The 144,179-nt window shown below is 38.3% G+C and overlaps 4 protein-coding genes and 1 non-coding gene across 6 annotated transcripts in view; all 5 read right to left on the bottom strand.

Annotated features, from left to right (window-relative positions):
* The window catches only part of rin2a (Ras and Rab interactor 2a), a 35,416-nt gene extending 23,450 nt beyond the window's left edge, over nucleotides 1–11,966 (bottom strand). Inside the window, exon 1 of the mRNA XM_017464438.3 lies at nucleotides 11,749–11,966. The gene's annotated coding sequence lies outside the window, so the exon portion shown is untranslated. The remainder of the gene's footprint in view (nucleotides 1–11,748) is intronic.
* A 3,480-nt stretch (nucleotides 11,967–15,446) lies between these two features.
* si:dkey-187a12.4 (uncharacterized) lies at nucleotides 15,447–20,754 on the bottom strand. The gene is made up of 4 exons (XM_017465009.3): nucleotides 20,284–20,754; nucleotides 18,140–18,357; nucleotides 17,786–17,945; nucleotides 15,447–16,592 (listed from the first exon to the last, which is right to left on the bottom strand). Exons 1-4 carry the CDS (start codon nucleotides 20,603–20,605, stop codon nucleotides 16,417–16,419), a joined length of 876 nt encoding a protein of 291 aa, XP_017320498.1. The 5' UTR covers nucleotides 20,606–20,754; the 3' UTR covers nucleotides 15,447–16,416.
* A 5,100-nt stretch (nucleotides 20,755–25,854) lies between these two features.
* On the bottom strand, nucleotides 25,855–117,159 carry slc24a3 (solute carrier family 24 member 3). Its single transcript, XM_017464802.3, has 17 exons — nucleotides 116,570–117,159; nucleotides 95,070–95,189; nucleotides 48,079–48,155; nucleotides 41,800–41,874; nucleotides 40,857–40,941; nucleotides 40,668–40,771; nucleotides 36,640–36,714; nucleotides 36,029–36,054; nucleotides 35,551–35,604; nucleotides 35,314–35,441; nucleotides 34,423–34,583; nucleotides 33,506–33,776; nucleotides 33,236–33,402; nucleotides 33,032–33,146; nucleotides 31,997–32,109; nucleotides 28,057–28,122; nucleotides 25,855–27,905 (listed from the first exon to the last, which is right to left on the bottom strand). Exons 1-17 carry the CDS (start codon nucleotides 116,736–116,738, stop codon nucleotides 27,762–27,764), a joined length of 1,950 nt encoding a protein of 649 aa, XP_017320291.1. The 5' UTR covers nucleotides 116,739–117,159; the 3' UTR covers nucleotides 25,855–27,761.
* A 5,679-nt stretch (nucleotides 117,160–122,838) lies between these two features.
* Nucleotides 122,839–122,993, bottom strand: LOC124627744 (U12 minor spliceosomal RNA). The gene has a single exon (XR_006982306.1). It is a non-coding gene; the product is annotated as a U12 minor spliceosomal RNA (small nuclear RNA).
* Nucleotides 122,994–124,281: 1,288 nt separating this feature from the next.
* LOC108262829 (polyadenylate-binding protein 1) lies at nucleotides 124,282–138,031 on the bottom strand. Of its 2 annotated transcripts, XM_053679747.1 has the most exons (12): nucleotides 137,879–138,031; nucleotides 137,379–137,465; nucleotides 135,736–136,171; nucleotides 135,537–135,660; nucleotides 127,632–127,807; nucleotides 126,883–127,076; nucleotides 126,659–126,774; nucleotides 126,122–126,209; nucleotides 125,926–126,021; nucleotides 125,555–125,808; nucleotides 125,281–125,371; nucleotides 124,282–124,769 (listed from the first exon to the last, which is right to left on the bottom strand). In XM_053679747.1, exons 3-12 carry the CDS (start codon nucleotides 136,169–136,171, stop codon nucleotides 124,731–124,733), a joined length of 1,614 nt encoding a protein of 537 aa, XP_053535722.1. In that variant the 5' UTR covers nucleotides 137,379–137,465; nucleotides 137,879–138,031; the 3' UTR covers nucleotides 124,282–124,730. The 2 variants fall into 2 exon arrangements, with proteins under 2 accessions (XP_053535722.1, XP_017318671.2); XM_017463182.3 differs by lacking the exon at nucleotides 137,879–138,031 and having other exon boundaries at nucleotides 137,379–137,675.
* Nucleotides 138,032–144,179: the final 6,148 nt, after the last annotated feature.

Genomic DNA, 144,179 nt, shown 5'->3' on the forward strand with positions numbered 1-144,179 from the left:
CACCCGAGCCTCCTTCCATTAACAATAAATAAATATCTTCATACAGAAAGCTTCACCATATCAATGATTATATGTCTTTGTTAAATAACGTTTTTATTCGGTTATTATTAGGCTTAGACTGTGTGAAGACTTTGTCCCTGTGAAATAGCTCTTACTATAAAAACATATTAGGTATTAGAATGAATGTATTAATATAAACCTGTCATTACACTACAGTTCATTCTGTGTCGTTATAGAAAATTAACCAACACCTTCTGACCAATCAGATTCAAGAATTCAACAGCACTCTTGTATAAGTAACTTTATTCTCAGCAAAGAAAACTGTCAGTCACCCCCTGTGCTGCCTTGGACCATGGTACACTATGCGAACAATAGAGATAAACACCGCATGCCATCCGTAAGTGTATGAGTGTCTGAGTTTGTGTGCATGCCAAAGGAAGGCTCTTTTCAGAAACACAAAGACACATCTGAGCTGCAAATCACAGAGTTGCTCTGTCTTCAGAAACACTCTTCCAACACACACACACACACACACACACACACACGGCAGGTGCAGAGGAATCACTGAGGGCCATGGCAGTTTCCTTGGCAGCACTAGTAAGGTTTTGAATGGAAATTGAAGAGCAGACAATTAAAGGATGTGTTTTAAAGCAACACATCAACTATATATAGAGATATGAGACGTTCTTACTCACCCTTATATAGGGATGCTCCGATTGATCAGCCACCAATCGGTAGATAATCACATTCTATGACTTGATCGGTAGTCTCTAAATTTGGCTGATCTCACAAACCGATCACAATTTGATGATGTAAAACACATGATGATGTTAAACTTTAGCGCTGCAATCATGTGAGGAATTATTACGAGGTCTCAAGAAACAATGAAAAATTCGCCATTTGCCTATTAAAATGTTCATTGCAAAACGAATATTTGTTGTGCTTATTTATTTAAATTGCAATTAAAACAACCTACAACATTACTGTAAATAATATAACCAAGGTTATTACTTCATCTGAAAAAAAAATATACTTACATATCACTTATATAAAGCTTGAACGATCGGTATCGGCCGATCATGATGACAAGAAATCGGTTATCAGTATGGGCTGCAAAAATCGGAGCATCCCTACTCTTATACATAATGAACACATTTTTGAGGGTGTGCCCTTGTGTGTATGTTTTTGCAGCTGTAGCTTTTCTGAAAAATGACACATCTGGGCCAAAAAAATGCTCCGTTTAGAAAAGATCCCGGTTTGTCATTATTGTTATAACTCGTGTAAAAGGGTAGCCGAGGGCTGGAAAGCAATTCAAAACTGATTGGAATGGTATGCAATAAGCCAGAGAAAATATTCCCCACTGCTGGCACGCATGTTTGTGAGAGCAACCAAAATAAATATGTGTGTTCTGCACGGCTCCCTAGGCTGACAGATGATTAGATACATTAAAGGCACATGCCAAGCAAAATAAAAAATGTCACCATCAGTACATTTCTTGTAAACTTGCCTATATCAGCAGTGACAAATCAGATTTGCTGGTTTGAAGAACACCCTCCTAATGACGCTCTTTAAAGGCGGAAATCAATTCTGAAGGACTACACCCTCCACCTCATTAGACACAGAAATAAACAGGAAAGTCCCCAATAATAAGCACCTTACTGCACTCACTGAAACCTCAGTGCATGTTGCTACCTAGTCTTGCTGCAGGTCTTGTGCTGTCACTCGAGGGTTTTTCATGACCTGCCTTCTCAGAAATCTGGTTGCAGCAGTTGATAGCTTCCTTTTTCTGCCCCGTCCAGGTATTTCATACATTTTCTACCCCTAGACAGTTCAGGTATTTCATGTGTTCCAGCTCAAGCACACCTGGTGAAACTAATGAAACCCTTGATTAGTTGTATCAGGTGTGCCTGAGACATCCGTTTTGCATATTTGTGCTGTTGTGATGGATTCTATTCAGAATCCGTTAAAGAACATTAAAGGGGGTTGAATAATTTTGAAACTGGAGAAATCATTATAAGTTGCATTTTCAGTTGAATTTGGGGGAAACCACTTGAAACATTCGTTGTGTTGAACTATTTCAATTGCTTTTGTTTGATTTGTTCATTGCAAACATCTGAAAGTCTGTACATTTTGACAATAAACCTGATTTGCAATGGGGGTTAAATAATTTTGATCGCAACTGTACCAAGGACACACACTTACAAGCAAACCCTGGGCAATTCAGGGAATTCAAGGTGGCGCCTTCCTTATATTTCATTTTCTCAGGGTCAAGGAAATGCTTCAGGGAAATATTTGCACGTCTGTTCGCTTGGGGAAACCCTGCATATCTGAGAATTCTGAAAATATAATGAACTGTAATAATGTATTAATATGTTTCACTTCTGCACATGTCTCAATCACAATAAAATGACAGCATTTTAAAATCTGGCTACCGTCAAAAGTGAAAAGGGATAAAATTGCATTTACACTGGCCATTCACAAACTCCACTGAAAGATTAAACTGCTCAACTAATCTCAGCCTATTTGATGAGGGAACTTACTGTTTGTGCTCCAACTAGTTAAGAGAAGAATAGAAATTAAACTCATCATCTATAGCTTTAGGAAGGAGTGCTGCGCAGACACAGACAGAAGCAGAACTAAATACCTGAAGTGATGTAAAGTGTTTAATAATGGGTATCCAAGTGGTGTGGCGTACTTCCATTACAATAATTATTAATGCATTTTCCAAGGATCACAAGTATTTCTGGTTGTGAAAAATGCATAAACCTACTAAAACTATTGACACACTAACCTGAAAATCATTCAGTTATGGAGTTCTTATATTTCACAATTCAACTAAATGATAACTACACAAGAGAACATTCACTCACACAGTGTTGGCCATGGTCAGTTCTTCAATACTCACTAAACAAAACCATCTGTATAGAAATCATCTGCTGATAGAAGGCATTAACCTAGTGTTAAATGCCCATTACTGCAAACAAAGTCAGTTTTCCTAAGCTTGGGTGTTCTTGCTCTTTTATCTTGGAGATTTAAGAAACATCCTCCCATCAAACATAATAACATCTGGGAGATAATACTCATAGGAACCCACCGCAGGCCTGGACAAGCACACACGTATAGTCAGAGATAGACACAAAGCAGTAGACACCAAAGAGAAACACCCACATACATTTACAAACAATGAGAAGAACAGAGTCCACAGTAAGGAAGTATATCCTTCTGTAAATACACTGCATTTTAACTGCGGTCATGGCTTCAGGCGAATAAACTAGGTGCGGCATAGTGGAAAGAGAAACTGGTTATAAGGCACAGATTTTGGCTAATGAAGTCAAAACTGTGTTCTCTCATTAGGATCCTGCTGCTATACAGCCTTCTGTTCAATAGCAACATCATAAAATGAACTTGAGATGTGGTCTGCAGAGACAGAAGAGGGTTCCTGGAGCAACTAAAATGGGGTTCCATGAGTATCCCATACAGGAAGTGGCAGACATTGCAAGAAATCTACATCTTGTACAAACATTCAGCTAGACCACAGAGAATAAATGTGAAACCTGGAAGTTCCTATATAATGTGAAACATTGTGACTTTCAATTGACTTCTGATCCCTGTGTAAAAAAGGAAAAAGGAGTAAGAGGACTGTGAATTACATTAAGACAAACAAAAATAATAAGAATCTTAAAATAGCCACAACCTCATTCCAAAGCATAAAACCTTCCAAGCTCTTACGGTTAGAGAGTCTTGCATAGGTTTGTATATCTGGAATATGTATGTAAGAATACTTTAAAAATTTCCACCTACACAAACACATCTCTCCCAAAACACATACCCTCATTCACCACATGAGCTGTCTATGGCTTATAATGGTAGCACCAAGTACTTGCACATGTACATGTACTGGCAGAATGAGAATGAAAGCAAGCAAGTGTGTGTATAGTTCAGGCCAATACTCCACAGGATGTAGGCAGCTACACCCTTCCACAATGTCCCAGGCACAGCTAAAACAGTTCACAACCAAGTCAGGAAATAATTCACATGTAGTAGCATAATCATACAGTAACCTATTACACATAAGTAGCAGTAAGGTACCGTGTTCAAATTCAATAATCCATCAAGGTTGGTTTACTCTCCATCTCTTTCTCTGAGCCTTCACATTTTCAGACACCTGTTAACTGGTCAGCGACAGTTTTTATGGTGATCCCTTTTCAGTGATATACAGATATGAAACAGAAAAGTGTTTGCCCTATTGTTCGGTGATCGCTAGTTCAAATTCCAATGAGACCACAGCCATCTTTGGCTGGGAAAGAACAAAAGTGGCCATGTCCTCTGTCAATCACAGCAACACTAGCCAATCATGGGTGTCTGCGAGCTCATGTATGTGGAAGAGGGCAGATCGCGCGTTCCTCCGAGTGTGTTCGAAAGCATATGGCTGGCCTGCTTCACATGTCTCAGAGGAAGCAAGTTTATTCCATTTATTCAACCGGGTTCCTAAATTTCTAAGTGTGCTTTTGAGTTCTTTCTTCATCTCCTAAGCTACTGATCTGCTATTTTTGAATACAAGTGGATTTCTCTTCCTACAGGAACTTTGAACAGATGACTTGACTGTTGTCTCAAACATCCCCTTTCTTTGGAATGTTGTGTACGACACTATAAATGTTTAATACCGCTTTGTTCACTAATGAAGTCCAATGCAGTTGCTCACTGGATTCTGTGTGGGCACATGGATCAAAACAGAATTGCTATTCTTGAACTATGTTCTTGGATCACAGAACTGGCATGAGAACTGATCCCACCTACACCAGGAAAGACCTTTGTCAAGTTAACAATGGACCATGGATTGAGAAACTTTCACTCCAATTTAAAGCTATAACACACATCCATTTTTCCAAGCCCTGGTATCATGCATGTACAACTGCAGGTGTTGGATTTTGAGAAAATGGATAGAGTTGTCTTTTAGACATTTGCTACACTGTATTTGCTGCATTCTGCTCCCAGAACCATTAAAATGTTCACAAGTTGAGAGCTACCAGAAGTAAAACAAAACTTTTTGCGGCAACAGGAAGTTGTCTTCCTGAACCGTTGAGAATGCTACCACAAATGCTGAACACATAAGTGGTAAAATCACTGTGCTGTTAAGCAGTCTAGGATATTCTAGATCCAATATGGTATGTTTTTTCCCCTCCATATTTTGAGATACATTTAAGATGACAGAGTACCTACATCCAACAAAAATAATTTGACATTTTTACACCCCAAAATAATCCAAATCTGTTACTCTCCTAGAAAGGTCGGTTTGAGGCTGTCTATCTATTTCAATGCCTGATTCCAAGTAGCCAATAACAAAATCATATTAAATCTAATTTCATTTACATGCCAATGACCTTGTACTTGCATAGGGCTGGTGTTTCTGTTTTGTTTGGTAAAAGACTTATGACAGTAAAACAAAGAAAAATAAAGAATTTTTATTTTTTGTGACTTGATAATTTCAGGTCATATGCAGTCTGGCTTAAAGGAAAAGATGTCAATTATACTGAATTTCACTGTCCCTCCCCTGCATCTAACCTAACTTACAGTGGTGCTTGAAAGTTTGTATATAATTTTCTGCATTTCTGTATAAATGTGACCTAAAACAACATCAGATTTTCACACAGATTTTCTAGAGAAAGAGAACCCAATTAAACAAATGTGACAAAAATATTATACTTTGTAATTTATTTATTGAGGAAAATGATTGAATATTACATATCTGTGAGCAGCAAAATTATGTGAACCTTTGATTTCAGTATCTGGTGTGACAATCGTGTGCAGCAATAACTGCAACTAAACATTTCCGATAAGTGTTGATCAGTCCTGCACATCAGCTTGGAGGAATTTTAGCCCGTTCCTCAGTACAGAACAGCTTCAACTCTGGGATGTTGGTGGGTTTCCTCACATGCACTGCTTGCTTCATGTCCTTCCACAACATTTCTATTGGATTAAGGTCAGGACATTGACTTGACCATTTCAAAACATTAACTTTTTTCTTCTTTAACCGTTGTTTGGAAGAATGACTTGTGTGCTATGGGTCATTGTCTTGCTGCTTGATGCACTTTCTTTTGAGATCCAGTTCATGTTCAGCAGAGGTCCAGAAATATGCCTTTAGAATTCACTGGTATAATTCAGAAATCATCATTCCATCAATGATGGCAAGTCGTCCTGGCTCAAATACAGCAAAACATGCCCAAACCATGATACTACCATCACCACATTTCACAGATGAGATGAAGTTCTTGTGCTGGAATGCAGTTTTCCTTTCCCCAAACATACCGCTTCTCATTTAATCCAAAAAGTTCTGTTTTGGTCTCATTGATACACAAAACATTTTTCCAATAGCCTTCTGGCTTGTCTATGTCATCTTTAGCAAATGCAGATGGGCAGTGGTTTTCTCCTTTCAACCCTGCCATGTGCACCACTGCTGTTCAGCGTTCTCCTGATAGTGGAGTCATGAACATTAACATTAGCCAATGTGAGAGAGGGATTTTTTTTTGTGACCGCATGGACTATTGCATGTCTTGCTCTTGGAGTGATCTTTGTTGGTCTCCAGTTTTGGGGAGGTTAATAATGGTCTTGAATTTTCTCCATTTCTACACAATGTGTCTGACTGTAGATTGGTGAAGTCCAAATTCTTTAGAAATAATTTTGTAACCTTTTCCAGCTAGATGAGCAACAACAACTCTTTTTCTGAGGAGCTAAAAAATCTCCTTTTTTCATGCCATGATGCACATCCACAAACAAGATCAGACTTTGACAGATCCCTGTTCTTTAAATAAAACAGGGTGCTCACCCACACCTGATCGTCATCCTATTAATTGAAAACACCTGAATCCAATTTTACCTTCAAATTAACTGCTAATCCTAGGGGGTCCTACTGTTTAATTGGGTTCTTGTTATCTATTTTTAGGACATCGGATGTTTTAGGTCATATTTATACAGATATATACAAAATTCTAAAGAGTTCACAAACTTTCAAGCACCACTGTAAGCCTACAATTTTATTAAGGGGTCACACTCTACTTCCTTACAAATATAAATACATATAAAATATAGTAAACAAACCTAAACTGAGGCAAAACATGTGGCTCAATAAAAATGGCTGAACGTGCCATCCTTGCTTCCACTATTAAGAAAAGATTACTCTTCACATATCTGTTGCAGTCACTCAAATAACCCTTCTTATTACATAGAAGGCACCTAATTTGGACCGTTTGCTTTGCATAGTGTCTTTCTGTAGACATCTGTGTCTCTTTCCCCAGTTTTGTACTATGAGACAGAAGCAGATGACTGGAGATCTTTGTACTATGAGAAATATGCATTCAAAGCATTCAAAGTTAAGAGAAGCAGGGCTCTACAGTGTGACCATTTCAAAAGTACTTTATGCGACTGTGAAACAGTTACTTTCACACTGCTTTTCATCACCTCAGTCAACTGAACAAGTGTGCAAATACTGCAAAAATGCCATTATGATGCCAAGAATAACATTGTACATTATCTGCTTCGGTCAACTTGCCAATCTCACAAACCGCAATGTTTTATTGATCACGCAGAATGACCTGAACCTGAGTACTTACCTCCCATATAATAGCCATAATATGTGTATTTCGCCTACTATACAGCAGGTAATATGCGGTTTTGGACGCAGCTATGCTGTCTTGTTTGACGTAAAACGGTTAAGCATTGCCGTGTGTGTATGTGTCCTGTTGTAAAATGCAACGAAAACTCCCACACGACGTTAATAATGTGATTAAGGTGTTTATATGTCTGTAACGCGCGTTACAGACATATAAACGATAATGGAACTAAAATAGGAATACTCCACATGTCTTAATTCGATTTGTGTTTACTCCGAGTATGACTTTAGTCAGATAAAGGTAATCAGAAATTGCTGTTTACATGCTAGTTTTTTAATCAGAGTATTGTCTTAATCGGGTTAATATCGGATTATTGTTCTCCAGGTGAATGTACGGACATTCAGGGCACTCACTTCATTTAAGCTCACGGTTGCCAGATAACACTAGAAAAGTAACCTCCAGTTTTCACGTTTTGATTTAAGACCCCCAAAAACGCAATATCAGCAGCAGACGTGGCAACTCTGTACCGGGGGAACCCATCTAAAAGGAACAACTGATAAACAAAAATAAACTAATAAAATGCAAATTCAGAAAATGTGCTTAGTTATAAATAAATCATTCAATAATTATATATAATAAATTCATAAAATGGAAATAAAATGACAAATGAAATAATGTTTAATTACCTATGGGTTGCATTTAATATCAATTTGAATAACTTAGTAGGCTATTTCCTTAGAAGGCTTTTAGCCTTCTTTTTCCGAATATGGATCATTTTTGTTAGTCTACTTTTAATTAGGACTCTATTGTTTAAGATATTTAAAAATAAATATTTTATGCTTGTTTATTTATCAATTCACCAACAGTATTTGTCATTGCTATTATTTTAATTCAATTAACAGTAACCATGAGCAGAGAGGTTACAATTAACTGTTTATGACAGGCCTCCTGATTAAAGTTTAAACAAAAAAAAAAGACTGGTATCTGTATCAGTTTCGGTCAATCAAGATGACAAGTAATCGGTATCGGCTGTAAAAATCCTGATCAGAGTGTCCCTAATGAACACCATTAAACTAAAGCACTTTGCCTCTGTCGGGTAAATGAACTCACCCAACCACATCCTATATAAGATTATTCAGATATGTACACAGCATACGCAGAGTAGTTTGAAAATCGGCTCCAGCCCAGAACCATGACAGTGGAAAATGTCTAATAGTGTAGCTTTAAATATATTTAAAAGGAGCAGACTTCAAAGACTGAACATTGAGGTTTATTGTATTTGTTTACAAGGTGGAACAGGTTAACGTTTTTTTTTTTTGCATACAGTCTGTAAAATTACCTGAAAATATTCAATTTAATTTATCAGAAGGTAAATAAATTTTCATGGCTCTCACTATGTTCCTAAAGTCTGTCATAATTGACAAGCTCAAGTTTTCTCATGCCTACTTGTGCATATTGTGGCACATTAATGTTACCATCTCTAAAATAATAATAATAATAATAATGATAATAATAATAATAATAATAATAATAATAACCTTCAACCGTGCTCCTAAATTTTTGACTGTGCTCCTAAATGTTTGTAATTAGAAGAACAAGTGCTCCTTAAAAAAATGTTATTGTAAAGCCCTGAGAAGAACAGTGCAGATTGTAAAAATAAATAATTAAATTATGACACAAATAATTAAATAAAAAAATTAAAGAGGTAGCAGCCTGACTTTAGATTGGTTTATTGATACCAGGTGCATTAATACCTAACATGACATGACATCAGCTTTGGTGTCTTTTATATTAACTAAACTGTATTACATTACTACACAACTACAGCAGAAAAGGAAATGCTTCTATGACTAGGCAAAGAATTTAAAGAGGAAGTGCTGTATAATACACAATGACAACTAAGCAAATAATTATTTGTGCATGGCTTATTACCAAAACACTGCAGTTCAGATTTTATCAGATACTACAATGAGAAACCCTGGATGGCAACTTGCCAGTTCTCTTACTAAGCCATTCTTGGAACTTGTTCTCAAGAAACCAGTGCTCTGGGTTTCCTTTATTACTAATAATTTCTCATTTGTAAGTCGCTTTGAATAAATGTAAATGTAATGTAATAAAACAACTAAGAAAATGAATGCAGGATAAACATTACACAACCAAGTCATTTCACATAGAATAGAACATAAACACTGGTATTTTTCAGTGCCCTATATTTTGTAATATAACCCTATACTAAGAACTTATGATAACATGGTTCTTCGAGACATGAACTAAACATTTCGGTTTCTGGGGAACAGACGTGACAAATGTGACGTGACAAAAGAAAGAAGGACTCGGATTGGGAGGTGAGGTGAACTTACAGACTGCATAGCCTGAAGATCAGCTAAACTATTCATTTGTTATTTCCGTTTCTCATAATTCGGCCTTGGCTGCAATAACCTATAGTTTATTTAATAGTTTATTAAGTACTAGAAGTGTTGTGGAATTTAACATGTAACATTTTAATTCTATTCTGCTGAAATGAACAAAATGACTCGTAAAAACATTTGTTCATTTTGCTGAACGAGATTCAAAGGTCCAAGTCAGTAAAATGATCGGATCCATTCACTACTACACATTAGGATTACAGCATTATGTTTTAATGTAGCCTAATACATAGTATTGTGCCATAAGTTATATGTGTGTCCATGTATAACCTAATCAGTGAAACTAAGGAAACAGGACTTTTTAACTACAGTGATCTCACTGGTCAGAATTCTTACAGTTTGATCCAAATGTGTTTCAGTTCTTCAAGGTATCATCCCTTAACAGGTTAAAGTGTACCCTATAAGGTTCTTTCTGGGACTAGAAAAGGTTCTCCTGGCATCACTCTTAAGAACCTTACTTTGATTCCTTAAAGCACTAACTAAGGTTTTTTTTTTTTTTAGAGAACGTATGATAACATGGTTCCTTGTGGCACTGCTGTGAAGAGTCATTACTGCGTCCTTTAAAGCAGTAGTAAATAAATGGTTAGCTAAAGAACTTGAGAGTAAAAGGTTCTTTCTGCAACTTAAAAGGGTTCTCCGATGGCATCAGGCTGAAAAACCCTTTTTGGTTCTAATTGGAACCTTTATTTTTAAGAATGAATAGTTAGGCTATGAAAACACCAATACAATAAAGGGTATTAACTGTATGTGTTGCTGGAAGGGTAACCTCAAGCATACATCTTACGTACCTATAGTACTGCATCTTTTGCCCAGAAAGGTGCATACTGTTAAACTTTAAAATGTTAAGGTTTACAAAGAAATTACAGTCCAGTGCAGCAACAAGAAATGGTACAGTTTAGTGCACTTTTTCAATAGAGTGTTGAATAGAGAATAATCTGAATACCAAACCCTGAACGTGATTCTTCATAACCTGTGTTGGTTTGAACTCCACCCAGTTACCCTGTTTTTCATCACATATATAAAACCAGGGGTTTCGAAGTGCTTAGACAATTGAAAAGGCCTACATTTTTAATATTTTAATCATGATACATGCGGGTTTTCCTTTCATTCATGATATATTTGCATCCAGATAAGACAACTAAGCAAACATTGATTAAACAAACAACAAACACGCGTGAAATGAGCTCAACTAGGCGATCAACCTGTTTACTAATAACGACATGGGTTTAGTATCTTAAGTGAAATAGGAAGGATTTAAATCACAGGAATGTGTCAAGTTTAGTTGCAGCTCATTTCACACTGCTTCTTTGTGTCACGGCACTTTACTAACTGGCCAAATTAGCAGGGACTGGGAGGGTTTTGGAAAGCTTAGTGCAACAACAGGTGCTGGTTCGGCATTTAAACAGCATAAATATACAAGAAACCAGTTGGTAAATGACTGCAATAAACAGGTGTAAACTAATATTATCAATTAAACGTGAGAGTACAGTGTTGTGCTAGTGAACGAGTGTTGGATTGTCGAACAACAACAACAACAACAACAACAACAACAGCCTTCTGTAGCTATCCTTAACACAGGTTTGTTTTACTCTACATGTGTGACAAACTACGAAGGAAACAAAAGTAGCATCAAACTATCCCCCCCAGCTTTCGAAAACACTGTAAAGAAACGCATTTTTCATTCCTACAACATGTGTTAAAGGCTGAATGCTCACCTCAGAGATGGTCCGACACAAAACACCAGAACACCGGATTCCTCCGAAACAACTACCCGCTGTTCACAGCACAGCTTTCCATCGCAAACACATCGTTTTCTGTCACATTCTGAGTTTGTTCCATAAATAAGCTAGGAGGAGTTCCTCTTCTGGTCTACAGGAAAGAGCTCTTCCATAATGAGTGTTTTCACTTGGACAGCGCATGCGACCCCTCCCGGCAAAAACAATCTCAGGAGAACAAAAGTAAATCCGCGTCGGGTTTCATGGTCACGTGGTTTCTACCGGAATGTCTTGGACTGGAATGTGGTCTTTGTTTGAGTAACAACCAAATTCACTTAAAAAGTTCACTGGTCCTGATCGACAGCCTGCTGACCCTCTGACTCAAAGCTCAAGTGAATGAGTTTACTATTAGAACTCTAGCTTTAATTGTTAAAATAAACAAACCTTCTACACATAGGCTAAGGGATTCAGACTTTTTGTCCCGAGGACCCCTTTAATGGACCCCCTCAGTAGCCCTACAGATTTATTTCATTCATGAATAGTAATGAAACCATTTAAATCAAATGACTATACATGAATGTAAAAGTTAACAAAGATGATAACTGTGATAATGGTAGGTTGTGATTGCTACCACTGTAACAATAAATATATAAATAAATATATATATATCACAGACCCCACTTTGAGAAGAAGTGTCTTATGTGACATAAGTAATATAATGGCTATTTGTTTGCCCCCCACACTGAGACATATGGCATGAAATAATAGTTTCTGTACCCATAGTCCACCATATGTCACATAGAAAGCCATTTGAGGTTCAGCCACCACTATTTTTGTGAGTATATCCCCTATAACTTAATCATAACAACCAAGGCAAATGGTTTCATAGGGGTGTTATTGTTGAAGTTTAAACCATTTCATAATCCTAAATAGGAAAATGAAATGTCTATTAATATCGTATTAAATGATTCATATAATTAATATGACATTTCAACACATTGTGAGTTTTGCATCTGTGGGTGAAAAGTTCAGGAATCAAACTTTCCAATGACTCCAAAAAAAACCAGTTAATAATTAAATACAATCATGCGGAAAAAATAAGGACACCCCATGGAAAATGTTGGCACACAATATTTCAACAGGATTAAAATCCAGGCTTTGACTAGACCATTCCATAACCCTCCATTTCTTCTTACTGAGCCATTCCTTGGCGGATTTGCTAGTGCACTTAGGATCATTATCCTGTTGAAAGGTTCACTTTCAGTTCAACTTTAACTTTCGAAAAGATGACCTGACCTTATCTTCAAGCAGTCTTTGATATGATTCAGAATTCATAGTTCAGTCAATGAATGCAAGTCCCTGAGGCAGCAAAGCAACCCCAAACATATCCACCACCGTGCTTCACAGTTGATGTGAGGTGCTTCTCCTGAAAAGCTGTTTTTGGTCTGTGCCAAACATGTCTGCTGTTACTGTGGCCAAACAACTCTATCCTTGATTCATCTGTCCAGAGCACATTATTCCAAAAGGCCTGGTCTTTGCCTATATGCTCATTGGTAAACTGTAGTCCTGTTCTAATATTCTTTTTAGAATTTACATTATTCTTTTCCCTGCCACACCTCTCATGCAGGTCAAATTTGTGCAATCTTTTTCTGAATGTAGAAGCATGAACTTTGACACCAACCATTGCAACACTTGCAAGCAGATCCTGTAATTAAATTTCGGAGTTCTTGGACACTTCTTTTTGCATCAGATGGCCTGATGTTGAACTGAATTTGCTGGAACAGCCAGTCCTGAACAAACTGGCAGTCATTTGAAAACTGCACCACTTATAAATGATTTTCCTTATAGTGGAATGATGTATTTCAAATCATTTGGAGATCTTTTTAAATCCCTTGCTAGACTTATAGGCAGCCACAACCTTTTTTTCTGAAGGCATTACAGAACTCTTTAGATCTTGGCATGATGACACCACACACCTCAATAACAAAAGGAACACCAGACACTAGATATGAGACTGGTATAGGTATAAATAAAAACCTGCACTCCCTAAGCAGGTTCTGATCACTGGCACACAATCTTGAACACCTGATTCTAATTTTACGGATTTGAAGGTTTGATAAATGTAAGGGTGCATTTACTTTTTCCACGTGACTGATGTTTTAGTAAAATTTAAATTGTGAAAATTACTTCAAAATGTCAATTTGATGTGTCTTTCATAGAATATATCATCTTTATTAATAAACACTGTTTCACAGAGGATCAAATGTTTGCTTGTCCAAATGTCAAAAAATCCTACAATTTCGATGGGGTGTACTTATTTTTTCACATTACTGTAACTGCTTAAACTCATACAAATATTTATTTAAAAAAAGTAAAAATCCCAGATACAAAGTAGCACATTATAGAAGTACTGCACTTTAAATAGTGTAAGGCCAGTAATTTAGTTACTTTTTTAAACATTAACAATATCTTACTTAATATTTTATTTAAATATTAATGTGGCTTGTTGATATTTTGCATTGCATTGCACTTCATTTTGTTTACGCCAGATTTAAATTGAATATTAATGTCCACCGTGTACACTTACATCCCCGTGTACTGCACAACACATGACTCAGGTTTGCGTGCCGTTGGTGTTGTGTTGTACATACGTTGCTAGGATACGAATTGATGGTATGTGCTATTTGACCACATAACATGTTTTACCGGTTGCATCCCAAATAATAGGCTATTAAATAATGACATCTACACTTTCATGTCCAATATGGAACCATCTGGGACTCAGCCATATAATGTATCTTGTAGTAGGCCTATAGGAAACACTTCTAAATCTTTAAAGTAGCCAACTTGGCACCTGTTGCAGGCTATGTAGGTTAAAGCTAGCCTTTACGGCCATGTAGATTATGTAAACATAGGCCTCGTTTACTTCTTCTACAGCAGGACACTTGTGGCTTTATTAAGTACCTTTTATTACTTCTGTCATGAGTACAGTAAATACAAACAGTAGTGGTTTTCCTTCAAATATAAAAAAAGGAAGCATTAAAAGTTAGTAATTGAGGATTGAAGACAGTAGCCCTGTCCTGGCTGAGACAGTCACCTGTGTTCACAGACATGGGAGCATGTGGTGAATTCGTTTCAGACACTATCCCTGGAACACTGGACACAAGAAAGGACTACATCCTGAAAGGGACGCCTGTCCACCACAGGACACCATGCACATGCGCGCACACACACACACGCATTCACTTCTAGTGGCAATTTAGAGTAGCCACTTCACCTACCCACATATTTTTGGTAGGTTGGAGGAAACTGGAAAACACAGAGGATACCCACACAAACACTGGAAGACCATGTGAAAATCCACACAGACATTAACTGAACTAAGGATCAAACTTGGGAACTACATGTTCTATTTTTAGGTGATGTTTGTGGGTTATGTGATTTACTTACCTTCATCTTAAATAGGTATAAGGCTTAATAGCCTACATTATGCCATCTACGGTAGGCTTATAGCTATTAGGTGTGCTTTAGTAAACAAATAAATGTATATGGCATAAATGCTTCAAAAGCTTGAAATATAAAGTACACCTGTATAAAACAAAACGAAGTATATTATTAACAGTGAAAAAAAACAACAAAAAAAAAACAACAGGTAATGTAACATGCAAGTCTACTTCAATACATATCACAGCCTTAAATTCATGGTTGATTTGTTTTTAATCAAGTAAAATGCATAACCACATGAGTAACCATCAAGTGCTTGCTTTAAAATAAAGTAGAAGAAAAGTATAAGTAACCATATAATACTCCTTTCCACACAGTGACGAAGTGCTCCGTAAGAATTTCTCAATCTAAGAGTGATCAGATTATCATTTATACTGAATAACTCCTCAGCACATTTTAGGCTTATAATTTCCATTCCAGATAGAACTAGAAACATTCATTCAAGAGATCAGCCACTGCCTCAAATCTTCCTGAATATGCATATGAAATTGAAAATTCCCCCATTTCTTAAAAAAACAAACACATTTTGTACACATTTTAAAAAGCCTGTTTCTAAAGTAGGGTATAGAGTCAGATGACCTCATGTATGGGTTTGCACAAGGATTAGAACAAGACAACAGAAAATCAAATGAAAGTCTGTGACTCGATCTCTCTTTGTTCTGATTTTGAATTAGATAAATAACAATGCTTTATGTTGTCTGGGACTATTTAACTCTTCTGCATTCACTTGAATATTATGTTGGATGATGCACTAGACAGACTCAGCTGTCAATTTTCAGAAAGGCACTTATAATCTGTAGACATCTGGACAAGCATGTCATGATTAGTCCCAACCTCATGAATGAAAAAACACTATTACATTGTGTTACCTACAGTAGCACAAGCAACTAAAACTAGTAAAGCCAGAATACTAGCCTTCAATCTAATATGTAAATAATGATACTTAACATTTTCAGTGAACAGATTAAAATACAATATTGAAAATAAAACTTCTATGCTTTGTGGCTCCAGCGGGAGGTCATTTTCCTGCTTTATTTTACTTTAGAAGTCTCATAAAAACAAACAAACAAACCCTAAAACACTGAGAAACATGAAAATGTGTTTTTTTAGTTGAAATTTTATATTGAACTGTGTTGAATAAGATAAGACAATAAGACACTGTTGTCACCCTTCAGTATCAGTATGATACTTGGGGCACAGGTATTTTACAGGAGGTTTGTAATGCTGTCTCCGACCAGTGCCTCCTTGTCTGAATGGAGCAAATCGCAGCCATTTCTTTACTACATCTGCAAACTGATGGTGTGTGGCCTCTTTTCCTACAGGGGTCTTCTTTAATGCACCTGTAAAACATCAAGCAGTAATTTTTCTACATAATATGAGGACCCTGATAACGCATGACGTATGACCAACTCCAATCCAACATCATCAACCTACACTCACAAGCCACTTTAATAGGAACACCTGTACACCTGCACATGTGGTAGCAGTGCAATGCATAAAATCATTCAGATACTGGCCAAGAACTTCAATTAATGTTCACATCAAACATCAGAATAGGGAAAAGGTGTGATCTCTGTGACTTTAACTGTGGCATGGTTGTTGGTGCCAGCGGGGCTGGTTTGAGTAATTCATAAACTGCTGATCTCCTGGGAATTTGGCACACAACGGTCTCTAAAATTTACACAAAATGGTGCAAAAAAACCCAAAACATTATGTGTGCAGATGATATGCAGGCTGAAACACCTTGTTAATAAAAAGAGATCAGAGGAAAATGACCAGACGGATCTGAGCTGAAAGGAAGTCTACAATAACTCAAATAAGCACTCTTTACAACAATGGTGAGCAAAAAAAAGCATCTCAGAACACACAACACATTAAAGTTTGAGGTGACTTGAGACTCACCCAAACTGGACAGTTAAAGATTAGAAGAAATAATAAAAAAAAAAATCATCTGGACCTTTTCCCCAGTCTTCAAAAGTTTGGGTGAGTCTGTGTCCATGATAGCCTCAGAGTCCTGTTCTTGGCTGAAAGGAGTGGAACCCAGTGTAGTCGTCTGCTGTTGTAGCTCATCCACCTCAAGGTTCAATTTTTTGTGCCTGCTGAGATGCTTTCCTGCTCACCATAGTTGTAGAGTGATTGAGTTACTATTTCTTTCCTGGCAGCTAGAACCAATCTTTCCATTTTTTAAGCCAGTGACATCCACAGAACTGTCACTCACTTGATGATTTTTTGTTGTTGTTGTTCAAACCAGCCCATCTGGTACCAACAACCATGCCACAGTTAAAGTCACAGAGATCACCAGTTTTTCTTCATTCTGGTATACAATGTGAACCTTGACCAGTATCTGCATGTTTTTGTGCATAGCACTGCTGCCACATGATTGGCTGATTAGATAACTGCATGAATGTGCAGGTGTACAGGTGTTACTAATAATGGACAGTGAGTGTACGTTTACATTTTGTACCTAGCTCTTGAACTTTTTGCAGTGATACCATCTTCACATGCATGAACAACATTTTCCAAGACCACTTACGGAACAAAACTCCTTGCAGTCTGGTATTTTTGAAGCTCCTTTTTTGTCCTCGACCAACCCAGTTCAGCTCAGAACCGACAGTGAAAGACAAGACTGCGTGCATCAGGCGTCTAACTGCATCATCCACGGTTGCACCACCCATCCGAGACAGGTGAGACACCTGTAGTTACAGACAATGCATGCAATGTGGTACATAAACTATGCACCAAAATTTTTAGTGACAGGAAGGATATGAGGGGTAAATATGTATGACATAACATAAAAACTCATGCCAAACATTTTTCAATTATACAACTACCATGGGTTTAAAATGCAATGCCACATAAATAACCAATATTTTTTATTAGGTTTTACCATTCTCTTCTGCGCTTCATCGTTCTCCAAATATCTCTCTGTTTCATCAAGCTGTTCCATTGTCTGTAGTGGTAGATCTATATCCAGAGTTTCAACATCCTCCTCACACATGTGTCCTTGAATCATTGCTTGCAGGTCTTTCAGCACAGTCCACTGCCTCTGTTGTTCTTCTTTTATTTCCAGCAGGAGTGATATGATTTTTTTTTGAGCTGCAGTTTCTGGTGTTTTTAAAATGTGAAAGGACATGATTAGTATCAGTGCTTCAGCAGTTGAATTTATGTAACACCAACGTGTTTTTTAGCCTCCTGTTGCCACTTGAATCTTTGTTATAGAAAACCTGTAACTGTATGCTCATGAGTGGGAGTTTGTCACTCTAAGAGCGAGATGTTCTGACCCATTACATGCCAACTTGGGTAACATGCCAAGCTTTCTTTAAACTTAATTTTCGACATTGTTCTTCACTAACTGTGCAGAAATAAGCAATCTGATGCAAATACCGACCTTAACATGCAAAAATAAAGTCGTGAGCACAAATAAATTTTAAATCACCCACTTAGATCTATATTTTACTGCCCTCATTTCATTAGGGAAATTAATTAGTAAATCATTGCATTCTGTTTTTAGTTACATTTTACACAGTGTCCCAACTTTTTTGGAATTGGGGTTATAGTATTATTATTAATGAGTTGGTATAGATGAGTTGTTATAGAAAAACTCATCTATAATAAGTCATTATTATTATTATTATTATTATTATTATTATTATTATTATTATTATTATTATCATCATCATCATCAATACCTTAGATTTATATAGTGCTTTTCTAGAAACCCAAAAGGACTTGTATGGCAGATACCCCACATAATCCAAGATTAATAATGAATAAAATAAATCTAATGTTATTTAACAAAGGAAAAGATAATTATTGAGATGGTGAAGTGTTCTGTAAGAAGATGTGCATTTAACATTTATCAAAGGAGTCCTGAATGTCAGTGCTTTGTAACGGTTAGTTTTCACTCACGTGTAAATCTTCAGGACAGAGGACTTTGCACTTTCCAGTTTCTCAGTAACATGACAAGCTCAGTTTTTAGCTTCAAGTGTGAGAAAATAGTGATTCTGGTGAGAGAGTGAATGTTTCTAGTTGATAACAGGAACTAATTTTCTTTGCAGATGTTCCGTAACATTAAATGTAACTATAAACAGTTAAAAATATTGTGTTTTTCATTACAAAATTAAGAAGTTTCCATGCATTTTCCATACTGCTAATCCCATGGGGAGCCTTGAGCCTATCCCAGGAAACTCGGGGCATAGGGCGGGGGACACGCGGGATGGGGTTTTATCCCATCGCAGAGCTCAATTGCACACCCATTCACACACTACGGACAATTTATGGCTTTTTGCAGGCTTCTGAATTAAAACAAAGACAGAATATCCAGAGATAGCTGCGAAGGCTCTTAAATATGTACTTCCCTTTCCAACTTCATACCTTTGCGAAGTGGGTTTTTCTGCACTGACAGCCGTTAAAACAGAGTTAGGAGCAGACTGGACATTTGCAACACGCTTCGAGTCTCACTGTCATCCATCCCTCCTCGCTGGGACCATTTTATTGCAGGGAAACAAGCCCAGTGTCTGTTATGGTGAGTTGTGATATTTTGTTTCAGTTTGTTGCTGCATGCATTTGATATGGAGACGTAATTGGACGATTTTATGTCAATAATGAGAATATTTTCAAAACGAAACCAGTCCGTACTATAAAAAAAGATTGGAGACCCCTGGTATAAGAGGACTAAAATACTTTGAGACATGCTGGTATTGGAAAATAATCACTCCACCCTGTCATTTACTTTAACAGCACACTCAGTTGTGTTTTTATTTCTGGTAAAATTGGTATCTTGATCCCTCTGCTGATGAAACTACAGCCCAATCCATTCACAGCTTATTGTTTTAATGATGTGATTTTAAAAGGTGTGACTATTTAAGTCCATTTAAATGATGTTTAACTAGGCTAAGTAGACTAGTGCTAGTAGTAAAAGCAGGGGCCTGTTATTTTCTAGAAACAGTTCAAGTCTGTCATGTTTAAAGGTGTCAGACATCCTCGGTAGCAGTTGAGCCGCAGAATGAAGCTCAGAGCAGAACCGCCTACCTGCTGAGGAGGACGAGGAGGATGTGGATGTGTTGGTCATCAACTTTTTTTCCTCCACTAGCTCTTCGTTATAAGACTCCGGCAGGGAACCTGCGATGAAGTGTGGTTCAGTCCGCCGCGCTAAATCCTCCAAACGTTTCGAGTCTTCTCGTCTGGATATTTCAGCAGACAGATGGTTCATTTCCTGGGACACAGCGGAGAGTCTCTGCTGAAGTGTATCCAGTGCCATGTCTGCCATGTGTTTGTTCACCAGCCCCTCCACCAGCCCCTCCACCCGCCGCTCCACCGCCCAGTTCGAGCTGTTACCATTACTGCCTTCCATTGCTGTATTTAAGCGAGCTAACTAGCGAACAAAACGCGACTTTATAACACCAAAACTCTTCGTTTTGGTAAACACATAAGACAAAGACTCGCGAAGAAAACAAGCGGAAGTGGTTGTCATATTGGCCCAAGCTCGCTAACGTTATGTCACGTTACCGCAACGTCACTGCAACGTTCCCAGAACATTGACGAACTACATGTCCCATAAAGCACTGGGCGAACACAGGACACATATAAACAGACTAGAGACCACAAACCAAGGTTAGGGCAAATATTTCCAAAATTCAAGTTTTATTCAGCGCTGTAAGAATGTCCCCCCTTCTTTTTTTGGCAGGTTTTCTATGTAGTTTTAAGGCTGGAGGGCCAGCAGTTACCCTGTTACACACTGTAATCTGTCCAACCCTTTAAAGATCCTGCATGTCTACAGTTTTTCAACTGCTATGTTTGCCTCACACCTCCAGGGTTGGGTTTAGAAACCTGCCCTGTGTGTGTGGAGTCTGCATGTTGTGCCTGTGCTTCAGGGGTTTCCTCCGGGTACTCTGGTTTCCTCCCACAGTCCAAAGACATGCGTTACAGGCTGATTGGCATTTCCAAATTGTTCGTAGTGTGTGAATATGTGCACAGGGATGGGTTGGAATAGGCTTCAGGCTACCTGCGACCCTGTGTAGGCTAAGCAGTACCGAAAATGGATGGATGGATATCTATCTTAAAAATCTTAAAGTGATTTCAGAAGAGTTTAATTTTGGATATTATTACTTAGTACGCTCTCAGAAAGGTTAACATCCTAAACACTTTTTGTGTTATTACTATTTCAACACGTGTTAAAGTATCCAATAAATGTGTTTAAAAAAGATAAAAATTCACGAGTGACCAACACGTGTTAAATTACTGTTCCACCACGTTGCGGACTGTGCTGTCGACGTCATCATCCAGTCCTGAACTCGGCCCAAAGTGAATTTTCGTTGCTTTGACCTTTTGATTGTGACAGTGGAGTCGGAGTCCTGAGGCGAGGAAACCAAATGACCACCGGTCAGTTAACGTTCATCACTATTTAGTGTAAATGCTGCTGAAAATGCCTGGCTGAGTTTGTGATATTTAGGCAGGGAGCTCTCGAAAATTTATTCATGGGAAAACTCGGCAAGTGATAATTAACTTTACCTATCGCTACGGCTTCAAAAGTGAATATCATGTAGTGCTTCCTCAGTGTTGGTGTTACACTATTAGTGTAATGTGTTTATGTTGACTGTGAATTATAGTCTGAAGCCGTGTTCACACCGGCCCGTTTGATGCCCCAATGGCTGTCAGTGAGAATGTTCACACCCAGGCATACAACATGTGGCGTCAAAGTGTCAAATTTTTAACATCGAGGTGGTTCATTTATTTTTTTGAGGCACTGCATCAAAAACTGGCCAACCAATGAGATTTGTGCTTTTGTTCATGCACCCGGAGCCACTGAAGTTACATTAAAGTCAGACTTGATAGCGCTCAAGTACAAAACTGTCTTACCGACAAAGAAGAAACTGAAAAAGAAGACGAAGAAGAAAATGCCAGCACCCACCATTTTAGTGAGAGTGCATAAGTGACATACCTGAAATAAAATGCTCACTGCTAATAAATCCTTCTGCCTACACACGTAAACAAAATGTCCTCTGAAATCACCAGGTTCAAAATGACACATTAATACTATATAAGTGTATTTATTATGTTGTGGCTTTTTTTTTTTGACGACACTGAAATGCAAGTATACATTCTAAATGATTCACTTACTTATTTCAGTGTTGTTTTCTGCACTAAATAGCATTGTTTGTTTCTTTGTCTCTTCCCTGCAAACAATGATTGATAGTCCATTGTATCTATTTTTCACCTGGCATATATATGCATAATAGTATTCTTGACCTCTTATTCAAATAGCTAAGTGCCCCATTACTGAGTCGTTGTATTGACAAATTGACCACAAAAAAGACTATTCATAGTCAACACTTCATCAATCTGCAGGAACATTAACATTTCTGGGCACAACAATAGTTGCCTTATACCCACCCCCTCCCCCTAAAACAATTAAAACAATCTGGGTCTTCCCATAAGTATGTGAATGCTATTGCTGTGACTTTGAATTAATTCAAATCATTACTTATATAAAAAGAGTATTCTGTTTAAAATGAGATTTAGATTTAAAGAAGTATTTATTGCGATGGCCAAATCACCAAATACCTTACATTTCACAAAAGTGCATACGTGCTTTAACCAGTTCACAAAAAGTGTGGGAACATCTTAAAGAAGTAAATACTGGCTCTCTTCTTCTTCTCAGTGATAAATGAGCGTCAGAAATGGAAAGTTGTGCAGCGCCACCTTGTGTACTGGGGTATAAAAAAAACACACCATGCTGTGAAAAAGAACAGGCCCTGATGAGGCTATTCTATAATTCTCTGGGTCTGCATCTTATCTGAGACTCTGAGTTAGAGTTAGCTAGCTGGATGCTGTTTCCAATCACAGTAGGGATGAGTGATGCTAACCTAGACGCTCACTAGAGTTGACATTACTTTAGCATATAGCTCGCGGTAATGTTAGACATTCCCACTACCTTTTTGAAAGTTAACGATAACGTCGCATTACAGCTATTCACCATGATGTAATACAGAGAGTAGGTTAATGTTAATTACATTTAGCAAGTGTTGGACAAGGCAAGCTGTAGTAATTAGCATTAAGAGGATGGGTTAGAGCCGTGTTTCTTCATGTATTCGGTGAATGTTAATGCTGGTTAACAAGTGCAGATAGTCATTGGCTAACGGAACTTAGCTAGGTCAGTAATGTTGAGGCCAAAAGTTCTTCACAAGGTTAACATGACAAAAAGAGAGGATGAGGTTTAGGTTGTAATACTTTCCACTATCTCTGTAATGTTGGTTGACTTAACTAGGTTGAGCAAAAAAATTCTCTGTGAGGTGATAAAGGTTGGAAAATAAATATTCTCAAGTTAGCTAGATTTTCCTGGTGAGTCTACAGCACCATTTTGTTCATTAGGAGAGTGGAGGTTACATTTCCAAAACTACACAATTTGGGATTCTTTAACTCAATTTCTCACTTGAAGCCAAAAGGCATTTGTCCATGTTTTGTAGCTAACAACTAACCAACACTTTCTGCTCTTATACAGCTTTTCAAATGGAAGGTAGTGGAACTTCTGTCTTCCAGATGGCAGGGAGATTTGAAAGAAGATGCATCAACTCAAATTCTTACATCTGTCAAGGGTTTAAATGATTTTAATAAATGTCACCTGAATTTAATGCTTTTCAAGTTTGTTTATTTTGTGAGCATTTTAGTAGAATTTTAGCATACAAACAAATTGCAAATTTTAGGATAAATGTAGGTGAAAAGTATAAACACATCTTTAAACACATCTTTGTGTGGAAATGTTTAACACACAATATGTTAAATGTTGAAAGCAACACAAAATGTGTTGTCCTTAACTAGACACGCAGCTGTGTTGAAAATTAACACAGTTATTTTTAACACGTCTGTTTTAAGAGTGTAACAAGCTTAAATATTTCTAGCACTAAAATAAAAACAGTAAAGCATAGCTCATACTATTTGGGGATGCACCAGAACATCCTATGCCATATTGTAGTTTTTCTTAGTTTTTTTTAACCTTCTCACCCTTCAAATGATTCAGTCACTAATTGAGCACACTCTGTCTGAGGTCAAAGATAGCATTCATTTTGCAGGTTTACAGAAATAAACATCACAGTTGTTTAATCTGTGCTTGCATTTGAAGCATTCCACTGTAAGCATTAATAACATTAAGTATCAGAATAAGTATAACAAGAATTTTGGCCTTAGCAAAGATCATTTTTATTTAAGTTTGAGTAGCAAAAATGTACTCTGATATACACTTGAGTCACCTGAACAAAATACTTTAGTACATAAAGCAAACAATTCTTTCTCATACTGTCTCAAATGTATAGTAAACCATTGATTTGGACTTAACCTGTGACTGATACATCATTAAAAAATCAAAAGATCCAGCAGTATTCCCCTGAAAAACATGCAGTGATCTAAGAGGTTTAATTCCACAGCTGCTTTTCGTCAGTGCCCACCATTGTATAATAATAAACAGAAGTCATTTCTTATATTAAAATATCTTCATGCGAACTAGCAAACCAAAGGGAATTTTACTCAAAACACAAATAAGAACCAAAACATCATACAGTATCTATGAAAATATAGTTAACAGATATACAGATAACAACAAAAAATATAAATACATTTTCATATATGTATATATGTACATCAGCAATGATCCATCATGTAAGTATCACATTTGTGTGTTCAGAAATACTCTCATCTTATTAAAAAACACCAGCAGATGAGCCTCTGGTTAGGATATATGCGAGGGAAATGTTATCCATAGGTATGGTGTAATAAGTTGTGCTTGTCCTTGCTTTTAATCAGTGAGATCATTGAGTATGTAAAGGAACAGCAACAAAGTACATTACTAAAAATGATTACTGTAACTGGCACTGCCGTTTAGCACAGCTCATGAGAATTATATCAGTGTAGTAGCCTGTCTCTGACAAAATATTAAAGTAAAATATGTAACTAGCATTTGAAAGGTTTAACATGACAGATATTCCGTGATAGGAGTGTGTTCATTTTGAATGTCAAAGCTACTGGTGCTCTGTAGATATTAAATAAAGCAAAGAAGAAAAAAGTACCACCTAAAGCTTTTCCTTTACTGACTGAAATATGTAGCTAAGCTATAAATTTGTGTAAAGTGTATTATTTTTTAGGACAAATAAGAGAAAACACTGTATGTACATATTAATAATGATTATTGCATTATAAATGAACTGGATCTCTACTTTTAACCCTGTTTTCCTTCAAGTCTTAAGTAAACCTCTTCAACAAAACCACAAATGAACTAGCTAACTAATATTGAACAACCCTTATAGTCCAAAAAATCAATCAATCAAACAAACAAACAAACAAACAAACAAAAAAACAGTTCCATACTATTCATTCTATCTGGAATAAGCCAAGGTTTTCATTAAGTACAAGTGAGACATTGATCAGACCTATTGCTAATACTGCTGCTGCATTTTTGGGAATCACACTCCTACAAAGTAATACACCAACACATTTATCAATATGGCAATTCTAAGAATGATATTTTCTGTATTTTCTACCCAAGTAGCAAAACGAAAAGGATATGGCGGAAACTGTAACAAGAAAAAAAACACTCTTAGAAATGAACAATGCACAAGTGAAAATTTGCTTTATGTTCTACACTATGTACATATCAAATACGTTGATGCACATCCTAAATTTGAAAGCAAATAACCTTTTGAAACATTTTGCATTATAAAGTACAAACAGTTTCATTGTGATAAAAATACTTTGCTGATTTTACAGTTAGGTTTAAATTAGCTAAATTCTGCTGTTCATAAATGAACAGTAAGACCATGTAAATTGCTCAGTGCATAAATATATATCGATATATATTCAGATAATGTGCCTTGTGACAGAGTGACTTGGGTTGTGTTACTGTAGCTGGATTTGGACAGCTATCTAAAGTCTTTAAAGCCCTCTGATGAGATACAGTTCATAATTTTATAGACGCTGTACCACTGTTCACAGTTCTCAGGCAGATCCATGGTAATTATATTTTTCATCTTCATGTGATATCTCCAAACTAGACGATCCAATTAGGTTGCGTGAAAGCAGTCCAAACACACAAGCTTTCATTTATTTATAGATGATGTTCGGATTCATCCTATGAACCCAATCTACTTTGAAATATCTACAAGACCAGAGTGTTCTATCTGCATAAAATTATGTTTTTGCTGAAATCCTACAAACTAAAGACAATAGCTTCATTTTACCAGGATGCATTCCTGCTATCAGCTACTTGGGTTTGCATGGCCCACCGGGTGGCCATCACTGAGTGAACACTGAGTGAAACACACGTACTGTCTGTTGACCCCTCGCAGTGAACATGCCACCCTGTTATGCTAAAACAGTTCATTAAAAAAGTGACATAGAAAGCATTCAAAGTTAAAGTGACAAAGCGTGGCTGAAACTGGTCTTTTCTTTGGGACAGCTGTGGATTCTTCTAGGACTACGATAAGAAATTAATGTGCATAAATAGTTTTCAATAAATTATTAAATAGACAAATCTCTGCTTCCATATATACAGAGTAACTGACAAAACAAATAATTAGTAAACATCTTTTTACACATCTCTTATATCTGGATCAACATATTTAAATTTTCGTTTTGACCATAAATAGTTTACTTTTGGCAAGACGACTAGAACCCTGATTGAAAGTTTTCATTCTACCATGTACCAATGATACTTACATGTTCCCCATGACCTTCAAGGGAAAATATGTCCAGAGCCTGTTAACTATAAATATCATTATCTGTTCATGTACAACAACCTTTCAACCTTTCCCACTCTTGTCATCTGGTCAATAAGTAAATATACTCTTATTTAACACATTAAAAATCCTCAATTCTGATAATCCCTGGCATCCAGACAGAGCTGGTGAGAGAGATTTGAACTATGTAATCTGGGTTTAATGCCCACGATAATCTCCAGTCTCATGATCAACCACATCAGTATTGTCCATAAGAATTTATAGCAGGTCACCAGTACCTTTCAGCTACTTTTAAAGTAATCTCTTAAGAAATCTTTCAAAATCATAAACTTTGTGTATCCATAAGTACTCAGTACATCATGGCCATGGTCTTCAGTCTGACCTTTTCATAGCCAGTTTAGCAGCTAATAAAACACATGTAATCAAAACACACAGACATAAAATTCTTAATATTTCAATAACAATTCAGTTATTAATATTCATATAAAATATTCAAACCTTTTTGTTTTCACATCAAACCAGGCAGTAGTCATCTTTGTCCATCTCCCGGTCCTGTCTAAGAAGTTTGCACCTTTGAACAGATCCACCATGCATATCTGCTCCTCTCCTTTCCTCTTTCCACTGGCCAAAGCCACTGACCAAATGCTCCATCACAAGTGGAAAAAAGGGAGGATTTACTGGATCAAGAAGAAAGTTTTCATAAAGGACGGTCAGATCTTCCTCAGACGAGGAATGCAAGTCCTCATAGAACCGACCAAGAGAGGGTAGTGATCAAGAAGAGTGGTGTCACTGACAAGTGGGCAGATTTACAAAGATGAAGACATTGAATTCAATAAGGATGGAGAAACACAGGAAAACAGCATACATCAGGACACACGCAAAGCCCAGACGTTTGTCCAGGGTCCACTTATTCAGATGCACACCCAGAACCTGAAAGAGAGAATCATCCATGTACTGTGAGTTCTTTTAACAGCTTTATTGTCTGACCTAAATGGAGATAATTACAAAAATATTCAGAAATACTACCAATTTAGAAGCAGACACAAGGAATAAAACACATGCATCCATGCTTGAGGCTTACCGTGAGAAACACAGATGCTAAGAGCAGTCCAACAGAGAAAATGAGGCCTTTGCTGTTGAGATGGATCTAGGTAAAAATATAAATATTTAAATATTATATACTATTACTGATTTTTATGGTACAGATAAACAAAAGGTAACATGCATATCTTACTAGTACAACTGGTACAAAAGGTAGAATAGAATTTTTTGCAGTTCAAACATTACCTCCCTCTAGTGGTCCAAACCTATTGTGCAGGACAAGACTGAAATATGTGTTGACCTGGGAAAACTCTTTACAGGGTGAATATATACATACATGAGCATCTTGAAAAATTAGAATACAGTGGAAAAGTAAAATTTTCCCGTTATTTAATTAAAAAAGTGGTACTTTCATATAATCTAGATTCATTACACAAAGCTAAATATTTCAAGATTTTTTTGTTTTAATCTTGATGATTATGGCTTATAGCTCATGGACATCAAAAATCCAGTATCTCAGAATATTACAATAAAGAATTTATAATACAGAAATTTTGACCTGAGAAGAGTTCTAATCAGCTAATTAACTCAAAACACCCGCAAATGTTTCCTGAGCCTTTAATGTCTCAGTCTGGTTCAGTACACAACCAGAATCATGGGGAAGATGAAAGTAAATGTTGCATTTAATTTGGAAATCAAGGTCCCAGAGTCTGGTGGAAGAGTGGAGAGGCACAGAATCCAAGTTGCTTGAAGTCCAGTGTGAAGTTTCACAGTCACTGATGATTCGGGGTGCCATGTCATTTGCTGGCATTGGTCCAGTGTGTTTTCTCAACTCGAGAGTCAATGCAGTGTCTACCAGGAGATTTTAGAACGCTTCATGCTTCCATCTGCTGACAAATTTTATGGAGATGCTAATTTCCTTTTCCAGTAGGACTCAGCACCTGCCCACAGTGCCAAAACTACTAGTAACTGGTTTATTGACCATGGTATTACTGTGCTTGACTGGCCAGCCAACTCGCCTGACCTGACCCTGATAGAGAATTTATGATAGACACCAGACCCAACAATACAGACGAGCTGAAGACCGTTATCAAAGCAACCTTCCAGAACACCTCAGCAGTGCCACAGGCTGATTGCCTCCATGCCACACTGCATTGATGCAGTAATTCATGCAAAAGGAGCTCCAACCAAGCATTGAGTGCATAAACTAACATACTTTTCAGAAGGTCGATATTTCTGTATTATAAATTATTTATGCTAATAGTCTGAGATACTGGATTTTTGATTTCCATGAGCTGTAAGCCGTAATCATCAAGATTAAAACATAAAAAGGCTTGAAATATTTCACTTTATTTGTAATAACTCTAGAATATATGAAAGTTCCACTTTTTGAATTAAAAAAAAAAAAAAAAAAAAAAAAAAAAAAAAAAAAAAACTTTTCCACGATATTCAAAATTTTTGCGATGCACCTGTAGTTCTCCTGGCATTACTGACCTAAATACTGTATGGAAATCAGACTTACATCTTTAGGCAAACTGAGTGTTTTTAACCATAGTGTTTGAAATAATATAATAAAAAGAAAAAAAAAATTCCATGTTGTTCTGGTATAAAATATAAATAACATATATTTATGGTTTGAGGTGAGAATTCAAAATGTTATAGGCAGTAAAAACAGTGACAAATCCCGACTTTCCTTTTTTGGCTGTTCAAAAAAGAATTCAGCCACAGTGACATCTTACGGAATTTGAAGGTCAAGGTCAAATTTATTTATATAGCACGTTTAAAAAAACACGAGTGATTACCAAAGTGCTGCACATCAGGTATAACAGGAAATACGTTAAAATGATAACATAAAATATAATTAAAATAAGTATATAGACAAATAATCATTGTAAGAAAACAAATCAGATATAATTAAGACCAGGAAATAAGCAGCTAGTGTGGCAAAACAAACAAACAAACAAACAAACAAAAAAACAGGGCAGATTATAGATAAGCTTGAAAAAAAAAGTTTTAAGAAATTATTTAAATGAGTTTATTGTAGGGGAGGATCTGATAGAGAGGGGCAAACTATTCTAAGTTTACAAACTACTATAAGTCTTGGTGCCATTACAGAAAAGGCCCAATCACCTTTGGTTTTTAATCGTGACTTTGGAATGGTTAGTAACAACTGAGAAGAGGATCTGAGAGTTCGCAGGGAAAAGCGAAAGCAGAAGAGATCTGAAATATATATGTCGAGTCCATGCAAGACTTTAAAAACACAGAGTAAGATCTTGAATAAAGAGATGTTTGTTGACTTCAGGAGAGCAGGTAGCGACCACTATCCGCTGTACATTGACGGCTCCTCCGTGGAGCTTGTCGGGAGTACCAAATTCCTTGATGTTCAACTTCCGGAAAACCTCACCTGGTCCCTCAACACCAGCTCCATAACTAAGAAAGCCCAGCAGCATCTCTACTGTCTGCAAAGGCTGAAAAAAGCCTATTCTACAGAGGAACATTCTACAGAGGAACTACTGAGAGAATCGTGAGCAGCTGCATCACTGTCTGGCTCAGAAATTGCACCGTATCGGATTGCAAGACCCTGAAGCGGATAGTGAGGACTCTGCATCTGCAAAGCCACATTCAGGCCCTCACGGCCAGACTGTGTAACAGCTTCTGCCCTCAAGCCATCAGACTCCTCAGTACTCAAAGACTGGACGCACACATGCACGCACGCACACACAAACACACACTTAACTGAACACCATCCCACTCCCCTTGCAATTTTGGCCCATTTGTGTGCTGACTACCTGTACTTTTGCTGATAATGCATTTATAAATAAATCATTTCTTGTCACCACAATACTCTTTACCTGGCTGTTACCGCAGTAACTGCTATGTAAGCTAATCTGCTGAATACTATGTCATAGTATGTTATGTTTACATTCACACCATTTTTATTATATTGTTATTCGTTTGCACTACCTGTTATATCTGATAATTCCGCACTAGAACTGTGTGCTGGTGTGCTGTGCACTACGCTGTCACTTACTGTGCCCATTGTCCTGTTTTTAGTCGTTACTGTACTGTCTTGTGTTTGCACTTGTTTGCACGTGCACTATGTAGAAATGTGTAGGTCTTATTTAGTTCTGTGTCGTCTCATGTGGTCGGTGTGTTGTTTTGTGTAGCACCAATGTTTCATTTCTGTAATTCACTGGTAACCAGTGGAATGAGGCTAAGGCGGGTGGATAGGGCTCTCTTTTTGGTCCCAGTCAAGAAACGAGCTGCACCACACATATATTCCAGGATAGTTGATAAAGCGAGATCAATCCCTGGTTTCTATTTATCACACAGTATATACGGCTATTAGGAGTGGATGCACGCCATCTGTTTAGAAATTGTTAGGAAACCCACTCCAAACACGCAAATCAAATGGATGTTAAAAACAGACTTGTGGAGAGGAAACGTTATGGTGTTGGTTAAGTCAGCAAAATGTCAAGTCGCTTCCAAGTGGACTAGGCTTTCACAGAATCCGACAGACTGACAAAACAGATTGTCTGCAGATCACTTCCAAAATAAGCTCTCTGCATTTGTCTTAGAGGAGCAGTGGAACATTCTCAACATGTGCACTGAGTCTGGAGCGGACAGGAACTTTTAAAGCCATCTAACAGGTGTACACAATGTTTCTCTTGGATAAATACAATTTCTTCCTTCTTCTAAATCTGTTTCATTCTGCTCACCCTTTCCTCCTTTCTTCCTACACTAAGCTAAATGTTTTGGAGCAAGAAAATTGAGTCATAGTTAAAATTAAAATGTCCTCAGTTAGGAATGATATACAGATGGAAGATAATTATCCATAAATTGTAAAAGAAAGAGTGAAAACTTAGCATACAATAACAAATAAACCTACATTTAGTGCTTTTAAGTGGCTATAATGTGAGCGCTACTGGAATATTAACCATATACTGAACAGGAATTCATATTATTATGTGGTTACTTACTGTTGAGCCGTAGTCAATAGCGAGAGTCTGGAGAGTCCAGGGCAGCCCCAGACCAACCAGTATATCAAAAACATTACTGCCAATGGAGTTAGACACGGCCATATCACCTAGGCCTGGCAAACAGTATAAGAAAGAAGGATGAGAAATGTAAAATGACCAGCAGTTAACAGTATGTAGAGGTTACATTGGTCCTTAAAGTCAAAACTCACCTTAATCAAAATTCTGATTTTACTTTTATTTATTTATTTTTTAGTTTACGGTTACATCTGTTTTCACTATCGTTAATGTTTTCCTACATTATCCACAATGCCATTTGACTACCTGCTGATTTAGCTCTTGCTTCATCTCTGCCTAAAGAGACCAGTGCAGCAGTACTTTAATCCTTTACTCTGTCCAGCTCTCTCAGCTGCTCATCTGCACACTGTGCTACAACTCATCATCTCATAGATAGCTAACAAGATGAGCTGATTATGAGCTGAGTGTGTCACTTCTTTTGTATAACAGCATTGCATTCTGGGATTCTGAGTCTTAACATTAGCTGTCTTTATTACTGCTATGCTGGATTTCTCATTAATATGACAGGACAATGTTCCTGAAAAGAAAAGAAGTTCCTCTTCTTTAGTTTTTAGGATCTAATAGCAAAACCTACCTGTTAACCATTATGTTTAAGATAATAATTTTTTCCCTCCTATTAAACTCCATTGTAACTGCATTGTAAGTGTGTTAACAATGTCCCCCTGTGGTGTCACTGTGGCAAACAAACCACTTCTCACAGTACAGTGAAAATACAGCAACAACCAAGAAATTAGGACCAGAATCACATAGAACATGACTAGTATTTCGCTATATATATATATATATATATATATATAGATATATATAGATATATATATATTGTGTTTCAGAATGAAGATAGCCTTTTTTCTATTAATAAAGCAATATGAATATTTTTAAAAGAAAGCAAATATGTGAAAGATGGTCCATATAACCAGTTTTGACAAATTGTTGACTATTTTTGGTTTCTCTTGTGCCCACCTTGCCGTGCTACTATAAGGCTCGCCATGCAATCAGGGACACTGGTGCCTGCAGCCAAAAATGTAATTCCCATAATGACATCTGGGATGCCCAGAGTGAAGCCGATGACTGTCACCTGGACAGAGCCGGAAGAATAGCATCAAGTATTTTTTTTGGGGAAAAAAAAAATCACACAAAAATAAATTAGGAAATAGTTTCTCTCACCATCCACACCATGATGTAAGAGAAGCCAGCGATCCAGAGTGTGGAGGTGATGAAGGTGACCATGAACCAGCGCTCCCAGCGAGGCGACGCACAGTTGGGCACCGTGAAGAAAAGCAGCAGACTCAGCGGCCATGCCAGCAGCCACTTCACCTTATTGCACATGCCCCCTGTATGCAAACACACACACACACACACACACACACAGAAAATCAGTGAATAGAAGAAGACGCCATTACATATGCTTTTGTTAATCAGGTTATTAGAAGCTACCTGGGCAGTGGAAAGGAACAAAGGGTCCTTCATTCTCATCTTCCTCCTCCTCTTCTTCATCATTCTCATTGTTCTCATTATCCTCATTCTCATTCTCTGTATCAGTGCCAGGATCTGCCCCTCGTGTGTCATCATCACGATGCCCGTTCCTCCATGTGTTCAGGCCTCGCTCTACACCCACAATGCCGTTCTCCATTCCACGCCTTACAGGAAATTTGACTGTCACCTCTGAATCCCCATTACTGAAATGACCATTGATGAGACGCTGCCGCTGTAAAAAATACACAAAACACACTGATTTACTACTGTTCTACCCATCACAACATATATAGGGATACTTACATTTCACAGTTGAGTAAAAAGGAGTCTTGATTAATTTTGAGACTGTTGTCAAGTTTTATTCGCCATTTCCTCAGCACATGTCTGATTTTACATGCAAAAAACAATGTTTTTTGTGCCACTGAAAGTTAACATTATAGAAAATGGTTATTAAATATTATACGATATCATCCCACTCTATTAATCATAAAAATATTTACATGAAACAATCATACCATGGAGAATTTAGCTTTACAGAATTGGCTAAAACATCATACCGTATTATAAATCTGTAAAATTGTGTAATGGATTTAAATTTTCCTGGGTTTTTTTTCCTGCATATTAATCTTTCGATGACATACTGTTGCAATCAAAATTATTCAACCCCCATAGCAAATGAGGCTTATTGTCAAAATTTACAGACTTTCAGTTGTTGCAATGAACAAATCAAACATAAGCAAGTGAAAACACAATGAATGCTTCAAGTGGTTTCCCCAAATTCAACTGAAAATCAACTTACATTTACATTTACATTTATTCATTAAGCAGATGCTTTTATCTGTGTGTGTGTGTGTGCGTTCCAGATTTGTGATCCTGACCTCCATGATGAGCATGCGGGAGGCCATGGTAAGTCGGGTGCGTGGAGAAAAGTGGCTTGTGATCATGATCCTCATGCCAGCTTCAGAGAAGGAGAGCTGGTGTGGGTATGCAGACAGCAACTCATCCACCATCAGTACTGATGGCTTCCTGTGGAAATTCGCTGAACACAGAAGAAAACATTAAAATGTATACAGTGCGTTGAGACAATATAGACACACGTCCATTTCCAGGTTGATTCATAACATTTCCAGTTGACTGGAACTTCTTAATCATTGCCCTAATGGTGGAAATGGCCATTTTCAATGCTTTTGCTATTTTCTTATAAACACTTCCCATTTTGTGAAGCTCAACGATCTTTTGCGCACATCACATTCCTTGGTCTTATCCATTGTTATGAATGACTAAAGGAATTTGGCCTGTGTGTTGCCTCATATTTATAACCCTGTGAAACAGGAAGTCATGGTTGAACAATTTCCTGTTCCTAGTCACCCAGGTGTACTAAAGAAAATGTAAAATATCAATGGGACTATACTTCAAATATATTTTTCATAGGGGTGACAATAATTGTTGCACACCTATATTTAACAAATACATTTTTTTTTGATAAACCTGTGTTGTGTTTGCAATTGTTTGATATCCATGAGAACAGAGTATTTTTGTGTTTTTTTTTATTTAAAAAGATCAAAAGGTTAAACAACAAAGAGAAAATTTCACAGCCTTCTTTGCTCATATTTACCAAGGGTGCCAATATTAGTGGAGGGCACTGTATTTACAACCACTCTCCTTAATCTTTACTCAAACATTACAGTATAACTTTATATAATGTCATTATTCTAAGTAATTTTTACTAAGAAATTAGGTGAATTTTGGGCATTTGCTCTTCTTATTACCTTTTTTGAGTAGCACAGCGGTAGCATCACATCCATCATCAAGGTCTGTGCTGCTCGCTGTACCATTTCCCAGGTTTGTAGCTTTCTTCTTCCTCCACTCAAAGTAGTGTAGCAGATACGAGTTACACCTGATTGGCACAGCCGTGATCAATGACAGAAGATACAAATGTTTCAGTAAAAAAAATACTTATTACATCTCTTAATTAGACTTTGTTTGGAAAAGACCAATAAACTTACTTCATTATTAAAATGTAAACCAGGTACATCAAAATCAGGACAAGAGATTCCCACCTTTAAAATGCAACACAGAAACTTTGATTAAAATATAAATGTGTCGTTGTAGCATTGATTAATTGAAATATCATTCCAAAATATTAATTAAAAACATAATGGGGAGAAATACATGACACTGCGAAGAAGCCATAAATTTGTCTTATACACATTATAGCACAGTGGAATTCTTATCTTTGCATATCCCAGCTTTTTAGGAGTCTGGGGTCAGAGTGCAGGGTCAGCCATGATACAGAGTCCCTGGGGCAGAGAGGGTTAAAGGCCTTGCTCAAGGGCACAACACTGGCAGCATGGCGGTGCTGGGGCTTAAATGACCGACCTTCTGATCAGAGCCATTGAGTCACCACTGCCCTCAATCTGTTGCATTATAATTTACAAAAGAAAATGTTCACCTGAAGTTAATGAGGATATGAAGCTGACTTACCATGTAACCTTCTCGTCATAGATAAACTGGAAAAAGAGAGAAACTTATGTTTATACCAGATAGACCAAAGAAATAAAATGCATTGACCTAAATTTATCAGCAGGGGGCAGTAATACACAACGTTCCCATATACGACCTTCTGAAGATATAAATTTCTATATATGTCAACTGAAGAAGAGGAACTACATATTTCATTCTGTCTCTCTCTCTCTCTCTCTCTCTCTCTCTCTCTCTCTCTCAAACACACATACACACACACATATTTAAACAATATATTTCATATTACACATTTTTACTAAATGTAATCAAACTTGTGTTCAACTCATTTGCAATGCAAATGACTGTTTATACAACACTAAACAAGTGTATAATAAGTAAAATGAACTCAGTTCTTCGGATACTTCAGAGTAACAATGCTATGTGTACGTAACGCAAGACATGTAAGTGTTTGCATTGCCCGACTCCAGCTACCATGCTGGGTGTGTAAATAAGAGGCGTGTAGTCTAGGATATGGACCCCCAGGGACAGCTGCTTGCTTCTCTTCTCCTGCTGTGTGAGAAGAGTCACAGGCTTCAGAGAAGCATGAGAAACCACTTAGAGCCTCTACTCACCACGATCAGAGTGGCCACTGAGATAGTGTAGTACGTGGAGTCCCTCATTAGAGTCCAGCAGGAGAGACGCACGGCCTGCACACCAGGGAAAGACGAGGAAGGAAGAAAGAGAGAGAGTGGAGTTAGCATCAAAGTATCCAAATGAGTTGCAGAGAACTGAGAGCAAAGTAACATCACGATTAATTTTATGTTTCTTTATGAGCTCATATAGCAGATTTTCACTGTGACAAAGGGTTTTCACTGTGTCAGAAAATGAGTAAGAGTAAGTTATGAGTGGAATGATTTTCTGTTTCATGTTTACTTTTCAATCTGTATTCATTCATTCAAGTCCTTTTTTCAATTTATGTACCACGGTTATTCTTTTTATTCTTATATCTGTCTGCATGAAGTCAATTTGCTTGTGTGTGCGTGTGTGCGCGTGTGAACGCGTGCGCGTGTGTGTATGCATAGTTAAATGTCACACTGCACATATCACTTCGCAATCACGTCTGAACACACAGCCCTTACTGCCTACACTTAATGGAGAAATCCACCCTGAATGACTTGTAAATCTTTTTAAAAAATTAACAAGTGAACTTCAATGTCATTTATACAAGATTTATTTTGCAATGAAATTATGAGTTAAAATTATGAGTTTAAACATATTTTATCTGTGTGTGGGTCTATGTTCTTTTTCAACAGTTTCCTAAATTTTCCACATTGCCATTCAACTAGGTGCTGACAGTGGCACCGAATGGTATTTAGATCTTGCTTCATCTTTTCCTAAAGAAACTGGTGCAACAGCACTTTAGTCCTTTACCCTGTCCACCTCTTTCACCTCCTCATCTTTGTGTATGTCAGTACAAGCATGTATTACTTATTAATATGACACTGAACGTTGCAGGAAAAAATGGTGAGTGAAAAAAGAAGCCCTTGCTCTTTTGCTTTTTGAGCTAACAGCAAAACCTGAACACTGTGCCTGTGAAGTGTGAGATGTGAGACATGAGACATTGATTTTTTTTTCTCTTACTGTATTAAACACAATTGCACTTGTGTCAAAAAAGTCCCTCTGTGACGTCAGTATAGAAGACTGAAAAATTCTCATGAGAACAAAAACACTGCATCAAACAACAAATTAACACCTGAATCCCTACACAAATCCACAATATTTCAGTAATAAAGAATATTGAATGTGTTTTAGGGTGGAGTTTTCTTTTAACCACCATGATTCAGTTCAGACATATTAAACTAGATTCTGTGATTGCTCTGGTTTCTCTAAAGGACTTTGCCTGAAACTACAGAGAGACAGTCTGTGGATCGGAAGTGAGAGAGTGAGCACCATATAAAGCCACACTTCCGGTCAGGAACTAGTAAGTGAAGGGAAGAAGGGAAGTAGCAGCTGTAAAAGCGTGTAATGTTGACGTAAGTAATGTGCTTGCTATATAAAGCAGCAAAGTCGACGTTTGAGTGGCGGAAGTGCCATGGCAAAACAGGTACCTCATGCCGCTGTCAAGAGTTGCCATGACGACCACAGGTTGCACTGCAGTGGAAGGCTTTTAACACCACTCTTGATGCACACTTGCTCAGCACTTCGTGCACTTTTGTTAGGCAGTCCAATCCCTGTGAAGTCAGTTCAGTGTGTGTGTGTGTAGGTCTGTGTTTCTATCTTATTGAGTGTGCATGTGAATGAGAAGGAATGTGGCCAGGATGAGTAAGGACATGAGAAAGCAGATCTCAGCACTTTAAAATTGGGAGAGAAGGCATATAGATATGGTCATTGGTACCAGGGTAGAGTATGTGGCGTGTCACCGAATACGAAAACCTATCACACCTATCATATGAATATATTATTTGGAAGAAACATATAATGTGTTATAAAAGAGATACAAATACAGATCCAAATAGGAGGTGCACTATTCTTTAAAAAAAATGTTTTTTTAAGAAGCTAGTTCAGAGTAGAGGTGTGCATCGGGAGGCGACAAAAATAATGAACAGGATTGGCATGTCTTCCCAGAAGCACGGGTGGCTTAAAGGTTAGCATGTTTAGCTCGCACAACCAGGGTTGAAGGTTTGAATCCTGCCTCCGCCCTGTGTGTTTGGGATTTGTGTTTTCTCCCCATGCTACGGGGGTTTTCCAGTATCCTCCCCCGGTCCGAAGACATGCGTTATAGGCTTATTGGCATCTCTAAATAGTCTGTGATGTGTGAATGGGTGTGCGATTGTGCCCTGTGATCAGTTAGCACCCCGTCCTGGGTATCCCCTGCTGTGTGCCCCATGTTCCCGGTGACAGGCTCCAGGCTCCCCCGTCACCTTGTATAGGATAAGCGATATGAAAAATGGATGCACGGACCTTTTTCTTTTAATTGGCTGAGTGGTCAGATATGAAATTTTTGGGACAAGAAAGACCACATTCATTAATGTGAACGATGCATTTACAGCCATGCATTATAGCACTCATTCATTCATCCTTAGTTTGGCTACTAGTTTGGTCATGTCTATATTTTACGAAATAGAACCAGCTAAGTTTGTTAGAAAATGTTAGAAGCAGGAATAAACAAAAAACTGTACGAGAGGGTTTAAAAAAGTGCCCCCATTCCTTCAGCGTCTTTAGTTTAGGTCATACCCACTTTATGTTTAAATGCAAATACAGACACAGATATGAAAATTACCTCTCCAATGCACAGATGTGCAAACATCATGCAGTCTTAATGTTGCTGCAGTGTAGGCCGTGTGGTGTGACTTTCCCTCTCAATGCCTTACACACTTCTATACACTACTACACACTCGCAGGTATGAGAGTAGTATGCTATTTACACTATGACTGTTTCAATGTCAGAGTGTTAATTAAAAGGGTCAGGATTACTCTAAGCGAACAAGACTGCACTCATGAAAGTAGCTTGCCATAGCCTCCCCTCACTATCCACTGCTTATAAACACACAAATGTACTAACAAACAGTAAACACCACAACTAACCATATATCTGTATCAATTCAGAAGAGTATTAATCTCAGCAGCTCCTCTTGAAATAACACATACAGCCCTTTGGAATTGCAACCAATCAAACTCTTGTAGAGTTAATGAGATTATAAAATTTGGTGGTATAGTGTTTCTCCTTGCACAGTGGGGACAGATCCAGCGAGGATAAGAGTGAAACAAGAAAAGAAAATGAACAAAGATGGCAACAGGAAATAAGGGGGTTGCAGTAAAATGTTAAAATATAAAGGATAGGCATATATTCCAAGCAGTGTGAAATGCTAGTGGGGATACAGTAACACTCCTGACATTTACAGCTTGGATCTTATCTAGCCTTGCTTTGCATGTTCAGTGACATGAATATATTAAAACGGGTTTCCATAGTTTTTATGGTTAATTGCAATGGCACTGTAGCAGATAAATAAGAATAAGAAATTAAGAAGATGAAAATGACCAAGAATGACGGTATTCATATTCATTCTAAAAGGAAAATTGCATTATGGTTGCTGTGTACCTACTAATGTACATTATTTGGACACTAGTACTGCAGTGCACTGTGAAATTATTTGAGTGTATTAGATATTCTCTGTTATGCTATCGGGCATGGGAACAAAATGCCAGACTATCCAAAATGGAAAATATGCCACATGGAAAACCTAACACAGCATAATACTTGTCTGTTGACTTCCTCAGTCAACTTTCTATGTAAACTGTGCAGTAATTCTGGGTGTGTTCGCTCTGCTGTTACCTTTTGAGGTGACTGATGACCCATTTTGCACAAGTGTGCATCACTCGGCAAGTTAATTCTGTTTGTTTTATAATACTGTATGATTCATTATTTACTATTTCATGAGTGTTTGTATCACACCACAGTACTATTGCTTGCTCCAATCCTGCTATTCTCTGCTCTATATTCATTTTCTATCCTGCATTTTTCTGGTCAGTTGTTGTACACACAGTATTGCTGCACATGTCTCACTGCAACACCTATATTCTACGATTAGATTTATACCTGATTTAAGCATCTTCCAAATGAGTAACCTAAATATAAACATGTACAGAGTGGCACGTTTACCTGCCCAGCGAAGATCCCACACACTCCAATGATGCACAGGATGTTGAAGACTGCAGAACCTACGATTGTTCCCACTCCCACATCTCCCTTGGTGATAAACACTCCTATCCATACGGAGGAGAGTTTACAGCACAGTTAAAGTCACACACTGCATCCAGTTAGTCATGTTGCCATTAAGAGCACCTATACCTATAACAGAAGTGAAGAGTTCAGGTGCTGAGCTGCCAGCTGCCATGAACGTTGCTCCAGCCACATCCTCGCTGAGATGGAGGCGCTGAAGCAAACACACAAAAAGAGCGCAATAAAATTATTAGCATGGCACTAATTAAGTAATGAGACACAATGTAGTTGTGGGTGTGGAAGAAATATTCTTGGTATTTTTGTTACCACTGGTAATTGTAAAAATGTGTTATGTTACTACAAATACATTATCAAGAGGTGTCACTAGGTGTCAAATCAGCTGCTGTTATTTCTTTAAAAAACCAAATATGTATAGTGCAGCGCATTAGCATTGACATAATGCTATAAGATTATATTTCATTCACAGATGGCAATATGATATATAGTTCTACAAATAATTGATGGCTGACACTGAATTACAAAATATGCATTTTCTGGGGGGTTTTGGGCCAGAAATTGCCATTTCTATCTTTTTGTGAGGGTTTGGAAATGAATTATTATTGATTATGTTAATTATAGAATGTGACTAATTATATGTCATCCTTCTGTTTCATTTTAGAAGCCACAACTGAGTTCATTTTTAGTTTGCTGCAGATAAAATAGTTCAGTCAGTTGTATGTAGTTAGTAGGCAAAGTAGCCTGTTGATATTAAAGTGGTTAAAGGAAATGGTACATTTAAGGCTCTGCTTGAAGACAGTAAAATACAATTTTGGTATTGCATCTGGGAGAAAGAGGCTTAAGAGAAGGTAAGCACTATTTTGGACAAAAGTGTGTTGGAAAATCCCTCATATTTCATCCTGTATGTGCCACTCTGCACACTGTACTCCATTAACGACAGTATAAACTTTCTGACCACAAATAATGACAATGGCTTTTGCTTGAATGAAAACAAAACCTTATCTAGTCATTAGTTGTTGTTGTTGTTTTTTTTTAAATGTAGTCAATAGTTTACCTCACAAATCTTCTCCAGGGATGGCACAAAGTAGTCATCACACACCAGGGCCAGGGCATAGAACATGTACATGGCCTTTAGAAGAATGGAGAACACAGTTAATTCATTCAAACTACAGTACAGAATTAACACCCCATACACTGACATCAGAAATAATAAGGCAAAATTCTCACTGTAGGGACTCGGGTTGTGCTTTGTTAACAGGTTGACCCCTGCTGTTTGTAAAATATGTCAAAAAAGCCAACAATTTCCTTGGGGTGTACTTATTTTTTCACATGAAAGTATATTTATAAATGCAATCTTGAGAACTGAATCTACTGAACATCTATATCAATTTGAATTTCGATCAAACAAATGGTGGACCTATAAACATGCAAAATCTGCTCTGTGGGATTTATTTACAACCTGCTGAGATGTCTGTTAACCAACATGGAAAAGCAGCTTGATACACAGATGCACTCCAACAGACTGTTGCTCCTGATCAGACGTGCCACAATTCATGGAAATATTACATAAGGAATTAGACTGGCTTTGGTTGTCTTTCTGGGGTAGAAGTGAGTCTTTTTTTTTAACCTCAGTTTATTATTTACATGTAAATTTATGATCTCATCATTGCAGTGCATAAGGTTTAATAAGGGTCACATATGCTGAGAGCATACAGCCAAGAGCTTCAGCCTCATATTCTTGCTGAGAACACTCTGGCCATTTCTGAGAATGTGTGGTTATATCAGAGCTGCTCCCACAGCAGGCACATGTGTGTATGTGGGATTAGTTCAACATCTGCTTGTCCTAAAATACAATGGCATTAGCAGAGTATAAATCTCTATGTGAGGCAGTACAGCATATCTCTATACACATAGTAATATACAGTCATGTGAAAAAATAAGTATACTCCATGGAAATAATTGGCTCTTTTTACATATTTCAACAAGCAAACATTTGATCATCTTTGAAACAGTGTCTATGAATGAAGTTGATATACTTGAACAAAATCACATGGAAAATTAGCTTTTTCAATCATTTATTTAACAGAAATATCAATAGATGTGATATTCTTCTGTGGAAAAAGTAAGTACACCCTTGGCCTCAGAAGCTAGTATTGCCCCCTTTAGCAGAAGTAACTTCATGTAGGTGTTTTACATAATTGTCCACCAGTCTCTGACATTGGCTTGCTCGAATTTTTGACCACTCTTCCATGCAATATTCTTTCAGTTGTTGATGTTTGAGGGTTTTCTTGTATGTAGTGCCCGTTTGAAATCCCCCTACAACATTTCAATGGGATTCAAATCCAGGCTTTGACTAGGCCATTCCATAACCCTCCATTTCTTCATATTGAGCCATTCCTTGGTGGATTTGCTAGTCTGCTTAGGATCATTATCCTGTTGAAAGGTCCACTTTTGGACACATGGCCTCACATTAATGGTCTTCAATTAATATGATGCAGAATTCATAGTTGAATCAATGAATGCAAGCAGTCCAGTACCTGAGGCAGCGAAGCAACCCCAAACCATAACATTTCACCCACCGTGCTTCACAGTTGGTATGAGGTGCTTCTCCAGAAGTGCTGTCTTTGGTCTGCGTCAAACATGTCTGCTGTTACTGTGGCCAAACAACTCTATCTTTGAGTCGTCTGTCCAGAGCACATTATTCAAAGAGGCCTGAGCTTTGGTATGCTCATTGGTCTATGCTCATTGGTAAACTGTAGTCTGGCAAAGGCTTTTTCCTGGCTCGCCTCCCATGCAGGTCTAATCTGTGCAATCTCTTTCTGATTGTAGAAGCATGCACTTTGACACCAACAGTTGTAAGACTTACTAGCAGATCCTGTAATGAAATTTTGGGGTTCTTGGAGACTTCTTTTTGCATCAGATGGTCTGCTCTTGGGCTGAATTTGCTGGGACGGCCAGTCCTGGAGAAATTGGCAGTCGTTTGAAATCTGCAGATTATTTTCCTTACAGTGGAATGATGTAGTTCAAATAATTTGGAGATCTTTTTAAATCCCTTGCCAGGCTCATAGGCACCCACAACAAATGTTGTTTTAATATCCTTGTGTGGACCTTCCACTGACATAATCACTACTGCAACCAATTAATGGTATGCTTACATTTAATTTTAACCCTTAACTTCAGTAACCACTAACCTTTGGAGTCTTTAATTTATTTTAAACAAAAGCTGCAGTTTTTATGAAAAAGCAATTTTCCTCATAGGCACCAATCAAAAAGGGGACAAGACTACCAAGAGATAAAAACATGCCCAAACACACAGATGCATGCAAAAACCAAAACACATACACACACACTCTCTCTCTCTTTCTCCCTCTAACCCTTCCTGTTGTTATCATCACTAACTCTAACCATGTTGGGCAGGTGACCTAAATGGAAGGCAATGTGTTTCACAAATGGTCTTCCACACCCCCTCACCGAAACATTTACATGGGTAATGACACATGGCATTTGGTAAGACATTTTCCAAACACATGTGCTAACACACAGTATTGTATGAAGTCTGAGCAAATCTCAGCAGTTCTGACCAAACCAAAGACTTTACCAATTAGTGTGTGTATTCTGACATACACACATACTCACACAGTATTGCACTTATGTATTTCCCCTCACTCTTATTCTGACAAAAAAAGAGCTCAGGGAGTGAAAATACTGTCAAGATAAATAAAGTATGGAAAAGTAGCTGAAGGGTGTCTGAGAGGAACTCCTCACAAACCTCTCTCTGCTTGCACAAAAAGTTAATTAAACAGCACAACATAACAGCAGTGTCACATGAGCCCACAGAGGACTTTAGGAGGAATATGCAGTACATTAATGTCCCCAGCTTTCAATTAAGCACACTCATACATCAGGTCAAAAACTTGGCTTTAGACTAATAGGACTTTATGTAGAGTTTATATAGAATTTAGGTAGCAGAAGAAGATGTAAATTCCTATAACATCTTTATATACAAATATATGTATTGTATGGTCTTTCTTGGATATTTAAAAATAACAAATTATACTAAGAAAAGGTGAAAAAAGATAAATCTGTAAAAAAAAAAAAAAAAAAGAACAGTTTACTATTTTAAATATTAATTACAAAATTAAGATCAAGTCATCTGTTTCTAGTCTGTTTGTAATTATTTAAAAAAAGAATAATAATGAAATTGATAATTAGATAAATAGAGTGACAGATGAATAGACAGATAGATTGTGACAGAGTATTAATATTATATAGTCATATTGCCCAGCCAAGTTTCTCTTGTTAGTATCTTAATTTCAGGCTTCTGTTTAAATCTTCACTGTCACTGGATGGAACGGAGCTTCTCAGCTTTGCCCCTTCTTTTACCCTCTGTTCTCACTGGTAAACAACAGAGCAACCATTCATTTTCTATAACAGATGAAAACAACAAAGCATCAAGCCACACTTGATTTTTATGCAAATGTGATATGAAGTGGCAAATTGACAAATCCAAATGACTGGCCTCAGTCAATTTGTCACACCAATACAGTAGTCTAAAAAGACACCAGTCTAAACTCACTGTGTTTAGCTCCTTTTCAACCAATTGTGGCATAAAAAATGGAAATAAACCCATGGAGTCATATTTTCCTGGGTTTTACAAAATTATGAAAATGTATTTAAAACAAAATAAAGCAATGCAATATAAATTTGATAAGTAATACAGCATATATGTATACATTTTAGTGACTCCTGTCATATAAAAACTTAAAAAAGCTGGAGTGTATTACCAGAAGCAATACTACACACTTACAACAAACACACTAGCATCTTGTTGCCTAGTAGTATGAACATGGGTTAAAAGGCGATTCATCGAGGTTGGGTCTGGTTGGGGGTGAATCAGAAGATTTGTCATTGTCTTTATTTTTAATTACATCTCCCCTGATAACAGAGCAGAATAAGAGTGCTCTTAAAATAGCAAACTCTTTCAAATATTCTTCAGTAACCACCTTAACCTGATCAGGGTCATGGTGGATCTCGAGCCTATCACTGACTAGACCATTGCAAGACACCATGCACACACGCATCTGACACATTCACACATAGAGGCAATCAAGTGTAGCCAGTCATCCTAGTGGCATGGTTTAGTAGTTGAGAAGAAACCCACATGGGCATGAGGAGAACATGCACGACTCTGTGCTAAAATTACAAACTGCTCCTTTAAAATGCAACAATTGCATATCAATTAAAACATGATGTGATCTGCTCCTCTGCATAATTAACAGCAGCCACACAGTCTCACTGACTAAGCCACACCAATCACTCTGTTCTTGTCTCTCTAAAGGCCAGTTGCCATCCTACACCCACAGCCTGCTTGGTTTTTAGAGCCATTTGTTAACATTTCTGAACTGCCAACAGTGTGACTGAGTGAATGTCAAAAAAGGCTGCCAGATGGAAACAGAGAGAACAATGATGTTGGAGATGTAAACCATGGAAAAGCTGCACAGAACAGCCTATGATAAATCACAGTAAGCGCTTTCTGTTCTGGACAACATTTTGCCTGCTCTGCAGATATGTATTGTTTAACTGTTAAAGTGACTAAAATTGCAAAATCAAAAACAAACAACACAAACAGCAAGCAGTGAGGCAGAAGTGAAGTGATTTCATTTTCTGTAAACTGATGTGAGTTATATGTCATCAGGCCAGAAGATCTTGGGGTTTGGCAAAATGCACATACAAATGCACACATACAAATACACACACCCTAACTGCTGGAGTCAATCTTTTGAGAGGCCCCACATGCAGTGTTGTAAATAGTATATCTTGTTAAACACATAAGGACATACCAACTGATCTAAAACCATAAAAATGCGGAAAGACAATCAATGGCTACATCTCGAATAAAACAATTCAGAAAGCATAGGAGAGTTCTTCTATCCAAACAAGTATTTAACAGTAGCCATACAAACAAGACTATCTTTCCAACACATTAAATGAATACAATTGCTTAGTAGCAGAGACTTCAAATCATCCAATTACTCTCAACCCTTCAGGTATAAGAGTAATGTCTGAAAATATAAGAACACTATATCAGTAATTTAGCCTTTTCTTTTTCATGAAGTGTTCTAGTAAAGCTCCATTTCCATTAAATGTTACTGCTGCTTTAAATTTCCTTTCCTATAAACTTTGCTCCTTGGTGGAAACAACACTGACCTAGTTGTGTTTCCATAAACTTTACAGCATGTCCAAATCCTTCATTGTGGTTTTCAGGTCGGAAAATCAAAGGTATCCGTGTTATTTTCAACCTCTTTGAAAAGTAAATGTCTCTGTGTCTGAGTTTTTGCCAAAAAAAGGCATACAATTCTCTTGGAGTCTGATTTGGAGACTAAAGTAAAGGTAACTAGGACAAATAGCTTTCCTTAAAGAAAACAAATGAGTTACACTGGCCTTGAAGGAGTGCAGTATGATGATTAGGATAAATAACATACTGTTGCACACCTATATTTAACAAAGATTATTTTTTTTTATATAAACCTGTGTTTTGTTTGCAATTGTATGATAGCCATGAGAGCAGAGGTTTTTTTGTGTTTTTTTTTTAAACAAAAGATAAAAAGGTTACATTTTCACAGCCTTCTTTGCTCATATTTACCAAGGGTGCCAATATTATTAGAGGGAACTGTACCTGTTCTCACTTACCCTGCTCCTGCAGAACATCTAAACAATCCCTCCTGTTATTTCTTTTGTACTCACCCAAAACATAAGCAAATAAGTGATTTCAAAAACAGCGACCTTCTCAAAGAAAACATGGTTACTAAAGATTAATTATTTAATATCTAAGACACGAACGGAGATGCCTGATTTGTGTCCATTTGCAATTTCACATTTGTTATAGCTTAGACAACTGCATCAACAACCACAGAAAACATAGCTTAATTGTCCAGTTTACCCATGTATTTTCTGTAGAATACCGACCAATGGCAATAGCTTTTTCTCATTTCTGTCTGATTCATGCACTCATTGAATAAAGACGTACCAAAACAAAAAAGAAGTAACTGGTAAGTATTTAATTAGTTAAAAGTAAGACTTTTAATGAAGTTCTACTCTATGTTGTTGGAAATCTCAAGCTTTATATAGGATCAACTGCTCCTGCCTGCATGAGAGTAAAAATGGGTCACTCCTGCATTTGTCCATGTGTCAAAACCAAACAAACACCAACACACACACACACACGCACACACACACACGCACACACACACACGCACACACACACACACACACACACACACACACACACACACACACAAAATAAAAAACAAAAAACAAATAGAGAGACACTTACAGCTATGATATGCAGGGCCACCGCTCCCTCCATTCGCTCTTGGTTGGTAAAAATGTCTTCAGGGAACTCATGTATACCTGAGAAAAAACAAACACCTTGATCATTACACATATAAAATCACTGACATGCACACATGTACCACAGGGGACCCTCAGACGGGTAAAAAGGAACTGGTTTAGGGTATATCTTAGTCAAAGGAATTTCAGTTAACATAGAAATTTATTCCCATTTGTTGCAATCACTGGCTACAAGGAGTCCCCCAAGGTTCAGTACTAGGCCTGGTACAATTTTCATTATACAGTATATGCTTAAACTGGGCAAAATCATTTTAACCACAACCTCTCATTTCACTGCTATACTGATTAGGCCTAATTATTTGTATTTGCTAAGGCATATCAATGAGTGTATTGAACATATCAAAATCTGGATATCAAAATTCCACTCAAGACTAAAACAGTCTATTAAACAACCTAGAATCACTGTCACAATGTGTTAAACCTGTCAGGAATTTGGCATAACTGCAGCAATCAGACCTCACATTTAATCATCTAATCAGCTCTGTTATTGTTTTTTTTTTTAACATTGGCATACTGCTATAATCAAAACATTTCTTTTTTTTTCTTGAGCGTGAAGCTTAAACATGCATTCATATACCCTAGTGGAAATTATAATATTTGGTATATAGGTATAGGTATATAAGTATAGGTAATAATAATAATTCTTCTATAGCTTCTAACAGCTCAATTTCCATTATCCACTATCCAGGTTCTTTGATTTGTGTTTAGAGTCCTTTATGGATTGCAACCCTCTACATAAATGATTTGCTCAGACCATATTCTGTACCTAGATCTCTGAGATCATTTGGATCCATTGCCACGTGTTTGTAGTTGCTGTCCCAATGGTGTGAAACAACCGACCATTCAACATTAGGTGTGCTCCCACTGTTGTAGTTTATAAATCAAGAGATTTCTCTTTATTAAGAGATATTTGTTATTTGATATGTTATTATTAAGATGTTAGATTTGTTAGCTTTTAAAGTGGATGCCTATGTCTATTTTTTCTTTTTCAGGTGTATTTCAGTGTTATGTTAATTGTGTGTTCTCTATAAATATAGCTTCATCATTAAAGTAAGTAACCTTTTCAACTTTCAGGAAACCTGAATGCGCAAAGTGCAGGTCAGACACTAACTGCAGTGCCATATGGATTTATGGAAACATTTTTCTGTTAGTTTTGATTTGACATTTTAAAGAAATTAGGATGCTGCTGCCTTCGCAACATACTGTCGAGTTGGTGAAAAACCCTATGGGCTGTTCTTCTAAAACGGCATTCAATCTTCAGCCAGATGACCAATCACTGACAAAGTGGTAGTCGTAACTGTTGCTATTGTATTGAACCCTTACATTGCTGCTCTTTTCAGTTGGCCTTCAACCTTGAAGAATGGCCAAGAATAACTTCTTTTGATGTTTTTTTCTAGTAATCTTTCTCTTTGCATCATGTGCTAAATGCATGAGTGCTGACCTTCCATGGGCAGCTTAGGTTTGATATGATATGGTTTGTATTCAAGGCAGTCCATGGGACATGCAGGCTCTGCCATTCTCATGTTTTGTTTCTTTACCATTCAACGTTTACATCCATATGAGGTAATTTAATATACCATGATTTGATCAAGCATCTTCCTGTAAATTTGACATCCTGCCAAGAGCAATTCCTCACCCATGACATATCCTTGTTGATTATCAATCCAAGATAGAATTGCCTACTCTTCCCATTTTTTCCCAAAATGAAATGATATGAGGACCTTCTTCACGTAAATCTGCAAGCCCACTGTATGACTATTTTCTTTCAAGCAGATATTTCAAGATAGTTCTAGCTGCTCTACATTCTTTCCTGACACATTAAAAATAATGCATTAATGGCAAAATGGGCTCCAGTGTTAAAATCCTAATATTTAGTGAGGCTCCTCCACCATGTTCAAGAAGAAATAAGAATAATCGGACTGGGACAGGAATGATTTACACCTGCTGATTGCCTTGCAGTTACTAACCAGGCAACTACGCTCTCTGAGCATAGATACTGTAACAAGCTATTCACAAACGCAACATGCCTTCTTGATGGCTGCATTGATAAACTCTGGTCACAGACTGAACTCGGTTTGTGTGAGAGGCTGCTGCAATGCTCCTAAGGCCAGGGCTGGATTCTGTGTAATTTAAAATGGTGGGAAGAGTGAAGTCAGTAGTGAGCTCTCTTAAGTGCTATAATTACGTTTGTTTCTGTATTGCTAGTCATGACGTCAACTAAAGAACTACTACACATTTCTATGTAAAGCTCTGACACTGTGTCATAGTACAAAGACACATCCGTTTGTACGAATGTTAAACTCTGATGGTCAAAACACACTTTATTTGAACTTTCTCAGCATATATTTATGGATTTAGAGCATAGAGGCAATATTTTGTTTTTCTGTATTAACAGAATTTTTTTTTAACAAATCCAATTTAATTGAAAAATGGTTATCCTGTTTACTCTCCTAAATTTTAGACATAACTGTAAAAGGTCAAGTATAACTAGATGTGTGAGTGTAACCAGGGCCGTAGTTAGAGGATTCAGGGGCCCATTGAAAAAATATTTATGTGGACCCCCACCACCTTCCACCCATATCATATACTGTACAATATATGAGCATGGAGGCCCACATGTAACTTAATAGGGGTTTCTTACAAAATAACAAAACAGATAACAAATAAATGTAAATAAAGTTTTACTGAACATCAGCAAAAGCAAAATACACAAATATGACATTAAATATAAAAAACAAATAGATAGTAAACACTGAAACAAATTTAATCCAACCAAATAAATCAGCAGTGAATTATAGCAGAAAATTATACAAATTATTATTATATGTATATCGGTTTGATTGATCTTTAACCTAGGATGAACCAAAATCCCATTGTCGGACCTTTTGGTTGGCAAAGTCACTTATGATATCTTTGAAGTCCAGATGTTTGCTTAGCTGGCTTTCAACTGAAAGTCGGGAAAGACTATTTAAACCTCTCTTGAGTTTGGGTAGACCTGAGTTTTTGACAAGCTTCAACTTGCTGACAGCCCTTTCTACACCAGAAACAGAGAGAGGTAGAGTGCAGAATAAGCACACTGCAATGCACACTTCTCCAAAAATGCTCTGGAGCTGCATCCTGTAGATTGAATTCAGCAGGTCGAAAGGAGACTGACAGTCTGCAAATGTGGCATTATACACAGACTTAAGATGCCTCACTTCATTCTCAAAGCCTGCTATTTTAATGCTGTGTATATTAGCTGGGCGAATATTATCTTCTTCTAAGTCTTTTAACTTTAAGATTGCAGAAAACTCTTCATATATTTTTGCAGTGGTTTTCAAAGCGGGTATCCAACGCAGGTTATATTATCCAATGCCACAAGTAACACATTGTTTCGAAACCAAATTTCTTCTGTCTCCTGTTTGTTGGCATCCTCTGAACTCTGACGCTCATCTGCAAACCGATATATCCTTCCCTTGTGGTTGACTGGAAACCCCATGGGCACATCCATAGCTTCTGCAATGAGGGAGGCTTCTGCAAAAAGATTATCCCACTAGTTACGCAAAACTTCCATCAACTTTCAGTGCCTGCATGTTGTCTATTTCAACTTCCATTGCAATTTTCACTGATTGCAGAATTAGGTTTCTGTTTTCAATGGACTGCAGGATTTTCTTCCATACAGTGAGAAGAACTATGGCTTTGAAGGACATAGTTTCTTTTAGACCACTGTAATCTGACCTAGCTTCTCTGGTTAAACTTCACTTAGTAAGGATGGTGTCCAGAGCTTCTATAGTTGATGGCAAGTGGTTTGCAACAGGTTTAACTGAAGCTATGCGTGCACTAAACCTGGTCTATGAAATGCACTGAAGGGAGCAGCCAGACTGACTTTTAAGGTTTGCCCACTGCTCTGGACTTGTACTAAAGAGATTGTATAAGCGGTTCAAACAGCCAAAAAACACCTCAGGACATGACTCTACTGCTTGTACACCAACAAAATTCAGAAATTGTGAGGCACAGGGTGAATATGTGGCAAGAGGGTTTATTTTGTTTATTTCAGCCTGACCCCCTTTCAATTTTCCAGACATATTTGCCCCATTGTCAAATCCTGCAATCTGAAATATCAATGTAAAGCTCATCCAAAGTCTTCAATATCATTTCTTATCATTTCCTTGGGAAGTCTTACCATTGAAAGCTTTGAACTGTAAAAAACGCTCAATTATCTCCCACTGATCATTCTCCTTTGCTACATATCTTAACAGAATCACATTCTGCTCCATATGAGAAATGTCAGGAGTTGCATCACAAATCACAGAATAATAAATTGCATGCTCTCTTTCCTTCAATATTTCTTTCAAAACCTTTTCTCCACAGATCTCAATGAATTCATTTTGTGATTCTGGGCTAAGGTAATGTGTCATTCTTGCACCTGTCTTTTTCTCTGACACTTTTTGCAAATGATCACTGAGCAGAGGATCATAAAAAGTCAACAGGTCTAATGTGCCAAGTTACCATTGCGAACATCACCTAAATTGTCTGTGGTCCACTGAATTCTAAGTTTCTTGATGCCAAAAAAAAGTGCGACATCTAATATTATTTCAAGAACTGCTTTGTTTTTTCTACTTCCAGCTGTATTTGTTTTTGCAAGCTGCTATCTATTCCTTTTGCTTCTATCAAAGAATATTTAAGATTTTTCCACTTGAGGTAGTATGCTTTGTGTGCCTTGCTTGCTTCATAGTCAGGGAATTTGTTGTACATTCTCCACCATTTTAGATCTGCTGTTTTGTACCCTTCGTTAATGTCTTTCTGAGGTCATCCTTGTGAAGAGCATGCATGGCACACAGTGTAATGAATCTATGGTTGGACTGTACGCTAACCAGTCTCTCTTCTGTTTTTCTCGCCCATTTGCTGACTTGCTAAACTGGAGATACTTTGGAAATTTCTTTCCTTCTGAATCCTTGGACATAATAGTTTTCAGGTCTGTCTGACTGGCAGTGGCTAGCTTTCTAATGATCACCTCACGTTCGTGATCTGTGAACCTCTCTGGGTATAATCCTGGATCAGTTGTCAAAAAAATCTCCTTTACTCTCGCCTTCATTTCTCCCTGTGTTTGCTGAGTTTGGGCTATCTGTGACTGTGTCCTGACTGGTGCTACTTTCAGCTTCTTTACTTTGACCATTACTAACTGATGTTGGTCTACTTTCATGCATTTGCTGATTGGACTAACTTATCTGGCTCCGTAGACAACAAATACCATGACTCAAATAGTTGTATTAAAAATAAACCAATACTTTCCAATTCAGTTCAGTTAAAACAGATGTGACTAGTAAATACTAAATAATATATATACAAATAATAAAGTGATTCCTGACAAGTTAATACACCCGATGACTATCTCCAGCACTGACCCTCCATGTCATCTTTGGAATGGTGTTGTGAGTCAGACGATGCCACATCTGTTGCTGCAGGACATTATAATAAGTTTAGGCCTAATATCGTATCACTTTGACATAGTCTATTTACATGTAACAGAAGATGGTGATGTTGTCGTAAACCCTTTATTTGAAAAGTTAAATGTTTATGTAAATATTACAACTAATAAAAAATTAACAAAAAACAAGAAATTATTAAATAATAATAAAACCAATTTTTAAAAAAGGACCAGCAATATAATAGTTTTTTTTTTATCAGTCTATTATAATTCATAAATTAAAAAGTAAACATTCAGAAATTTAGAAGAATGCAGTCATATGTAAATAAAATAAAATAAAACCACTAAAATTACTCGTAATTTTTAATGAGGATAATATGGAACTGTAATATATTATTAAATAAAGCTAATAAATTCATTGATCCAAAAGCAGTGTGTTGTATTCGTGTTTTCTTGACTGTAATAAAATACATCAACAGCTGGCAGGTGCGTATTGCTTGTGATACGCGTCGTGACTTGTGTCCATTTTTTCTGTGTTTTATACAAACCAACTCTATTTACAATAGCATAAAAAAGACGGGGAGTTTCACCACGTAATCATTCCGTCGATGGCGGTGTGTGCAGGTAATGAAAAGTGACAATACCCAGCAACGGTAGATGGTAGTTTTCCTATTCCCACAAAAGCAAATCAGGCAGAGAAATGACAATACACTAATCTGTCTAAAAGAACGTCTTGATCAACTGGTATACAGCAACTCTCCTGGCCTCCCCCTCCTTCTTTTCATTGCATTTCTGGTACCCTGATTTATGTTTTCTTTTTCCCAACACTTTCAATTAGACAGTCTCCTGCTCTTAACCAAGTTCACTGCTAACTTCAGCTGCTGCCTCAACTCTGATTGGTTCTGTTCACGAGCTGGGGAGGGACTTAGAATTTTATTGGGTTCCTCTGATGTTTGTCACTGACTGAATAATTAATAAATACTTCGGATCGGACTAAACCATTTTTAGGGAGGGGAGAGGAGTTAACCAATCCTGGCTTCTACCACAGCAAGTTTGACCGATCCTGGCCCCTGGTTCTGTTTCTCAAAATACAAACAAGTTAGTCATTTAAATCACCATGGACCTGACCAGAATAAAGTAGTTGCTGAAGGTGAATTAAATACAGCAGTAAATGCATCACATAAGCAACCAACATGCTCCCATGTTAACGAATGTGGCCTTTCTTTGTCTGTCAATCTTTGTATCTAGCAAAATTAATTGCCTGCTCCCATGACTTTTTTGTTGGGTTGCATTTGATCCCAGTCCTGATGCACACCTCAAGTGACCTTAACCAGTCCCTTGTTAATGAAATGCTCAAACCACAAAAGAATAAGTATAAGCAGAATAAGAAGACCAAGGATGAGTAGACAAACTCTGCTTACATGTAGTTACAAATATAAGGACATTTACTGTATGTAACAATATGATGATATTTTCTTGACATATTTCTGCAATGATCAGAACATTAAAATAACAGGTGGTTGACACATTGTGAAAAGGACAAGTCATATTAGGCCTGTTGTTTAGAGATGACAAGGCCATTAGCAGAGAAAGATGAGTACGTCCAGCCATGCATATACAGTGATATTTTCTTAGTGAGCAGCTGAGTAATTTGTATGCCAGCAGGATTCACACTGCCCTCTTGACCCTGATCACATCGGAGCCAACTTAAGCCACAGACCAGCAGTGTCAACCCTCATTCACACGATTACACGGAAGGAGTAGGGGAGACAGACAGAAACAAAGATTATTATTTCCTAACATAATATAATGTTATTTTTTAGTATTTTAGATTTTTCTAGTTCTTTCTATCACATGCACTGTTAGAACGTACAATATTAGATTAAGATTTTGTATTAATTTATTCATGCACCCTTTTTTAGCTTTTATCTTATTGCTTATTATTTAGTGTTTTATGTCACCTTTCCCTTTTGCTCCATTTTTGCTCAATTTTATACAGCTGTTAATCTTTTCAGTCTATATGCTGTATATAAAAGATGGTGTTGATGTTGAGGAGGAAGGATGAAGTGAAGGAGAATGAGACAGATGAGGATCATAATTATTGATGATGATGTTTATTGATTAACCTTCTTCTTCCTTTTACTTTTCTGGACCTAACTTGACTAACCCCTGATGATCTTGCTGATACTGACCTCATCCTAAATGCTTGCTCCATGATTCCTCCATAATTCATTGCACCCAAACACCTCAGTAGCACAACCAACTATAACAGACTGATGAAAAGTAGACATATGAAAGAGAATTAAATGAAATACATCTGTCTGCTTTTTCCTCTGAAAACAACAGGCTTGCATTGATACTGTTGGCTAGCACTGGGACCCGCTGATGACAGCACTATTCATTAGAGAGACAGTAACATTGAGACTTGGTCGTCTTGCAGAGAACAGTGCACTGAAGCGTGACTGTAATGAGCGTATTCAAGAGTACATGATGAATCTCATTTCAATTGCATCACCACAGTACACAACACTAACCATATGTCATTTACTGATGCCAGACCAATTAGAAGATTTAAGAAGTACAGGTTAAAAGCAGACTGGAAACATTACAGAATAGCATCAGGAACATCTGCTTTTACTGTTATTGCAGAGTGCTTAAAATATTATGACAAAGCACAATGTTCAAATGTGGACCATTCATTTTTAAAATAAAATGCAATGCGTTATTCAAGGCCACTGGGACCTTTAGTGTTTCACAAATCGCTGGTTACTGGCGTAACCATGGTATGCGCATATGAACGGTGGAAAACCGGCAGAGATGGTCAGTACATGGTGGAAGGAGTCGCGTTTCGCGCACACATCAAGAATCTCGTATGGTTCAGCCACATGTGACTTTGACCGACGGTATGTCAGACGCTATATATCAGTTTCCGCCTATGTCACAGTCTGTCTCCTAGTCATTCACACAATCTGAGTGACCAGAGACTCTGGCAGTCTTCCACCGTTCATAGAACAATTGTTACGCCAGTAACCAGCATTCTATTTCACTGTTACAGACCGCCAGAGATGGCCAGTACATGGTGGAAGACGAATACAGCCACAAAGTCACGAGGAACACAACCTGTGTTGTCTGGTAATACAGCAGAGCTAGCCGAAGGAATATTAAGCCTGTAAAACCTTGTGAACGTGCAAGGTGAAGCTCATGTGGCCACTGCACATATCTCAGAGAGGGATATGCCATGCAATGCTGCCCAAGAAGTGGCCACTGCCTGAGTTGAATGACACCTGATAGATCTGTACGGTCTGTGATGGAACTGAAGACAATAGACCCCCTCCTGAGTGTGTAGAGAAGCCACTTGTTGTCTGTAATACCTCTCCAACTCTGAGGTTGAAAAGTTACATACCTTGAAACCCTAGCAATGGTGGGGAAACTTTCCATTATCTCTGGGGTGGGGGTGGTGGTGGTGGTGGGGGGGGTGACAGTGAGTAGGCATAGGGCAAGTTGGTGGCTTAAAACGAGAGTAGGGTGCCTCTCCTCTTGATAAGTCAGGTCGGAATGTCTGCTGCAGTGGCCTGTAAGACTGCCCCTGTCTATGATGTTTCGAAGTTGCATGGCGAACAGGCATCCGGTGTACAACTAGGCCAGGGTAGTTCACACATCGCTCAATATGCTGAGATTGGGATTTTGCTGCCTTTGCTCTGCATTCAAGGGCCTCCTGGGCAGTTTGATCAAAAACCTGACCAGGCACTAGTGGTAACTGGTGAAGGTAGTTCATGCTTCTGGAAACTTAGATTGGGCAAGTCACACCTGACGTCTGGCTTGAGTAATAAGCCCAAGAGCCTTTCCACTGGAGATTACCATCGATTCCCAAGACCTGCAGAGAAGTGTCAAGCAGTTCTGGCGCCGTGTTTTCTGATGGTGTCGTAGTCATGGTAGAATGGAGTGCCAGCAACAGATGGGCCATTGAATTTCCCACATGACTCAACCCTGACACAGTGTTACAAATATGAACTACTAAGTCATCAATATGCCTGAATTCTGTGTTGGGGCAGTGGAGATCCTGTTTCAGGGCTTCATCCGGAGATACCACCAAGGAAGAAATACATGGCTCTATAGTAGGCATGTTACCAAGAACTTTATCCTGGGCTTCTGCCATTGCTGCCAGTGTGCATGCTATGTGATCCGGCCTAGATGATGGGGCTGAGTGAAATGCAGAGAAGGCCATTTCAGTAAAATCAGGACAGCTAGGTATCTGGAAGTCTTCTGGTTGTGCTTCTGGATGGCACAATAGGTTTGAAGGGCCCAACAGTAGGAAATGGGTCCAAATTCAACCTAGATAGAGCCATTTTGATTGTATCCTGCAATAAAAACACTACTGAAGACCCAGCACCTGAACCCTCATCACTATGAGAGGCTTGAGACTGAGAATGTGATGATGATGTCTCCTCCAAAGGGGTATAATGGTCCTGCCCCTCAGTAATCATGAGTCTGAGGCTGTTACAGATAATGTGTCCAGTTCCTCCCTGGAAAAATCAGCTGCCGGTTCGCATCTAGGCATTGAAGAGGCAGATACGGATGCCCTCATTCCTTCACTCACATTCTGATGGCAGGAGGAAACAACATTGCCAACAAAGCCTGAATTCCCTGCACAGAGCTAGACAGATCAGCCATCTAGCAGGATAGTGTCGTAGAGGGGGCTCATTTCTTTTTTGGAAGCCCTTGAGTCTTACTATTCGAATGCTTGTTACCAGTTTGAACCTTGGTTCTGGCTGCTGCAGGAGAATTCTGAAATTCAGGGTCAAATTTGACCACCCTTTATTGCCTAACCTCCAAAGGCATCATACTATACTCCGGGCAAGGATTGATTAGGGCCTCCCTGAGGTGCTTGATGCCTAGATAGGCAGGGCATTGCAAATGCACATCCATAAGGACCTGAACATATGGTTCATGACGTAGCCATAACTGCATACATAAATAGAAGATAACCCTGGCCAGCCAAAGGGTAAATGCAAGTGATAAAAAAACTTGAATACGATAGTGCATAGAATAGGCACTTAGTGGTTGTTACTGTAACCGCACATATATGAATGCCACCCTGGTTCACCAGTGAGCGCAACTATGGCACAATAAAAGTTGGAGGCAACAGGTGTATACACACGGTCTAACTAGAGCCCCGGCTAACCAATGAGTTCTAATATAGACACTCACCTCAATTCCACTGATGGGAAACGGTGTTTAATGACAACCCTGGATAATCAATGGGGCCGATAAGTAAGCGATTCCAATGAATCCAATATAATCCAATTTGTTTTCTCGAGACACAGCTATAGCGGCGAGCAAACGTCAATCCAAAACTGTGCATGCTCAGGCGAGATCTCTCAGCAAAAATGACAAAGAGGCAGACTGTGACGTAGACTGTGACAGAAACTGATATAGCTTCAGACACGTCATCGGTCAAGATCACATGTGGATGAATCATATGAGATTCTCAATGTGATGTGCGAAACACAACTCCTTCCACAATGTACTCACCGTGTCTGGCAGTCTGGAACAGTGAGGGAGAAACATTCTGACCTGGTTATAACAGGCTTCCTGACACTGACCTGGAGACCAGGAGGAGACTTTATGAATAAAGGCTTGGACTGTATTTTTTTTTGCAGAGCTGCAGAAGAGTAACAGGCGGCAGGTTGGACACGACCTTACACTTTTGAAGCACTCTGTAAAGAGTTGCTTCAAAACTGCTATAACTTCAGACTTAAGCTTTACCAAAACGATCAGGCTTCATAGAGTTAACACTGAAACAGCCTGGTGTACACAAATCTAATACTGCCTATTTAAAGTACCCATCAATCTCACATACTATCAAACCCAAGTAACAGACACTAGGCCTCTGGGAAAGTAGCATCTGTTGTCAATTAAGCTTCAGTGATGCAATTTATGTGTTTATGTATCAAAGTAAGGTAAGCAGGTAAGTATGGAGCTGAAAAGCCTTATATCGTCTGCAGTAATTCCTGCTTCTTTATTTTCTTCCATTTTAAGTGAAATAGTCTAGTCGAGGACAGAGTATGGCTATCCTTCTGCTGCTGATTGATTTCTGCTATATTATTCTCAACCTCCATAAACATATACTGACAACAATAGCTGATGCAAGAAAAGAAATCCAAGAATCATCAGTTCGTTGCCTGTAATCCTGAGCAGAAATCTCAGCCCATATCTGCACCTGACAGCCAGGCATACCATACAGCTCCAGAAGGAATGCACAGAGCTATCTTAAGCTAGTTATAAATAACCAGCAAAAATGGATAGAAGTGATAACCCCCCTTAATTAAACTAAGCCTTTGCTCTTGGGTAGAGGAATGCTAAGGAACAAAACATGTATGTCACTTGTATGAACTAGGGAGCTTCTGACTAAACCCATTCTAACTTTCTGATTACAAAATGCATACCATGCTACACTTTTCCTATGTCAAATAGAGGCAAGAGAACGAGAGAGAGGTAATAGTATAATGAGTGTGATGTAGACTCTCTGTAGTGTTCCAACACAATATGCAACATGCAATCACTAAAGACAGAGGTGGAAAGTAAACTTACTGTGAGTCTTACTGTGAAAAAAAAAAAAGTACTGCTATCAGTTGCAGATATAGTAAGGCTTGCAACATCTACATGCTACATGGTTAAAGATCAGCATGCATTATTTCATCCCTTAAGTAGACAATGTGAATTCTTTGATTCATTAAAACACCCACTCATCTGAAACATATGAGATTCTGTTTGTCAGGAGGGGCTTAAGCTTGATTGCATACTGCAGCCCACTGGAAATTCAGTATTACAAAATCCCAGACTGCAATAATGATTATCAAATTAAAAAGGTACAACAGTGTTCTTGCACAACATAGTTTATTATTCTTTATGCTTGGTAATGAATGCAGAATATCCCTTGGGAATTTTATTTATTATCTCTTCTAATATGATGCTTTACTTTAAATCACTTCAAACCCCACCTTTTCCCATGACAATTACTAATATTCAGCATATGGCCAAAAGTATGTGGACACCTGTCCATAACACCACAAAGTTGGAAACACACAGTTGTCTATTATGTCTTTGTAACTCGAACTCGAGTGACCTATACAGAACCCTGATCTCAACCCCAATGAACACATTTGGGATGAGATGAAACAATGACTGCATCCCAGACTTCCTTGCCCAGCATCAGTGCCTGACCTCACTAATGCTCTTGTTGGTTGAATGGGAACAAATTCCCACAGCCACATTTCAATGTCTAATGCAAATCCTTCCCATAAGAATGAAGGTTATTATAATGGGACTAAATCTGGAATGGGATGTTCAAAAAGCACATATCAGTGTGATGGTCAGGTGTCCACAAATTTTGGTCACAGTATATATGTTTTTGCCAAATGGCAGAGCTCAAACTCTGACTGTAATAGACTGTAATACTCTGTAATACTGTAATAGAGTAGGAGAATTTTTTTTCTACAATGGTCTTTTTAAAACTCTTGTTTGGATAATGGTGAAATCCTTCCCTCTAAATTCAGTATCTTCTGTCTGTGTCTTTACTTTCACACCTTTCACTGTTAGTAACAAGAATTAATTAGCCACAATGCTAAGATGATTAGCTTAGAACACAACGTGTCACTGTATTTGAGCACCACGGGGAACTGTGAGCTCTCCCTTCCTCTTCACCCTGTACACCACAGACTTTCAATATTCGGTAGAGCTTACATTTTTTCAAAATTGCTGTAGATTTTCTGCAGATTTGGGCCAAGATGCGTCATGTGACGTCATCACAACACATCATGTGACATCTTCACGACGCACATTCAGGTAAAGCCCCTTTTGATTCATGTGTGTCGAATATGAGTACGGCTAAAAGGTCTCATTTACCAAAAAACATCACTGTGAAAGTCTGTGCAACTGCAATTTTGCCAATTCAAGTAGTTTTCCTAAAAAAAAATCACAAAAAACTCAGTAAAATCAGGTACGGATTGTATAATTACCAGGTTGAAAACAAGACTATAATTAATGCAATGTAAATTCAGAAACAGATAGCTTATAGCATATTGATGCAAATTAAGGAAACTTTTTTGCCCACACTATCATTATATGACAGTTACCCAACCCTGGAGCATGATGACACTTGTAATGCCAGACACTACATATTTTGAGACTGTCAGTCATGTCCCAAAGCCGAACGCACTTGGATGAGAGTACTAACTGCCCTCTTAAATAAACATGAGCTTCCAGACTCCTCTAAATGGCTAGTCTTGTTGTGATTTACTAGGGAGAGAGGAATGGCATTCATCCTACCTAGAAAGAAGATCTAATTATGCTCTCTAGGACTCAATGCCATGGATGACTATGGCATCTTAAGGATTCGAACCAACATTCTCCCAAAAGAGGAGACAAACACCTTTTAGACAAAATGTAGATGTTTGTGAAAAGGAAAATCACCTGTTTGATGTTGCTCTTTGTCAATGCCATTCTGGATATATTACAATATAGAAACTGAGTACAATATAAATTAGAAACTCATCAGAGATGACAATATTGCAGTCAAATTACAGAATTCCACTGACCAGAACAAAAACCCAAAAAAATCTCATAGCAAAAAATCAACACTGAGAAGGCATGCAATTTGATAAAGGCTGTTAAATTATGTATGGAGAATGCATATATATCACATTCAAGCATAAAAAGGCTCATAAGAAATATGTTAATGTAATACCTACCAAAATATGAGTGTAACAATAAATAAATCCACCGTTTCGTTTCAACTATACAATAAAAATAAAACAAAATGAAGACTGCTCCGATAATGTCACGTCCCTGACCATAGCAGTGTGGGTTTAGCTGGGAAAATGCAGTCACTATAATAAGACCTTGTCCTTAAAATTACTGCTTTATTACAAATGTCACAACAATGATCACTTTTATATTAGGATATTGTTTCTCCTGAACACACTATAGCTTTGATTAATAAAACTACACCAGCTTCAGCATCAGCATGGACTATGATCACCTCACCCCTTTACAGATTACATTTTTAAACCAATGTCCTAATTAAGCTACACTACAAACTGTATGGTTTTACATCAATTGGTGTGGCTCATTCTTACTCACCTCTATTATTATTGAGAATATGCTTTTATAAACCTTAAGTACTGTTAGACATACAGTACTGTGCAAAAGTTTTAGGCACATGAAAAGAAATGCTATAGAACAAAGATGCTTTCAAAATAATTAAAATAAATGTTTACATTTATCTTTACATTTATATACATACAAGCTACATTTAAAAAATACCATAAAGAACAGTAAACAGTAGTAAATGAAACAAAGCCAATATTTGGTGTGACAAAAAAATAAAAATAAAAATAGTAGTTTCTGGTACAGTGAATGCAGATTTATACGGAAATGAGCTGCAAATTTTATTGAGCATCTTGCAGAACCAGTCACGGTTCTTCTGGAGACTTTGACTGTCGCACTTGTTTCTTATTTCTGCAGCAAAACCCAGCAGCGTACATACAAAAAAATTCTGTAACATTAAATTTTGTGCTAGAAAACTAATGTTTGGAAATCTAAAATGTTTTTGTACTGACATGATAATGTAGAAGTTAGAAAATAAAAAATCATATTGCCCATATGCAGATATTCTGTGTCTTGGTGAAATGTGGGTTGAGCTCCAGTAGTGAAAATTTGGAAGGTTGCAAAGGAGACCATTTGGGTGTTGGATGGATGTCATTAGTAGTGTGCATGCACCCTTCTAGTAAGTGAAATGCTACTAACAGATGCCTCACAGCAATACAGGGGCACATGTGGAAATATTGAGTGTGAAAGAAAGGTGGAAAAGCAAGCTGTGACATCAACATATCGATATCATATTAATAAACAGTCTATCTTCTATTGCAGAGGAGAATGTGCTCAGGCCAACCCTCTGTCCAGTGGGCACTCAACACTATGAGGAAGTGGCTGCCAGCTGCCACTAATCCTGAGTGAGAATGCGCACTTGTGGACAATTGTGAAGCAGCCACATAGTGTGCACCGTCCACCTTCACCACACTGTACAGATTGAATGTTACATCATCGCACCCCATGTGCTCTGTGGTGAGTTTGATTGATTCTTATCCTCAGTAAAGAGCAATACTGAGCAATTCTTATCCTCAGTGGGAACAATCAGAATTTTTAATAATTATATCCCCAATAGAGCATGGTAGCAATATTTTGAGTGATTCTCATCATCAACAGAAAGTAGTATAAGCAGTTTGAATGATTAAAACACTCAATAAAGTATGTTATAAAAACTTTTGCATTATCATGGTACTAACACTTAAGATAACTTCACATATAATTCTTTCACTAGTTCCAAAGGGTCTGTAAGGTAGAAAGTATGAAAAGTGGAAAGCAGAATGAAAGGGTGTGCATGTGGTGGTATAGTGGTTCCATGACTGTGTAGAAGACCCAGACAACCTCTGGTGTTTGAGAACATCTACAGGATGTACCCACACTACCCAAATGGGATTAAGTTCACAGTCACAACATGTGACAACATTTCTATTGCTTACTTGCAAAGATTTCTCATGGAAATCTCCACTAGCTCAAAAAGAAATCACCCTGGTGGTCGTCCACTCAGGTGTAGAACCATGTTACATATATAATATCAAATTAAACATGCACCAATTTAGACCAAATAATCTCTTCTTTTAAAATCTTTAACCTATTCCTTCATCTTCATTAGGTAACAACATGCCACTCAGTCTTTAACAAAGGTACATATTTTATTAAAACTCTAGAGGCTTGTAGCAAACACTTTTTGATGACCAATTGAAATCATAAACGGCTAATATAACATTCTTCACTGACAATTCTGGCCCAATGCTGAATAGTGATATGAAGTGCTTGTGTCATATCAGAATGTTGGCATGACATAGGCTACATTCCTGTAACAAGCATTTTTGCTCAAATCATTTTTAAAGAAACATTTAGAGACAAAAAAATGCAGTAAAAGAGCCAAAACCTGTATCTAATGAACAATGCTTAAGAGTCATTTTCTTAAGGGCCAAGAAAGAAATCCAGTCAAATACTTGCCAACATCTGGCATCAAAGTCAATGCTATGACTGTTAAGAAAAAGTCACATGAGGAATGATATTTTATATGTGTGTGAAAGATTGATATTTCTGTGAAAAGGCAACCTAGAAGAGATTGCAGCATATGAATGCCAGGAGGTCATATTGTAAATATCATATTGTAAAACATGACCAAGCCTTCATGATACACGATACAGTAAAAAATTATTATAAAATGGGGACATTTTATAAAATAGACATAAAAATACTTATTAAAACATTTATAAAGACATATTTTAGTTCAATCAATTTATTTCAGTTGCTTAGTTCTGTGACTAACAATTGTTTTTATAAAAGCACAGACACCTGGCAATACTCTGATATTTAGGAACGTGTATAACAATAGTAATATTGTATCACCATATCACACAGCCCCGATAAACAATATAACACATGGCATGGCAAATAGTGGAGAGATAAATTCAAGATTCTTGCTTGCCGAAGGCACAAGCATCTCAAAAGAGCCGATGAAGAGCACACAGAAGCTTACACGATACACAAGTGAATAGTAACAACTTCCAGCATGCCAAACACGTTCAGTTGTGTATTTCGGAAAGGACACACAAACACTCTGAACATTGTATGAGCATTGCTTAAAGGTAATTTCCCTAAATACCAGTCAAATATTTGTTGTTTCACACCTGGGACCAACAAGGATATACATTTTTCCTTTTCTCTCACATAAATGCAGTCCATGAAGGACTGTGTTGTGAATGATGTGGCTCTCCAGGACACCACTGATTTAACACAGCTAATTAACGACTAAGAATTAAACAGGCTGTTTTTCTTATGCTGTTTAAGAGTGATATAGTAAGTAAGTGACCTAGTCTAATTGTGAGAAATATTTTATAGTTCATATGTTTGAACCAGAGTCTGATCATTATGAAACTGAAGGAGAAAACAACCATCCATGCATCCATCCATCTATCTTCTATCCCGCTTCTACTACACAGGGACGTGGTGCACCTGGCAGGGGACACCTCAGATAGGGATGGAGTGCCAACCCATTGCAGGAACCCCCAACCCCGGAGGTGTGAGGCAAACACGATAACCACTCAGGTTCCACAGGCAACCTTACAGAAATTTAGAAACCCTGAAATAAGCAAATGCTACGCAGCTGAGACATTTATGCATCCATTTATGGTCCATTAATGCAGACACATAATGTAAATGAAGTAACTGCAGTAACGACACAACAAATTTTTATTATAATACGATTATTATATTAATATTAATACATATAATTGTACTTGCTCTAATACGTTGTTTCTATAGCAACAAATCATTCACAGGGACTTGCATGGCAGGCACTCTACAGAATCGAAGGCTGATAAGAAACAGATTGTTAAAAAATGTGTTGTTATATAACATGGTGGGACACATCTGTTAGGACACATTTACTTAACATTTAAGGACAGAGTCTCGGGTGTCAGTGGTTTGTTATTTAACTTTCCCACCACGGGAAAGTATTCAGAACCAAGTACTTTGTGCATTCCATTTATTGGTTAAAAAAGAGGGGCTGGTGAAGGAACCACTGTTTATATTTGCTATATCGTAAGTGACAACAAGAACTAACGTTTCTCATGGATTTTCCCTAACTCCTAATCTTTGGCAAATCGCTTTGGTGTAAGAGGAATGAAACACTTTGGGACATGCTGTTATTCTGTCGCTCAAACACAAACACGTGCCATTGGCAGGTGGAAATCTTAATGATACTTCATTCCACCACAATTAACATTTCCCCCCTCTCCTAGCATTAAAGAACATGCATGAACCATGAAATTTCAGTCACAGGGAATTTAACCATTTCCCCATGTCTCCTTATATTACTCCTCCCTTCCCGGGAGATAGCTAGCTGTTGTTGAGATGATTGAGGGGATTGATGGTTTAAAAAAACACATTTCACTCAAGCGGCCATGGTACATACACAGAGGCATTAAAGACTGCTAATTAATGACATCATCCACACTCTCATGGTACTGTTCCCGGCAATCTGTCTCCTCAGCTTCTGCTCCGACACTGTACCCAATTAAGCCTGGATTCAATTAATCCTGTTCGCAAGTCACTGACTGCTTTAGTCACATCACAGTTCAGCCCCCCCAAGCGCCAACTTATTTGCAAATGATCACTTCCACAGTTTGCAAATGATCACATTGTAAAAGATATGCCATGCATTTTAGGGGTTTCTAATAATATGCATTTAGGAGTGCAAAGAGAACAGCACGGCACAGCTGGGGAAACAGAAAGTGAAGCTAACACTGGAGTAATAATACCGTATCGTTGACATTACACTCTATTTCACAGTCATAAATTAAAATTGCACATATTAAAATGCATAAGATATCTGATTGCACACGGCGTTCTTGTAAAATCCCTGACTTTTAAATCTATGCTGGATCAAGCTGGACTTAACAGCACTGCTCCTGCCGCTGGGACTCTTCTGGAAAATTTTCATGCCAGTCCTTGTTGATTATATAATCATCCAAATGTTATATAATTTAAATGTTTATACATAATTCATCTGTATGTCATTAAAATATCTCTGGCAGTAAAGCTTTTTAAGAACAGTGCATAACAGAAGCGCTTTAATCTACATGTCACTGAATGGTGAACAGATGCCAGTCTGTGTTTGTCTGTAGCATGAATAGCGGAGGTTGACGTTAAAGGATGTGAGATTAAACGAGTGCTGTGGCTTTTGCTTCCTCAGCCTGCCATTGGTGACAATGATAAGCTACAATGGAGTGTTAGGAAGTAGTGACACTACAACTTTATGCCATTTGTGTGATCAGTTTATTGTATTAATGTATGCAGTGTGTGTATATATATATATATATATATATATATATATATATATATATATATATATATATATATATATAAAAGTTAAATTATGTATTTGGTTGTCAGCTAGTTGAAACAATTGACTGAAGTTTACTAGTTTTGAGTCTAATCTCTCTCTCAGTGACCCACTGATTAGTGTAATTATTATTTTCTGAATTTCTCTTAATCATTGTAAATGAACTAACGCCTTTATTCATCTTTAATGAATATACAGTGTGTTTAGTCAGTTTTTAAATATCGCTGCATTGTGTTGAGTAGTTGTTCATTTTCTGAATTAACCATAAATTTTTCTCAAAAAATCCACCCACAGACATGTAGACACATGTAGACCTTTTAATGCCTGTTTGAGACCATACAGTGGGACTGTTTCTTATCGAGGCTATATAGGCAGCACCACAGTGCTGATGCTGTGGCTGTCCTCAAGGACAACTGTCCAAAGATTTGTTACTCGTGTATATGTCGTACAATGTGAGTGAATGTTTGCACGTTTCAAGAGAACTGGCATCATCAGAGAAGACATGAATAACATCACCAATGGTATCAATTCTCTTGAACAGTGCAAACACTTTTTCACTGTTTCTGTAAATTGATAAATACTCTGATAAAGAAAGAAATGTAAAATCAATCAATAAAATACATGCAGCTAAAAGTAAAAATTAGGATTTCGCTATGCATTTATTTTCTTATTTATATTAATAGTAATCATAATAGATAGATAGATAGATAGATAGATAATTTATTGGTCCTCAAAGAGGAAATTTGTTTCCATAGTGGATGCGTACAAAAACATAACAACATCATACATATAAACCATCATAAACAATCACAGGCATAGAGGGGAGAAGAGGACAAGGAGATCAGGATCAGGATCATCATACAACAAATGCATCTGGCATCACAATGTCTGAGTACCTATGTGTTTAACGCTCGTATAGCCATAGGAACAAAACTCCTACCATAGCTGGCCTTTCTGCACATGGGTAATCTATAGTATTATAAATAATCTAATACTATTTTAAATCTTTGCATATTCACTTTTATTTCCTCCTTTTTATCTATTTGTTTTTAAAGTTATTTCCTTAACAATTATTAATTAATTAATATTCTTTTTATTTGTGGGCACTGTCAATTAAATATGTCAGGAAGCATAGGAACAAAGAGATACAAGCATGTCTTAGGGACAAAGAGATACAAGCATGAATAAATAAAGTAATTAAAATGTAGATGTATATGCATTGAGTAATGCATAACTACACAAATTAACACAAGAGAAAATATGCATGATATTCTGATTTACAAAAATGTTTACATACAGTATGTATACCATAAGATTAAGATTGCCAAAAACAAAACAAAACCCTTGATACATTATTTTAGAAATATGTGAAAATAAACCATGCCCCCCAAAAAATACATATAATGTATGCATTTAAAGCCCTGCTCCGACCTAAGGTAACATGGGACATTTTGAAAATGCATGGTAGACTTACAGGGGCTCTTAAACATTTAATTGTGGCATTATTTTCTTTGAATAAATATTACAAAAATTCAAATAATATTCAAAAATTACAATGAATTATAACCAGGTTAGTCACTGAAGCTCACAACAAATCCTGGATTACTATAGTGGATGACGTGTGCAGAATCTCTCAAAACATTTCTTCATATTCAAACATGGCATGTTTTGTGGTCTGTGTTCAATATTCCATACATATTTAATAAAGAACAATCAGATGTTCTGGAAAGACAGTTCATACAAAGAAATACACAAGCTCTATTTTTCATACTTGCTGGCCTTTAAGTAGACTGTACCCGCTCCTGGCCCTTTAAATGTCCACCTTTTCCTGCTTCTGACAACACTTACCAACATGCGCATATGGTTGTAGTTAGGTTTTTTTTTTTTTGCCACAAGTGTTTAAAAAACAACTGGGTGGCACATTATCTAAAGCAGAAGTCATTTGTCTTATAGGAGGGAAGGAAACTGAGGGGAAATATAATCTGCAGGCAGAGTCATGAATTTGTGAAATTATTCCATACATTATTAATAAAACTGTCATATTCCTGCTGTATTTACAGTATGTAAATATAAGATATGTAAATATGGCAAGATGGTATAGTGAAATTCTTTCTCTTGCTCTAAAACACATGAAGTCTCATAACTGATTCCAGCAAGGTCTGTAATACAGAGACACACCAGACACTAAAGTGAGGGAGGATGTAGCATATCAGCAGAATTAAAGAAAATGCTACAGGCTTATTATGCTTTGTGCACATGGTTGGGTGCGTGTGTGTGAGGAATGACTCTCAATGAACTGTGTAACCTGGGCTAAATGAGTCCAGTAGATGCCAGAGGGATCCTAACACACACCCCAACACCAGCCAAGCTTTTACACTCCACATAACAGGCCTCTAGAAGAAGGCCAAACTGTGAAGAAAGGACTGGAGAGGGAGTAATAGTAATGGAGAGTATGAAACAGGGATCAGGTGAGAAAAAAATGTTACTTAACCTTTGTTCTTGCGGCAGAAATCATCCGCAAATTTCTGTGTGTTTGTGTGTGTGTGTGTGTGTGTGTGTGTGTGTGTGTGTGTGTGTGTGTGTGTGTGTACACAGCACTGCGTCATTAGAGAACATTGTTCAGTCAGTGTAAAATGCAGTGGCAGGAAAATGAGACCTCCTCATGTGGGAGTAAAGCACTTAATTAAATCTTCCCAACATTCCATTTGTGGGTGAGAGCCAAATCTTTTATTTCATGCAGGAATGAGCTCAACTAACAGCCTGTTTACTGAACAATAATCTAATGACATTTATCTCCTACGTTCAGTTCAAATGAGTCATCTAAATAATATCAAATTAATTAAAGGTGTTTTAATTTGCAAAAATTTGCTGTGTCTATCTCACAGCACAGCAGGCGATTCTGAATATAAATCAGAAATTTGAGTAATGACTTCCTCAATCACTGATCAAATGTACTCTGCTCTCTCTCTCTCTCTCTCTCACTCTCTCTCTCTCTCTCTCACACACACACACACACACACACACACACACACACGTGTATCTCTTGTCAAGCCTAAAATAAAACTGTTTTGGAGACGTCTTTCTGCTCTCCGAGGACTAAGCCCTGCTCTCTGAAGATGTCATATTCCTGGAAACACGACTATTTCCGCGTGTGCAGCAGTGAATAATAAATCATGCAGTGAAGAGATCAGGTCAGGTCCAGATGAGAGAAACGGACAGAGAGAGAGAGAGAGAGAGAGAGAGAGAGAGAGAGAGAGAGAGAGAAGGAGAGAGAGAGAGAGAGAGAGAGAATTGTAGAGAGAGGAGGAATAAGAGGAGTTAGTGGGACAGGACTGTCATGTTAAAGGCTGCAATTGGGCCAGTGGGACTGCAGAAAGGGCACATGGTAATACTGGCATTTAATCAGGATGCCGCTGGACTTGGTGAGAAAGAGCAGCAACACCAGCTTCCAGAAACCAGATTTCTGGGGCAGTGAGAGAGTGAGAGCACTTTATAATCACCCCATCATTACAGAGTCCTTTGAACCAGCAAGGAGACTCTTTGTTTAAACCATTGCACTGCATTTAACTGGAGACGGGCATACATGTACTCAGACTCGTTAAAAACCATTAAGTCGTCACCTCCTAATGCACAGAACAGGTAAGCATGCTGACGTGAAGTCTTTTGCCTTGGGAACGCAAGGTTTTCATGCACAGGTAAGCTTTTCCGTTGGAACAACACAAATCCAAACAGCTTCGGCAGCATGTGCTGCATGCCCTTGTGCTTTTTATCCCATCTTTTCCCATTCCATTCCCATTTACTGGGTTATACATTGTGGGAACATTTAACATCACCCCCCCCACACACACGCAAACTGAAAGATTAGAGGAATTCTAAATGTGGACATCTGAATAATTCATTGGCTGCACTCCTTACTAAGGGCCCTTTGCTAAGCTAAAGCTTTTTCTGCAGTTGCATACAGGGAACCACATACAGCACCCTGCAGCCTGAGTGTACACACACATACACAGCTGGGCTCTGTGGCACTGCCCCACAGCTATGGCCTTCTCATTGTTCCACCTTTCAGTCTACCCTATAGTATATTGTAAGGTTGGGGCTTGTCACGTGACCGAGGCTGTGTTTAATTGCAATCACATTTATTGAGGTGGAATGCTCGTAAAGAGGAGGGTCTGTGCCAGCGCACTAAAGAACGTGAGGGAATGGGAACGGAAAAACAAGCTGTTGCGTGAGGTGTTGTTTTGAGCTGTGACCAGCCTGGAGAGACACTGATGGATCTAATCTGACATGAGTTAGTGCAGCAGCGTGAGGACAGACTCCACACAATCACGGCATAAATAAAAGAAGCACAATAGACAGGTCAAATGGGATACAGAGACCTCTTTATGGTGTAATTTTTCTTTCCTTTCTCTTTCTTTCACTCTGTCTCTCTCTCTCTCAGTCTGTGCTCGTTGTGTGTTCCATATGACTCATCAGAGGTGTTTTATTGACTTTTCAAGCTCTTTGGACCTCAGGGACTCACGAGAGGAAAGAAGAAAGCAAACACATTGAGGCAGACAGGACAAGCGGAGTGAAACAGTGTATGTGTGTATGGCATGAGTGAATGAATGAGTAATTTAATTTTATATAACTAAAAATACGCACATACCCATGATGAACATAAATAAAATCAGTTGTTCGTCTGCAAAAAGCATTGCAGGTCTGAAAACACTGTAGATTTCCCTCACCCTTATAACTCATCAGCAGTATCAGTTGTTAGATGCCTAATACACATATCTGCCACAATAAAGCTTTGAAACAACTTTAGCTTATTAAAAAAAATTTGATTAACATAGGTATGTGGGTAATTGTTAGAGTTGAGCGATGTGGCAAATAAATATCATGATACTTGAATACACTTTCAGGATCCATGCCAAAAGTAACACTTTCCGTTCAAGTTCAAATGAGAAAAAGTTTGAGCTTGAGTTTGTTACATGCAAGGACTTTTTCACTGCAGGTTTCACACCATGTACAAAGAAGACATCTCTGTCACTATGCAGAATACATATTAGGAGTGTCATGCAATGCCATTATCTGTATCTGTTTAGTACTCAAAATATTCTATATAATATAATCTATATCTGTATTTAAACTGGATGTGGGTGTAGTCTAAACCACGAGATTCTTTCTGTTTCTTTTTTTGCAATGCAAACCCTACCGCTATGACCCCAGAAAAACAGGGCTGCTGGGAAATGGAGTTAATTTTCTGTATTGTGGGATTCCAAATCCCAATGCACACCTCTAATCTTAACCACAAACCTTGTGAACTTTTCTGGCTAGGCAAGAAAAAATCAAGTACTATCTGTTTTTGTATTTGTTTTGAATGTATTGCCTGTTCAATGTGAATAGCGTATTCATATCCATTTAACTCCCTACCATGTATAATAGCTTTATAATCATGTTATTATGACTCTCATGTTGGTATTATTAACATGTCAGCTAGGTTTTTTTTTGTGTAATGTCCTAATTAAAGGATTGGCTTGTTAACAACAAAGTGATTTTTAGTAGTTTTCAATTAAGCATTAATAAATGAATGAGGGTGACATGGTGGACAATGGGTATTGTTGTCGCCTTACAGCTCCAGGGTCCACGGTTTGTGAAGAGTTTCGCATATTCTACTCATAGTCATGTAGGGTTCCATCAGGTTTCCTTCCAGCTCCCAAAAATATACTGGCAAATGAACTGGTGACTGAGGTGTGAATGAGTATGTGCATGGAACCCAGCAGTGTTTTGCCTAGCACTGAACAGTGTCCAACCTCACACTCAGTGTTCCTGGGACAGGTTCAGGATCCAATGTGATCCTGATCAGGATAAAGCAGTTATTAAAGATGAATGAATTAATGCTATTAATGAATGCTTTTCAATTTTCAATAAAGTAACAAACTTAATAAATCATTATTACATTTAATGAAACGGAACAAACAGCTAAATATTTATAATTTTAAAAGTCAACATAGCTTTCACTCTACAGTTTGAGTGTTCAGTCCAGAATGGATCAGAGATGAAAATAAAATGTGGTGTTTCCCTACTATTTCACAATAAAAAAGAGGTCAAATAAAACGATTGTTAGAAATATTTTAATGTCCAATCAGCTATTTGTTATTGTAAGTGATAACCGATTTAGCATTATAGAAGTACTGATATTAATAATGCTCTCAGTAAAGCATACAGTGATGTCATTTATCAGAATATCAATATCATGAAATTGCCAAAAACCTGGGTGGATTACTTTGTCAAAACCACCAGCCTTGTTAAAGTAAAAAAAGCAGAAGCAGATGGAGAGATATATAACAACACTTCCCACACAGACCCAGGAGCAGATACGGAGACTATACAGCGGCAATCTCTGCTGTTTTAATATGACATTTATCACTTGCTCTGACTCACACAGACATAATCACTTAATCTGCTCTCTCAGCATATCACAATCTTCGCACAGTTTGCTGCACACAATCATTTTGCACATATTCCACTGCACATTTTCCATATTTCATATTGCACATGTACATATTCATCATTAGTATATACCAATCTATCTCACGGTACATATACAGTGGCTATAAAAAAGTCTACACACCCCTGTTAAAAGGGCTGGTTTTTGTGATGAAAATGTTTTTGTAAAAAAAAGTCAACCAAGATAAATCATGTCAGAACTTTTTCCACCCTCAATGTGAAATTACAACACATAAAATTGAGTAAAAAACAACAGAAACATTTTAGGTAAAATAGGAAAACTAAAAAAGTTATAATAACCTGGTTGCATAAGTGTGAACACCCTTTTATAATTGGAGATGTTCAGAATGAAAAAATCACATTCAATCTCATGCTCAAATGTAATTATCATACAGCTGTCATCAATTAAATGATTCTGATTAAGGTCAAATAAAGACCAGCTGTTTCTGTAGGATTTTCTTGACATCTTGCTTTCATCTGACTGCTGAAGCCATGGTCCGCAAAGAGCTGACAAAGCACAGGGTCTCACTGTTCAAAGATATCGATATGGAGAGGAGTATAAATGAATTTCCAAAACATTCGATGTACTATGGAACACCATGAAGGAATTTCACCGTTCAGCACGATAACAACCCAATGCATACATCCAATTTAACAAAGATATGACTTAACCAAAAGAAGATCAATGTTTTTGAATGACCTAGTCAGGGCCCAGTCCTGAATCCAACTAAAAATCTGTGGGGTGACCTGAAGTGGGCTGTGCACATGAGATGCCCTCACAATTTAATGGATCTATAATGTTTTTGCAAGAAAGAGTGGGAAAATTTTGCTAAGTCAAGATGTGCCACACTGATAGCCTCTTACCCAAAAAGAAGGAGTAGTGTAATAAAATTAAAAGCTGCTGATTGTTTTTCACTTTATTTGTATATTTTGCAGTTGCACATTAAATAGGGAAAACATCTGACATGATTTACCTTAGTGTCATTCTTTTACATTACAAAAACTTGCCGTTTTAACAGGGATGTGTAGACTTTTTATACCCATTGTATATCTTGCAATTTTTCTGTTGACCCTTTTACATACTGTGCGTATTTACACTGTACACTCAAAAAGGAATTTGAAATGGAAGAATTTCCAAAAGAAATAGGTCTGATTTATTTCTCTGCACCTAGATTCTACTGTGAAGATATTTCAAGCTGACGTTCAGGATGGTCTATGCTTTTCTCATTTTTATCATGATAAACTATGCAAGGCAAATGTATATTACTTTGCATTGAACAGTTACAGTTATACTTACAATATACAAATAATATTTCACCAAACTGGGTTTATTTGTTATTTTTGAGGCCCTTAAAGCCATTAAGCATCATGGAGTATTAACAGCATGATGCTTATTTATAAACTGTATGAAGTAAAGCACATTGTAAACTACAAAAGGAAAATAAGAGGCCCTCACGGGATACACACAATACATACACACACTGTGTAATGACAGGAACAGCAAGAACACGGTGGAGACAGATGCACACATACACACACCCACACACACAGACACACACACAATATGGAAACTAATGGCTACATGACAGAAACCACTACCAGTGTAACAGCAGCCAAATACACTGTCCACAGGGGCCTGCCTGCATTAGTAGAAGAGAGTGTTAATAATTGACCAGTGTGCTCATGTTTGAATCATGCAAATACAATTAAACTTGCTGCTATAGCTATGGTGGCTCTCTATATAAAAATAACTGAGATGTAAAAAGATTACAATGCTCCACAGCCTGCTACCTCTGAAGCACACTCTGCAAAAGAACAAAACACTGGATGCCAGCTGACACTATTTAAGCTGTTATTAAACCAGATTCAAGACACAACAAAATGTTTGGTATATTCTTAAGCAAAAAACAAACAAACAAACAAAAAACCCCAAATAGAAATACCAACGGAAATGTGGCGAAGAATGTGGCGAACTTGAAATATGAATGGAACACTAGTATAAGGTTGTCAAATTCCTTTTCTGCCATGTTCAGTCAAGATATGATGTAGTTTTCAACCACACACAGCCATTTAGCTAGGCACATGTTCAGTAGGAGAGATATACACACATCCAACCAAAGCACGCCATCTTACACAATCAGTTCAGTTGCACAGAGAAGAAAATAAACAAATGCATAAACACCACATCAGCATACATTAATTCTCGATTTAGTAGCAAGCAGCTCAGATTTTCTGATCCTTTACTGATGCCATGACTTTCTCCTGGCTGAAAACATCAGCTTACATAATCTCAGTCAACTCACGTATCCCAGAAGCATTGATAATGACATCACACACTAAAATATTGCAGTCTATTAAGCACTAGGTGAAGAAGGGAGGTCTAAACTAGGCACATGTGCATCAATGCAGCAGTGGAGCATAAAACGTCCAACAGCGGAGCTAAAAATAAACACAGAAAACAAGGCAGAAGAATACAGCAGCTGTAGAGACAAGCCCTCCATCAAGCATTACATTAGTTATGACTGAATGCTCTTCTGCAAGCCATTACTGCCTTACTTCATTAACACACAAGGGACTAGACTGGCTGTCTTTGGCCAAATGAAACCTGGCATGAACAGAAGGCAGTATATGATAATGTAGATATACAGTCATGTCAAAAAATAAGTATAACCAATGGAAATGTTTATTTATTTATTTATTTTACATATTTGAACAAGCAAACATTTGATCCTCTTCGAAACATCCATCCATGCATTTTCTATACTGCTTATCCTATAGGGTCACGGGGAACCTGCAGCCTATCCCAGGGAGCATGGGGCACAGGGCGGGGTACACCCTGGACGGGTGTGTGTACTGTAAGGAAACTCATCTACATGAGGTGCAGATTTCAAACAACTGCCAATTTGTTCAGGGCTGGTCGTCCCAGTAAATTCAGCCCAAAAACTGATGCAAAAATAAGTCTCCAAGAATCCCAAAATTTAATCACAGGATCTGCTAGTAAGTCTTGCAACTGTTGGTGTCAAAGTTAATGCTTCTACAATCAGAAAACAATTGCACAAATTTGATCTGTATGGGAGGCATGCCAGGAAAAAGCCTTTGGTGTCTAAAAAGAAATTAGAGCAAGCCTACAGTTTGCCAATGAGCATATAGGCAAAGACCAGGCCTTTTGGAATAATGTGCTCTGGACAGATAAATCAAAGATAGAGTTGTTTATCCACAATAACAATATGTTATTGTTACCAAAAATAGTAAATAATACTTACCAAAAATAGCTTTCAGGAGAATCACCTCTGTGAAGCATGGTGGTGGAAATGTTTTGGTTTGGGTCTGCTTCGCTGCCTCAGGGACTGGACAGCTTGCATTCACTGATTCAGCTATGAATTCTGCATCCTATCTATTGAAGATAATGTGAGGCCATCTGTCTAAAAGTTGAACTGATAGTGGACCTTTCAATGGGATAATGATCCTATGGAGACTAGCAAATCCACCAAAGAATGGCTCAATAAGAAGAAATTGAGGGTTATGGAATGGCCTAGTCAAAGCCTGGATTTGAATCCCATTTAAATGTTGTCGGGGATTTGAAACGGGCAGTACATGCAAGAAAAACCTCAAACATCTTGCAACTGAAAGAACAGGTCAGTCAGGCCAGGACTGGCCATCCGGAGCACTGGGAGAATTCCCTGTGACCTTACAACTGTCTTGGTCCTGCTGTTTTTTTAAAAATTTAATTTAATATAATTCATTATTTTATATTATTGCGTGTCCTATGTACTCAAGTGATCCTTTCCAACTCCGGAATTTGATAATAAATCGATAATAAATCATGACTCTGTTAGTTTTGACTTGCACGCTACCATTCTCCTGACAGAGTCATCACTGCACAGAGCGAGGATGGAGAGGAAGTGGCCAGGTGGAGCAGACAGAAAAAAGGCACACAAAAGGAAAGCCCTCTAAAAAGAAGCAGCGAAAATGTAACAAAATTACCAACCAGCTCAGGGTTTCAAGTGCAGCTCAATCTCATCTGGAAGTACTGTAGCTTTCTGCTAATTTAGCTAAACAAGAATTAACCACAGTTTCACTACTAGGAAATCTTAACACTATTACTATCGTCACTCAAAATAAGCTAAAGGACAGCAATATATTTTATATACTAAGTATTGTAATACTAAGTCATTTAGCAGACAAATATCCTAATTTATAATTAACATTAATTAAAATATTAATATTTTAAATGTTGAAATTACACATACAGCTAGGGCAAACAACAAACAATAACAACAAACACTTTTCAAAGCTATAAGTCATAAAAGGTAAAATCATGTTCAATACTAGGATTTTTCTAGATAGATATTGTCATGATGTATTTAGTATTGTGCTAACAGAAATTTAGGCAATTTAGAAAATTATGTCTTCCCATATATGAGGTTGAAAAAAACCCTTTTTTCTCCTAATTTCACAGTAAGGTGGAGAGAGTCAACATGGCACTAGCTCTGTGAAGTGGTCACACTTTAGGGTCAACCTGAGATGACAGGTAGAGTTAATTAAGAGAACCTAAATATGCTTTAATATATTTGTATGAAATATATTATGGTTAAATCTCAGGTATTTTAAGTATTTCTACATGTAAAAAAACATTGCCTTAATGTGATACATTAATTTTAATTCAAATTATTTTAGATGTGGAGACAGTTCTGTTCATAGCATACATGAAAAATGGCAAAAAAAAAAAAAAGTGTGTCTTTTTGTTTACCTCTCTTCTGCATTTAATGTACTTTTGTGAGTGAAAAGTAGAGAGTTACTGGCAGATTTGCACTTCTGGTGTTTGTTAAATGCATGGCATACCCATGTAAGCTGATATAAATTAGGACTGCTTCACTACCTCTAGGTTTCTTGTTTATGTTTTTATGGGATGGCCATACTGTGTGCAATAAATTAAATTTAGGAAAGAAAAATAGGGTTGTCAGTGGTTTAAAAATTTGTTGTGGGTGTATGGGGTGGCCTGGATGAGTGTGAGACTCCCAGCCTGAAATTATGTCCCAGTCCGGCCCTGAGGTCAACGCAGGCCACCCTTATAAAGAATGGCTAGCTGCTGGCTATGACTTCTTTTTGCAGAAAACTGAGACTAGAGCAGATTATTGGCAGTAGCAGATTAAAAATATGCAACTATAAAACAGGTGTTTAGAAATAGCAGAGCATGCTTTATGTCAGTGTACTGCAGAAAAAAGATAATGCAAAGGATTTGAAACCAGGGGTTTGAGAATAAATTTCATAATTTAAATAATATTCAATATTTACAATATTTACATATTCAGAGGAAAATGAATTTGTAATTATGCACTGACCAAGAAAAAAGTTTATTATCTATATTATATCTTACATGTAAAACATGAAATTATTTAAAATTCTTAAAAGGAAGCCTTTCACTCTCTTGGCATCTTCTCATCTAGCTTCATGAGGGAGCTTCACCCAGGAAGTTTTACCTAAAGTTCCCAAACAGGCTGAGAACTCGATGGCTGTGTCTCCTTAATTCTATATGAAAACTACTTGTTTGAAAACTAAGTAAATACTGCTTATTAAAAATATATATTCTGATTCAGAAATAAAGGTACAGTACACAATTATTTTAGTCAACATTACACCTTTATCAAAATGTCTTTAGGACAAAACATATACAACATGTACCTTATGTTTTACCCGATGTAGTAAGCCATTATAGGCTTACCATATGTGTTTTTTGACTACCCCATTCCATATTTCGTCCCCCTTCTGCTGTTGTAATAACCTCCATTCATATAGGAAGGCTTTCCACTAGATTGTGGAGTATGGCTATGGGGATTTGCCTATTTAGCCACAAGAGCATTAGTGAGGTCAGTCACTGATGTTGGGCGAGAAGGACTGGGGCATAGATGGCGTTCCAATTAATACCAAAGGTGTTCCATGCAGGTTCTTTTGCACTAACCTTGACAAACCACGTCTTCATGGTGCATTTTGCATGGGGGATTTGTCATGCTGTAACATGTTTGGGCCTCTTAGTTCCAATGAAGGGAAAGGGTAATGCTCCAGCATACAAAGACATTCTATACAGCTATGTGCTTCCACCTTTGTGGCAACAGTTTCAGGAAGAACCACATATGGCTGTGATGGTGTCATTAAACCTTTTTCTATACTGTATATCTGTATAAATAACATCAGAAGACAGAGGACAAGAAATCTAGCCATCAGAGACAAAAACATGTTACTAAGCATTAGTACGTAAAATTGCAACATTGACTTCTTGTGGTTTTCTTTGTAAGTTTGAGAAAGCAACAATTTCCACCTTTTGTAGTTTATAAGATAGAAAAGCAAACTGTAGCACTAATGCTATGTTCATTTTGTCTGTTGCAATATCATCAATAACATCGCGTTACTAAATGAGACCTGAACCTAACTATGTGAGACGATCCTATGAAATTGTGTGAAAGGCAAGGTGAACTAAAAAGGGGGTGTTGTATTATAGGTGAGGGTCCTCTGAAGAAAGGCCAGCTGTGTGTTCTGCATCTTTCAGCTACAGCAATGATGAATGTGGACTCCAGAGGACAGAACCAGATGAATCTCTCTCACTCTCTCACATACACACTTGCATGCAAAGACTGCAGTCCTGCACCCTGTGTAATTATACACAGAGGGATAAAGTTTTTTGAACCGAGTAGTACGCAGCATAGAAAACTCCATGTTTGCGGCTTCCCTCCACCCCCGCATGCTTTTAATTGGCTTGAACTATCACCCTCTCTCCAGCCAAACTGTACTAGTATTATAAGTTAAGACAGACTAAAAAAATGTCCAGGGTCATGGAGGATTCCATTTCTGAAGAGAAAAATAGAAGCTGTTTTATTATTTTGCACAAAAAGAAATTTCAGAGTTCATGAAATTCACTATCTTAAGTGTTGTGATGTTTTCTCTAGGTGACCTGAAGGTGAATTCAATTTCCCTGAATAAGTGCCTTCCTTGAAGCACTGCCCTTGGGTATCCATCTTCCCTTCCCAGAGAGACAGCTCAAATATGTTCATAGTCAATTAATATCTCCTTCACTATTGTTGAAAATCTGAAGTAATGAGATGCTGCATCTGCTATGATTTACTGCCATAGCTTAATAGCAAATTAATCTCAATTTGCAGAAGAGATGTCAGACACTTTTAAGGCAATGTGAGGTATGCAAAAGTTCAGTTAATATGATGAAAGTACACAGTCAGAGTATCCCTCCTCAGATATCTAACACATTCCAGGAGTCCCATTTAACATAATGCATGAACCATACTTGTGAATTACAGGGGTAGATAGAGACAGTGAATTTTACCCGAAAGCCCCTAGTGTACAGTATTACGGTGGATGAGACAACTTTTATCACCAGATAAGCACCAAATAACAGTGAGGAAAAAGTCTGGTGTGACTGCTATCTAATAATAAGCAAAGTGACTGTAACTGCTACCAGAAACAAATGTCTGTTTCACCTCCTATGTCCTTTCCCCTTCTTTTCTGTCAGGAGAATTTTATTTGCCTTTGGTCTGACCGCTGCTTTAGCTGAAAAAGGCTATTTAAAAAAAGGCTGGTGTCTCCCACATTACCGGAGCAACGGGTCAAAAGTCTTAAATGGTGTATGACTAAAGCATAGATGTTAGTACCTCTGTGATATCATTCTCACAGACAGAACCTCAATCTCCATTACTGTTTTTATTGCTCGGAAAGTGTGTGTTGTGTGTAGATATATGTGCGTGTGTACCTATTTAACACTGGAGCCGTGGACTTGCAAACCCTTCCATGAGCCATGACAGCAAGCACTACTGTCTGAACATCAGAGAAATGTTTTTGCATGTGGCTCCCCTTGAGCGTAATTTTGTCATGTTCTACAGGCATGTCATACTTACTATACGTTTACCTACATGCACAAATCTCCCTACTCCCTACTTATACGATATCCCCATGGAAACAGCAATACATGCAGGCATTTTTTTTCATCTAAGATTCCAACACACAGTTATCAATTGTGCCAAATCCCAAATGATTTCCTATTCACTACCTGCTCACTACATAGGGTATACATTATACCATTGTAGAACATACAGGCCAGGGGTGTCCAATCTTATCCGCAAAGGGTCGGTGTGGGTGCAGGTTTTCATTCCAATCAAGCAGGAGCCACACTTGTCTAATCAATTGATCTTGGTTTTCAGTAGACTATGGGGTGCAGCCCCGGCTTGGTTGGAATGAAAACCTGTATCCACGCCGGCCCTTTCTGGATAAGATTGGACACCCCTTATATAGACCATTACATGTAAAATAGAACACAATTTGAGATTTAGACACAGAAAATGTAATATCACATTCAGAACACATACAATTACATTTACAATTACATACATTATATTCTATTAGAAAAGTAATGCATAATAAATGAAAGAAAAAAGTTATGCCATATATCACATGCATTTACTCAGAGCCTTTCTTATATCAAATAAGAAGGGGCAGCTGGCAAAACATTAATGTGTGGTATAACAGACTTATGTTGAATTCGATTAAACCTCATAACTCATATTTTCGACCTCTGATTAGGAAAAAACAAAGAACGTGGCCCCCCAACTCGGAACTCCTACTCATGGACTTAGGACGGTCTTGTCCACCCCGAGTTCACCAAGTGACATTAAATCAACCTGGCTGCTCACAGCATCAGCAAAAACCAAAGTAGCACCTCTCAGCTTTACGAGTTATGCTGTATATATACTAGAATTGGCTTTAGATTAGTCAACACAAAAACATATTTGCTTGTACACTGACTATACAGTTCACAGTTTTGGGGAGGTTAGTATACATCATTCATCAGTTAGCTGGCTAGCTTGCTAACAAAAGATGCACATGGAGGCGTCCATGTTTTTTCTCCACTTTGCAGCTTGAATGCACACAGGTTAAACAATGACGTAATTCCGATTTCAGTCTTTCCACTTCCAAGGTAAGACGAATGTGGCATTAGGCTAAGTGGCTAAAAATAGAACATGAGAACAGAAACATTCAAATCTTTTTTGCCCTGAAAATGTGAATACACAATTTTAAGAAAGAAAAAAAAAAAAGAAATTCATTCAGATAGATCTAATATTGACTGCGCACAATCCACTGTACAGCCCTAATGTATGTTTCAAACCAAAGCATTTTTGTATTCTGTGTAGCTGTGAAGTGGAAAGGTTGCAAGCATATGCAACAAAATGTGAATAATGGACGTCTCCCCAACCCAACAACAGGTATCCAGGCACACTGATAAAGAAAGAGAGATGCTGATAAACAGAGACACACTGTATGTTGTGGTGTTGCATTACTCATCATTACTGTTGTAATATTAAGTCCTACTTCACTATGTCCCTTCCACAGAATTTCCACTGAGAAATCCAGTGAGGTGTCAGCCAACGTGTCCGGGAACGATAAAGTTTATCGGACAAACTGGAAAAAATCCGGTAATCTCATTTCAGTGTTTATTTTGCACTGTAACATTTTGGATTGTGCACAGTATATGCGATTGGGGGGGGCAGGGGTGTGGTCGAGCGTCAGCTGTGGATGGAGAGGAGGTGGGTCGAATCGGCAGGTAACATGTGATTCTCACCTGTGATGGATTAGCCAAAGTTTACTTGTGTGTGTCTGTTTGTGCTTTCAGTGCCTCCTGTAGCAAGAGAGAGAGAGAGAGAGAGAGAGAGAGAGAGAGAGAGAGAGAGAGAGAGACAGAGACAGAGGACCAGCACAAAGACATGTGTGTATGTGTGTGTGTGTGTGTGTGTGTGTGTGTGTGTGTGTGTGTGATTGAATGAGTTCGCTGAAAAGCAAAAGTAAAATTAGAGAGAATAAAAAGGCCTTTTCAGTTGTAATCAGCCTGCCTCCCGCCTCCTCATTCATGACTCAACCCAGATGTGTTACAGCGATATAATAACAACAAAACAAATAAGTACATGTTACAGGAGAAGCATGTGAAAAAGAAAGTATTTGCACAGAGACCTTATTTAGATGTGCACTTGTGAATCAACTTCGTCTAATGTATGTCTGCTTCATATTAATATCTTTACCGGACATTGTGTCAGACAATTTTTGATTTTACCAGTATTTACGAGCTAACGGAAACTCTACGCTCCAACACATGGTTTCCTCCCTTTTCCACTACACTGACACTTCAGTCATTCTGTTTTGTCATTATAGCACAGAAACACACATATGCAGCAGAGGCATCACTGGAGATTTAGCGAAGAAGGCCTTTGTCTTTACTAAAGGGCATTTTTATTAAATGGCTGTATTTAATAACACTTTAAAAAAAAATTATTCAGAATTACTAGAACTTGCAATTATACTTACAATATTTACCAATTACAATAAAACAATTGCAGGCTACACTAGTTGTGCAAAACTGTTAAGATTTCAGTTACTGATCAACTGCACTCATTTGATGTGATTATTGTACCTACCTTTTTTTTTTTTACCTACCAAGTGTTTGAATAAGGCCTAATTTATATCTGTAGGCTTTTAGCCAATATCCTGTCACATCTTCACTGGGTGCCATTTCAGAGAGAGTAGCACAGCAAAGGCAAAGCTGGATTAGACAAGCTTTAGCCTCCTCCAGATCCTAGCATACGCCTATCACACTTTTTGTGAATTTCAAGAAGCAAAGACACTACTGAATGATTATAAATGAATACGAAAATTTACTGAATTAATTTATAATGCACTTGTATTTAGGAGGAGCTAAAGAACATCTATTGAGGATGGGGGTAGGGGGGTGGGGGTAAAGCCCCCCCTTAAACTGGCCTAGTGACATCCCCGAAATGTATGCTATTAACACATGCTGGGATCAAAAGGCTCTGAATCTGAATTAGGGAACAGAACAAATTACTTTTCCATAGAGCTTTCCAGCCCAAACTTGCCAAAGTATATGAAACATGTCCAAACAAAACAGATGACCCAAACCAGGCCAAACAGTGTGACAATTAAAAATGACCAGGAATAAAAGATATATCACTCATTCAAAAAAAGGAATCGTATCAACAAATGTCTATGCAAAATGGTTATCTTGTATATCTTGGAGCATATTATCTCCTATGAGATTATAATTGATCACATACCACTGGTCTGAATCTGTGCTATCAATTCTTGCCAGAGGAAGTGTATTCAAGCCAGTATCTCACAGAGACCTTACTGTTTACACTGGATGCTAATCCAATAGTTGTTCTGTTCAGTGAAAGCATGAGGAGAGCTGACTTTTTCCAGAATCCAAAGAATGAGAGCCCTGCTGATCTGGAAATTGTTACTAATGCAGTAGCTTAGGTAATGACTGGAGATATCTCCCATTGCAGTGATCAGCAGCACTGTCAGTAATTTCAGGTGTAAATGTCTTACTGTGCCTGTAAAGGAATTATAATAAATATAAATCCCCTGGAGGAACAATATGACATCAATATCGCTATTTCTTCACTCTCAGATACACACACAGAAACGCGCATACGCAGTGTTTCTGGTAATTAAGGGTATCATTATTGAGAGGGGAAGGTGCCAGAAATGGTGTTCACAGCAGCCTCCTCCCATCATGTTCTGTTATCCTGTTAGCTTGGAACCACAGGCAGGATATCCTAGAAATGAGAGTTTAAATGCCTCTATCTTTCTACAAAGGTCATATTTCTAGCTAAGCTCTCTCATTTCTCCTCAACAGGGACAGCCAGTATTTAGTGAACATGCCTGATTTCTACATACAACACTGCCTTTTCCCTCTGTCTGTCTTATTACTTTCTCTTGGAAGAGAGAAAATGGGAAATACTTCCAAAAGAGAAAGACAGAAGTTGTATACAAATTTCTGTCTTGTCCTAAGGCTGGTTATTACTGAGCTTCCTTTGTTCTTCATGTGGTGTAAGCTTTTGGGAAGGTATTGTATAAGTTAATAAGTGAGGAGCCTTATAAACTCACTGACAAAGTTTTAAGTGGCCTCTGGGGACATGGTGTTGTGTTCGATTTAAACATAATGGGTGGTTCAAGCTTCAAGCAAGTGAGGATATATTTGTAAAGCCTAAAGTGTTATGGAAAAGGACGCACTCTAAACTGTAAATCTTTGTGCTAGTTTATTGAAATCCCTGGTGGGAAGTAATTGGGATTAGACAGAAAAATGTGAAGACTAGAGAAAGAGAGAGAGAGAGAGAGAGAGAGAGAGAGAGAGAGAGAGAGAGAGAGAGAGAGAGACAGACAGACATGAGAAGATGGAGAATATGAGAGAGACAAAAAGAGAAAGAGATGGAGAGAGAGGAGAAAACAAAGATGGAGAAAGAAAGAGAAAGAGAGAAAGAGCAGGAGGAGATTTAGCTTTGAGGGGCAGTGAAAAATCTCCTGGCTACCTTTTTATGTACATACCGAGATCTTCCAATCACATGAGATACTATTTTATACAAATACATTTGTCATATGGACTTATTTCCTTTGTTTTCATTCTTGCCTCATACATATGCGCCTTGGTGCTACTGTATCTGTGTAACAACTTGTTACTACAGTCAGAGCTACAGGCATCCTGTCTGGCAAAGCTGGCATCTCTTCATAGCTGCCGAGAGAGTATTTGATACTTTTTGAAGCCATTCTTCCCGCGGCACTAACTATTACTGTTATCATTAATAATAATAATAATAATAATAATAATAATAATAATAATAATAATAAAGATCATATTTATAGTCTAACTATGGTGAGCGACACATGAGACAGAACATTGAGGAGTGCTTATGTGGCTAGACAGGCCACTGTATGTGTCACGTATCAAGAAACTCTGGACTCCACTTCCCATCAGCCACTGCACTGCACTAGCTGTCACATGACCACCTGCACCTGACTCACGTTTTGTTAATGAGCACTCGTGTGTGTATATATAGTCCTTGTCTGCACTGTTTGCTTGTCTTTCGTTGTCCTAGACTCTGGTTGTTTATGTCTCGGTGTTTTGTTTCATGCCACAGTGTTATTCCACGTTGTCTTAGTGTCTTTGTTTCTTACTACGTTTGTTTCAATAAATGTCATTATCTGCACTTGCTTCTGGCTCAACCTCGATTCGTGACAGAACGAAAGACCCACTATCAGAAGCAGCAGACCACCACGATGGACGCCTGGTTTGCAGCATATGCGGAGTGGTATATAGGACTACTGGAGCAGGGAAGAAGGACAGATGAACTGCTCGCTCAGAATAACCGCATGCTAGGCCTGCCGCAGCTGGACAGACCATGCACCAGGCCACACCCGGCGTTCATAAAGGACTACGTCAAGTCACGCTGACTGGAGGAGGAGTCGGTGGTCAGGGCGGAGACCCACTCCCACCCTCTCTCCCCTATTATGGATCTCGCTCAGCCTTCATGCCCCGCCGAGGACGTCGCTCCGCTTTCATGCCCCGCCGAGGACGCCGCTCCGCTTTCATGCCCCGCCGAGGACGCCGCTCCGCTTTCATGCCCCGCCGAGGACGTCGCTCCGCTTTCATGCCCCGCCGAGGACGTCGCTCCGCTTTCATGCCCCGCCGAGGACGTCGCTCCGCTTTCATGCCCCGCCGAGGACGTCGCTCCGCTTTCATGCCCCGCCGAGGACGTCGCTCCGCTTTCATGCCCCGCCGAGGACGTCGCTCCGCTTTCATGCCCCGCCGAGGACGTCGCTCAGCCTCCCTGTTCAGCTGTGGACGTCGCTCAGCCTCCCTGTTCAGCTGTGGACGTCGCTCAGCCTCCCTGTTCAGCTGTGGACGTCGCTCAGCCTCCCTGTTCAGCTGTGGACGTCGCTCAGCCTCCCTGTTCAGCTGTGGACGTCGCTCAGCCTCCCTGTTCAGCTGTGGACGTCGCTCAGCCTCCCTGTTCAGCTGTGGACGTCGCTCAGCCTCCCTGTTCAGCTGTGGACGTCGCTCAGCCTCCCTGTTCAGCTGTGGACGTCGCTCAGCCTCCCTGTTCAGCTGAGGTCCAAGTCAAGTCTCAAGTTCCTGAGGTCACGTCCAAGCCTGCTGATCCAGTTGACCAAGCTCCACTAACATCTAAGTCTAACGACCAAATTCTGTCCACGCCCAAGACTACCGACCCGGTCGTCCAAGTTCAGCCCACGTCCAAGACTACTGACACGCACAGCCAAGCTCTGCTCATGCCCAAGTCTGCTGACATGGCCACCCAAGCTCCGCCCATGCCCATGGTTCACCTGGTGACCTCAGAGCCTCAAAGTATTGACTAGAAGGGTCCCAATAATTGTTGCACACATATATTTAACAAAGAGATTCTTTTGGACATATTTCATTTGCAATCGTTTGATATCCATGAGAGCAGAGTATTTTTTATAGACGTGGTATTTTTTGAACAAAAGATCAAAAGTTTAAACAATAAAGACAATTTTTCACAACATTCTTTGCTCACATTTACCAAGGGTGCCAATATTAGTGGACAGCACTGTATTAATCCTGCTAGGTGCAACTGGCCCATGATTATGTTAAAACAGGTGAAAGATTGTCAAACAATAGGTCTATTGGTCAGCTCATGATAAGATATAAATAAAAGAAAATGGAAAAGACCAGTGTAATTTGACATAGTGTTGATAACCATATGCACCCACAGGATTTTTAAGGAAGGAAATCCAAGAACTCCTCTTTTTAGACCACTACCCTTTCAACAGGAAATAATTCTAACAGAACATATTATAATCCTAACAGAATATATTCAGAGTACAATAATAAACCTCACAGTCAGCATTCTGCTTATAATTGTAAACCAGTATTCAGCAAACTTTGACTCCATTACAGTTTCCTTCCAAGCCCATAACATTACAGTTTCAATAGTGCTAGAGAATATAGTGAGGCTATTCTGGGGATAAATTAGACTGTAAATAATATTATGATGTGAACAATCATGTTTGAATCTATTAAAAGAAAAGAAAAATAGAATTCATCATGACTCCAGGAAGGATATATAAGAAATAACCACATTTCAATTATCTTTGCAGGAAGCATGACTGGTTTATTAGAACAGGTTAATAGGTTAATTAATAGGTTTAATCGAATATCCACAATCAGCTTCCTGATGTCAAAGAAGCAAAAACAACAGTTTTTCTAACAGACAAATGATGAATGCTATGCACATTGTGAAGCCAGTGTGTTCTTTTATCATTTATATGAGTGCTGCGGATGTGTTTGCATGCACAGGGCTTGACAGGCCACTCTCACACTCACATTTTCCAACAGCCATGAGCTTCCCACTGTGTAATCACTCTATCTCACTCACAAACTTCCCTCCTCTGCTCCTCACCTGCTGCTTCTCCAGCTCCAGCTGCTGCTCTCACTAGTACTCATTTTGTTTTCTTAAAAACAGAAATAAAGATTTCAGGGTAGTGATTAAAATCATTACACTGACTGCAGAGCACACCCCGCTGTATGAATTGCTTTGTTGGAGAGCTGAACACCAATTTCATGTACAATTAGAACCTCAGGGAAGCCCCTCAGACAACGACAACAGGACGGAGTGACAAGTAACACTCCAGAGCCTGTGTGGAGTCTAATTTCTACAGAGCATCATGCTCTCCTGCTGCTATGTGAACACTGTGTGCATACTCTTCGTATGTCACATGACACATGACTCAGCTCACCTGCCCTGCTAGCTACAACTGAACAACTTTCCAACAGGCCAACTAAGAGAGTGAAGTAACAGACATTGGCAGGCTAGACACACAAAAGTGAGGACAGCTATTGCCAAATGTGGAAAGTCCGATGTCGGACACCGTCTGAATAAATTTGAGGAATGTGTAAAGGACATGAGACACTGGATGCTCATTAAATTCCTTCTGCTTAATTCCGACAATACAGAAGTACTTGTACTAGAACCACATGCAGCTAGAATTTAAACTTTCTGATTATATAGTAACTCTGGGGAGCCTTTCAGTTAAATCATGTGCAGCAGTAAAAGACCTTGGTGTGAATATTTACTCCAGTCTTTCATTTGAAGATCATGTAGATAATATTACTAGGATAGCCTTCTTTCTCAGAAATATTACTAAGATAAGAAATATAATGGCAGTAAAGCTAGTTCATGCTTTTATTACCTCTAGGTTGGATTATTGTAATGCCTTGCTATCTGGATGTTCCAGTAGGTGCATATGCAAACTCCAGTTAGTCCAGAATGCAGCAGCCAGAGTCCTTACTAGAACCAAAAGATATGGTCCACGCTGCAGTGGCTCCCAATATAATTTCACATTGGTTATAAAATACTGCTAATGACCTATAAAGCACTGAAAAGTCTCATGGCACAGTACCTGAAAAACGTCTGGTCTTTTATGATTCCACCATGCTTACTTCGATCAAAAGGTGCTGGCTCTTTGTTGGTACCTCGAATAGTGAATGCTGCAACAGGGGGCAGAGCTTCCCTTATAAAGCCCCACAGTTATGGAACCGTCTTCCAATTAGTGTTCATGACTTAGACACAGTCTCGGTGTTTTAGTCTAGGCTAAAAGCACATTTGTTTAGTCAATCCTTTTGTTAATAGTTTTTTCTTAGGTAAAGGCGCAGATCTATAAGGTTCATGGGCATAGAGTGCTGCACCCTCCACCCCTTACAAATCTCAAACTCAGCTTTGTTGATGGTGGAGTGACTGGCTACTTCATGTCTCGGGGCACCCTCATTCAGGAGCTGTTATCAGAAAATAGTTTTTGTGTTGGTAAAGGCATTTTACACACGGGCTATATCAAACCAACTACTCGATGATTATTTTCTTATGATGGTGTGCTCCATCTTGTTTTACACCCTATATATCCTCATCTCAAAGAGACAGATAAACAGAGAAAAATGGAAAGAGAACAAAGAGACAATGGTAGGCCATTGAGTAAAATCACTAACAGTCTTATGAAGAGTGTACTTCACATATAAAAATTGAGTCCTCAATTGTTTTTCGCCAATTGAAAAATCTATAAATGTAATAATCAAGCAAGCATACTTGCCACTGTCTTCTGTTATTTAGAAATAGTCTGGAGCCAGTACTGCTAATCAATCTTTTTTGTTTTGTAAGCCTTTCATTGTACTACGATTTTCTGTATATTGTTTAGTAAAACAAGCGTATCAATATGCGTGCTGTGGAGAAAACTTGCTCTGGTCAGAGAATGACAGGCATGCAATAGAACTGCCCTCAATAAGCACCTTTAATGAAAGCATTTTTAATCAACATTCTCCACATTTTCAGTAAGATTAAAAAATTTTAACTAGTGTTTTACTAATGATACTAACCAAATACATATCCAAATAGGCTTGAAAGTAAATAATATGTAGCCGAGACTCCCCTGCAGTCCTATTAATTACATTCACCTTCTGACTGTTCGTGAGAAACTTATCTGCTTAGCTGTACCACTGAGCATTTAGTACCTCAGTTTTAATGGCTGAGATGCATCTCATCTACAGACAGGCATCTGCAAAAGAGAAGCAGATTCTCCTTGAAGCATTTCCCAGAATGAAAATCTGAGGTGATTATAAGAGGGAATGTGATTCAGAAAGGCTACAATAATTACATTTAAAATAATTACAGCATTACAGGAATCAGGACTACTTAAGGATAAACAAGCTATTATGATTCTTTGTCTAAATGCAGATTATTTACAGCAAGCCTGAATGAGAGAACAGTACGTCATGAGATGGATTTAAAAAAAAAAAAAAAAAGCAAACACTCTAATTCCATCTGTTTAAAGCCAACACTGTGGGGGTGTCATGGTAACAAAGAGCAGAGTAAGGAAACCCTTGCCGTGTGCTAAGGCGCCAGGCTGATGGAGTGGGTGTTTCTGGATTCCCTGCATGGGTAAAACCTTCAGAATTTAACTCCCTCTTTAATGGCAAGATCAAGGAAATACTTGGCAAGTAGAACAGCCTCCTAAAACACCAGGACCCCACTTGGAAACACTCACCGAATCTGCCCATGAGCAAACATGGACTGGCCATGTGGACAAAAACTATGGACAAAAAGCTACTTACATGAGAGCAGTCAAAGTGACTGTAAGGGACAAAGAGCACTGGGCTCAGAAACCATAGCCTAACAACCTCCTGCCATTGCTGAAATAATAATAATAATAATAATATAGTGACTCAGTGAATGAATGAGAGAGTATATGAGTGAATGAGTGACTAAATGACTGAGTGAATGACTAAGTGTCTGGGTGGGTGGCTGAGTGAATGACCGAGCGAGTGAGTTTGTAACTGACTGAGTGATCGAGTGAATGACTAATTGGCTGAGTAAGCGACTGAATGAATGACTGAGCGAGTGAGTTTGTAAGTGACTGAGGGAGTGACTGAGTGAATGAATGAGTAGGTGACTGAGTGATTGACTGAGTGAATGACTAAGTGTCTGGGTGGGTGGCTGAGTGATAGAGCGAATGAGTTTGTAAGTGACTGATTGACCCAGTGAATGACTGAGTAAGTGAGTTTGTAAGTGACTGAGTGAATGAATGAGTAAGTGACTGACGGAGTGAATGCATGACTAAGTGAGTGTGTGACTGAGTGACTGAGTAAATGAGTGACTTCGCAACTAAACATTTCCATAACATTCTAACAGGACATGCATTTCTCTAAAAATATAAAGTTAATAGCAAACTGTTATAACTTACAGATCATTCAAGCTCTGCTGTAGCAAACACACTGCTGAGAGGAGATTATTAATAAATGGCACTGCAGTATTGATGGTTACTTTATCCAGCCACTTCACCTCCTCTCTCACTCAGACCTGCTCTAATTAGCCACAATGGCTAAAGCAAACAATTATCCCATTCAGAAAGCTGCACTATATAATTAAACTATAACCAAGTATGAATAACTAAGTATAAATGGAATAGAAAAGTCATTTCATTGGGTTGTCTATATGGGCAAATACAAAACTATGCAATTTAAAAGTCTCTCACTCAAAGCTGAGAGAAAAAACTGCAGAGATGTACTAGTAGGCTTTTCAAAGACATTGGCAATACCATAGCACACATTTTAGCTTTACCTATGATCCTCATTCATGTATAAATTAGCTCTGAGTTAGTGAAGACTCATCCACGATTTCCACAATTATTTCCACAAACCAGTTAAGGAAAACAAAATTAAACAAAATTGTTTAATTATTTTGTTCCTTGGTCACATTAATTGAGCAGATCCTGTATAGGGTAAGATACGCATATGCTACAATTAGACTATAACTAACTAAGGACCATATCTGAAGTTGAGTGTGCAGTGAGTATTTAAGAACAAAATCATGAACATCCGTTTTCAGACCTTAGACTTCAAAAGCTGTGTGAGAGTTGAGCCTACGGGATGGAGTTCACCTAAACTAGAGGTATGTCTCAATTAAGTGTGATTACAAACTCGAAGTTGCGTGAAGTGCATGTTTTCACTCCAGCGCCACCAGCTGACAATTTGAAGTAACCACAAAAAGTCATGCTGAAATTTATGTGCTGTAAGTAAACTGAAAAACTGTAGAATGCCATTTGTGACATTAAAAATATGCCACTATTAATTCATTAAAATTATCACCTCTTTAAAATCTTAAATCAGAAACACTACTTATCTCAAGGACTGAATGTTTTTATGGGTAAAGTTATGAATAAAATGAAAGTGAGTTGAAAGTATAGCAGATAGCACATTCTCATTCAGATTATTCTTCAAGCTGTTGTTGTTTTCTTTAGAGGTGAATTAACAAAAACCCTGTCATTTTTTTAATTAGACAATGCAAAATACCAGATTAAAAGCCTGACAAAATAGCCCAAGCACACATTATGTTTTCATAATCTCAAGTAACTGTCGGTGCACAATAATAGGATGTGCTGGATCAAGTGCTATTTTATAAGATGCGGTATAATTAGAGTAGAAGCTGTAATGTTCAATTAAACTACATTATCAGTGATTGATGATTAATAGGACTATTCATGCAGCAATATATTGGCAATATACTAGAGTTTAATTTCAATGCTTGACATCTCAATCATATATCATTGTATTAGTCTTTCTTATTTTTATTTCCATTTTTATTCGTTTCTCTCTTGCTTTTATTTCGCATCATATTAAATTTGACAGCAAAGGGGGGGGGGGGGGGGGGGGGGGGTATTTACTATGAAGCAATACACCTTCAGTCTACATTTTCTATCCTTGTGTTTTTCTGGGCTCAAATGCAAGTTATTGTGTTTAAAGATGCTGTGTTTAAATCTGAATGCTATTATAAAACCCATTTCCAAAACTTACAAAACTCTATAGCAGTATTGATTACCTACAGGTAACATGTGCTTTTCATATCTGTAAATATTGATTATTATGAATATTGTGAACTCCAAATCTGGCCCTAAATGACTAAATAAATCTGTCACCACAGATTTTATTCATGGCTATCTTAAGTCTGGCCTTTCTTGACTACTGATACCTATGTTTGAGAAGCAGGAAGCAGGAAATTGTTCATTAAAGTTTGTTCAGACAGTTAAAACATAAATGTGCAGCACTTGCCAATATGATAGCTGGTTATATTTAATTAGTTGAGGAAACTGAAAATCATGCTTGCAATTAAAATATGATTCATTGTGCAGCTGTACTGTGCGATCATTTGCTTCCACACTCCCACAGGCAGCTGTGAGCTTCCTGATCAACAATAGTGTTGTCTGTGTCAGCTGGATTACGCACTCAGAAGGCAACAAAAGGGGCAGTCAGATCATGCACTGCCCTTCTGTAGTCCAAAGCCAGAGCAAACTGACCATCAGCATCCCCCAAAGTGCATGACACAGTGACCTTTCCACACCAACATTAGCATTGCATATTCAGACTGATTTCACACAACAGACTCCTTTCTCAGCACACACAACTAACATACATAGATACATGGCTGTGGAAAACACATTTGCAGAACTAAAACATAAACTGGCTTCTTCCTTAATCAGTTCCAGAGAGGTCACACTTCTAGTTTTGCACATGACCTATTTAAACCAAACCATATATAGCTGATATTATCTTATTATAAAAAATGTTCTGACTGTTTTTGTTTTTTTTTACCTGGTAGAGTGCAGTTCCTCACATCCTTCTGCTCCTCAGTCTCATTGGTGAAGTGTTGCAGAAGCCGGCGGCTCTCCCATGTCTCACTGATCTCAGAGGACACGCTGGACATGACGTAACCTGTAAAACAGAGATTACTCTCATCAGATCAGATAGCAGCATAAAGTCACACTGCAGTGGTACACTATATGTCCAAACGTTTATGGACACCTGACAAGTGCACCCATATGTGTTTATATAGGCACATGCAAGGAAATGCTGTAGAGCAAAGATGCCTTCAAAATAATGAAATTAAATGTTTCTACATTTAAAAATATATATATATACCGTAAAGAGCAGTAAACAGTAGTAAATGAAACAAAGTCAATATTTGGGGTGAGGAAAAAAATAAAAATAAAAATAGTAATCTCCGGTACATTTAGTGAAGTTTTATAAGGAAATGAGCTGCAAGTTTTCCAGAGCATCATACAGAATGAGCCATGGTTCTTCTGGAGACTTTGACTGTCACACTTGCTTCTTATTTTTGCAGCAAAATCCAACAGCCTTCATTATGTTTTTTGTCTGAAAAGTGGTCTCTTATGTAATATGCTGCTTTCTTGACTGACATACAAACATTTTTCTGTAACATTTAATTTTGTGCTAGAAAACTAATGTTTGGGAATACCTCAACACCACTGAACAGCTTTGGGATGAACTGAAACACTGACTGCACCCCTGACCTCCTCAACCAACATCAGTACTTGACTTCACTAATGCTCTTGTGGCTGATTGGGAAAATCCCCACAGGCATGTTACAAAATCTAGTGCAAAGCAAACATTATAGATCAACATTATACGTTTATAAGGGAAAGCAAAGCACAACTCAAATATTCATTCTATTCAGGAAAGTTTTCGTTATATCTCTGCACTGATACTGATGATCCATCTGGTACCATGCGTTACTCGGGAAGAGTCTAGCATTCTGCCTTAACAGCCAACATGCCGCTGTGGAATATTCATGAACCCCGTCTGTTCCACCGAGCAGGGAGCGTTCCTGAAGTATGGCCAGAATCTAGCACAATACTGAAAGGAGGAAGCATATTTCTGCATGTACCGTCAAAACTTCTTCAATCCAGCCCTTGGAAGTGAATCACTCAGACAAACTGCTGACTTAAAGCTTCTTAGTCTAAAGATAAAAAAAAGTCTATAACCCATGACTCAAAGTGCTGTTCTAAACATTAAACAGCATCATTGTGTCACAAGCACAGCAAACCAACACAATCATTTAAAAGCCCAGAATGCTATTATGTAGTTTTCTTTGCAGATTTGATTGCAGGATCAGAGACCCTGATATCCACACATAAGTACCTAGTAATAAGCTTTGCGCTGCACATCCAGCAAGCTGGGACAATCCCAAGAGATGCTGTTCATTAATTCATGGCACCCAGAGGATTTCCAGTATCAAGAAAACCATATGAGATGAGGGCAGTTGAGGCAATAAATTTGACATATTTTCATTCTGACAGGAACAAGACAGTAGTGCATTTTTCTGAAGGAGAAGTCATGGGAGAGTCCTGCAACATCTCTTCATTCTCTCTACTCCCTATATTTCCACTTTTCTGTCCTACGATCACTCCCAGGCAACTTCCTGATTCAGATTATTTGATTAAGATTCTCTCACTATGGTCATATGATGCAAAAAACATTATAAAATTATGTTATTGGTGACTTTTTAGATGTCTGACGTAAGTTTTTGACACTGTCAGAATTTTTGTCAGCCAGCAAATAATAATAATACTAAAGATAATAATAATAATAATAATAATAATAATAATAATAATATTTTAAAATGCAGTTATAGACCTTTTTTCTTTTATCTCTTATTTTTTTGTGTGTTACGGTTCATTTTTAAATTATTTTTTATTCTTAAATGGATGTCAATGCTCATATAATTCAGTTTTGTTAAAGCGTCTTGTGATTATGGAAAAAGCAGCTGATTTTATACAAAAATTTTGTACTAATTACTTTAAATGATAAAATATTCATTTTCAGTTTTATTTTTTCTCCTTATTGTTGTTACATTTATATATATATATATATATATATATATGTATATGTGTGTGTGTGTGTGTGTGTGTGTATATATATATATATATATATATATATATATATATATATATATATATATATATATTAAAAATACATTAAATATTGTAGACATTACATGAATCATCACTTTGAGAATTGTGATGTATTTTTCTCATATCACCCACCCCTACTCACAACCAAGGAACTTTCATGATTTTCGTGATCTTGGCTGTAAAAGCATTATCGCTCCAAGATCATTCAGTATAAGCAGCCTTTTATGTATTTATTTATGTATTTAGCTTTAATGTATAATCCACTCAGGACACACAAACTTGATGCTGAGTAATCACAGGGACTAGAGAGAAGCAATGATGATATAACACTAAGATGAGCACATCACACACTCAGAGGCACACTGTGAGCACACACACACACTCACATACACATACACACACACACACACACACACACACACACACACACACACACACACACACACACACGCGCGCACACACGGGGACATACAAGGACTCATATCAGCTCACATGCAATCCCAAAGGAAAAAGTGATGGAGCAAGAAAGCAGAGTTTTGCACATTCCTGTGTCCACATAGGTATCCTCCAGGTTCTCTCGTTTCCTCCCAAAAACATTCCAATAGGTGGGTTGGTTACTGTTATTGGATTGGCTGCCCCAAGTGAGAATGAGTGTGTGTGTGCATGGTGCCCTGTGATGGACTGGTGCCCTATCAAGGGTGTATTCCTGTCTAACACTCATTTTTCCCCATTAAATATAATTTGGAAGCAGTTACTGAAGATGAATAAATGATGAATAAAGATACATTAAAATTACATCAAGAGAGCCCAAGAGATTCCCACCTATTGCACACCTAGTTGGTCATAACATAACTAAAGTGCAGTTCTGTCTTACAAACTACTTGTAAACAGACATTCCATCCATTCATTTTCTGTATCACTTATACTACACATGGTTGCGGGGAGCCTGTAGCCTATCCCAAGGGACTCAGGGCACAAACTGGGGAACACCCTGGTAGGGATTCCAATCCATCACTCGACACAACCGCACATGCATTCAAACATTACGGACAATTTAGAGATGCCAATCAGACTACAACACATCTCTTTGGACTGGGAGGAAACCGGAGTACCCAGAGGAAATCCCCAAAGCTCAGGGAGAACATGCAAACTCCGCAAGCACAGAGCAGAGGAGGGACTCGAACCCCCAACCCTGCAGATGCGAGACAAACGACTAACCACTAAGCCACCATGCACCCCATAAACAGATACTGATCTGTCTATTCAATTATGACTGCTGTATACCTAACTACCTAACAGTGTTGGGTAAGTTATTCAAAAAATGTAATCCATTACTAATTACTACTTTAAAATTGTAATGTGATTACATTACTGATTACTGCATGTAAAAAATAATCAGATTACTAATTACTTTACTTTCAAGTTACTTTCAAAACCTATCAAACTTACAAAAATACACTACAAAGTGAAGCTCATAGTTTTTTCAGTAATTTTAGTGCGTGTCAATGTATGACGATCAGAAAAATTTGGATTTATCATAAAACTTGCCTCGGGTGTTGTCACTGTTTGTAGGACTACCAGACCCATAAAAATATAAAACTTTTCTAACTAGGCTAGTTTGGTGTTACTAGTCAAGGGGAGGCACAACTAAGCTATCATTGGATGGGTTTAGCTGCTACAGTGCCATGCAAAGTACATTATCTTTCCTTATGCTCTGCTCATATCATGTTTACGTAAACTGGAACTCATAGACATTTACACACCTTGTTTTCCTGCTCAGCATCAGAGGATGTTATTGTTTCAGTTTCAACCCCATTGCTGGTAAAAAAAAAAAATTAAATTATGAAAATTGCCTTATATACATTTTTCCTCAGACTGACTGTGAGCTAGTGTTTGATAGAATTGAGAAACTGTCAGCCAATAATACACGAGTGTTTCCATGTATTTTCCTGAAAACCCTGTCTGATTTGTCTCGCTCACTGAAGATATAAAATTACAGGCGATCTTCTTTTACTGACGTTCAGTTACATAGTGACAAACCGCTCTAAGTGGAGAATTATTCAGGGCTAAAGAACAAATCTTCAGGCAAAACGTCTACCCTGTTCCCTGAGAAGGGAAAGAGACGTTGCGTGAGCTTCACGCTGTGGGAAGCACACAGCGGATCGGTATCTGAAGCTTGCGTAACATCATGCCTATTAATAGGTCTGCCATGATCAGGTGACGTGGCAATTAAAAAATCAGAAGCGGATGTGTTCGCCTCCAAGGAGACAACAACACTGCCCACTGTAGTTGGCCATCACTCCACCCGCACCATTGGGGCTGGACGCCATGGTGCACATGGGGCCGATGTCACGTCTCTATGCTTTTCCCCCTGATCGCTCTACTCTCGCAAGTTCTAGCAAGAGTTCACCAAGTTTGCCGTCTACGTCTGCTGCAAGTAGCACCTTATTGGCCAGCTCGAATATGGTTCTCAGAGACAATATCCCTGCTAGACAGAAAAATTTATTAGAATTCAGTAACGAGTTACTTTGTAACGTGTTATACCCAACACTGCTACCTAACAGCATTTCTTTAGGACTTATTTGGTTGGCCATAAATATTAGGCAAAACTTTCTAGTGACAAACATAATAACAAAGCAAATACCACTATATTCAATTCCAAAGTAAAAATTTCCATTATGTAGCTTAAAAAAGGTTTTCAGTACATGCTGCTTAGAGTCTAATACTATACATCAGTACATTGTATAATGTAAATGAAAGCTCTACTGCAGTGCTGTAATGGACATATGCAGTTCCTTCTTTTTGAGCAGGCATGGTTTAGTTCCTCTGTCAATAACACAGATTAGAATTATTTCCTTTCAAAGCCAAAAAACAGAGGACTGATGAAAACCCCCACATGTTACATAAAACACAATTACATAAAATGTTTATTTTCTCATCTTTTTACATTTGTGTTTTATGACATTTGTTTTATCCCCGGAGATGTTTGTTTTATGACGTACAATGAACACATGGTGTGTGTCATTATACAAGCAGGCATAACCAAACATTTTTTGAATGGGTCGACCCTCAGCATAAGCTCTACACACTGTAAATACTCGGAGGGAAAATATCAAATAGCATTCAAGATTACACAGGATGACTGTGAGATATAACAGAAAAATAGCCTTGTCCTGAGAAAAGCCCCGAATGTCCATCTGTATGTTCAAATAAATTTGTAAAGAACAGACATGACTAAGACAGGTTATGTAACTTTGCACTAGTCACACAACAGCAGGTCTTCTTCTGTGGAAACCGTCTTTTCAGTCTGCATCCAAAACATTTCTTGGGAAAAATATGATTGCAGCAATATGTTTTCTCTAAACTATTTATACCACAGTGCTGTTGAATTCTTGAATCTGATTGGTCAGAAAGTGCTGATTAATTTTCTATAACAGCACAGCTCTGACAATAGTGCCAGCTGTAATACGAATAACAGGTTTACCCTGATCAGCCATAACATTAAATCCACCTGCCTAATAGTGTGTAGGTCTTCCTTGTGCCACCAAAACAGCTCTGACCCGTTGAGGCATGGACTTCACAAGACCTCTAAAGGCGTGCTGTGGTATCTGGCACCAGGACATCCCACATATGCTTGACTGTATTGAGATCTGGGGAATTTGGAGGCCAAGTCAACACACTGAACTCTTTGTCATGTTCCTCAAACCATTCCTGAACATTTTTGCACTGTGGCAGGGCGCATTATCCTCCTGAACGGGGCCACTGCCATTAGAGAATATCGTTGCCATGATATACATTGCCCATTTTTCCTGCTTCCAACAAATCAATTTTAAGAACTGATTGTTCACTTGCTGCCTAATATATCCCACCCCTTGACAGGTGTAATTTTATTGGGATAAGTTATTCACCCATCAGTGGTTTTAATGTTATGGCTGATCGGTGTATAATACTGCACTTGGGTTAATACTAGAGATGCACCGATACTTAATTTCTCAGCCGATACCGATAACCGATTATTCATAGTGATATCAGCCGATACCGATAACCGATACTGATAGTTCTGCCTTTTATGCCTTCTTTTAAATTAATAATAATTCATTCCACAATTGTGAAAGAAATGCAAATAAAAACTTTAATCTCCATTTCAACAAGTTGTTTCACAGTAACTGGTCTGGTAAAATAACCTTTTTTTATGATATTAACTCATATTAACATTAACTGGATATTTCTAAATGTAGAACTATATTTGTCTGTGCAATATATACTCCTTTTTTGTCAATCCATCTTCATTTAAATCTTTCAACGGTGTACTGGTGCTTTAATTCAGCGTGGGCAGCATGGGAGCAGCGTAAGCAGCGCGCGAGCAGCACAAGGGAAAAAAATTATACTCGACGCCGAAACTCCTGTTTCACTGCTGCTCACTTCCAGTGTAAAATTTTAGCAGCACAAAGCTTCTTTACACACACACAGCACGAAATCAATGTGTTTTCCGGCCCCCTTTTTTTGACAGGATATAATCGGCCCTGATCATCGGATGTTTTTAAACTATTGGCCGATAGCCCATAGCGGGAAAAATAGCCTTTATCGGCCGATACCAATTATTGGCCGATACATTTGTGCATCTCTACTATATATATATATATTCATATATTCATATATATATATATATATATATATATATATATATATATATATATATGGTACCATCAAACATCTACAATCTATAAAAATGGATGCTGCTATTACATTCCCATAACAATGCTCGTGTGTGCTGGATCTTGTTGTCCACTTGTATTTCCTACAATGGTGATGTAACTAAATTTTCAACCTTTTGATGTATTTTGTGCACATCATGTGATTACAATGGTGCTTGAAATTTTATGAACCCTTTAGGATTTTCTATATTTCTGCATTAAACATCTCAAATTAGATAAACAGAACCCAATTAAACAAACAAGACAAAAAAATATACTCGGTCATTTATTTATTCAAGAAAATGATCCAGTATTACATATCTGTGAGTGGCAAAATTATGTGAACCTTTTATTTCAGTATCTGGTGTGACCCCCGTGTGCAGCAATAACTGCAACCAAATGTTTCTGGTAACTGTTGATCAGTCCTGCACATCGGCTTGGAGGAATTTTAGCCCATTCCTCAGTGTAGAACAGCTTAAACTCCGGGATGTTGGTGGGTTTCCTCACATGAACTGCTTGCTTCAGGTCCTTCCACAACATTTCTTTTGGATTAAGGTCAGGAGTTTGACTTGGCCATTCCAAAACATTAACTTAATTCTACTTTAACCATTCTTTGGTAGAATGACTTGTATGCTTAAGGTCGTTGTCTTGCTGCATGACCCACTTTGAGACTCAGTTCATGAACAGATGTCCTCACATTTTCCTTTAGAATTCGCTGATATAATTCAGAATTCATTGTTCCATCAATGATAGCAAGCCGTTCTGGCCCAGATGCAGCAAAACATCCCCAAACTATGATACTATCACCACCATATTTCACAAATGGGATAAGATTCTTATACTGGAATGCAGCCTTTTCCTTTCCCCTAACATAGTGCTTCTCATTTAAACCAAAAGGTTCTATTTTGGTATCATCCGTCCACAAAACATTTTACCAATAGCCTTCTGGCTTGTCCATATGATCTTTAGCAAACTGCAGATGGGAAGCAATGCTCTTTTTGGAGAGCAGTGGCTTTCTCCTTTCAACCCTGCCATGCACACCATTGTTGTTCAGTGTTCTCCTGATGGTGGACTCATGATTAGCCAATGTCAGAGAGGCCTTTAGTTGCTTAGAAGTTACCCTGAGTTCCATTGTGACCTCGTGGACTATTACACATCTTGCTCTTGGAGTGATCTCTGTTATTCAACCACTCCTGGGAAGGGAAACAATGGTCTTGAATTTCTTCCATCCTTCTTTAGACATGGATTTGTAACCTTTTTCAGCCTGATGAGCATCAACATCTCTTTTTCTGAGATCCTCAGGAATCTCCTTTGTTCATGCCATGAAACACTTAAACAAACATGTGTTGTGCATATCAGAATTTGATAGATCGCTGTTCTTTAAATAAAACAGGGCACTCACTCACACTTGATTGTCATCCCATTGATTAAAAACACCTGACTCTAATTTCTCCTTCAAAGTAACTGCTAATCCTAGAGGCTCACATTTTTGCCACGCACACATATGTAATATTGGATCATTTTCCTCAATAAATAAATGACCAATATATAATATTTAATATATTATCTCATTTGTTTAATTAGCTTCTCTTTGTTTACTTTTAGGACTTTTCTGAAAATCTCATGTTTAGGTCATATTTATGCATGTGTGTGTGTGTGTATATATATATATATATATAGATAGATAGATAGATAGATAGATAGATAGATAAAACACATTCTAAAGGCTTCACAAACTTTCAAGCACCACTGTATGTTCAGTACATGATCTGAAAAGCAAGGCTGTCCCAAATACCAGCTACAATGAGAAGAACTCGATCCCATGCATTTGGATGGCCGTGCACACCCGACCCCATACTGTCAATGTGGAGATAAATTTATCCCCACAGCCATCCACCCTGCCAAATTGTAATTACCTAGTTTATCTTCATTAGCTATGCAGGTGAGATGCTCAATGTGGGACAGAACTAGTTGGAAATAGGAAAAGTTGTTAAATGGACCTGTAACCAAGATTTCAAAAAGTCTAGTCTTCCCTGTCCTCAAATATTCATTAATTTCATTTCCTTATAAACCAGACAAAACATAGTCACAAAGAATTTGTATCTGACTCCGTCATAATGCATGGCAGCTAAAAATACTCCTGTCTGGTCAATCCCTAGATAATGTATCAGAAAAGAAAAGAAAATCAATACTGTTATATTTACAGGCAGTGATTGGGTATCAGTAATGGGTTGTTTAAGGATGTGACAGGCCATTAGCAGGCTCATTAGAGACTGGTGTCACTGACACTCCTGCTGTGCGTGTCTGCTAGCATTCAGGTCAAGCAAGAGGAGTACTTCATTTTCACCATAATGTCACTCCTTCAAAAGGCTGGAGGAGAAGGCTTTGAGGTTGGGGGTTGCCCAGCAGGAGTGGAGGTTTCTGGGACGTCACTATGTGGTACATAGCCCCTCCCTCCAGCTGGAGATTCCACTGTGCATGCAGAAGTGCACAATGTACAATGAGCTGGAGTGGGAGCTGGGAGTCAGTTCAGTTCTGACACACAGAGAGAAATAATGATGAATTCTCCAAAACTATAAATACTTGAACACACAGATTTAAAAATAAATTTACGCTGCTGCACTTGCATAGCTGGGGGTCCGATACAGACAGAATCAAACTTTCTTCAGAATGATAGATTTCAGTCCAAGTTGTGCTTTGAAACAGATTATCTGGAAAATGCTAAGAATGGACTATATCATACTTAGCTTATTTTGTGTAAGGTTATCTATGCATATTCACTTCTTCTCCATATGTTGTTTTACTTCAACTCCATGGGTTCAGTGTTTTCTCAGCTTACATCAGATCCATTTCTATTTGTGTAGCTTTCAGTCTGTGCCAAACATTGTTGCTGTTTATCTTGCCAACATATTTGAGGAATTTTGCAAGATGTGACTGCTGAGAGAACTGAAGATAGACTGAGTGAATGGGAGCAGTAATACATTATTACAATTTCTTAATAACCTTTAAAAGGAAATGCTCTATTCCAAACCAGTATAAATTTAACATAAAGATGTAACCATCTCTCCCAAAGTGAAAGTATCATCTTCTTTTGTTCTACTGTACACCGTGACCAAATATTTCAGCTTCACCCAGATGGTTTCCATTGAGTGAGTGCTGGTTGTTGTGTGGCATTGAAACATGATTACATTTGGCTTCCTCTGTGTTGATTCCTGTTTTTGCTATATCACTTGCACGTTTTTGAACCTCGCTTTGCATGTTTAATGTTGTGTGGGACAGGCTGTCTTCAAGCAACTAAATATATTTATAAAGAAAGATGACAAAAATGGTTCTTCATAGTGACACCATAGAAGATATATGGGAATGCAATTTAAGCACCACATACTGGACAAGCATTTGGACCATCGTTGAAACATACCACAGAGGCTTATTGTAGTAATATTTGCAGCAATAAAAAAACATGAGCTGTGATTATTGGAGAACTGCAGCCCCAAGCCAGGAGCATCAAGTGTTTAAGCTACGTTACAAAACACCTATAACTATTAAATTAGTTGATAATAGTCTTTCATAATCAGAGGGAAATTCAAACAACTGCACATCTTCAAGAATGATATTTAAGCACGTACTTCCTTCGGAATATTTAATTCCTACAGCCTAGTTCGCAATTTCCTTTCCACCCAACAGCTAACTCACAATTAATCCCAACTAAGCAATTTAGAGGTTAAACATTTACTTACTACTTTCCAATTGTGTCAGCTTTGTGAATGTAAGTAAGGGTGCCAGGATAATTTCAGTCAAGAATACATGATGATGTGCTGTGTTCTCACTCAGATGTTTGATAACAGGCTCTGGGATGTCTTTTTCTCACAATATTGAATAAAAGCGTTCTCTTTTTCTGGATGTCCTGCCTTGGGTATCAGTATTTTGAAAAGCTGAACCACATGCATAGAAATGTGTATATTTCTATTTGAGAAATGAAAGGTTTCCAGCAAAAGGACCCTCAAATTGAGAAGCACTGCAAACTAAAATCACATTTTCTCCTTACATTAGTACTCAGAAAAACTGAACTTCTTCTTGAATCAATCGTTTCAACTGGCTCATCGTGTCAGTGCCAAAGAAGATTGGCACTGGTACTTCCTTCAGCACAGTGTTTATCTATTGTATAAATCCCCTTGCTGGTCCTTGAAAACTTCACTTACTTTTGCAATAGTGGGCTGAGTCTGCTTTTGTCTCTGCACCAACTTAAAGCAGCCGGGACAGCAGGACATCGTAAATCATGTCTCTAATAAGCATATTTAGGGTGCCCTAAATATAGCAGGTAGAAAAGGTATGTAGGACGCCACTTTTCTCCTCGATTAATGAACCTGCACACCTATGAGAGTCTCTGAGGGAAGGACACATGAAGCCTGCAGATAGGAAAACCCTTTCTTCATTTTTTCATCTCCATCACTATCTGCCATATTTTCACCTGATCACATACTTCAGAGCCACAGTACATCTTGTCTGGACTAACGCATCCACAGGAGTGGCTAAAACAAGTCCGCATTTAATGGGCCAATTGAAAATATATAGGCAACTTTAATCTCGCCGGGGCCATGTGTGTGCAGAGTTTGCATGTTCTCCCCGTGCTGCGGGGGTTTCCTACGGGTACTCCGGTTTCCTCCCCCAGTCCAAAGACATGCATGGTAGGCTGACTGGCGTGTCTAAAGTGTCCATACTGTTTGAGTGTGTATGTGATTGTGCCCTGCGATGGACTGGCACCCTGTCCAGGGTGTACCCTGCCTTGTGCCCGATGCTCCCTGGGATACGCACCAGGTTCTCCGTGACCCTGAAAAGGAGTAAGCGGTAGAAGATGGATGGGCAGCTTTAATTACCTAGAAGAAGTTCCTCTAATATTGATGTACTGACCAACTGAACAAAATTTTGGTCATCTGTGGAGGCTTGGAAAGCAAATTAAATGCAAATGTAATGTAGAGAAACTACACTAAACACTACTGTTTTACAGTTCAACATCTAAAAACATAGAAAAAAGCTCAAATATAAGCAAAGCTATGCATAATAGCATTGATTAAAATGATACAGCTCAAGAAGCAGCTTCTAAAAAGCAGTGCAAAGAGACAGAAGCTGACCAGATATAGTGGTCCGAGCTGAAACACTCCCATAAAGCTCTCAATTAGCTTTACAAACAGAGCTCCCTCCATAACCATACTGTGTTTGTAATGAAGATAACCCTGTCACATGTACAACTCAGAAAGCAGTAAAGTGTTGTTTCACTCGACATCAACAAAATGTCCCAGCAGATACAAAATCACAGAGTTCAGCTTGTACAGAAATAATGCAGCTGATTTTTGCAATCAGCATCTGGATGAGGCATGTAACTGCCAACATTCTGACAACAAGATCATTATTTGCACTTCATCCCTGAATCAAATAACATGATTACCTTCAGTCACAGGGAACACGTTTGAGAATGCGTCAGTAATATGGCTCATCAGCAGTACAGATGAATATGGTATTTGACAGGCCAAGGTTTCAAAGAGAATCACTGATTATTAGACATCTGAGGCACAGAGTCGAGGATCATTTTATGCGCACGGGCATAGTGGCTGGTTTACAAAATGGTATTTTATATACCAAAGGACCACTGGCTTTTTACAGAGAATTACGTCAATGATTGAAGGCACTGAGCTAATGGTTTTTGGGCTGATGGCAAAACAGCAGCAATACAGTTGCAATCAAAATTATTCAACCCCCACTGCTAATCAGGTTTATTGTCAAAATGTACAAACTTTCAGCTGTTTGCAATGAACAAATCAAACAAAAGCAATTGAAATAGTTCAACACAATGATTGCTTCAAGCGGTTTCCACAAATTCAACTGAAAATGCAACTTATAATGATTTCGCCAGTTTAAAAATTATACAACCCCTGAATAGAATCCCTCACAACCGCACAAATATGCAAAACAAGTGTTGTCTCAAGCACACCTGATGCAACTAATCAAGGGCTTCATTACTTGCACCGGGTGTGATTGAGCTGGAACACATGAAATACCTGAACTGGCTAGGGGCAGAAAATCATGAAATATTTGGACAGGGCAGAAAAAGGAAGCTATCCTTGGCTGCAACCAGATTCCTGAGAAGGCAGGTTGTGAAAAATCCTCGAGTGACTGCAAAAGACCTGCAGCAAGACTTGGTGGCAACAGGCACTGAGGTTTCAGTGAGCACAGTAAGGCGAGTACTAAACGCACAAGGTTTCCATGCCAGAACTCCAAGACGTACACCAGTACTGACCCAAAAGCACAAGAAAAGTTGGCTCAAAATCATATAAATAAGCCACAGAAGTTTTGGGATTCTGTTCTGTGGAGCGATGAAACAAAACTGGAACTTTTCGGCATGATGGATAAGCGGTATGTCTGGAGGAAGGAGAATGAAAAACCTGAATGAAAACCCATGAACCTGCAGCATGTGGAAGGCGAGATGGATTCATTAAAATATCAGGAAATCCTAGGAGAAAACGTCATGCTGTCTGTGAGGAAGCTGAAGCTTGGGCATCATTGGACCTTCCAACAGGACAATGATCCCAAGCATACCTCAAATATCACCAAGGCTTGGTTGCAGAAGTCCTGGAAGATTCGACAGGGCCATTGCAGTCAACTGACTTGAACCCCATAGAAAATCTCTGGTGGGATTTGAAGAAGAAAGTTACAGCATGCAAACCCAAGAATATTACTGAACTGGAGGCCATTGCTCATGAGGAATGGGCTAAGATTCCTCAGGAACGCTGCCAGAAGCTGGTGTCTGGCTATGCATCTCCTTTGCAGCAGTTCATAACAGCAAAAGGGTGATCTACTAAGTACTAAAGATGCTTGCCATAAAGTGGTTGAATAATTTTGAGAGTGGAGAAATCATTATAAGTCACATTTTCAGTTGAATTTGGGGAAACCACTTGAAGTATTTGTTGTGTTGAACTATTTCAATTGCTTTTGTTTGATTTATTCATTGCAAACAGCTGAAAGTCTGTAAATTTTGACAATAAACCTGATTTGGAATGGGGGCTGAATAATTTTGATTAGATTTATAAATGTCTACAATTTCAATCACTGGAGAATAAATAAAGTTTTGCTTGTTGTCCTGTTGTCTTCTCATTCTATGGTCAACACGATATTTCCACTGAGATTATATAATAAAATATTAACATTGAAACAACATAAAGTAATAATAAATTAATAACATCTGTCAAAATAAAGGAGGCTCCTCAAAATTAGACCAGTGATGTTAACCTTGTGGCTTTCAGGCCTTGATAGCAACGGAATCCATAAAATCAGCAGCTTTTTAGAATAACAGTAGTCCTTGCAAAGCATGTAAAAAAAAAAAAAACTAAACAGAAAAATGGTCAAGAGTATCCTAGAGACCACTTTCCTAAGGAAGAAAGATTATTCTCTGACAATGATGATTCTTCAAGCTTTCCATTGTTCTGTGCCATCCGAAACCATACATCCGGGACAGTCTGGCTGTCAGCTAGTACCACAGCATGGTGTCAAACTAGCTAAAATAATAAACCAGGGATTGGGTAAAGAGACGGCCAGTGCAGATGATGAATGGGGTGATCAATTGAGAATAGGAGTGAGAAACAGGTACAGGTAACCAAGCAAATAGCTGTCAAGCTTGCATGCCTCTCTCTCTTTCTCAGGGGGACAAAATGTGTTTCTTTTGTCTATTTCAAAGAAATATATTTCACTTTTAGCCACACACACACACACACACACACACACACACACACACACACACATATGTAAGTGTAAGGAATGTGCAAGAGCTGCTGTAGTGGAATTTTAAGAACACTTTAGTTACTCTTATGTGACCTGTCTACCAATTATTGTGCATACACACAGGAAACCTAAATAAGGGTAAAATATATTTTTAAAAAACACCACGTAAAGTGCTAACTTGAGCTGGAGATTCGCCTAAGATTACTAAACAGTTATCGATATACTGTATTGATGGACAACAACCACAGGCTGATGGTCAACCAAATGTTATGGTTCCACCACTACCAAGGTGGCATACAGTACAAAACAGCTACAGAAAATGAAAGTAGGAATGGAATAGAGAAAGCAGACAAGATTTCACTCTTGTCTGCATTCTCTGTTCCATTCCTACTTTCAGAAATGTTATTTTTCAGTGTTGGAGAGACCTGAGAGAGATAAGCAGTGTGACAACCAATATCAAGCCAGATATAGTTTATCATTATCCTTAAACTGTATCATAACATACATAACAATTTAATAGGACTTTGACAATATAATGCTATTGTGATAAATTAAGTCACAATACAATTTTCTGAGATATTATATATCTTTATATTACATATTATATATAATATAAAGATACAGGATATTTTCTTGTAGATAACTAACTGGAAGCAGCTGGAGTGATGTTCAAATTCAAATGAAAAAAATATTTACAGTGTTAATTTTATTTGAGAAGTTTGTTTTTTATATTTTTAATACTAAAATGTTTTTAAAATAAAAATAATACATTTTGTTTACTAATGATAAACAAATGTTTTATTATTTACACTCCTGTATTGCTGGCAGTTTGTGACCAAACATATATATTGTGATACATACAGTGCCCTCCACTAATATTGACACCCTTGGTAAATATGAGCAAATGAAGGCTGTCTTCATTGCTTAAGCTTTTGATCTTTTGTTTAAAGGATTCATTAAAATACTTTGCTATCACAGACATCAAACACTTGCAAACACAACACAGGTTCATCCAAAAAAATCTTTGTTTGTGCAACAATTATTGACACCCCTATGAATTCATATGAGAAAAATATATTTGAAGAATATTCCCATTAATATTTTAAATTTTTTAGAACACCTGGGTGACTAGGAACCATGACTTCCTGTTTCACAGGGGTATAAATATGAGGTAACACATAGGCGAAATTCCCTTAGTCATTCATAACAATTGGGTAAGACCAAGGGATGTGACGGTGAGGAAATTTTTCCAACGGTTAATCAACATGTGACAACACCTGTAATACTGGTATCACCGGGGTAATTCATTAAGAATAATAATGAACCCACCATTTAAGCGATTGCCACCCCTGAACTGCCGCTAATTCAAAAGTGATATTGAAATGCGCACAGCCACATGGGCATTCATAAGCGATTTAAAAGCAAGGGGAAAATGACCCCTGCCCAACCTGGAATTGGACTTGTGTCTATATTGTCTCAACGCACTGTGAAAAAGGATGGTTTGAGTGTCCATAAAATCTCCAAGGATCACAGCTGCAGAAATTGCAGAAGTGAGTTGCGTCTTGGGGTCAGAAAGTCTCTGAAAACTACAATCTGAAGTCACCTACACCTACCAGAGACACCTACCTTGTCAAGAGTTTCAAGAAAAAATCCTCTACTCTCATCTAAAAACAAACTCAAGCATCTGCAGTTTGCCAGACACTACTGGAACTTCAAATGGGATTGGGTTTGATGGTCAGAAGAAAACAAAATAGAGCTTTTTGGCAATAAACACCAGAGGTGGTTTTGGCACACACAGAGAGGTAGCCATATCGAAAAGTACCTCATGCCCACGGTTAAATATGGTGGTGGCTCTTTAATGTTTTGGGGCTGTTTTTCTGCTTGGACAGTTTCTTAGGATACATGGCATCATGGACTCTATCAAATATCAACAGATACTAAATGAAAAGTTGACTGCCTCTGCCAGAAAGCTTAAAATGGGCCATGGTTCCAGCAAGACAATGATCTAGAACATACATCAAAATCAACATAAAAGTGGTTTACTGACCACAAAATCAAGGTCCTGCCATGGCCATCCCAGTCCCCTGACAAGAAACCAATAGAAAACCTGTGGGGTGAACTGAAGTCCACCAGCAGAGGACCTCGAAATTGGAAGAATCTTGAGAGCTTCTGTATAGAGAAATGGTCTCAGATCCTTTGCCATGTATTCTCCAACCTCATCAGACATTATAGGAGAAGACTCAGAGCTGTTATCTTGACAAAGGGAGGTAGCACAAAGTTTTGACTAAATGGTGCCACTAATTGGTGCACACCTATATTTAACAAAGATTTTTTTTTTTTTATAAACCTGTGTTTTGTTTGCAATTGTTTGATATCCATGAGAACAGAGTATTTCTGTGAATTTTTTGAACAAAAAATCAAAAGTTTAAACAGTAAAGACAAATTTTCACAGCCTTCCTTGCTCTAATTTATCAAGCATGCCAATATTAGTGGAGGGCACTGTATCATGTAATGGCACCGAGAATCAAGATATGACATATGCCCTCCCTCATTTATATGAGCTCACAGACATCCACGATTGGCTAGTGTCACTGTGATTGACAGGAGAGCAACTATGCCATCACTGTCACCCAGAGAGCATAGGCAATTTTACTCCCTTGGCTCTCGGCCCCAGGCGCCTGTGGCCTCATCTGGATTCAGACTTACAATCTCCTGATGTCAGAACTCTGTTCTGTTGCACCACTCAGGACCACGTAGTTGCATGCATGACATTTCATTAGTTCAGACATTGCACACATTTATTCATTGGAATTTGCTAAATTTCTTGATCTGAAACTTTTTATTAGATTTCTGTTAAGTTTTCACACCTGAGCTGTGATATTACGACATTATACACTGCACTGTGCATGTGCATGTCTTAGGAAGATGAGGCTTTGAGATTTGGTTGGATGGACTCCACTGGGACTTTTCTTAATGCTTGAGGCAAGTGACCATGATTGCCAATACTGAATACACCAAATTCATTTGATATTTTCAAACTATATATTAAGGAATAAATGAATCATGCGATATCAGTACACATTAGAAAAGACAAATAAAACTCTTACTCTAATAAGAGAGCTTATATCCACTGCTGTGCCAAAAACACTGAGAACTACAGAGTCTGTGTGAGGCTGCTCTTCCACCGGCTTCCCTCCTCTTTTATGCTGTTATCCAGCATCAACCAATCAAATTAGCCAAACAATAGGATTTAGTGTGAAAGTTCTCAGCAGAAAGAAGCACTGCACTGAACGTTCAAGCACTGCTTCTCTGTTTCTTTTTACCACATCACTGACGGGGTCAGTGGTATGTCAGAAGTAAATACCTGAGTGCAGCTATATTGCAGAGAGGGTGCTAGCAAGAGAGAACAAAAATCAAGTAGGGGGGGAATAACAAAAAGTAAAGCAAAGCAGATAAAAACCAACAACCTCAAAGGAAGCAGGAAAATGTTTTTTCCATTAATATTACACCGACAAATCATGCAAAGTAGAAAAATCCAGTGCAGAGATGTACAGCTGCAGTCTAATACACTCAATTAAACAAATGAGACAAAAGCTGTATGTAGAATGCAAGGTGCTCTTAGAGGGAGTGAGTGAGTGGTTGCTGAGGTGCAACCGACAGCCCAGTCACTTCTCATCCATCTCTCTGTATCCTCGTAGGCTGTTCACAACAGCACTCACATGGTCAACCACTTTTTCCAAGCCACAATAATGCACTATACATTCTGTGTCACATACACAGCAAAAGCCAGGGAGGTGTGGTAACTCAAATTACTGTGTGATAATGTAGGCGCTAATTCAGCACATCATTCAGACAGTTAAATAAACTGGTTTTATTGTGTGTGCTGTAATTTTCACCCAAAATCTATTATTATGACAAGAAATGATACTGCCCATTTAGTTTGCAACCAGATAATCATCTGTATTTCATGAAGTGCTCAGGAGTGGATAGCAACTAATTCTAATGTGGGGATAGGCATTTTGTCTTTAACAACACAAAGCTCTTATAAGCCGCTAGAATGGCAAAGGCTGCATAATAGCAAAGTAGTTGAGTAATTGACATCAAAACATCAAAGACAGGAAGCCTTACATGAAAATCAAACAACATTCAGTTTTTACTTGAGTTTTGATAGGAGGTGATGAAAATACAAAGCTGATAATAGTTAAGTATTTGGTTATGCCTCTTCTGTATTACAGTCTATATTTCCACAATGTTCTGTAATGTATAACGTTTGGAGGAAATCTTTTATCGACCCAAGACACACCTTGAAGCTGTGCCAGAGTTATTTGGAGAGAGAAAAGTACTGTCTGTAATATAATAGCCTGCCCATGTGCATAACCTTAACACATTCAAGCTGCTCTATGAGGAATTGGGTCAAAAAGGTCAAAAGAGGTGTTCAAAACAATCCACAAGTTTGTTGTGTGTCCTGCATGGGAAATGACAAAGCATCTCTGAGCAATGCCTGGAAATATTGTATGAACAACTTTTGTGCGGCAGTTACAGATGCTAAGGGAGAGCATTTTAATATACACTATGTGATACAAATGCACTACATGGCCAAACATTTATGGACTGATTTTTGAACATCCCATTCCAGATTTAGTCCCACTTTGCTGTTATAATAACCCCCACTCTTCTAGGAAGGCTTTCCACTAGATTTTGGAGCGTAGCTGTGGGGATTTGCTCATTCAGCCACAAGGGCATTAGTGAGGTCAGGCACTGATGTTGGACGAGGAGGCCTGGGGTACAGTTGGCATTCCAGTTCATCCCAAAGGTGTTCAATGGGGTTGAGGTCAGGGCTCTGTGTAGGTCACTCAAGTTCTTCCACTCCAACCTTGGCAAACCATGTCTTCATGGACCTCGCTTTGTGCACAGGGGCATTGTCATGCAATAAGCCACGATTTGGCTAGGCGTCTTCTAGTGAATTGAAATTGTAATGCTACAGCATACAAAGACATTCCATACAATCATGTGTTTCCACCTTTGTGGCAACAGTTTGTGGAAGACCCACATATGGGTGTGATGGTCAGGTGTCCACAAACCTTTGGCCATACAGTGATAAAAAATAAGTACACCACATGGAAAATGTTGTGGTTTTTTTTTTTTTTTTTTTTTTTTTTTTTTTACATATTTGGACAAGCAAACATTTGATCCTATCTGAAACAGTGCCTATTAATCAAGGTTCAGGTATATCACCTTTATTAATAGGGACTGTTTCAAAGATGATCAAATGTTTGTTTGTCCAGATATGTCAAAAAAGCCAACACTTTCCATGAGGTGTACTTATTTTTTCACATGACTGTATATTGTATGTATAGGTGTGATAAGTTTGAAGTCACAAATACAGTATACAGGGATGATCATGCTTTTTTCTTTCAAACTAAACCTGGTTGATCTTTATTATCTAAACATTAAAAAGCTCAGTGTACAGGAAGTCTCATCAGCTGTACAAGCAAAGTGCTTCTACAGCTGTAGGAGGTAAACCAGTAGATATTTAAACTGGTTGTTGATGTAACAGTTGTTGTCAAAACATGACATTTATTCCATGGGGTTCTGTTGATGATGCGGATGAGCTCTTTTTCCTTAAGGTTTCCTCACACATAACAACATCTAGCAATGCAAACCGTGATGTCATTCATATTATGTCCATCAAGAGCAACAAGAGCCCTGACAGATGGTGAGGACTGTTCATATTGTTTAGGGTCATGAAGATGACTGTTCATATTGTTTTGGGTCCCTGCTTTAGCGTCCCCCTATTCAGACACATTTATTTCCGGCTGTAACAAATGTACCAAGTTGCATGAATTTACATGGATGTAATTACATTAATCTATCTTTCATAGAGGTTATTCCTTTGGAAAGTGCGCACCTCCATCCATACATTTTCCGTACAACTTATCCTACGCAGGGTCACACGGGAGACTGGAGACTAAACCAGGGGACTCTAGGCACATGGCAGGGGACATCCTGGACAGGGTGCCAACCCATCGCAGAGCAAAATCTTCGGCCAATTTGGAAATGCCAATGAGCCTACAATGCATGTCTTTGGACTGAGGGAGGAAACCAGAGTACCCAAAGGAAACCTCTTAAAGCACAGAGACAACATGCAAGCTCCGTGCACACAGACTGGAGGCAGGTGTGAGGAAAACGTGCCAAGACCGTGCCTCCCTAGTGCGGAACTCTTAATGTATAAAATAAAGTCTAATAGAAATTGATAGAAAAAAAAACCCCGAAATTTAGTAAGTCTTATGTACAGCCTTGAGTACTGTTACTTGTTACACCATGGTGCTGGAGGAATCACATTTCATTCCAGTGTATACAAGCTGTATAGAGGAATGACAATAAAACCCCAATAAACTGGAGTTGAAAGGGGAAATGGAGAAATGGACAGACTGACTAGTGCCTTTTCCCATAATTATAACTGTCATTCTGTCATTGGAAAAAAAAACAGTTGCCCGGGGCGGGCACGTTAAAGCTCATTTGACTTTATAATAAACAAACTATTATGTTATCGACTTTCATCTTTACTTCCGTAACGTAAAATATGAACATAGCCAACTCTCGCGAAGCCCCGAGTCCACCGCGCTGTTATTAAACCCAGATGTGTACATGTAACATTCTCGACATTTTCACATTTATACTACTGTTTTAATAAAACTGCTTCTGATTTACTTCTCACGACCAAAACTCATTTAACAAACAAACAAATAAATACAGGTCCGTTTAGTGGAGCTCGGTTTAAGCTTCCGGCAGCGCGTGCAGCAAACGCTCGAAAGCACGAGCAGTCTCGTGAAACCCCGACACAAACGAAGCCTACATTATCCATCGCTCACGCTCACGAACATGTTCAGACAGTTTGAGCAGCTCAAGAACTTACTAGCATTGCCAGTCCAGTTGGCCAGTCCCGACAGCACGGCGAGCAGCAGCCCCATCAGACACATCTTCACTCCGAGCAGCTCTGATCTTCTCCTCCTCCGCGCGGTGCTTTTCCGCCGCAGCGGCCGTGTGGATCCGCACCGGAGCCGGGCGCACACATCCCCGTCCATCAGGAAGACGGATGGTTTCAGAGAAACACGGTGTTCGAGGGAAGAGCAACAAAAGTTTCGGAGCTGTGGAGATGGGGGTCTTGAAGAAGGCGCGGGTTGTTAGCGTTAAGTTTGGCCAGTGAGGCGATCTCCTAGGCTATATTATGTCCAAGTCTAACGGGACTAAATAGAGATGCTGGGAGCGGAAGGGGCGCGCCATGGATGCGACAGATTTGTAGCCACTTTTCACAACACACGGAAAAACAGAGGCGGATGGAGAGAGAGAGAGAGAGAGCGAGAGAGCGAGAGAGAGAGAGAACGCAAACGAGTGAGGGAGGAGTGATAGGAGGAGTATGTGTGGTAAGGGGTGTGTGTGTGTGAGAGAGAGAGAGAGAGAGATATAGTGAGCTATAGAGATGTGGAGGAAGTGCAGACGTGAAGTAGCCTACCTGAAGCCAGTGAAATTCGCGCGGAGAGGCGGGGCTGGACGAGGGGCGGGGCTAAATGAGGGGCCGGCCGGAAGCTTTCATTGAATTAACTACAAACGTGCCCAACTGTGGCACCATAAAACGCATAGGAGAACTAGCAAATGTATGATTTAACATAAATTAATATATATTATATCTCCAGTAGGATTTTGGGCTTCATGCAATAATTTTTGGACTCTTTTTGAATTTTAAAGTGCACCTAATATGCTATATAAACGTGCCTAATTTTGTTTTAGAGGTCTCATACAATAGGTTTACATACATCCAAGGTCAAAAAACACTTTAATTTTCTAATAATTTACATTGCAGCATCACCTCTTTTTTCTCAGTGTCACAAATGACTCAAGGATCCAAACTCCTCCTTTCAGAGAGCCTACTCAGCTCTGATTGGTCAGATGTCCCAGTCTGTTGTGATTTGTCTACCACTTACAGTGCTTGTAGGAAAGGAAACACCTACCACCACATCTTAATTTCAGCTCAGTAATAATGTTGTCGATTTTACCTTATTAATTTGAGCCTGAGTACAGTAGTGATACATCGGAGGATCAACTTGAACCACCATCGCAAGCACAACGAGAACAGGACGTTTCTCAGTGGTAAGTTTGTATGTAGTATGTAGCTTCGCAAATCCCGCGCTGACGCCAGTTATATTTGAGAAGCAATCACCAGTGGGGACCCAAACAAAGGTCGGAGTTGAACTGCTGTGGTATCGTTTTAAAATGAATTCTAATCACTGACACTTTACATTCTCATCCTTTGGGAGTCCATGCAAAGTGGTTTTGCTTTCGCAGCGCAGAAAACATCTTCTAGACATGAACCCAACTCTTTCAGGACGCAACCTCAACTGTAATGTTTGAGAGTGGGTCAAAGTACACGTTGTTTGCAAGTAGCCAATGAAGACCAGACATGGGTTTTTTGTTACAAACCTACAAACCTTTGTACAGGAAGGAAGTCTGGAATTACTGACGACTCACTTCAGAATCGGTTCTTTCTGTTGGGAGTCCACAACTTTTTACATTCACAAACAGCTATAACACACTACATAACAGGTAATATCTGAAAAAGCATAATAGGTGGTCTTTAAGGTACTCGACCCTCAGGACTACACAGTGGATGGGTTGCCAGTTCATTGCATGTTACACTGTGCACACACACAAGCACAGGCACACACACACACACACACACACACACACACACACACACACACACACACACACACACACACACACACACACACACACACACACACACACACACACACACAAATACTGTACATTCACACCTAGGGGAAATTTACCGCAGCTAATCCACCCACTGACATGTTTTTGGGAGGTGGGAGGTAACCAGAGTCCAAACTATTAGTCCCTTAATTGTCTTAAATGATCATTTTATAGTAAATTAAACTTTATTTTTACACTGTTGATCAATGGTTTATACCGTTATTGTGTCTATATGAACATTTTTTAGCTAGAATGAAAGAACCATTCAAAAAGAATGACCATTCACAAATTGTCTACCAGTAATTAATTTATTTCAACATGCTTTACTGGCACAACAATGATACATTTCAATTTTAGTAGTGCCAAAGATCAGTTTAGAGTGTGTGACTATTAAAAATGAATAAAATCAGGGACTTTACATTTTCAGGTTTTAGAATACAGAAAAAAAGACAAAAATAGAACATTAACAGTATGAGTTTGCAAATATACTGAGTGCTAATTCTTTGTTTTGTTTGCATGACTTGTATATTCTCTGCTTTACAAGCATGTTTCATATAATAAGAAAACACATCCCTAGGTATATGTTTTCCATATAGAAACACTGTAGTCTAGACTCACTGTGTACTTTTCCATTCTGACCCCACTCAGCAAGAGCTGCATCAATCCTACACCCTGCTCACATTGTTCCGCAGACTAAGGTGCTTAATGCCTGGGCCGTGTGGGGACAATAATGCACTTTGCCGAAGGAAAAAGAGAGGAGTGAGTGGCGAGCTCATCAGATTAAACCATGGTACAGTGCTGCAGGACAGATTGTGTATAATCTCAGAGGTCCAGCATTTAGAGGATCCTAGATTGACCATGAAAAATGGAATCACTTGGATTATCATGAGAGGCTTCTGGGCCTTATGTAATGCTTTTGGTGATTATTCACAATATAGACACAGATCATCACAATAGATGATGTCACACTTAAAACACATGGTTTCTTTTTGATTTTGTTGCTAGATTTGTCATAACATTTAGCACTTCGAAACTCATATAAGTAACCATTGTATCTAGTCCATGAGGCATCTCTCTTGTCTTCAGCACCTTTCATCTGATGCTTGTGATCTATGCTCCACCCTTTCTGTGTGTGTGTGTGTATGTGTGTGTGTGTGTCTGCCGGTGTTTTGATGTGCTATTAGTGATGCATTGTGCAGATCGCACAGGTGCATCTGTGTTATAATTTTGTGCCAGTAAGCCAATATTTATTCCCTACAACAAGCCTTTGATCATTCTCTATAGAACATGCTTTATGGGTTTTGGTTTGTTTATTTAAATAGAAGGTCTGTTGCATATTATATTATTGAAATAAATGCCTAGAGTGCATTTTCACAAAATGAGTGCCATTAGTAGTTTCTTTACTTATCTCTTGTACTGGATATTTAGTACTTCTCTTAGTTAGTGCTTCAAGCCATCTGGAAGAATTTACTTATTTTAATTAGTTAGGGGAAAATGAACTTCTTTAACATCTTTAAAAGTTAAAAGAAATATGTATGCAACACTAACTTGCAGAAAGTTAATTACTTGCCTTGTAAGTCTTCATATAAATAGCTCTGGAACATTTCAGCATGAACGGAAAAAGTGGTTAAGCTCTAGGCAACTAGCTTTCCCCTTTAACCCCCATTAGGTTCTGACTCTTCAGAGGGAAGGGAGAAATTGTAGGCTAAGAAGAAATAGTGTTAGAGAAGGACATACAGTACTTTCACTCATTCATTCATGCATTCATCTTCAGTGACTGCTTTATCCTGCTCAGGGTCATGGTGGATCTATCCTGTCATACAGTGGATGGGATTCCAGTCAATCACAAGGCACCATGCATGCATACACACATTTGCACCCTTATTCAAGCTTAGTGGCAATTTAGAGTCACCAATCCATCCACCGGCATGTTTCTGGGAGGTGGGAGGAAATCTGAGAACCAGAAACCCACACAGACACAGGGAGAATATGTGAAATAACATACAGACAATAACCTGAGCTCGGGATCAAACAGGAATTGTGAGGTGGAAAGGCTACCTGCTGTTCCACCCTGCCTACCTGAATATGCTTTTGAATGTGCTTTACTATGAATGTATAAACACTATGTAAAACACTATTTTTATGTATAACACATATGCAGTATTATAAGGTTCTATTTCAGTTAAGAATGAATGGGAGATAGAACCTTAGGTCACTGTAGGTTATTCTTAGTATTCCTACATGTATTCAGCCAATGGTTGTCTGGCTCATCTTAGTAAGTATGTACAGCACATATGTAGTGGTGACTGTATTTAGGTCACGTTTCCTTTGAATTCAGCCCACAGCCCAAACCACTGCATCTTACTGCTGACCTGCAAACCAAGTCAAAGTCTTTATCCACACTTAAAGCTGTCTGTATACATTAGATTGATTAGAGGCACGTATATTACACATACACACAGACTCACATGTTCTTTACAAGTATATCCATCATGTGTGTGATAGAAATGTATGGTCATTTAAATTCCTATGCATGTGGATATATGCTCATGGTAAAGATGTGTATTAATGTGAAAAAGAAATAGGTTTTTTACCAAAAAGACTAGAATGAAAGTGGAGGGCTATAGCATTTAAACAAATGCCATAGAAAGAGAGAAAAAAGGACTAAGGTAACAGGGCTGAGGACTATGCCCTTTGCTTTCTCACACTGTTGTTTTGTATGTTAGATTAATTGTGTCCTCTACATATTGTCACATTTTCCATGTCATTCCCATTTGTGCACTTCATCTTACAGGTCAGGTATACAAAAGGTAATTAGTGTGCATTCACCAGGACACCAGGTGCTAGAAAACTACCATGAAGACAAAACAAGCCACTTGAAAACAACAGTTCATAACTGCTTCCTTTTCACACCTTCACATCAGACTCAGCTTACATTGAGACCTCTGACACTCCTTACACACAATCGCACTCACATAGAATCAAGTTCTTGCAGGTTTCAAAAATAAAGCTTTATATCTCTGTGCTGCTATTACATCCTAGTGATTTGAACCACACAATCTTTGAAAATAAACCTGATCCCGAAGACCTACTGGGAACTTTTTATGATCCTCCATTTCATCAGTAAATGATACCAGTCAATAGCTGTAACCACTGAACTAACTACCTCTTATCTTTCTAATGTGAAGCTCCTTTTGGATCTGTAGATTAATATATTAGAGGAGATGTTTAAGCGTACATCAGACCACAAGTAATTTAGGACACAAGTCATCGAGACATGGACTCTACCAAGGATCGAAGAATGGCCTACTTACACACACCTGGGTTCCTGTTGTCCATCTTCCCTTAACATCTTCTTTCTCATATAATGGGGAACTGAATGTCTGTGTCTGGTGCTGTTTTTCTCAGTAGGAAATGAAGAGCTAGATTTAAGAACAACACTGACATAAGTGATATCAGAATCAGCACAACACATATTTTAATGGGGGAAATAAATAAACAGTAATAAATGTATGTGTGGTTGAAGGTTGTAAGGTTTGAGTTTCTATATGAGATTAGATTAATTTTTACCAATGTGTTTGAGGAGCTACTTGCTGGGTGGGAAAGAAAAAAAAAAAACCCCCACCTGACCTCGATTTTAGATCAAGGTTTGAAGAGGAAAAATTCTAGGTGACTTTGAAAGAGAGTTTATTATTGCAGTGTGAATTGCAGGAGATTCAATCACAAGGCTGCTCAGTTGGCTGTGTTGCAATAGGAACAGTGACTAAAGTGACATCTGCATTTAGATTTGTGGGAAAATATCAGAAAATAGAGAAATTGATGTCAAAACATCTTGCATTAATGCCATACATAGTATAAGGAAAAACAGAAGTGTAACTATTCTCATGTGAATGAGAATATCAGTGCTGGATGTGATATGTTTATGTAATTACGACACATTTCTATCCTGAAGGGTGTTCTCTTTTGTAGAATGACAATAACCATATCTACAGTGAATGAGGGCTCGGCGAATGGTTTGAGTATGAAAATGAGGTTAATAATTTGCTATGTTTTTTCAAGTCAACAGATTTTGGAGCAATGTGTTAGACAGTGCTCTCCACTACATCATCAAAACATCAGGTGAGGTGTTATGAATGTAAAGATATAAAACGATATATGAATATCTTTTGAAGAAGAAGCATTTATTTGTCACATATACATTACAGCACAGTTAAATTCTTTTCTTCATATATCTCAGCTTGTTTGGAAGTTGAGAGGTCAAAGCGCAAGGTCAGCCATGATACAGTGGTCCTGGAGCAGAGAGGGATAAGGGCGTTGCTCAAGGTATCAGCTTGGGGTTGCTGGGGCTTGAACCCCCGACCTTCTGATCAGTAACCCAGAGCCTTACCTACTGAGACACTACTACCAAAAGGGGTGACAGATTCTGGTTCTGCGAGGCATCTCATGATGCAGAAGAGTTACCTCAACAGACAGACCTGTATCCTTTCAGAAATTCTTCTTGTGTACATGCATGAGGACATGGGCGCCACTCCACATCAGTATTTTCCTTACTCATCAGTTTAAGGCTTTTGGAAGAAAGGTGTTTATGTAGACTTATCTTATGTCAAGGTGCACTGAAGCTGTTCTTGTGACTCATAGTGGCCCAACACCTTACTGTATTTGTTTTTCTTTTAATTTATCACCTGTCTATCTGTCACTACAACAGGGATTGTCCTTGACAAAATTTGTAGAATAGTGAATGAGAGCGCACAGAAAAATGCAGGGTCTACTACAATCAGCAGCTATTAGTAGAAGAGTGATTTCTATCCTCTGTAATGTATTAATATGAATTACACCACTTTCCATAACATTATGTTATGTTCTGACTTCACACATGACCACAGGCATTATGAAAATATAAGACTTTTATCGAATGGACTAATTTGTGTTATTGAAAGTTATTAACCATATATTCTATAAATGTTCTGCCTTTCTAAGCCATGTACTGTTTCTCCTTGATGTGTGCCCTAGAGCATCATGCTTTTTTCTATTCTCTGTCACAGTCAGATTGGATTCATACATATTCATTTAAGGGAATTAATTTCAATTAAGGGAAAATAATTTCGCCATTTTGTCACTTACTCAATGTTGGAGTTATGGATAAAAAAAATTCCCCTTTGCAATGTAAAATGATACACGCTGGGTGTTTAATCCTCCTGTACTTATTATGGAATATTTTCTTATTATTCTATTTCAGTTTACTCTCCTTAGAAGTGCTGACTGCATGTATAGTATCCTAGTTCTTCTTTCTCTAATCTCAGGAGAATTGGGCTGGGTGAAGAGAACACGTCATGCTGTCCTGTTACTCATTATTGTTACCAAAACAACTTACTCCAATTCATCCAGACACATCCCTAAATTAATTTTAAATGAATTTTAACTGAGCTTCTTCTTCCATTTTGTCTTCTTCTTCTAAATCTAAAATATTTATATGTAATCATTTTGCTAGAAAATCAATAGAAACTGGAAACTTTAGGAAAACTTTTTCAAGCAAATACACGGTGTCCCAAAAGTCTCCATACATGACTCCATCCAGACTATGTTTGCCAGAACCACGTCAGTTGTGTCTTCTGGATGTTTGTGGACATCTACTTCTTGGTTGGTCCACAATACTTCCAGTCTTTTTGAATTTGTTTGGCAACAGTGTTGTGTGTGATGTTTCCTGTTAAAGTCCATTGCAAGAATTCGAAAGTCCAGCTTACCAATTCAGCCATGAGAATTATTTCAATATGTCATTCTTTTGTCAAGGCGTTCTTAAAGGCTATCTGGGAGGGGGAAAAAATAAAAATAAAAAATAAATAAATAAATATGTATGTATGTATCTATATATATTTATTTACATATGTATAATACTATGCAAAAGTTTTATGCACATGCAAAGAAATGTTGTAGAGCAAGGATGCCTTCAAAATAATGAAATTAAAAGGTTTCTACATAAAAAAAATATACACTAAAGAACAGTAAACAGTAGTAAATGAAACAAAGTCAATATTTGGTGTGACAATTTAAAAAAAAAAAAAAATAAAAATAGTAGCCTCTGGTACAATTTGTGCAGTTTTATAAGGAAATTAGCTGGTAAGTTTTATTGAGCATCTTGCAAAACCAGCCATGGTTCTTCTGGAGACTTGCAGCAAAATCCAGAAGCTTTTATACTCGCAGTCGGTATTGTAGGTGGTACAGCTTTAACTGCAGTAGGAACTGCAGCCGGAACAGCTGCAGTAGGAACTACAGCTGGAACAGCGTCCGTGACTGTAGCTTGGTTGTTTTTAGCCATATCTACCACCTGATTGGCCTGTTCTGGAGACCTACATACAGAAAATACGATGAGATGATTTCATCCAAAGAGTGTCAATCTAACACAGTCACAGGCTGCATCCTTAACCACATTCAACTGTACTAAGTAGTAGGTCAAAATCGTACATTTGTGGTGAAAGCTACTTGTTAGCTAGCTGGTTAGAGTTTATAACTGCTACAAAAACTGCCCCAAAATGCATTTCACTATTCTAAATAATATAGCACCATAACACAGAAGCAGGATGCTGTTTTTAACACAGCCACAGGAAATGGTCAGATATATAAGTAGCAGGCTAATACTAACTCCTAAAAGGAATCTGTTTTGACACATTTTTTGTATACTAGCAGTTTGGGTTGTAGCCAGAGGCAGGGTTCAGTAATAGGCTGCTAAACCCTAATCTAGCAAGATAACACACCGATTAGTAGAGTAGGATATGATTTGTGAAACAGCCGTGGACATTTTGGGGCACACACTGTGTAACATAAGCAACAATGACATACAAACAGACAGATGTGACTCACTCTGCAGCTGGAAGTCCTGCATAGCCCTGTGTGTACTTGGATGAGGCTTGACTTGATGGATGCTTGTGCTATTGTCAGTGGAGTTCTGAGCCTGTAACACACAGTCATTTACACATTTATGTCACCTTCTTTCAGTTAGCTCCTCTATCGAGCTAGCAATAAACTTTTGTGGTAACTTTAGCTAGCTGGAGTAGCTTAAGAGAAGAATATTGGGTCTGTAGTTAGAAGCTGATGATACTGAAACTAAAGGCTTTATAATAATTTTAGTTTGTACCTGAGTAATAGCATCCATGATTTTGTCATAGGGGGTGCAGATTGATGGTGGTTTACTACAGGCTTTTGGGCAGCCTGTGTCCCCTGACTGGAGAGAGAAGCCTGTCTCTCCTCTTTACGTTGAATTGGACGGATGTGCAGCGCCCTTCTGTCGAGCATCCTTCCCTGCATCTCGCTCATGGCCTTTGTGGCTTCCTCCGGAGAGGAGAAGCGCACAAACCCAAACCCTCCAGTGTAGCCATTGGTCTTCATGACCTGTAGAAGACAGTGAGGATTAGGATAAACTGCTAATGTGGCTAATCATGAGGAAAACTGTGGACACAGGTTATTAGGAAATTAAAACATTTTAGGGATTATTTAATTGTCAGTTACCTTTGCGTGGATGATGGTTCCAAAAGGTGAGAACTCTTTATGTAGACGCTCGTCATCCACAGAGACATCCAGATTCCTCAGACACAGGTTCACACACTACAGAACAGGGGCCAAAGTCAACATCTACTCTGTGTGTGTGTGTGTGTGTGTGTGTGTGTGTGTGTGTGTGTGTGTGTGTGTGTGTGAGTGTGTGTACCTGCTCAAACTTGTGTTGAGGTTTAGGATGTCTCTCTTTCTTCTTCTGCTCTTGGCGCTCCTGGCGGGACTTGAAGTGTGTGATAAACCTATAACACAATTAAGACACTGCCATTAGAGCAGTGTCAGAACACAAAAGTTGACTTTATACCTAATTTAGTGACCTTTGAGCCTGTCAGTCCCAATAAAGGAGGTGTAGTCTTTTTTCTATCAAATTCTTTTGTTAAACTCTTTGCTCAATGCTGAATCACACTACATCACACTGCAACAGCACTATATTATTATTATTATTATTATTATTATTATTATTATTATTATTATGTAAACATTTTATTGAGACAGTTGTTGGATTTAATCTATATTTAGAACATTTAAGAATTTTCCTGTATTCAGATGTGTGATGTACGAGCAAATTATAACTATATAACAATATAATGTTTTCAACAACTATTAAATACATTTAGTTATACACATATAAAACCAAAATCAAAGGAAATGAATCAGGTGTGTACATTGTAGTGATTTCCACATGACTTACACGTAGTGGTCATTAAAGAGCATGGCATTCAGCCTCTTGATGGCAGCCTCGGCAGCCTCGGCACTCTCAAATTGCACATATCCGTATCCCTTGGACCCATTTTCATCGCACACCACCTTCAGGAGAGGCACATCCGTCAACAGACAGAACTTATGTCAAAGAGACCTAATTGAAGACTTTAGTTTTAGGAAGTTATTAATAACCACATAGCCCAGAGTTCAAACCTTGCATGAGAGGATGTTGCCGAAGGTGGAGAAGGTGTCGTAAAGGGCCATGCTGTCGATGGACTTCTCCAGGCCCTTGATAAAGATATTTCCCTTGTTGCTGTTTCTGAGGGATGAATCACTCTGGGACCACATGATGCGCATGGTCTGACCCAAAAGGATGTTGAAATTGAGCAGCTCCAAAGCGCGCTCAGCTGAGGGAACAAAGTGAATTACAGCTTTTTAACATCAAAGTTACAGAGGTCTATTACAAGAGTGCAGGATACACCAAACACTTCAGTATTCCATACACCTGACCTTATTATTTTACTAATAAATCTAAAAATAATAATACTAATAATGATGTACACTTGCTGGTTATATATCAATTATAAAGTTGTATTATTGTTCTTTAATCACTTTTCCATCAAAAGTGTTCATGAGACTGCACTTGCTGTGATTTTTCCTTCAAATCCTTTTTTTTTTCTTGGACTAAGTATTCACATCAGCTTACAGCTTAATTTCTCTTATAATTTCAGTTATGTAGAAACTATAAAGAGACCACTTTTTAACTAGAGGACACAACATAGTAGTATTATTTTAGATATCAAAGAAACATTCAAATGTACTTAATGCTAAAATGTTACTAGGCCAGCGTCTTTATACTGTATGTAGTCATTTTTACTTAGTGTCAGGTGGTCAGATAACAAAACAATATATGAAGTAGTGTAGGGTATACTGTTACAGTGTGTTAGAGATATTTGTATTACCATCGGCTCGATGCTGAAAGTTGATAAAAGCGTATTGGAGTGATGTGCCGTTGTTCAAGCAGAGGCGGAGATTACGAACTTGCCCGACAGAGCTGAATTTCTCCAGGAGCATGGACTCGGTCACATCGGGGTGAAGATCGCCAACATAGAGTGTAGTAGCCATTTGGAAACTAGAACTGATGATTTCACGTAGAAACTAAAAGAAAATTCCACTTTTCGTGACAGACAAAAGCAATAAACCCCACTGAACTGCAGACTGAATATTTCGTCCAACACGATTAGCCTACTTTCTTTCCAAAAGAGTTGATCAAGGTTTCTACAGATGGTTAACACTTCTTGTATTAACCCATAATCATGTGATAAAAAGTTACTGAAGCCTACTATTTTAATGACAAGTTTAAGTAAAATGTAAACTAACTATTACTTTCACCCCTGTAAATCTGAAATGTAAGAAAAGCATAGGCCTACAGCGCTTAAGCCTAGCAGTATGATGATAAGCTTATCATTTAACAATGAGCAGTCTCATTATTTGTTTGTGTCATAGGCTAGCAGTTTAAAAATGAAATCATTAAATTAGAAATCAATAAAATGTTGTAAGGATACTTACCACTGAACCCTGAAACACTGAAATGCTGATGGCTGCGCAAATATCCAAAGAGTGAGTTTCTACCAGAATGTTCCAGTTATAAGTTCAGTCACCATAGAGGTTGTCATTTGAACGCTGTGATATCACCACATTCTAGAATTTTTTAGACATTTGCCTTTTTGAAGGTAAACAGCTAGGTTGAATGTAAACAGCTAGCAACAACAACAACACCACCAAACCTCACACTCCAGATTTAAGGGATTCAAAAAGAAAAAAATTCCACAGACAAACAATATTAGTGTGTGGATATTTTTGTATGTCTTTAATCAAGTATGAACAAAAAACATTTTCAGTCCACTAGACCCTTGTTACAAAATCACACAGAGATTAATCTTAAACATAAACAAGACAACAACAACAACAACAACAATAATAATAAAATTAAAAAATAATAATGCAATGAAGGGCTCATCCTCATGCATAATGAAGTGTGTGTATCATCTGAAGCTTATTGCTGAGCGATCGCCTCCTCATTGGATTTACCCCTGGCACTATGTGGTTCCCTCTTTGACCCCCTAGAGTCAGTGGACATCAGTACTCTCTTACAAAACAGCATTTCTCCTTGCTTTAGCATCAGCAAAGCATTGTAGGTGATAGGGCTGTACGATTATGGCCAAAATGATAATCCTGATTATTTTGATCAATATTATTTTGATCAATAATAGATTATTTATCACGATTATTCATTGATTTTAGCGACAATATTTTTTATTGCACTTTCACATTTATTAAGTTTAATCATGCCACAATATAACACAAGTAGGCATGAGAAAACTTGAGCTTGTCATTTATGACAGAATTTAGGAACATAGTGTGAGCCATAACAAATTAATTTACCTTCTGATTTTCAGTTAATTTTACAGACTGTATGCAAAAAACAACTGTTAACCTGTTCCACATTGTAAACAAATACAATAAACCTCAATGTTCAGTCTTTGAATTCTGCTCCTCTTAAATATATTTAAAGCTACACTATTAGACATTTTCCACTGTCATGGTTCTGGGCTGGAGTCAGTTCTTGACCTGCTCTGTGTATATTGTGTATATATCTGAATAATCTCCTATAGGATATGATTGGGTGAGTTCATTTACCCGCCAGATGCAAAGTGCTTTAGTGTAATGGTGTCCATTAGGGACGCACCGATCAGGAGTTTTACAGCCAATATTGATCCAGATACCGATCTATTTTTGTTTAAACTTTAATCAGGAGGTCTGTCATAAACAGTTAAATGTAAGCTCTCTGCTCATGGTCACTGTTAATTGAATTAAAATAATAGCAATGATAAATACTGTTGGTTAATTTATAAATAAACAAGCATAATATATTTATTTTTAAATATCTTAAAAACAATAGAGAGTCCTAATTAAAAGTAGACTAACACAAACATGATCCATATTAGGAAAAAGGCTAATAGCCTTCTAAGGGAATAGCCTACTAAGCTTAATCTCAAATTGATATTAAATGCAACCCATAGTAAGTTAACATTATTATTAATTTAATCTGCACGAAGCCGCTGTGTCTACACGAGCAGGTGCAAGTTCAGGTCATTTTGCGGGATCAATAAAAGATGGCGGTTGTGAGATCGGGAAGTTGAAGCAGATGATGTACAGAGTTACTCTTTTCATCATAATAGCTTCTCTGCAGTATTTCCACACCTATTCGGTTGACTGAGGTGATGAAAAGCAGTATGAAAATAACTGTTGCGCAGTGTAGATGCATTTTGGACTTCCTGTAGTTTTTATTCCGATTGTATTCTACAACTCCGAAAAGGTCACTCGCACCGGTGCGAATAAATATTTATTCACAGTCGCACAAAATACTTTTCAGTCACAAATGCGAGTGAAATGGTCGCACTGTAGAACCCTGAGTTTATCTGCAAAGTTTTTTCCCATTCGGCGTGATGACGTTTAATGTCCCCGACAACCTCTGTAGTGCCATTTAGCATCATCATAATTTCTCCTAGCGCAAAGTGCTGGAGCTCGAAGCGAAGCTGGCAGCTCCAGCACTAAAATGCTAACACCGTTTTGGGGTTTTCGCACTACAAAATGACGTCATCCCTGCACCGCTCTATGGTGATAGGCTGTAAGTGTAGGAAGCACTTGATTTGATCTGCAGTGGAGTTTTAGCAGAGGACGAACTTTAAACGTTAATATCGCAGTCGATCATGTTCATTTAATCCTGGGCAGTCAAAATCGTAATCGCGATCGATATCCGATTAATTGTGCAGCCTTAGTGGGTGATCTCTATGCCATGTCTAATGCAAGTAATGTAAAGTTGTACCTTAATGTGGCCTATGTAAGGTTTTGAACATGAAGTACAGTTCACTGGTGTTTGATCGGCTGCCCACCTATCCTCTTCTGTTTGATTCGTAGAAGGCCAAAAGACTGCATGTACGGTGCCCTATGAAAGCTTTACGCTTGTACAGCACTGTGCAAAAGACTGAAACCACACTTTTCTTTCAATCAAATAGCCATTCAGTGTTTATTGTTAATTATTTGGTGGCAAACAACAATGATGGAAAAATGTACTGTACATTAATCTTATTTTCAGTCAAACAGTCATGCAGTACTTATTTATCCAGGTCAATATTAAAGTTCCATTTTAGAAATAAAAAGATTTCTTACTGGTTTTACTGTTGATGATATATATATATATTAGAGATGCATGATACTAAATTTCTCAGCCGATACCGATAGTTCTGCCTTTTATACCTTCTTTTAAATTAATAATAATTAATTCCATAATTCTGAAGATTAAAGTAAGATTTCTTAACTTATTGAATGTTATTAATTCATATTAACATTGACTGAATTCTAAAAAAAACTCCTGTTAGGCTTCACATTCACTCACCACAAACAAAAGCATTTCTACTTCATCACTGAACATCAAACTGGTAATATATAATATAAACCTTTTTTTTTTGGTGATATTAACTCATATTAATATTAACTGCATATGACACATACTACTCTAGAAATCTATTTTTCTGTGCAATTGTTACGTCAGGAGACGTATTATGCTGGTGTATTCTCTCTCTTTCTCTCCCTCCCCCTGTTTTGCTGTCACAGGTCGCGCCGCCCCAATTGGACATGCTGACGTGGTGCACAGGGATTGGAGAGGAGAAGATTGTGTGTCTTTTTAAAGGAAAGAAGGATGTTATGTCAGCAGGAATGCGGATGTATGGTGTGTTTGTGATTGTGTTGGTATGATTGAGCAGCGAATGTTTTCTTGGTGTTTGAGTGAAATCGCTGGCTTGTTGTATTGTGTACAAGTGAAAGAAGTAGTGGTAGGATATTGTGTTTTCCCATTCCTGTGACTTGTGTTGTGGCTGAGTGAACGCCTTATTTGTAAATATATCTTCTATTGTAAATATTTCTTCTTTAACTATCACGAAAGCTCTAGGGGTTGGGTGCCATTTATTTTTGGGTCTATCTTTTGTTCGCTGTTTTTGATTCAGGTAGAGAGTCAGATTAGACTCTGTATTTTCTTTTGAACTACCTTTTTTTTGTTAGGTTATTTAAATTGATACGGGGCAAGATAGCGACTGTTCTGTTTACTATTTTGGCCTTGTCCAGCCCTGAAGACATTTGCTTTTGGAGTGATTCTGTTTGTTTTGGATTATTTTTCTTTCTTTCTTGCAATCATTAAATTTGCATGGTATCGAAGACTTGAAAGACGCGTGTGTCAACCTAATTATTTCTGATTATGATTTTTCTTTATAATTTTTATGTTACACCTTGACCCTAGACAGGGGTCATATCAGCAATATATATCCTTTTTTGTAACTCATCTTCATTTAAATCTTTCAGTGGTGTACTGGCCCTTTAATTCAGCGCGGGCGAAAAAATTAGACTCGACGCCGCTTCACTGCTACTCATTTCCGGTGTAAAATTTTAGCGGTGCATAGTTTACAAACTGCAGTTTTGTCATCATTCCACACAAGAGACATTATCTTTACACACAGCATTAAACTGATGTGTTTTCCCGCCCTCTTTTGATTGACAGGATATAATCGGCCCTGATCATCGGATGTTTTTAAACCATCGGCCTATAGTGGGAAAAATAGCCTTTATCCGCCGATACCTCATCTCGGCCGATACATCGGTGCATCTCATATATACATATACATATATACACACACATACCTATATATATATATATATGGCATAAACTAGGCAGGGCAAGAATCGAGACAAGGAACAAGATCAAGGAACATGAAACAAACCGAGGAACAGGGTATAACTGCCTGGTACGGTGATAACAATACTACTTCGCAAAGAGTGAATGCCTAGAAAGTCCTTTTAAACTGTGGTGTGATTGTGTGTGAGATTGGATGCAGGTGAATGATTAGAATGAATGAGTTGCAGTCCATGGCAGCCATGTTTGTAGCCATAGTGCAGGATGGGAAATATGATCCCAGCAAACAATTCGACGTAGAATAGTCGGCGAAAAGTCGCAAAGATTACCGTCGATATGACGTATAATCAAGCCGCTTTAAAGCCGTAAAACGGAGACGCTTTTATACACATTTTATCGTCGAAACAAAGCCTCTAAATGTAACGGCTCTAAGCGGATCTTATACGGCGAAACGAAGCCTCTAAATGTAACGGCTCTAAGCGGATATTATACGGCGAAACGAAGCCTCTAAATGTAACGGCTCTAAGCGGATATTATACGGCGAAACGATCCCTCTAAATGTAACGGCTCTAAGCGGATATTCTACAGCGAACTGTTTGCTGGATCAGACTAGTATATTTACATAGATTTGAAGTCATTCATTACACAGGGAAATTTTCCCAAGAGCTAAGAATTAATACAATGGGTATATACATGTAATGTATGATACAGTCTGAACTAGGGATGCACCGATACCGATACCAGTACTCGGGTGTTGGCCCAATACTGTGCTCATGTACTCGTACTTGTAAAACTACCCCAATACAACCGCACCGATACCACTTTATGACAATGTGACATAGCCTAAGCTCTCGTCAGTTAAGCAGGTAGTCGGAAGATGAGCAATGTCAGCAATTTGGAGATATTTTAAGATATGTGATGATAAAAGTAGAGCAGACCACAAACTATGCTCTGCTAAACTGTCAAGAGGAGGGGTAAAAAATAGCTCATTTAACACAAGCAATTTGATTAAACATCTAAAGAACAAAAATAATGCCGAGTGCAAAGAGTTTGCTAATGCTAGCAGCGGGAAACAGCAACAACCAACTTTGCAGCAAACGCTGGAGAAGCGAGAGAAAATGCCCAGAGACAACCCACGGGCAGTAAAAATAACAGAAGCTCTTACCCAGTTCATTGCTCTTGATGACCAACCTCTGTCAGTTGTAGATAATACAGGATTTCGTCGTCTTCTTGGTGTACTTGAGCCGAAGTATGAGATTCCCAGCCGTCACCACATTACAGATACCGCATTACCAAAGCTGCATGACTTGGTGAAAAAGCACATCAGGAACCTGTTGCAGGACATTCCGGCCTTCAGCTTCACCACTGATATTTGGACTAGCAGTGTCAGCCCAATGCGTCTTATAAGTTTAACAGCACAGTGGATTGATGAGGATTTTACACCCCAGAGAGTCGTTTTACAAGCAACGCAGTTTAGGGGTTTGCACACTGGCCAAGCCATAGCAGGTGCATTTGATGACATGCTTCAGATGTAGGGCATTCCGAAAAGTTGTGTTCACGTTGTGTTGCGGCACAATGCCAACAACATGATCAAGGCTATGAGTGTTGCTGGACTACCTAGCTTGCCATGTGCCATTCACACCCTCCAGCTGGCTGTTAACGAGGGTGTTTTGGCTCAGAAAAGTGTTGCTGAGGCGGTGGCAGTCGGACGTAAAATAGTTGGACATTTTAAACATTCCGCCTTAGCCTACTCCCGGCTGGAAGACATTCAGATGCAGCTCAACATGCCTATAAGGACTCCAGCAAGACGTGCAGACCCGCTGGAATAGCACGTACTACATGGTACATTCTCTCATAGAGCAGAAGCGGGCTTTGGGAATATTTGGGTCTGAATATGAGCTCCCCAACAATCTCACCGCTCACCAGTGGACACTTCTAGAAAAGACTATCTGTTCTTGCTCCATTTGAGGAGTTAACCTGAAAAATGAGCTCCTCTGATGCTTTGGCATCAGATGTGATTCCTGCTGTGACCGTGCTTCAGAGACTTTTGACCAAAGAAACAGACGAGGACCATGGCATCAAAACAATGAAGGGGACCCTAGCTACAGCTGTCACGAGACGCTTCACTGACACGGAAAAAAAACCCACTTTACTGCATTGCAACTGTACTCGATCCGAGGTAAAGTGCGTGTGTGTTTACTGAGCATGTGAGAAAGAGAATGATGAAAACAAAACTGCCATGACTGACTATGACTGACCTAAAACTTTTCACTATTTAACTTTTACATAATCAAATTACTTTAGTGATTTAAAGGCAGTATACTCACATTCATTCTGACAAAGCTTGTCTGTTACCAGCTAAAATATAATTTTCTCTGATGTAGGTATAAAGATCGTTTTTTCTCAAACATCAACACTGCTACAGAGGCTAAAGAGATGGTGATGCAGGAGCTGCAGAAGGTGTCTGGAGGAGAGGCAGACAAGCATGAGGATCTGGGGGAACCACCTGCCAGAAAGCTATGCAAGGCCCAGGCCAGCAGCACTCTGGACAATGTGTTTGATGAGATAGCAGATGACCCTGGGGGTCTGTAAATAATAATTAGTGGAATTGACTTATTTTTTGTGGCTATATAAGTTATACCGTATAAAAGATTTCAAAAGAATTAAATTTATGACTAGGTTTTTGTGTGCCGCCTAGATTTTGACAATGGATGAGACCAACACCTCCTCCTCTACCAGTGGAACGAGGCTGATGTACATAACTGTATCCAGGAGGACTTGCTTCATTTAATGCTATGTACTCGTTTGGTTTAATCCAAGTTTCCGTTAAACACATTAAATTACATTCCTGATCAGTAATGATTTCGTTAACAATAAGAGCCTTAGACGAAAGAGATCTAATGTTTAATAGTCCTAGCTTCAGATTAAAGGTGCTGGATGTGCATTCAGTATGATCTAATTTTATGATAATTAGATTACTAAAACAAACATTCCGAAATTTTCTATGTATTTGTATAGCTCGGGGAACAGACACAGTCTCTATAGTATGTACTACAAGTGTTGAACTATTAACTGAACATTGCATATGATGAACGTTGTTATTGTAGGAAAATGTACTTACAGTAGGCAGTCACTTGGTGTGTAGCGCCTTGGAGATGTTGTCTGACAGCAGTTCCGCTCCGAGGCTGCTGGGGTGCAGGCCATCAGGATGAAACAAGCTAGGACGCTCCCAGAACAGATTCCAGCTATTAACAAACAGCAGATTCTGTTCATTACACCAAAAAACTAACCAGTCATTCAAAGCAAGAAGTCTACTGAACTTTTCAGCTCCACGTCTGTAAGTGGGAAGAGGTCCAGAGACGATGATCTTCGTGGTGGGTGATCTGCCTCGTGGGCGAAGCAGTTCCTGGTTGGGATGTCAAACAATGGAGGTGGAGAGGTCTTCTCCCGGCGTATGGCTCTGGCCTTTCGCTGCTGGTGCACCCAAGGTCCGTGGTGTGTCGGCGGTGTGACGAAGACCTCAGCTGGAAAAGTCTTGGGTGCACGGTCCCTGCACAGAGAAACACACGGCATAGAGGGGCTGGGAGTGGTAATACCACGCTGTGTGCTTACCCTGGATGTGTAGGCAGAAGCACAAGGGTGTTTCCAGCGCTGTTCTTCGCTCCAGCAGCTGGGCCTGCTTGATGAGTAGGTCACGGATCTGTTTCTCCACATCCTCCAGTTCCAGCAGCACCATGTGCAGCCCGAACGAGTCATCTGCACCAAAAAGCGGAGAAACAACTGACATATTTGCTTTAAATCAGCTCTTCACTTTATTGCTGTGTGCCTCAGTGTGTTAATTCTGAGGAGTATAATTCAGAAAAACTGTTTTTCATGTTTCCAGTACTACACACCTACCAAAAACACCTTTCAACAGTCTTTATGAGCTCTTGTTTGAATATTGACTGGAGCCTATCCCAGGGAGCATCGGGCGCAAGGCGGGGTACACTTGTTTTATCTAAAGTAGTATCAGTGATATTTGTAAACTTTGTAAAAGTAAAAAAATATATAATTTTAAAGTATAGAGATTAGAAGAATTGGCACCCTGTCCAGGGTGTACCCCGCCTTGCGCCCGATGCTCCCTGGGATAGGCTCCAGTCAATATTCAAACAAGAGCTCATAAAGACTGTTGAAAGTTGTTTTTGGTAGGTGTGTAGTACTGGAAACATGAAAAACAGTTTTTCTGAATTATACTCCTCAGAATTAACACACTGAGGCACACAGCAATAAAGTGAAGAGCTGATTTAATGTCTTTGGTAAGAAAACCTTCTCTGGTTCTCTTCTCTTTAAATGGTAAAAATGCTCATTCTGATGATAAGCAACTTCTTAACAAATCACATAAAACACTTCTCTCAGAAAGCGGCACTGAACCGCAGCAGTAACGCGCAAGCTCGTAGCCCTTGAGGTAAGACAGACATCACCATCTTGTGTAACTATCCGCCATCTTGTGTAACTAACCGAATGAACTTCAGCTAGCAGCAAGCTAGTGTTAATATGTTCACTGATAACTTTAAAAAGCATACAAAAAAATCAGCTATTTACAACTTCAGACAAAATGTTGTGATTTAAAGTCGAAATGTCCATTTTAAGCTCATGCTAGCTAAAATTCATGTTGTGCTAAACTAAACTAATCTATTCAGTATCATGTTAGCTATAAAGCTAACATTTTTGTGGAGAAATGGGTGTCCACAGGAAGAAGTAAACCTTGAGCCTCGAACTTTAACGTTAGATTTTACTCAAAAGAAGTATCTACGCTCTACATCACAGCTTAAATAATTTTAGATTTAATCTTAGGGCTAACCGCTAGTTAGCTGTCTTCTCTTTAAACTGTATAGCTAAAGCGCTGTTTAACGATTGAATTTAATTAAACTACATAACAGATTTATAACTATGTGTAAAGATAAGGAGAAAAAACATTACTTGCCTTGAGTTGGTGTCCAGCTGTGAACTACTGCTCAGATGAAGCTATGAGAGATAGAATGAACTCCGGCAGGAAAAGACGTTGTTTTCCCTGTGGGAGAGGGGCAACTCTCTCTCAGCTCCTCACCTATGGCTTCACATATTTATCTTTATTATTAAAGTTAATACCTAAATCTAATGCTGGTTTCGATACGATTTTTAAAATATGATATTATTATTATTATTATTTCTTGAGCTATTCTGAATTTTTCTGACACTTAGTGATAAGTTTCAGGCATGATCTCTGTGTCTCTATTATTACTCACATTCAAGCGCAACATCGACCACTATCAGATCAACTTACTTATTTATTTAACGCGATTTCGACCACATATTAGCGATTAAGGGATTACGACTTCAGAATCTTTTATTCAGGTATATAAAATAAACAACAGTTTTACACGTCATGGAAATGCCTAGAGTATAGTCTATTTAACAATCCATTCATATATAACATAAACATACCAGTTCAAGATATAGCCTATATGTACAATGAAATCCAACGTGGTTTAGGGACAATATCTGCGCATGAGCGTGCTTAGCTTCGTATGTTTTGGTTTCGTATGTGCAGTTTCAAATGCAAGAGATTTCGTATTCCCGTAAAAAATTAAATAAAAATAAATCTTAGTGAACAATGAACAATCACATCTAGATGTATTTCTTTGAAATTACACAACTTCATTAGTCAGGTTTTTTTTTTTGCATAATTTCAAAGTAATATAGCGTTTCAAGAATGCTAACATTGTTCAAGCTTATTTTCTACGTATATTCAACGTTGATGATTTTTTCGTCATGATCAAGCCTCTTTTCAACTAACTGTAGCTTTCATTTAAACAACAGGGGTTTGCTTGACTTCGTCGAAAGCGAGTTTGTGTTTGCTGGGGACATTCTGTTTCTGGCTTGAAAGCTACTGGTTCCACTATCAGGGCATCATCAAGTACCTCCTGACTCTCTGGTTCTGAAAAAACACTATCCTCCCCCAATTCCTCTTCCTGATGATCAGAACAATCTCCAAATTCAGGCATTGGCTGGTCGGGATACTCAGAGGCTTGGGTTACTGTCTGCTTTTTCCTGGACCATTGAACTTCCTCCACCAGAACACATTCTGCCTCCATTGAGGGCATTTATGACTCAGGAACTGAAATCGTTACCTCTTCTATACAGGGCTTTCGACTCCTTGGCATAAGTATTGGAAATGGTTTATTGCAGGATCTGAGGATGGATCTGTGCACCCTTCTGATTGGACCTCTTACAACAGGCTCTACAGCATAAGTGGACCCCTGGACCTCTACCACTCTGTAAACTATGGATGACCAAGCATCCTGAATCTTGTTTGTTCCCAGTGGTCGATGCCGCAGATACACATTGTCCAATCCTTACAGCTAGGCAATAAACTCTCTCTTTTTGTTACCTTACTATCTCTGCAGCCTTCCTTTCAGCATATTCCTTTGCTCGGACATGTGCATCTTGGAGTCGTTCCTGGTATACCTTTAGCTAGTCCGGCTTGCCATCTGTCACAGGCTCCTGGCATAATAGAGCATCAATCGGCAGATACGGCTGGGATGCAAACAACAGATAGTACAGTGAATACCCGGTGGATGAGTGTGGTGTCACATTATATGCATACACAAGCTCAGGTAAGTATTCTGGCCATCTGCGCTTCTTCTCGGGTGGGAGAGACTTTAAGAGGTCATGAAGAGTTCTGTTGAACATCTTACATTGTGGATTCCCCTGGGGGTGGTGTGGTGTCATGTGTGTTTTCTTAACACCATACAACTTGCAGAGTGCAGCGATAACAGCGCTTTCAAAATTTGAAGTGCTGCGGCACACCATATTTCAGGAACCATTCTCTTAAGAGGACCTTAGCTGTGGTCTCAGCCTTCTGGTCACAGGTGGGGAACGCTTGAGTCAACTTTGTGAACACATCAGTCACTACTAGAACATGTTCACGCCCATCTGTGGCTGGCTCCAGTGTAGTGAAATGTACAGCCACAGCTTCCAGTGGTCAGGAAGCTAAGAATGATGTCCAAGGCGCTCTAATCTTTGGCTGAAGCATTTTTGCTAGCACGCATCGATCACATCTTTTCACCCACTATTCAGCATCCTTGTACATGCCTCCCCAAAAACATCTCTGCTTCAATAGGCCTAAGGTTCTCTCTATACCCTGATGCCCCATTTGATTGAATATTATTTAGGACTTGCTCAGTCAGACAGGCTGGTAACAACAACTGGTGACATTCTCCAGTATGGACATCATCAATTATACGGTATATGAGACCTTCCGTTCCTGTGATCTTTTGGCACTGTTTCAACAGGGACTGCACAGGTTCGGGCAAGCCTAATCTCTCTTTGTGAGTAGGTTTTCTTTGTTGACTCCAGAACTGTCTGAACACCCTGAGTGTTGGATCAGACTCCTGAAACTGAGTAAGTTTGGCTTTTCAATATCCTGGCAGAGTGGGGGTATTCTCACACCCAACATCTTCTCTTGCAGAGGATGCTTGTAACTGCCTGACTTTACCACATTCAACTCCTGCTGCCAACAGATCTGGTCCCAGAGCTGTTCCTGTCCTAAGTGAGTTACAGATTCCCACACAGCCATTATCCTCTGTGTCTTCACTTTCAGGTTCTGGTTCACCTGATGCTGGTCTCCTGGAAAGAACATCCACTGCACTGTTGCATCGTCCAGGGCGGTACTTGACCTCAAAATCAAAAATGGCGAGCTGGGTTATTTTCTCAGTCTTGGGTAGTTTTTGTGTAGTTTTCTGTAATCCAACTGCTGGGTTACTGGCTGTCTCATTTTCACTGACAGTTGAATCAATGCAACCGTCCCCCACCCTGACGCATCAACCCAGCTCCTTGGGTCAGTTCATCTCAGTTTGAATTTGCCTCAGGTGGTTTTCACACGGACAGACTGTTAGATTTATTTGGAGAAACGCAATCAGAAAGGAAAGGATCCTACACACTTTTTGAGTTATTACTATTTCAACACGTGTTAAATTATCCAATAGTTGTGTTAAAAAAGAATTTTTTTTTAAATTTTTTTTTACAAAAGTGATTGTGGGGTCTTGAGGCAAGGAAACCAAATGACCACAGGTAAGTTAGCATTCATCACTATTTAGCATTAATGCTGCTGAAAATACCAGGCAGGGTTTGTGATATTTATTGTTAATGTTAACTACTTTTAGCAAGTGTTTTGGACAAGGAAAGCTGTAGTAATTAGCATTAAGAGGATGGGTTAGAGCTGTGTTTCTTCATGTATTCGGTGAATGTTAATGCTGGTTAACAAGTGCAGACAATCAGTTGCTAATGGAACTTAGCTAGGTCAGTAATGTCGAGGCCAAAAGTTCTTCACAAGGTTAACGTGACAAAAAGAAAGGATGGGGTTACAGTAGGTTCTAATGCTTTCCACTATCTCTGTAATGTTGGTTAAATTAATTAGGTTGTGCAAAAAAAAACTGGCGGTGAGGTGGTAAATTCTGGAAAATAAATATTCGCAAGTTAGCTAGATTTTCCTGGTGAGTCTACAGCACCATTTTGTTCATTATGAGAGTGAAATATTTCCAAAATGACACAATTTGGGATTCTGTAAAGCAATTACTCAGTTAAAGCCCAAAGGCATTTGTCCATATTTTGTAGCTAACAACTAACCAACACTTTGTGCTCTTTTACAGCTTTTCAAATGGAACGGAGTGGAACTTCTATCTTCCCAGATTGCAAGGAGATTTGTAAGAAGATGCCTCAACTCCAATTCTTACATCTGTCAAGGGTTTAAATGACTTTAACAAATGTCACCTGAATTTCATGCAATTGTTTGTTTATTTTGTGAGTATTTTAGTAGAATTTTAGCATACAAACAAATTGCATTTTAGGATAATTGTAGAGAAAAAATATATAAACAACACATCTGTTACTTTGTATTGCATCTTCGTGTGGAAATGTACTAACACACTGATTGTGTTAAAAGCAACACAAAATGTGTTGTCCTTAACTAGACACGCAGGTGTGTTCAAAATTAATATGGCGTTATTTTAACACATCTATTTTAAGAGTTCATATCAGGTATTTCATGTATTTTCTGCTCCTAGCAAGTTCAGGTATTTCATGTGTTCCAGCTCAAGCACACCTGGTGCAATTGTTGAAGCCCTTGATTAGTTGCATCAGGTGTGCTTGAGACAACACCTGTTTTGCATATTAGTGCTGTTGTGATGGATTCTATTCAGGCGGTTGAATAATTTTTAAACTGGAGAAATCATTATAAGTTGCTTTTTCAGTTGAATTTGGGGAAACCACTTGAATCATTCATTGTGTTGAAATATTTCAATTGCTTTTGTTTGATTTGTTCATTGCAAACAGCTGACAGTATGTAAATTTTGACAGTAAACCTGATTTGCAATGGAGGTTGAATAATTTTGATTGCAACTGTATCTAACTAGTTGTCAACTGGTCTTTCTAAATAAACAGTACAAAGTTTTACTCTCATGGCCAAGGTCAAATGGGTCAGTGTATAAAACAGCAACAACAACAAACCAACTTCTATTTCCACAGTGTTAAAACCAGAACAATGTGCACATTTTATATTGAACTTCAAGCTTAAGTGAACTCATCTCTTCTAGCAATGAGGATGAACCTTGGTAGAGAATCCACAGAATAGTGATGTCTTACAGAATAGCAGACATCTATGGCACGGTGTGTCCTTGTTCTTATATTATTTTAGTTCCACTTAAAACATAACTTTGTCTCATTTAAAATGTTCTCACACTGAATCAAAGCTCTTTGACAACTTTGCTCATCTGCTGCAAAATTCCACAATAAAATTCTTATCAAAAAATGTCCTCTAGCTTCCCTATTCCCCTTAAACAATCATGATTATGGACTCGGTCTGTCTCCCTGGGAAAGAGAAATACCCATATCTCTATCCAAGCCTAGAACACACAGCACTCCTACTGTCAATATTGATGCCAATCACTGCAAGAGAGAGCCCTATTATTATTGATCATCTAAGCAGAGAGAGAGAGAGAGAAAACGGACTGTAGGGCTCTCCTATCTGTCAGACAATCTCAGTAGGTGAATAGAAATGAGATTTCAAGCCAAACTATGAACGAAATCTCACTAGTGCAAAGAGCAAGAAGAGACATGAAACAGTTCCTTCTTCAGTTATTATCTCACATTTTCAGGGGTTCTTTTAGCACTCTTGCAATGATGTCGAACTTTCTTTGTCTGTCTTTTTTATTGAAACTTTTCTTTCTAAATGTAGAATGATAATACTATCTTAAAAAGAACCAAATAGCAATGGAGCACAGCACATTTCATTTCTAGTGAAGGTGCCAAAAGCAGAGAGAGATAATATTGATTTGGTGAAAATAAATGCTGTATCACCACACCAACACTGCCTGATTTTACCACTGAGGCCACAGAAGGTGTGTCTATTCTAAGAGTCCCTCGTTGTCTTTGGTTTCTCTATATTAGGCAAGTATACATTAGCCAATGACCAAAGTCAGGCCAAGGGCAGGTGAGTGGTATTAGAAAGGAAAGTGCTCCTGCTCAGGAGGAGCAGGATTGGTCCTGTGATGGAACTCATTTAGGAATCTTACCTAGAGGAAGGACAAAAAGGATGAACAGATGTAATGAAAGACATGGAAAAAGATTTGCCATGAATCATCTCCCTGAGATGACCTGCTTTTGTTGCTTTGCCTGGGCATTGAATTACTATATGCAGTAATGACATGAGGCTATTCAGAAAACAAACTATGGTACTTACCAAGCTTGAAAATAGCAATATATCAAGGCTGAGTCTAAATAAACTGACCAAATATTAAGCTCACCAAGACCTGATATTTACTTGAAAACCTTTATGCGAGTCAGTGTGTTAAACTGTGCAATGTACAGTGCACAGGTTCTCTTCCAGAATGACAAACCCTTATCTACAGTGAATGAGGGCTCACAGAATGGTTTGAATATGAAAATGATGTAGATCATTTGCTATGGTCTTTACAGTCCGTTCTGAAAAATATCAGTCTGTGCTAAATGCATCCCCAAATAATAAGGCATAAAACTATTTAGCATTTTAAGTTGAAGGTCTAGTTAACGTGAAAGTCACCAGAAAGGGAAGACAGCTGAACAGACAACACCTCTGAGATTTGCCTGCACTTTACCCAAACACCACATTGGACTGGAGGAGTTGAGGCCCTGCAGGCAGCCCATGACTTTTTATGTGTTTGGACAGTGCTCTGTCCTTTGAGAAAATCACTGTACCCTGCTGTCACATTGAGGAGAAGGAGAAAGAGATAAATTGTGAATTGCAGAACAGAGTTTGTTTGTGGCATTGGACAAAATTGTAGTGCATTGTAGCCCTACTGGCAGAAGAAACATCATAATGATGAATCGTGTGTGAAGTTATTGGGCATTATGCTATAGATAAAAGTTCAAATGAAAATACTACCTGTACTCAAAAGGCACTTACATTTCACCCCAGAGTTTCTCAAGACTGATTATGACTGCACTTATGAAGAGTTACTTAAAACTACCCAGATGTCCCGTACAGACTCTGAATCAAACTACTCTATGCACTGAAAATATGAAGAATGATAACAAGTTTGAGCTGGCTTTTACTAAATTTGCAGAGTATGACTATCATTTATTGTGTTTGAGCCAGAACACACCAACAAATGTATTTGTGGGAAGAATCTCGGCTTGAACAAGGCACGCTCAGCCAAGTGTAGATTCTTGGAATATTTGGTTCAGGGCTGTTTAAGAAGAGTGCTGAGAG

This window comes from Ictalurus punctatus, chromosome 3 (genome assembly GCF_001660625.3).
Source record: "Ictalurus punctatus breed USDA103 chromosome 3, Coco_2.0, whole genome shotgun sequence".
Lineage (NCBI taxonomy): Eukaryota > Metazoa > Chordata > Actinopteri > Siluriformes > Ictaluridae > Ictalurus > Ictalurus punctatus.

Excerpts from the sequence above, each read along its gene's own strand:
- LOC108262829 (XM_053679747.1), bottom strand. The coding sequence starts at position 136,171 with ATGACTCGTTCGGGCTGCACATGGTGCTGCTGGAACTGGAGGATGTGG. Across the intron at positions 127,077-127,631 it reads CTTTCAGCATCGAGCCGATG|CTGAGCGCGCTTTGGAGCTG; the intron begins GTAATACAAATA and ends TTGTTCCCTCAG. Across the intron at positions 126,210-126,658 it reads CTCTTTAATGACCACTACGT|GTTTATCACACACTTCAAGT; the intron begins GTAAGTCATGTG and ends ATTGTGTTATAG.
- slc24a3 (XM_017464802.3), bottom strand. The coding sequence starts at position 116,738 with ATGGACGGGGATGTGTGCGCCCGGCTCCGGTGCGGATCCACACGGCCG. Across the intron at positions 48,156-95,069 it reads GAGGAACTGCACTCTACCAG|GTATACATGAGTTCCCTGAA; the intron begins GTAAAAAAAAAC and ends GTTTTTTCTCAG. Across the intron at positions 35,605-36,028 it reads TATGACGAGAAGGTTACATG|GTGGGAATCTCTTGTCCTGA; the intron begins GTAAGTCAGCTT and ends TGCATTTTAAAG.
- si:dkey-187a12.4 (XM_017465009.3), bottom strand. The coding sequence starts at position 20,605 with ATGGAAGGCAGTAATGGTAACAGCTCGAACTGGGCGGTGGAGCGGCGG. Across the intron at positions 17,946-18,139 it reads ATGAAGCGCAGAAGAGAATG|GTGTCTCACCTGTCTCGGAT; the intron begins GTAAAACCTAAT and ends CTGTAACTACAG. Across the intron at positions 16,593-17,785 it reads ACTGCAAGGAGTTTTGTTCC|GTGCATTAAAGAAGACCCCT; the intron begins GTAAGTGGTCTT and ends GATGTTTTACAG.